General features: G+C 36.3%; 3 protein-coding genes and 1 long non-coding RNA gene across 4 annotated transcripts; 2 read left to right on the plus strand and 2 right to left on the minus strand.

Annotated features, from left to right (window-relative positions):
• The first annotated feature begins 30,297 nt into the window (after window positions 1-30,297).
• Window positions 30,298-33,363, plus strand: LOC145057111 (ACT domain-containing protein ACR8-like). The gene is made up of 7 exons (XM_079004885.1): window positions 30,298-30,616; window positions 31,031-31,076; window positions 31,178-31,292; window positions 31,462-31,529; window positions 31,647-32,210; window positions 32,347-32,451; window positions 32,758-33,363. Exons 1-7 carry the CDS (start codon window positions 30,546-30,548, stop codon window positions 33,109-33,111), a joined length of 1,323 nt encoding a protein of 440 aa, XP_078861011.1. The 5' UTR covers window positions 30,298-30,545; the 3' UTR covers window positions 33,112-33,363.
• A 24,244-nt stretch (window positions 33,364-57,607) lies between these two features.
• LOC145058812 (protein cornichon homolog 4-like) lies at window positions 57,608-58,999 on the minus strand. The gene is made up of 4 exons (XM_079006700.1): window positions 58,597-58,999; window positions 58,142-58,323; window positions 57,933-58,055; window positions 57,608-57,850 (listed from the first exon to the last, which is right to left on the minus strand). Exons 1-4 carry the CDS (start codon window positions 58,666-58,668, stop codon window positions 57,814-57,816), a joined length of 414 nt encoding a protein of 137 aa, XP_078862826.1. The 5' UTR covers window positions 58,669-58,999; the 3' UTR covers window positions 57,608-57,813.
• A 25,313-nt stretch (window positions 59,000-84,312) lies between these two features.
• LOC145056717 (uncharacterized) lies at window positions 84,313-85,441 on the plus strand. Its single transcript, XR_013685888.1, has 4 exons — window positions 84,313-84,461; window positions 84,625-84,696; window positions 84,827-84,917; window positions 85,412-85,441. It is a non-coding gene; the product is annotated as an uncharacterized LOC145056717 (long non-coding RNA).
• Window positions 85,442-99,897: 14,456 nt separating this feature from the next.
• Window positions 99,898-100,672, minus strand: LOC145060275 (uncharacterized). The gene is made up of 2 exons (XM_079007969.1): window positions 100,355-100,672; window positions 99,898-100,284 (listed from the first exon to the last, which is right to left on the minus strand). Exons 1-2 carry the CDS (start codon window positions 100,670-100,672, stop codon window positions 99,898-99,900), a joined length of 705 nt encoding a protein of 234 aa, XP_078864095.1.
• Between the last annotated feature and the right edge of the window lie 43,507 nt (window positions 100,673-144,179).

Below are 144,179 nucleotides of genomic sequence, written 5' to 3' on the forward strand. Positions count from 1 at the left end.
AAAATGTAGAAAAGTAAATAAATCAACTAAATATTACACAACTTAAATTAGTTACAAACTTAAATAAACTTTCAAAGTATGACAAAAGTGTTGGGTTTTGAGCATTCTAACACTCCTAAGGTGTACATGCAACCCTAAATACCTTTGATCTATGTTTTCTCTATTATACATGCAAACTTGAACTTTCTAAGGTATTACCCTAACTAGCATATAAAAGTTAGATACTTGGGTAATAAAACAAGTTATTTGACATACCTTTTCTTGTTGTTGGAAACCTTGGACCTTTAAGAACTTAGTGCCCAAAGTGTTGCATTTCAAATGGAATCACACAACACCACCAACATTTGGAATAACTTGAGAGAAGAACACTTGCTTCACAAATCGGCTAGCCCTCACTTCTTATCACTTAAAAAGGTGCCATTTCATGAGCTATGAGGCTTCTTATATAGTGTGCACATTAAGGTTACATCATGTAACTCATGACTTTCCACATTCCTCATGATCCATGTGTTTTAACCTCCATGGAGTATCCATGGGTCACCACATGGGTTTAGCCCAACATGAAGAACTATGGATCATAAGCCCACTTTATAAGAATGAATGATTTACCAAATCAATCCCCATTATTTAATTAGTCTCTTTTGATCACAAAATTAAATCCAAACTAATTCTTAATCAATACTAATTAAATAATATGATTTCATATTAATATATTAGAACTTATAATATATTAATAAATCATAAATATCCTCTTCTCACAAAAGTCTATCCAAATTGTTCCGATGCCATGCAACCCAAATGGACCACGCTACTCTTGGGTCAAGTACATACCAATAATAGTTATGCGCTTAGACACCTAATCCAACAGTCTCCCACTTGGATAAGTCTAATAACTATTATTGCAAGCATGACTCCAACCCGACTAGCAATCGTAGCTCTTAAAAGCCGTTGTCAAACTCTGACCTAGTCAATGACACGTCCATTAGATAAGGGATCATATATTCCTCCATTCTAGATATCATATGGACTGAGACATGGATTATAATCATTCTCTCTGTCCATCTGTTGTTTCCCGATTTCCGATTTATGACGACCGACTAATTAAACAAATTAAATTAGTCCAAGCCTGATGTCATCACTAAATCATCGAGGGGCCCACATATATCGCTTTTATCCACACGGGGTAAAAGGAGCGGATAAACTTCGACCCAAATTCTCGCTTGTACTTACTCATCAAATTACACACAACGGCATCTTTTATAACATCCAAGTTACTTGTGTGTTTACATATGTCAATGTGCAGCCGACTCGTGACTACAACTCACACGTTTCCATTTGAAGAATATAAGATATTATCATCTCATGATCACTTGTGATAAAATCCATGAAGTGATTCAAATGAGCATGGGTTGAATCCAATACTCGAGTCTTATTCCATGAGCACTCATGAACACTATAGCCACTTTGTCCTGGACAAACTACAGACCCATTCATGACTGTCTTGCCTCAATACCTACTTCCAAAGTATGATCGATTGTGGATGGTTTGAATAACCTAGTTATTCGAGAAGTCAAAACATGGAAAGTGAGAAACAAGAATAATACTAATCCTATATGGCCCCAAATCTTTTCAGCCATATTGATTACTCATCATTCATTGTATAATGTTTCGAATAATCAACTTAATACTTGAATTAAAACAATAGTTATGCCACGCTCCAAGCATGCACACTATGTTTGTCTAGACAATAGTTATGCCATGCACCAAGCATGCACACTATGTTTGTCTATGGTCTTACTTTGTGAAATAGATCAATTGAAAAAACATTTCAATGATACTTATTTCAAAATTCAAATTCCTTATTGCAAGTGTATGAATTCCAAATTCTTGTCACTGCTAGAAAGTGTTAGATTCTAAACTATCATGCATTGATTCTTTTGTAACGTCTAGGTGCCAAAAGTCACAGAGACTTGACCAATGATATTACAAAAAAATTCCTTTGGAGATTGTTACAAGACAATTCCATGGAAATGAAGTCTCAAATTCAAATTACATTCCTTTGAACATCGTTCTTGCATAAGAGTTTCTAACTTTCTCATCTATTCTTCAACTCCTAATATGGAAACATTCCATATTTTCCATACGACAACTCATTATTAATAGACTCTGGTCTATTCATAATAATGTCAATATGGTCCTTCCATTACTATACTTCCAACTGTCCTTAAGCGACCAATCTTTGGCGAACCTTAGATTGTCCTTAACAATTGTTTAACCACTTTAGTCATATCCGGTTCTATTTCTTTTCCCTCTTAATGCCCTAGGCATTTGGAAAAATTTAGAACACAAGAATATTATAGCATATGTAATCGATCCTATACCCGAAGCATATGGGATACGATTCATAATGTCTAACATAAAGACATGATACTTCATCAGTCTTTTGCTATAATATTTTTATTTTCCATGTTCTCATAATTTTGATTATGAAGAGGGATTCCGTAATCATAATCAAATTTTTAGAACACGATTACATTTCCATATATAGAATTTCCTTATGTTGAACCATTCCAACATAACATTCATATATTTTTGACTAAAATTGATTAAAATCTCAATCTAAGCTTTTAGATTTGAAATGAAGTATGAATTCCTCTCCCTTAATTATAGCAAAACAACTTTTCAAACCATGCGACTTTGTGACTTGAAACTTTTGTTTTCTATAATTAACATTGCCAACTTGCAACACTTTCCATAATAATTATGCTCCCACTAGCATAATAATTATTATTTTACTAGCATAACACTTATGCTCCCACTAGCTTTGAGATGTATTCAGAAATCAGCTGGACTTCTAGAAATCAATACTTATTGACTTTCTTACCAAATTTCAGATTTCTGATACGAGATGCTTCGATAAAACTTTATCTAGGCTTCTCAAAATCATACACCTTTCGTTAGATGGCTTACATGTGTGTCTTAACAATTTTAGAACTTACAACAATAAGTCTCAAATGTTTAGACCCTTTGCCATTTCTCACAATTCAAATTATGAAGAGGGATGTCGTAATCATAATTGAATTGGACAATGAAAATATCACAATTGCCATCTTCTTAAAATCTACTTAGTAACAACGTTTCCTCACTATCATTTTCATGAATTGGAGAGAAACCTTATGACACTTAGATTTTATGGTGTATGTTTTCCAATCCATGTTAATTTGTCATAACCATAATCACAAGACAAGGTTAGTGACAAATCCAAACTCATATGGACTGAACTTGTTCAATCTTAATTTCTTGCCACCTGGAAGCACAAGGGCATACCATTGCTTCCAAGTAGTTATGCAACAACTGAGAACTCATAGAACCCACATGCATAGTCAACTTTAACTGGAATGGGCACATAAATAAGAATATGTCAACACGACAGGTTATAAACCTCAAGTCGTGTGCTAGTGATAAACAATAGGTTTTATTCTTGATTAGTTATTGAAGCTTTTACAAGATCTGTAATACCCCCACTGCCCTCTTGACATATAAGATTCTCTTGTCATGAATCATTCCTTGACTAAACAAATATTCAATAGTTGGTGCAGATTCTTATCAAGACAAACACATCACACAATTGGCCTTAGTTAGACTTTGTTTTATCCAAAATCATCACAACTTACCAATTTCAAATGTACAAGAGTAGAAAGCTTTTACTCTGCATTTGATAAGTGTTTTAAACCTTTCTTAAGATTATGTCACTCAAGGTTACAATCTTGGAGTATGACTCTAAGACTTGTTTTGGGAATGAAGTATGACTCATCTTTCTTATTAAACTATTTCAACAATTCACGATCCCTCTTCTTAGCCATACAAATGCACTAAGATGTCTTTAGAGGATCAATTGTGATATGGTTTTCCATAATCATTAAGATGATCATAAAACATGATACTAATGTACTCTCCCATCCTTTCAAATTGGAGAAACTTTTATCCTTCTGCCTAATTTGATTCTTCTTATTCGTCCTGCCATACATTGAAACTTTTCCAATGTTTATAATTATACTTAAACTTGTAAGCATAACCATATTTACTAAACATTAGCAAATCATGACGAATAGTCTTATCGTTCTTTATGGTGGATCTTGACCAACGCACAAGTAGTGTACCCGATCTCCTAGTCCTTCACTTGAATCACATATACATGTTAATAAGGAATTAGTATTAATTTACCAAAGATGAAAATTCTCATTCATCATGCAATACAACTTGCATGATTCCAAGTTTCTGTCCAATTGAAACTTGGGTGATGAGAATTTTTCCTTACTTGGCAAAATTTGACATTACCACAAACGAAAAAAATCAAATTCCTATTGCTAAAATTAGAAACATACAAACACCAATTTTCACAAATGTCATTGCAAGGAGATAAAATAAAACAAAATTTTATTTATTTATAAAATGTGGAAAAAAACTTTTCCTTACAATGCAATTACAAATGAAAACTATGTTATTACATATTTCCTAGTAATCTATCATAACTCCTAAGCAACAGCTCAAAAATCCGATCTTCGAACCATGCGGTAGAAATCCATTTTCGCGATCAAATTCAGCATACTCTTCCTTTAAGCTTCCTTCTCTTTGCATGATCCTACAAAACATCAAAATGCAACTGGGTCACATCATGTATTAAGAATCAGCAATTAGGAACTTAACAGAGTTAGACAGTAGACTTACCTGAAGCAGAGTCAAACTTTTCGATTCTACCTTTTCTCAGATCTTTCAGGTAGTCAGCGCAGCTTCGCAACCAATGCCTCTTTTCTTGGCAATAGAAACATATAGACTCTTTGGGAATAGTACAATCTTAGACTTAGCCATTCTCTTTCCCTTGGAAAGAGAAATCTTTTCTGGACTTCCAATGTTTCCATTGTCAATGTCTATGGAAGTTTGGGGAGTAGATCTTCCCATTAAATTTGCTTTTCCAGTGCGCCACATTATTGTTGATTCAGCAACAACAAGCAAATAGGTAAGATCAATAAGGGTCATGGCGTGGTATGTCACATAGTAGTACTTAATTAACTCACTATATAACTCAAGAAGTAATTGAAGAACCCAGTCAACAGCCAACTTCCATGAGACTTCGACACCCAATACTCTTAGCCTGTCAATATGTGACTTCATCTCCAAGACATGAGTACACACAAGCCTTCCATCTTGATGTTTCATTGCAAGTAGGGCTTGAGTGACCTTGAATTTTTCAAGTCTTTGAACTTGTGGGTTAGGGAGAATTATTGGAGGAGGTGGAGGAAGTGAAGTATGACTCCCATGATCCAACCGCATGACATCATCTTCAAGAGGAAAGCTTGTTCCAAAGGATTTGGGAAGATCACAATTGTCTGAACTAGATATCTACAATGGGAGAAATTAAAGTTAGTTGATTTAGTCCTTAATATAACACCCAAATGAAATATTAAGGCTAGGACCTAACACAATATTTTACAATTTGGAAGAGGGATGTCGTAATCCAAACTGCAAATTATTTGAAGGTAGGTAAATGATGATTTACCAATTTCCATCACAAAAAACGAAAAAGATTTTAGGTTTTAAGTGAATTGAAACTCCTAGATCCTTTGAGATTCATTGAGACTTTCAATGGCATGTTTAAATCTCGATTGTGCCCTTCAAGTTTGTGACTGGGATGCCGAGGATCACAAATAAGGTGTGAATAACCATGCAAATTAGTTTGGTACACCCAATGTTACAACCACCTAATCAATGTGCCGGTTAACCACACACGCTCCATTGATCTATGATTAACATCAAGCTACCCTTTGCCACTCACTGTCAGTCCATATTAGTGTGTCAGTTAACCGCACATGCTTCACTAACGACTTAACAAGGTGCAAAGTGCAATTTCATGGGTTAGCACCATATTCACATTTTTCTAAGTAAATAAGATTTGGGAATTTATAAGTGTTTAGTTACTTGATATTTATCATTATACTTTAATGAAGGGAGAATTAGATGTCCCTATAACATCTTTAAGAACCTGATATGGCCACTATAAGTTTGTAAGTTATGCCATTCGGATTGACCAATGCTCCAACAGTATTCATAGGCCTCATGAATCGCATATGCAGACCGTACCTAGACAAATTTGTGATAGCATTCATTGATAATATATTGATGTACTCACGAAGTGAAGAGGAACATAGGCAACACTTGTGATCAAAACTAGAAGTTCTAAGAAAAGAGAAAGTTTACGCAAAGTTCTCAAAGTTCGAGTTCTGGTTACGGAAGGTAGACTTCCTAGGAACATGTGGTCAACAAAGAAGGAAGCGCTGCAAGGAATGGATAAGAACTTTGATCTCAGCGACGACAGAATACAGTATTTCATGAATCGAATATGGAAGCCAAAGTTCAACAATCTTAGAGATTTGATCATGAGTGTGGCACACAAGAAAAAAAATACTCCATTCACCCTAGGGCGGACAGGATGTACCAGAACCTAAAAAGGGGTATTGGAGGCTAAACATGAAAGAAAAGATTGCCACTTAGGCAGATGAGTGCCTAACATGTGCTAAGCTCAAAGTAGAATACCAGAAGCCCCCTAGGCTGCTACAACAACCAAAAACACTTGAAGGGAAGTGTAAGTGGATTACTACGAACCTCATGACAAAGTTGCCCAAGATTGCGGGTGGACACGATATCATTTGGGTGATCGTAGACAAACTAACCAAACCCGCACACTTCCTACCGATCAAAGCGACATATGAAATGAAAAGGCTGACAATAACGTATCACAAGGAGGTTATGAGACTGCACAATGTGCCACTATCTATTATCTCGGATAAGGGATAGTCGATTCACCTCGCGTTTTTGGCAATCGTTACAGAAGTCTTTGGGAACCCAACTCGACATGAGTACAACTTACCATCCCTAAACAGACGGTCAGAGTGAGCGAAACATTCAAACATTGGAAGATATGCTTCGTGCCTATGTGATGGACTTTGGCAAATCATGCGACACTCACCTACCACTGATTTTGTTCTCTTATAATAGTAACTACCACGCCGGCATCAAAGCCACTCTGTTTCATGCACTATACGGACGTAAGTGCAAATAACCATTATGTTGGGCTAAAGTTGGGGGCTCCCAACTGGCTAAGGGGTCAAACGACCAATAGCACCCTCACCGGCCCTAATACCATACAGGAGATGACATGCAAGATCGTTCAGATCCGTGAGTGACTAAAGGCGTCTCGAAATCAACAAAATAGCTATGCGAATAAATGACACAAACCCTTGGAATTCCAGGTTGGTGATCGTGTGTAGTTGAAGGTCTCATCCTACTTTTGGTGTGTGACAAAAATGAATAACCTATTCTGCAAAAAATAAGATGAACATGCAAATATTTTTTGTTCAAACAACAAATGATTAGTTTAAAAATTATAAACACTACTAATTCCTAGAACAAGAAAACAACAACAACTTGAATTGTGATATAAAATGTGGCAGGAACCTTCCTTACTTCTGTATCCTTCCAAAATTTTCTAGCTATGCTCAAAAGCTTGTCAACATTGATTATCAAGACTTTGGTTTGCACCTAAGATTGGTTAACAAAGTAAAGAAGACGATTGTAGATAACATTGATGTTGCTTTAAAGAAATATGACATATTGATATGTAATAACTTAAAAAAAACTTCTTATTTTATTTCTAACAATTTATAAAGTTGATATTACCTTTGTTTGTTTATTAGTTTTTCTATAGAAATGGAAGAAGCGGCACACAATCAATGAAATAACTATGGATGGTAGGAGTTACTATGTTTTGAGATTTGGTTTTTATTGAAAAAAAATTCACAAATGGCCCTTTAGGTTTATCATTTTTTCCTGGAATGGTCCCTATGAAACTTCCCCCCCCCCCCCCCCCCCCAAGATGGTCCCTTTGGAGCAAACATTGCACACAAATGGTCATTACCGTTGATGTCCGTTAGATGAATCCGTTAAGTTGACAAAAATTTAGATAAGGACTATTTGCACACAAATGGTCTTTAAATTTTTCATAACTTTGTTATTATATATTTTTTTAAAGTTAGGATTTTAGAAATTAGTTTTTACAACACTGTTTTATGTGAAATCTTTTTACAAAATATAATAATTTTTATATGACATGTAATATTTATATAAATAAAAAATTAAAGCTTATAAATTTTAATCATCATACAAATATATTTTATTTAATATATAAATATTTTTTATTGTCTAGACTTTATCTAAAATATTCAAACTACAATACATAATTAAATATTTTCATTTTCTATTTTTCATCTAAAATTTTTTGAAGTATAATGACATCATTTTTTTACTTTTTAATTTTTACATTATGTAATTTAATATTTATCTTCATTTATCTTATACAATTATATTTATTTTTATAAAAAATATGATGTATTATTATAAAAAATACATTATTATAGAAATAATAGTAAGCTTTTTAGGGTGAAGAGTTTTCCTTGGATGTGATGTAGGGTTACCTTCTTAGATTGTGTAATGGGTTGAGCTTTTCCTATAAATACAAAGTGAGTAACTCCCATTTTAGGTAAGAACCCATATGTGCGAGATTTAGTCTAGATGGAGAAATCATTATAAGACCCACTTTGTAATACTTTCTAGTCTAATGAGAGCTTCGATTGTTTTATTTACATTGTGTGTTCTTCCATTATGTTTGATTCACATTAATCATTACATTTCCACATTCGTCATCATAATCGGGCCACTACAATTGGTATCAGAGCGGATGCTTAAATTTTTCTAGAAATTGATCCATGATGACATTTTTGATTGGGTGAATCATTAATCGAATTTCATGTTTTAAGTTTTCTTTCTTTGACAGTGTTTTTGGTTCTAGAAATCGAATTAACTCTTTGATCTTGATTCAAGATAGATTTTCCCTCTCTAGAATTCATGTGATTTTTGCTTTCTCTCTCTAGAATTTCTTTCGAAATCGCTTTCTCTCTCTATAATTTTGATCAATTTTACTTTCATTCTCTATAGATTTCTTTCTAGTTCACTTTCTCTCTCTAGAGATATCCAAGTTCTTGTGATCTTTTTGTTAATTGATCAAATATGTTGTGTTTGGATTATGATTCTTGGATCGTGATGATTGAAGATGTTAAGTACAAAGTCAATGAAGAACAATATTATGGATTATTGTTGAAAGGTGGATTGATTACATGGAACACTTTAATTTCTTTTGGGAACAATAAAGATGATTCTGGAAAATTGATATTTCAACCTCTTTGTAAGATCAAAATGCTGATTGAAATAATGATGAATATGTTAGTTTGGTATGGAAATGAAAAGGAGGGAAGAGAAAAAGACTTGTTTAGAAAGCAATATGTTTCTCTAATTGAAGATCCAAGTGATCCTCATGTTCTTGAATTTTTTGAAGATGTTCTTGAAGAAGTTCATCATGTTCATGATGTTCAAGACAAGGGAATTCAATGCGATTCTCATGAAGTTTTGAAAGTTCATTGTTCAATTGGAGTTCAAACTGATGATTGTTTGTGTTCTTGTGATTCATTCGAAAGAATGGTGCCATATAGAAAGCCTTCAATCCAAGATGTTCAAATGTGTCAAACTCCAAAAGATTTTATTCAAAGATGCAAAGTAGAAGTTCAGAAGAATGATGTTGTTTTTGGATTCAAAAATTCTAGATCCAAAAAGTAGAAAAAGAAGAAGAATAATAAAAAGAAAAGTAAAACCAAGAAAATTGTAACACCCCGAATGTAGAAGGTCAAGAAAGGAAAGGAAAAATCCCAAGTCAAAGAGGTCTACTTATCGAGTTCAAGGAGGAACTCGACGAGTAGGAGAGAGTTCTGTGTCGCAGATTAAGTGGCCGACTCAGTGAGTCGGGGGGACTGACCCGGTGAGTCTGGCCTGGGTTGGGAAACCCTAATTTTGGGACTTGGTGCCCTATTTAAGCATCATATTCTCATTCCCTCAGCCTCATCTTCAGCCTCCAGACCCCAAACCCTCACCCGCGAAACCCTAGTGGACCTTGTGAGTGTTTGAGCCACCTTTGTGTGATTTGTCTACTCTTGAAGAGGAAGAAAGAAAAGATGGAAGTTGGAGGTTCAAGAAGCAGGAAGTAGATCTAAAAGATACACTCCAGTAGCTATATTTCTTGGTAATCAAGTCTTCATCTTGGCTTTTGATTTAATAGATCTCTTTGTTGTCCCTTTTATGAAGATTTTGGTCAACGAATGGGTGCTTGTGGGATTTAGACGTCCCCAATCAAGATCCTTTCAGATTTGAGAGTATTGTGGATAGTTAAGGCATAAAGGTGGAAGCTTTATGCCATTAGAATTCCTCATGCAAAGTTTAAGAGGTTGTTATGGCCTTTTGAGCAAAAAGGGCCATGCATGGATGTAAAGGCAGTAGGTTTGTGTGTTATTCCGACCCTAGAAGGTTAGATCTGGGTCATGGATGCTTTGTGCTCGACTGAAATCGTCTGAATAGATGTGGACATAGAGCGACTCGGCGAGTCACTCATAGGTATCGGCAAGTAAGGACGTTTCCTTGCCCAAAACCCTTCTGCTAGCAGGTATGAGTTTAGTTGGTTGGGGACTCAACCAGTCTGGGTTCATAGTGGACCTAAAGATCATCGTACTCGGCGAGTCCAAAGCAATCTCCCTAATTTATGAAGGTGGAATCGACGAGCTCAAAGGAGAACTCAGCGAGTCAGTTGAAGAAGGGTCCCAAAGTGTTGAAGGCGTACTCAACGAGTTCAAGGAGAACTCGACGAGTAGGATCGAAGTCCAGAAGTAAATTGTGAATTGTGGGACTCGACGAGTTGATGAGTCAAATCGGTGAGTTGAAGTCAACTCGGAGCATTGACTTTGACCAAGCTTGACCTGGTTTGACTTTTGAGGGTATTGTGGTCTAAGTGTTATTTCGGGTATTAATAGGTTGGGGAGCCGAAGGATCAACAGTTTAGGAGTCGCTTGATAGCAGTTAGAAGTGTTCAGCTAGTCTTTAGCAGTGCAAGGTGAGTCTCATCACTGTTTGTATGGGTCCAAGGCACCAATGTCGGCCCATTATGTTTATGTTTATGTATAGTAGGAAGACTCGGGGGTTAGCCCTAGGAACTCATTGTTTAGGTTCTGGGTTTCGACCTGATGTCGGGCGAGGCCCGAGGAAGGTTAGAATGCTAGAGGTCTTTGTGATTCTTGCATGAATATGTATGATAGGTTTAGGACCGAGGGTCCGATGTCGGGGTAAGCCCGTAGTATGTTAGATGATAGTATGTCTTCGGGCCGGGGGTCCGATGTCGGGGCAATCCCGAGGAATATTCTTATTTTGTATGTTAGATTATACATGTTGTCCCTGTGATATTTGTATGTGCCTGGTAGGGAGGTGAGTATGGGCGAGGTCCCGTATCTCATCACTAGCTGAGTATGGATGGGATTCCATATCTCAACATTAGAAGAGTAGGGCGAGTCCCGTGATAGGAAGGGAGTGACTGTGGGAAGGGGCCTGTATCTCACTACTAACAGGAGTATGGACGAGGTTCCACAACTTCAGTAGTAGGACAAGGGCGAGGCCGTAGTTTGGCGAGTCCTTAGATCATGGAGCCGTTAAAGAGTGTCTATTTATTAGTATGTTATTTGATTGTATTCATGTGTGTAGCGAGCGATGCTTGGAGGCAGGGGGCTAAGGGAGGAAGATATGTATACCGAGTGGGGCTCAATGCCAGGCGGGGCCCGATGCCGGGTAAGGTCCGATGCAGCAGGCGGGGGGCCTAGTACGTGGTTATGTGTTCTTGGTTATGTGTGTGGTATGTGGTAGGTTGGGAAACTCACTGAGTTTCGTGCTTACGGTTTTCAGTTTTGGTTTCAGGTACTTCTGGTAGTGGAGGGAAGAGCTCGGGGTGATCGCATGACACACACACCAAAGGAGTTTTAGCATGGGATGTTTACTCTGATAAAACGAACAAGTTCTTTGAAATGATACTCTGTTGTGTTATATAATCCTTTAGTTATGGTTGAAATGACTTAATACTTATGGTTTTATTAATGTTTTAAAAAGAATTTTTTAGTCATGATTTTTGGGATGTTACAAAAATTTAGTAACCCAAGCAAAATTCAGCAAATGATGGTTTGATGTCGAAATCAGTGAAGAAAATTTGGATTCCTAAGCAACAATCATCAAATGTTGTTATGTTATCAAAATTTAAAGCCAAAATGGTTGAAGATTCCCAAATTCAACATGCTGATGAAGTTAGATCTTGGAGAAATGAAAAGACGCTTCATGGGTGGTACAATGTGCAATATGGAAATTTCTTAGTTCCAACCAAAGAACCTAGAAGTTCATAGCATTCTAAAGGATTTGATGTTGGATCTTCCATACTCAATTCATGTATTGCAAATGGAAAAAGAATTTTCAAGGAGGCTTCTCAAATTATCAAAAGGATTCCAAATAGATCGTGTTGATTTCGGTACCTCGTTTATTGAAGAACCGATGATGAAAAATTAACTCAAAATCTCGATCTACTACTATTCATATTCAATTCAAGTTCATTCTTATGGTCTCATTACTATTCATCGTGAGTTGAATAACTGATCCATTCAATTTTCAAGCCCAGTCATCGAATTCTCACTATTTATCTATTCAATAATTTGAGCCCAAAAATTAATTTGAACACTATTCATCTTTTGAGCCCAAATCGAACTCAATTTCATCACCTACTCTTTTCTCTCACATCAGTCACGTAGATCGAGTCCCAGAATTCAAAGTTATATGGAATGGATTCTAATGATTGAGATTGATAGTCGAAAGTCCAATGTATCGTCAAATCATTTATGGTATTTCGATTGAGAAAGCGTGTTTGAAAACGAAAGCGTAAGAATCGAAAGTGGTTCTTGGGATCGAAAGTACTACAATCAGTTCTTTCGACTGGAAATCAAAGAAAAGTCTAGAGTTGAGATACTTGGAGGCGAAAGTAAATAGATTGTATTCGAAAGATTGGTTTCGAATTAAGAGTTGGAGTCTTGATTGTGTAGAGATTGGTAGTTTGATTGTTATGGAATCTTACTGGGAGTCGAAAGTATGTTGAGGTCTCTATTTCTTTCAACTGCGTTTGACTTCGAAATCTTTAGAGTTGAATGTTCAAAGAAGCTTGTTAGTCAAAAGTAACACCACTTGGAGTCGAAAGAGAATGATCACTTGGAATCGAATGTGAATGTTGATTTGAGTTGAGCATTGAAGTTTTAACTGATGCTACTCGTTCTTTCGCGTCCAGAAATGAATTAGGGAAGAACATACCACAATTTTGCATATGCTCCTTATAGATTCAGAAAATTGGCAGAATACACCTAAAAGATGAAATACTTGCAATATGTGGAATGTATTGGAAAAATTACAGATTTGGTCCCTGAAGTTTATGCGAAAATGCACTTTATACCTACTTTCACGTTTAGGGCAAAGTTTCGCATCTGAAATGAATTTGAAGCTGATTTTTCACAATTGGTCCCTGAGTACTTGCGAAAATGGTTGTATGTACCCAATTTCCAACATTCTTGCAACTCACCCAAAAGTCGAAATCTTCACAATATTTGAATATTTTTCTCTCAGATTTTCGTGATTGTTTTTGGTGAAAGATTTTTCATGGTTTATGAACAACGTGTGTTCGTTTTCAGGTCCGGGAAGTCAAAGATTTGGAGACTTCGTCATACTTTTTGGATTTTCTCGGATTGAAGAGTTTCATTTTTGTCACACATCGAGGGGGAGTTTCGTATGGTTTATTCCCCTAGCGTTTCTCATACCCTTTTGGCATTTTATAATCATTTGTTGATTATAAAAAGAGGGAGAAAATTGAAATGATTATTCGGAGCTTTTTGGATATTCTTTTTTAAAGCGAATTTGAAGATCGGTGTTAATTCGAGGAGGAGTTGGTCTTGATTGCTTGGTGCTCATTTGGATATTGAATCCGGGACATCCAATCCTAACTTTGAAGGGGAGAATGTTAGGGTGCAAAGTTTCCCTTGGATGTGATGTAGGCTTACCCTCTTAGATTGTGTAAGGGTTTGAGCTTTTCCTATAAATAGGAAATGAGTAGCTCTCATTTTATGTAAGAACCCATATGTGTGAGATTTAGTCTAGAGAGAGAAATCATTACAAGACCCGATTTGTAATACTTTCTACTCTAATGAGAGCTTAAACCATTTTATTTACATTGTGGGTTCTTCCATTATGTTTGATTCACATTGGTCATTATATTTCCGCATTTGTCATCATAATCGGGTCACTACAATGTTGCTGTTTTATTTTAAAAATATAAGTATGCGATTTTGAGTTAAAGAAAAAAATATGTTTCGATTTTGGTTTTATAATATAAATACAGTAAATTTTATGTTGGTTCGATGTAAACTATTGATATTTAATTTTTAAAAATCATTTAGCTTTATTAAATTTTAAATATATTCCATAATAAAAGACACACACTTTTCAAAGCAAAATTTTAAAAAAAATGTATGTTAGATAATACTTAACTACACTGCTAAACATGATAAGATAGTTAACCATATGAATAATATGACATTAATTTTGTTTAATTCTTTTTATTTAATGGAAAATAAAATTTTAAATGGAATTAAAGGGAATACAAGTCATATTATTCATATGGTTAATTATTTTTGAATGTGTTGCAACATAGTTAAATATTAGCTAACAGAAGTTTTTTTAATTTTGTTTTGAAAAGTTTATTCTTTATTAAGGAATACATTCAAAATTTGATAAAAATAAATAATATTTTAAAATTAACTATCAAAAGTTTATATCAAACCAATATAAAATTTACCGTATACTTATATTATGTAACAAAAACCGAAACATATTTTTATCTTTAACGTAAAATCGCATACTTATATTTTTAAAATAAAATAACAACATGCTGTTATTTCTATTGTAGCGTGTTTTTTTTTTATAATAACATATCATTTTTTTTTTGTAAAAACAAATATATTTGTGCAAGATAAAGCTTAAAATTACAGCATCTAAAAAATAAAAAGTAATAAAATGATGTCTTTATATTCCAAATTTTTTTAGATAAGAAATAGAAAACGAAAATATTTAATTATGTATTGTAGTTTGAATATTTTAGATAAAGTGTAGACAACAAAAAAGATTTATATATTAAATAAAATATATTTGTATGATTATTAAAATTTGTAAGTTTTTATTTTTATTTATATAAATATTACATTTCATGTAAAAATACATATATTTCATAGAAAGATATCATATAAACAATGTTGTAAAAACTAATTTCTAAAATCCTAAATTTAAAATATATAATAATAATAATAATAATAATAATAATAATAATAATAATAATAATAATAATAATAATAAAGTTGTGAAAAAATTAAGAAATACTTTAAAAGAAATTTAAATTTAAAAAAAAAGGTAAAAAATGGGGCTGGAAATATATTAAAAAAAAGTAAGAAACTAACATTGTAATATTTCAAATGATCATTGTGCAAAATTCTACAACTGGTCCTTAAACAAGTTTCATAAAATGGCAGTGATAGTCTTTATCCAAAATTCTTTCAACTTAACGGATCTATCTAAAATCTAACGAACATCTACGGTAAGGACCATTTGTGTGCAAATTTTGCTGCATAGAGAATATCTTAGGAAAAAAAAAGTTTCTTAGTGGCCATTTCACGGAAAACGGTAAAACTAAAGGACCATTTGTAAAATTCTTCTTTTTATTATTTACAAATTATTTTTATTGTTTATGTGTGGTTTTGTTTGACATTATCATTTTGGTTGTACATTTGGCTCTAAAACCGGTAATACGACCAGTTGGTGCGAACCAGTCTTGGTCCCGATTTACCCGAAATTGGTACCGTTTTTTGTATTCTGGTTTGGTCAGTCCTATAAATACGTCTCAAAAAATTGGTTCCTTTTAGTTCGATATAAGTCCAGAAACGAACTCATCCCTATTATATTCATGTAAGAAACCAAAAGGATTGAATCTTGAAAACTATATTATGTTTGAAAACAATAAAACCATCTTAAGTTCGAAAAATATCAAACAACATATATAAACAAAAATAACCCTATTTCGGAAATAATCAAAGTCATACAATAAACAATAAACTTTATTTGGAGATTAAAGTCACTACTCAATAGATCTAAAGGTCTTTCGGCTTTGTGAGTAGGCATGTATGGAATTTTTCAATTTAAAGCTTAAACGACAATACAATATAGATAATGAGAAGTCTTACAAGGTCCACATATGTGCCACGATTGTATCTTGTCATTAGGTTTTAGTATCATTTGTTGAAATATTATGGTGTAGTTTTATAAATCTATATTCCTATAGCAAGTTTTTGATTGAAATCGACCTTATTTGCTAATAGAAACTCTTTTTATTGACCCACGCAAGAAAAAAAATACTTAAGGAAAAAATATTTTCAAATAAGTAAAAAAAAGTATTTTTCCCATAGGTAAAAAAAAAATTATTTTTCCAAAAAAATGATTTTATTAACCCTTACTTAAGAAAAAAAAGTAAAAGAATAAGATAATTCTTTTCTATATTATCCCTTGGGGAAAGAAAATACAGTGTTACTTTTCCAATAATAATAATAATAATAATAATAATAATAATAATAATAATAATAATAATAATATATGTATATTTTAAAAAATAAAATTCTAAAAAAGCCTGACAAATATAATGGTGCAACGTGGCACGACCCCACCCGTCTGATGGAGAAGGTGTAACAACTGTCGGTTTGATTCAAATGGAAGCAAAGGATACACTGGGGTCCAGTCACTCGTCCTAGCTGGCAAACTGACAAGCTTAGGGACTCCACGTATTAAGTTGACTTTATAAATTAAGTTATGTAAAAAGTCATTGCGTAACCACACCATGTGCTCCTTCCCACGCTTTCATCCATGCGAGGGTCCGATTTAAAATAAATACAATGATTCATTTTCGAAGTTATAATATACGAAAATATAATTTTTAATATATATAAAGCTGTTATAGATATAATAAACATTATCTTGGACATATTTATGAGATAACATTTTTTAGGGACATGAGACATCTTCACAATGATCAACATTTTGTTTGCATACATATATAACCATATAACTGGAAACAAGTTATTTATTTATTTAATATGTTAGGGATTCGTATATTATACATGTTAACTGAATTAATTGAGAAAAAATTACGAGATTGTCATGTGTCAACCTAAGAATAAAAAATAAATTTTTGAATCGGATGCTCTAAAAAATCTATTATAAGTGATAAAATTTTATTTTATTTATTAGGTAGTGTATATATATATATATATATATATATATATATATATATATATATATATATATATATATATATATATATATATATATAGGGCTAAGTTATTTTGTTTCTTATATTTATTGTGTGCTAGAATGTACCAATAGGAATTTAGTAAATTAAATAATTAATTAATTAATTAAATATAAATATTAAATGATTTCTATAATTATATTAATATTAAATGATATCCATAATTATAATTCTCTTTGTATGGAAGCTAATTAAATTTGTCATAAATGTCAGCAATAACATTCTTTCAGAATGAATTCGCATCTACTTTTTTATATATGAGTTCGTATTTTGTTTCAGGACTCACTCACTTAAAATACAATAAATTTGCATAGAATATGAAGAACGAGAGTGTATTCTACTAGAATACACTCTCATTCTGCTGGAATACACTCTCATTCTTCTAGATATGAATTCATTCTGAAAAAATATATTATTGTTGACATCAATGACGAATTTAATTAGTTTCCATAAAAATAAGTTATAAGTATAGATAGCATTTAATATACATATAATTAATACTAAATTCCTATTTATGCATTCTAACACACAATAAATGTGAGAAACATTTGAACTTACCTCTCTCTCTCTCTCTCTCTCTATATATATATATATATATATATATATATATATATATATATATATGTGTTACTTTAATATTATATTATATGGTAAATTGATATTAATTTATGGTATATATTAAATTTAAGTTTTTTTTGACCTTATTTAGTAATTTAATCTTTTAAATTACATATAATTCTTCAGTTGTGTTATCTAATAATTTTATATATATATTAAATTTTAGTTTTATTTTTTGAACTTATTTAATAATTTAATCTTTTTAATTACATATAGTTGTTTAGTTGTGTTATATAATAAGTTGCTGCAAAAAAATGTAAATAATATAAATAACTAAAGTATTATTAAACATATACATAAGTTAGAAAAATTAATATATTTTGAGTACTCTTTTAGTGTCAATAAATAACAAAAATACTAAAGTATCATTATTAAATTATAAAATATAAAAATATAATAATACAATACTAAACTATGACGAAAAATAGAAATATAATTTATTTCAAATCAGTTACCATATAACTTATTTCAATTTTTAAATTTTAAATTTAATACATGTCTTGATTTATTTGAATTTTAAAAACTGAATTAATAGAGAAAAAATTATAAGATTGTTCAGTGTCAACCTAAGAATAAAAAATAAAATTTTGAATTGATACTCTTAAAAATAACATGTTGCACAAGTTATTTTTATTTATTAGGTAGTATAGATTTATTTATGTTTTTGGAATTTTAAATCTCAAAGATAGGTGCATGTCAATTATATGATATTCTTATTTATTTGCAAAATTTTAGATATGGTGCCACCAATCACCGACTATATTTTATTTTGGATTCACTTGTATTTTATTTTGGATTCAATGAAGTATTTCATTGACCACGGTCTATTGATTCAGATGAGTCTACGATACTCCAAGTTAGGTTTTTGTTAATTAATAATAAGAAAATGACACAATAATACAACCAACTTTATGTTTTATTCCGGTTTGATCACCAAAGTTGTTGTTGTTGTTGTTGTTGTTATTATTATTGCACAATATGCTACTAAAACTTTTAATTTACTTATTAAATAGTGTCTGACACAATACTTATCGGTTTGTAGGTTACCATACTTAGTTGGCTCTGGTGACATGGAGACAACAATCCATGTCACTGCCACGCAATCCTACGGTTTTAGAAGTTAATAATTAAAAGTATGTCATTCGCCTACCACCATTAGTAAATATGACTATCGTCAACATCCCATCACCCGATGCCACCTCTCTACCGTCACAATCAACAATCACAACTGCTATTACCATCCCATTAGTAGTTACCATTTATCCACCTCGACCAAATCACCATTAGCGGGACCACCATCAACAACCAACGTTGCCACTGTCAACATAATCAGCAACAACTTTCGTTCACCACCACCTTCTTTGCATCTAAGTCAATCACATACACAAGATAATGACTACATGAAAGGTGTACAAAATACATATTCAAATTTGATTTGTTGTGGTGGATATAACTGAGTTGTCGGACATTATTGCTATGTGGGTGAAGGAATGGGTCGATACAAGGCCGATTAGGAAAAAAAATAGAGAATGGTTACATTAATAAGGAATCAAATCTAAACGAGGTTTCAAAGATTCAAAAAAGAATTGATCCCTAACAAGGACTCAACAAGAATCAATGTCTTCTATCTCTCCACATGTAATGTGTATTTTTAATGCACTAGTTTTAAATTTATAATTCCTAACTTATCGTACGTAAACCAATACGCATTACATGTAGTATACATGATCGAGTATAATATAGTTTAAATAATAATGGGGGTCGAACTCTTAGGAAATAGGTATGATTTCAGTTAGATGATAAAACAATTAATTATCCTAAAAACTGAAACATACAAGGGGTTGTTTAACAAGATTAAACTTGATTTGTAACCAAACTAAAACAAACAAATGCAAATAAATATATTCAAACAATCGATTTAAAGTGATTACACTTAGATTTTGAATCCTCATATTTTTCTATGGTTGATTTATTAGAGTGGAATGGATTTAACAAGTTGATTACTAAATATTAAAACGACTAGTTGTCTTGATCTGATGAACTTATACAAATAATTATGAAGCAACTAACAAAATGATCATGTAACTAGCTAACTAAATAATTAATTAAATATTCGAATTATGAATTAATTAATCTGGTGATTTCTTATAAATGATCATAGCAATTAATCTAGCATAACATGGATATCTAATACTTTCTTACATATTTAAGTTAATAATTATATTATCTAACTCTATGATTTGGTTCATAACTACTCTTGACAGTTTATGCTCATAAACTAATTAAGATACAAGTTCATATAGTCAGATTGGTCCTCTAAACTACAATAAACTTGGTTGTAGATAATAAAAATCAAAACTTTATTAAATAAGGTAAATGATCAATCATACATAATAACTAATCAAACTTTACAAATCCATCCGACAAGTGAAACCATAGTATATATGAATCATCTACATCTAAGAAAAAGTAAGAGGGTTTTAGACCATAATCTCTACTGAAAAAAATCATTGGATTATTGCTAAACATGATTTCTAAAACAAATTGAATGATTAAATAACGTTTCCAAGCTCCGATCTTCAAAAAGACACTCCTATCGTGTTCGTTAGCATTCAAATCGACCAAAAAGGGTTTTGGATGACTTTTAACTTCGTATCAAATTTTTCCCTTAACTGCAGACTGAATTAGGGTTGTAAAATCGTATATTTTATCTTCAACGACGTAGCGGTGCGAAACTTTTCATCTCACGTCGCTAAACCTAATCTGCACCCTAATTCGGTCTCAATCTTCTCGACATCGTAATCCACTTTTTGACACGTAGGCAGGACAAGTTTGGCACTTTTCAATAGGGCATGGAACACTTTTGAGGTTTTCTGGCCGGTTTCGTTTTTCAGTCCTTTTCAACTTCAACTTGTCTGTTTTGTACTAAGCCACAAATTTACCTATAATTATTCTATTCAAATCATTTTAAGTGTCTTTTATCTATAAATATAACAAACAGACTCTAAATATTAAGATAATTACCCTAAAATATATGACTAAATATGACAATATCATCAGGAATGAGTTGTTAACCTGGATGTCCGACCTTATATCTGATGTCTTTAATCTCTATGATGGGAAGAGCTTTTTTTGGCCAGTTTAGGCGGCATCAAAGTAGTGGTAGACTTGGATGGTGTGCTTCATTCGAGCAGCTTGGCGGGGAGGAGAAGGAGAAGGAGGAAACGAAATTATGCACATGACAGTGAAATGAAAATTCTTATAGAGTTAGGGCAATTTTTTTTTGAGTTCATCAAAACTTGGAACACACCTTATTTGAGAAATGATTATTATTATTATGGGTCACATTAAACAACATATGTATCGTTGAAAAAAACAAAACATTTATTTAGTTAAGTTACAAATAACCCAAGAAACCGGTTGACCCCTTCACAACTCTTAAAGTGGTGTAATTGACAAAAATATACGAGTTAATTATCTCACAATCACACCAAAATGTCTTCTTCAACTTCATGTTCATCCGATGGATATGTTTAGTTTGTTATTCAAGGTGTGTCAAACGCTACTAAAGCGTTAGAGCACACAATCGAAATGTTTGTTAATCTGGAAGTTGAACGTTCGAGGAGGAAAAAAACTAAAAAATATAAAATGAGACCACAAAGTGGCCCACCAACCTCTCATGCAATATTACTTTGACGAGTATGTGATATTTCAAGGGTACTATTTGTAACGACCGAGTTTCCTGCTAGAAATAGTCATATTTTGTAATCACTTTGGTTAGTTATTGTAATCTTTGTATGAATAATAAGAAATGATAATTCATGTATTTATGTGCTTAAGTGTTTTATATGGTGTTTTGTGTATATAATATAATAAATAAGATTAAAATACGCGTCAAAATAGAATAATAATTAGGACGAATAACCTTAATGAAAGAAGGAGTGGCTACGATAAGGATTCCGAAGATATAATGAACGCTCAGATCCGACTTAGAATGAAGAAGTTGTGCTTCCTCGAAGTTTTGCGACTAAACAGGCTCGACTTTGCGTATCGTAAAAAGTGAGATTTCGATAAAATACTTTTAGCCTCAGTGGTCTACATGAGAGTCGTAGTAGTCGTTAAACTGAGAGCGTGTATATAGAGAACATCCAAATCTAACTTCGTATGAGAAAGTTGCGATTTTTCGAAGTTTCAGCACAGTGATGTTAGCACATAAATCGAATTTTAGATCATTCGATTTTCAGCCAATACAATCTAAAGGAGAACTGAAGATCGCGTTAATATGAGTCCACCGATATAAAGACAGTCGAAAACGGACGCCAGATGAGAAAGTTATGCATTTTATATAGACTTTAATAATTTAAGCATGTGTGAAATAAATAAATTAAAATTAGTCGACGGAGTCTATGGGACATCCCCATTTTTACGGCCAGAAAAGACCGATTTCGTTTATGTTTTTGTAATAAAATCAGAGTATTCTTTCAAAGAAAAGTGTTGCGAAATTTGTTTCCAAAGAAAATGTGATAAAAATTTATCAAAGCATTTCTTAAAGAAATGTATTTTCATTACATTACAAAACTCGGGATGTCATTGTCAATACATATCAAAAGCATAAACAAACATCATAGGACACAAAACAAAATTGGCCTCAAAATAATATAGGCCTTACAACATTACATTTATTTTCTACTGGCCTATGAATCCATAATCTCTCGTCACATCATCCAACTATGTTTTTGCCACTACCTGTAATACAAAAAACTGAGTGGGTCAGGCTGGGTAGCCTGATGAGCATATAGGGTTTTCAACCAACAATAAATAAGTTTATTATTTTCAATCACCATTATAGCCGATTACCCGTTCTCGATATCCTCACCTTACGTCTATCCTAAGGAATTTCATCGGGATGGACACTACTGCTAAGGGGATTCCTCAGTCATAAGTGTCCCTAAGGCAACCATGGGAGGATGGAGTACACCGGTGAACATATCGTTCACAAACACCTACAGGTTGCGAGCCTGCTAGCGTTCCACTGGACTTCCTAGAAAAGTCTGTGGTTGTCATCCATACTCCGCTAGATGATTGGATTAACGTCAACATCGAGGCCTCTCATCATTTTATTTCATCACACACCAACTATTTCATCTAACCATGTTTTACCCAACATATTTGTAGATATAAAAAACATATACAACTCATATATGAAAATGAAGTATATATCTTTCATACAACATAGATCTTAAATATAAATTATTCATATATCAGGTTTAGAGCTGAAAAGTTCATATCTGAAGTGAGAAAGTCTAGATTTGAAGGAAAAAGGGTCAGATCTGGAAGAAAAGTTTAGATCTGAAAGAACAAGTTTAGATTTGAAGGAAAAAGTTCAGATCTGGAAAGAAAGAGGTTCAGATCTTTCATCTAGCATAGATCTCAAGTAAACAGGTAATATATATATATATATATATATATATATATATATATATATATATATATATATATACACACACACACACACATAACACATAATTTATATAAAATACTTCATATCTATGTGTAGGATGAAAGTGACTATACACTTACCTGATAAGGAGGTGATTTGGACAGCGCTTCGCTTCTTAAGATGATCTTCTTTCACTAAACCGGGAGGTTTGCTTGAAAACCGGGCTCTGCGGGGGCAGAGTTTCCAAATCGAAAAACTCTTTTTCTCAGAGCCTTCAGGTACTCTGGGGCTTTCTTCTAGTGCTACGGAGGTTTCCTAGGCTTTGATGGTGTTTTGGAAGGATAGAGAGAGAGAGAAGAGAGAGAAAGAGAGTTGAAAAAAGTGTGAAAAATAGGGCTGCACGTCGCACCCTTATATAGACGCAAGGCCTCGCAGTACGCTGGGCATACCCTCGGTGGTATGCTGCGCGTAAGGGCAGGTGTCATGATTCGGATGGAGCTACATGGCCACTTAGGAACCGCAGAAAAAGTCAAAACGCAGGGCGTTTGCTTCTCGTATGCAGGGCGTACTCCGGAATGCTTGGTGTCCGAGGATACGTTGGGCGTACCCCTCACACCCAGCTCATAATTTTCCATCCCGACTTCAAAAATTCATAACTTTCACATAACAAGCTCCGTTTTTTAACGTTCTTTATATCCACACGTAGGTGAGACTGTACTCTACAACTTTTGTTTAGACACCACCGGCTAATTTTGACTCTATTTTTAAAGTTATATTTTTAAAGGTCGAGACAGGAAAAGTCCGTTAAAATTCATAACTCCTTCGTCCGACGTCCGTTTTCATATGTCTTTTTACCGTTGCACTACTATTAACGATACATTCGATTCTCGTTTAGGTTTCGTCGGCTAGAAATCGTTCGATCTAATATTCGAATTCCGGGATGCATACTGCTAAGCCGAAACTTAGAAAAATCATAACTTCATCATGCGAAGTCATATTTGAGCGTTCTTTTTATGCACGCTCTCGGTTTAACGAACACTACGACTTTCGTTTAGATCGCTAAGGCTAAAAAGTCCTCTATCGTAAATTCACTATTTACGTCACATAGTGTTGTGCCGGTTCTATCGCAAAACTTCGACAAGTCATAACTTCTTCGTTATAACTCGGATTTCAGTGTTCTTTATATCTCCGGAATCCTTGTCACGACCACTAAATCTTTCTTCATCGATACCGGGCTTATCTAACATTTTATTTTTGACCATTATTTTTATTATATATTTACAAACAAGTATATAATCATATAAAAGCACATAATTCACATAATATTCAAGTAATTCATCTTTATTACTTTAAAATAGGTTACAACGGTTGACCTAGACTATTACATCATCGCATCAATGCTTAGCCTCAAACACGGTCGTTACATTCTAAATGAAAGTTTTAGGTTTCATTGATAGCTACGTGTGGATATAAAGAACGTCAAAAACGGAGTTCATATAAAGAAGTTACATAATTTTGAGAATCTGGAAATCGGTACGCACGTGGTGCGCGGTGTGCATAGTGTTTCAGAAGCCAACCACGTAACCTGACCCAGTTTAGGACATGTGTCAGTATCCCCATGGGGCTACATCACTAGGCACACCACGCTTTTCAAAAGTAGTATAAATAGGCCTCATTCTGTATATGCTGCACTTATCTTGCCCCTACAACCTCTCCATCGCTCTCTCTCTCTCTCTCTCTCGAAGTTCTCTCTGCCTTATCCCATTTTCCAATAATTTTTATGTATTCCGACGAAGCCCAGAGATCCCTGGGTGCCCGACTAATAGTATCTATCAAGTAGGATCTCTGCCAGTGTAATTTCTGTACTTTTGTCTAGGAAATCTCTGTAAGTTAAATTACACTCGACCTTATTTTAGTGAAATTTATATTTATAGTCATAATCGTTGTTATGAATCTATAAATAAGATTTATTAGTAATTCCATGGCGTTATACTGATTGATCTACTTACGGGAGAGGTGTCTATAATTGTCACTTTGGCTTGGTTGTTGAATTTCAGAAAGATTATATGCCAAAATGGTCCTGCCTCCCAACTTTCCTGCCTGGCTGATCCTTATTTGAAATAATTCTTAGTATATATTAGGATTATTGAGAAATATACAATTTTAATCACAAGAAATATGAAAATAGGCTAAGAATTAGTACCATTTGAATCTAGGTCTTTCAAAAGGAAAAGAGTTAAGGCTAAGCGGTGACCTAACCTTGAATCACCTACTTGTGTCAGGTGAGTGCAGGTGAGTGCATAGTTACTTTCAAGAGAATAATTTAATAAAAGTTTCAAGAGCATAGTTTAATAAAAGTATTTGTTAAATGCTAATTGTATTAATTATACTTTGTGCTACATGTATAACTATAGTTGTACTACTTATTAGGAATCATATTTGACTTTAGATATAGTTTGGATTAGTTATGGAGTTATAAAAGGCAATTAGTTCTAAATAAGTTGGATATTGGTTAGGTCTCATTCTAGGATAGAATGTGAGATCCAAGCAGAGCGTAATAATCCTCCTCTTATTGGATGACCAAAAATGGTGGGTCTAGATAAGACAACTGGAAAATATGTCTGCGTTATTGACCAGAGTAGATAACAACACTTGAATATTCTAGGCAGTATAGTGAATTACGTTTCTAGTGTTGACTTATAACCAACATATGCAGGTAGAATGGCATACCATATCTATCAATTACTTTGAACATTGGTTGCCTTTATACAACTTACACTGGCTAATGACTCCCCTAGTTGTGTAGTCAAGCAATTGCTCAAACAATTCATTAGGTTGGGTGATTCCTCCAGATAATTGTTGCCTTAGGATTTGTGAGAATCGATTAGGCAGGGTAGGTAGTCTTATATCAGATTATACCTACATTTTTTGTTTGCAGGAATGTTATTATGTATTATCATTAATATATTATGGGCTTGAAAACCCTATGCATCTCACCAGGTTTTCCTAAACCCGACCCACTCATTTTTATGCATCACGGGTAGAGGAACCAAGGCCACTGTTGTGACATCCCCAAAATCACGACTAGAAAAGACCGGTTTCATTTATGCTTTTAAAATAATTTCAGAGTAAATCCATTGATTTAAAAGAGTTGCGGAATTTGTCCCCAAAACATTACATGATAAAATAAGATTTATCAAAGCATTTATTAAAGAAATGTATTTTCATTATATATCAAAACTCGGGAAGTCATGTTCCGATATAGACACAAAAGCATAAACAATAAAACATAGACCTTACACAGTTATATACAACTACTGGTCTATAAACAAAAACATCTTCACAAGTTCTCCAACTTATGCTCTCACGCGCACTACCTGTAATACAAAGAAACTGAGTGGTTCAGGCTTGGGAGTCTGGTGAGCATATAAGGTTTTCAACCCACAATCAATAATTATATTTAATTTCACCAACCAACAATAACCCAATTACCCATTCCCGTTATCCTGACTTTACGTCCCTATGACAAAAACTATTACAAGGGACCTACTCTAGGATTTTCATCGGGACGGACACTACTGCAGAGGGGTTTCCTCAACAATGAATGTCCTAAGGCAAACATGAGGGGGATAGAATACAACGAATGAACACCCAAGTTCACCAACACCTACAGGTTATAAGCCTGCCAACATTCCACAAAACTGTCGAGAAAAGTCTGTGGTCGTCATCCATATTCTGCTGAATGACTAGATCACAATCACATCGAGGCTTCTCATCATTTTATATCATCACACAACAACTGTCCACCCATGTTCTATCCAACATATTAGTAGATAAAAATATATACATTTATATACAGCTTAAAACCTGTACAAATCATTCATTCAATAATTATTTCAAATAAGCAAATAATATACAAACACATAACACATAATTTGTAGAGAATACTTCGTATCTATGTGTTAGAAGAAAAGGAATATACACTCACTTGATAAGACGATGATCGGACAGCACTACGGCTCTAAGAGTAGTATTCTTCGGTGAAACCGGGATGCTTATTTGAAAACCGGGCTTCTCGCGGACAGAGTTTCGGCTCGGGAACTCTGTTTCTCGGGATCTTCGGGGCTTCGGGACTTGCTTTGAGTCTCGGGATGATACCGGAGCTTTGGGGGTATAATTTTCACGTAAATCGATGTAATACGGGGGAGAGAGAAGAGATTTGGTAACCACAAATGGTTGGCTTTGTGATCTATTTATAGTGTTGAAGTCTGCCGCGAATGCATGGCGTTCCCCGAACGCTGGGTGTTCCCTTCGAACACAGTGCATAGGAGCGGGGTTCCGTCCCTATCCCTTATCCGTTGAGTCAGCATCGACGTGGCCACTCCGGAGCCAAGTATTTAACACGAGCGTTCCCTCTTCGTTATGTGTGCCTCGAACTTCAGAAATTCATAACTTTCGCATACGATCTCCGTTTTCGACGTTCTTTATATCCACACGTAGGTGAGATTATGTTCTACAACTCTCGTTTAGACTCCGTCGGCTAATTTTGACTTTTATTTTTATTATATTATTTTTAGTAGGTCGGGACAGGAAAACTCCGTTAGAAAATCATAACTTCTTCATCTGATGTTTATTTTCATCTGTCTTTCTACCGTTGCACTAATACCGACGAGATCTTCGATTCTCATTTAGATTGTTTCAGCCAAATATCACTCGATCTCAATTTCGAGATTTGGGCTGTATACCGCTAAGTCGAAACTTAGAAAAATCATAACTTCCTCATACGAAATCAGATTTAGACGTTCTTTTTATGGACACTCTCGGTTTAACGTATTCTACAACTTCCGTTTAGATCACTAAGGATAAATGTCGCTCTATCGTAAATTCACTATTTACGTCACACAGTGTCGTACCGGTTCTGTCGCGAAACTTCAACAGGTCATAACTTGTTCGTTATAATTCGGATTTCGGCATTCTTTATATATCCGGAACCTTTTTCATGACCACTACAACTTCCTTCATAGATATTGGGCTTATCTAATATTTTATTATTACGCTTATTTTTATTCTTAATTCATTTAAAGCACACAATTAAGCAATAAACACATAATACTTAAATAATACATTCTTATCATTTCAAAATGAGTTACAAAGGTTAACCTAGACTATTACATCAATATTAATGCTTAGCCTAGAAACACGGGCGTTACAACTGTAGCTTAGTTAGGATGCTCAGTTGAATGAATAGATGTGCCTGTAATAAGTAGTTTCAGGACCTTTTATATTTACGCTGTAATTGTTTGCTTGTATATGAATGATGACATCCTCAAAGTTTTAATAAAATGAAATAACTTTTGTTATCTAAAAAATGTTTTATTTAACTGGGAATTTTCGCATCTCAATTTATTAAAAGCATAAAGAAAATGTTTTATTTTGTTCTGAAAAATAGGGGATGTCACACTATTTCTATCATCGATTCCAAATGCACAAACCTTTGTTTATGCGATTGTCCAAGACGTGACAAGAGTGTGTTCATTTTTTTGAACAACAACCAGATTCTAGAGGTACCCTTTTACTCCTTTATAAAAATATATAGCCTCACGTTTTATGTTAGATTATGCCACCCCATCTGACGGATTGGATGAGAATCTCATGATGTCATTGCGTGTAGTGCGAGAAAGTCTTCATCAATTTTGCATAAATGTCATTGGGTTGTACTGTCCATGATATTTATGTAAACCAACTTAAAATCATATCTATCGATTGTGCACTCATAATGCAAATGTACATGGATTTCGTGACTTATTAGGAAGCTTGGATTGCCTCCACTAAGAATGGGGAAATTGTCCTAATGCACACCACATCAATACTCGAAAGGGAATTACTACTACCCACCGATCATAATTGAAGCGGTGACCTCACATGATTTATGGATATGACATTCCTTTTTTGGTGTGCTTGCTAAATGACATCAATGTTCTTAACATGTCACTAATATTTAATGAGATATATAACATAACTACATCGGATTCTACATTCGAGTTGCGCTTAACATTATAAATATATGAGTATTATCTCGTGGATGATATATATGAGCAGTTTGTGTTTGTTAAAGCATTGTCATGTCCAAATGAAAATGGAATGATGAAATATAAGAGAACCCAAGAAAGTGCGAGGAAGGATGTGGAACAAACTTTTAGAGCCCTTAAAACGGTACACCCAACTCTGTTTTATATGGAGGACAAACTTGCGGAGTTCATGTACACGTGTATCATATTACACAATGTGATTCTAGGAGATGAAAGACATATGATGCGTGTATGACGAAAGCGGAATCGTGTCAGAGACGCAACCACTAGAGATTCTCGCGAATATACATGGAAAGAAGAGCGGGGAACATAATGCTGAAATCCATCATGATTTTCGTCGCGACTTGACATATCATATTTGGAAGGTTAACCATATTAGTCTTAAGTGAAACTCAGATTTGGAAGACCAATTTTGGACAAAGACCTCCTCTAAATTATTAGTTAATAATTTATTATGCTTTTTAAGCTTTTAATTTTATCACTAAGCTTTTAGTTTATGTTATGTATTTCTTATTTCAGTTGATATAAATTTTAGTGTTTTTTTTTTTTTAATCTAAATTTGTTAAAAAATTGTATGACAAACCATACCTATCCTCCATTGACAAGAAATAAAATAACAGTAGCAAAAAATGAGTCATTTTCCACACCGGTTCGGCTTAATGTTTTTTTTTTTCTTTTTTTGTAATATTTTCCACGTACTTCATTTTTTCCACAAATAAATATAGTGGTAGGCGGCAATATACCGAAAAGCGTGCTTCAGTGCTTTTGTATTTTTAGAGAAAGAGAGAGAGATACAGAAAGAGAACTCCATCTTTCATGGCGATATAGTCTGTTTAGTGAAGAAATCCTTCTATTTTGGGCCATATTTGATCGTTGAAATCGTCTATACTACTAAAAATAGTTCAAATCAGGAGTTGTTATAAGAACTTCCTCTGTTTTTTTTTTGTATATAGAAGACGACGAAGAAGAAAAAAAGCATAAGAAAGAGAAAATGATGCAGATGGATCGGAGACAGTGTTTAGATGAGTATGAAAAGCTTCTCGTTCGAATGAACACTCCAAGGTTAGTTTCTGTTTCTGGTTTATTTAGGGTTTTGGACGTAACTTCAACGGCGATCACAAGTTTTTTTTTTTACCTGTATGTTGATCATCGCAGTAGTTTTTAATTTTGATTGAATTAAGTGTTTCTAATCACCAATAAGGTTTAAGTTCTGTAGTTCTTGATTTTCATTTCATTTCGTAATCACTTGCAATTCTCTGCTCTGATTGATTAGAAAAGTTGTTACTAATTTGAGATGGAATAATTTGGAATTTCTCAACTTTTTTTTGACTAATTTCTTCGCTAAATTAGGTCTAATCTTCCTTCCAGAATCCAATTTTGACTTGTCTACGACTTCTTTTTCCTGTTTTTCTGCCTAATTTCCGATTCCTGTCGAAAGTATGACTTTTTGCTTACTTCTCTTTCCCTCAATCGCAGGGTATTAACCGACAATGCTAGCTGTCTAAACGCAACTCGCGTCATGGTAATCTTCATCATAAATTGACTAACTCATTCCCCCATTAAAACATGTTTTCAATTCCAAATTTAAACTGAAATCATTCCAAAAACATCTCCAAATTTCAGATCGATAGTGCAAGGAAAGATGAAATCTTGCTTGAAGCAGTTCAAGTTCTCACAGATCTTAACCTTTCTATTAAAAAAGGTTACGTTTCTTCAGATGGAAGGTGGAACATGGATGGTGAGTTAACTAACTTAACTTTAACTTTCTTCTTCTTCATAGATTCCTTCCTTTTTGCTTAAAGTTTTACAAACTCCACCTTTTGATTAACCCCTTAATAATTATGTCTACAAATCAACGATTGTTTAACTTTTCACTGATTCAAGATCTTGAATCTTACTTTCTGTAGTCTTCCATGTGACTGATTTGGATGGAAACAAATTAACAGACGACAACATCATCAATTGCATCGAACAGGTAAAGTTAATTACTTTACTCTTAAAACTTAACTATATTTATAGCTTAAACAACTTAAGTAAAAGGGCATTTTTGACTTTTTAACTTTTTAACTTTTTGTCATGTAACATGTTACAGTCTCTTGAAACGATTCACAACACAAGATCAAAACCCATTGATGGAATGACTGTACTAGAGTTAACAGGAACAGACAGAGTTGGTCTTCTATCAGAAGTTTTTGCAGTTTTATCCGATCTTAAATGTGATGTGGTGGAATCAAAAGTGTGGACCCACAATGGAAGAATCGCATCTCTTATTTATCTAAAAGACACTGATTCAGGGTACCAAATTGAGGATTCAGACAAAATAGACACAATTAAGGGTCGATTAAGGAACGTTCTTAAAGGTGATAATGATATTAGAAGTGCGAAAACTTCGGTTTCAATGGCGATTACACACACGGAGAGAAGACTTCATCAAATGATGTTTGCAGATCGTGATTACGCGAGAAAATCGGATTTGAAAATGGAGAATTCGCCTTTGGTTTCGGTTCAAAGTTGTTTGGATAAAGGTTATTCGGTTTTGAATATTCAATCAAAAGATCGACCGAAGCTTTTGTTTGATGTTGTTTGCACTTTGACGGATATGAAATATGTTGTGTTTCATGCCACCATCAACACTACTGAAAAAGGAGCTCATTTGGTACTTTATTTATACTTTTTTTATCTGGTTCTGGATAAAGTGTTGTCTGGATAAATGATTTTTGAAAAAGTTAAAAAAAAAAAAAAAATCCGATTCGATATTTCTTTTGTTTAAAATTGCTCAAATTGTATTTTAGGAGTTTTTCATAAAACACATGGATGGAACCCCAATTAGTTCGGAAGCCGAAAAGGAACGCGTAATTTTATGCTTGTCAGCCGCCATCGAAAGAAGAGCGTCTGAGGTACCATTGCATAGGATTGGACTGTATTGGACAAACTTTCTATTATTATTTTCAATGAAAAGATAATAAGGACATTCACGTCTTTTCACAAATAAGGACACACCTCCTACTTTTTTGGGTAGGATAGACATCTTTTGTCCTATCAACCACCTTTTTGGGTAGGACAGAATGCTACAACTTTTGTCCCATCAGCATAAATCTCAAATCTCAGTCTTAGTCTTAGTCCACTTGATGTCAAATACAGTATAAGATTAACACTGTTATGTTTTGTTTGTTTCGGATTGAAACTGACGTATGATATTTCAGGGTGTAAGGCTTGAGCTACGAAAGGCAGATAAACCGGGATTATTAGCGGAAGTAATGCGAATATTTAGAGAAAACGCGTTAAATGTAATTCGAGCGGAAATATCAACGACAATGGGAACTGCTTTAAACATGTTTTACGTAACAGACGCAATCGGGAACCGAGTCGACTCAGAAGTAATCGACTCGGTTCGACAACGGATTGGGATGGTTAATTTAAGAGTAAAAGAACCATCCCATCAAAAAATAGAAATTCAAGAACAAAATACTAGTCTCGGTGGGGCAGTTTTGGTGTCTCTTGGGAGTTTATTAAGAAGGAATCTTTATAATTTCGGGTTGATTAAATCATATTCTTGAAATTTTTGAAAGAGTGTGGTTTGTTTGTTTTGATTATTATCTGTACATAGAAAGGTGTTAAAGTGTGTTGTAGTTAGCATATGAAATGGGCTGTTGGTCTATATGACATGTAAATAGGATGATGTATTGATTTCCATATAGGTAGCTTAGTTTTTAAATAGATGGATTGCGAGGGTGTTGTAACTTGTAAGGATAGGTGTTTGTTATGAAAATTTAAGTATGATAATATTGTCTTTGGATTATACTTACTTAGAGGTGTAGTGAATTGATATTTTTATAAAGTTTGTGTAAAAAACTAGATTATCTAATATTTTTTATAAATTGAGCAAACTGCAAGACGATAAGTTTGCATAAAATTTTGATTTCGACATTATGTTTTTCTTCCTAATCAAGTCACTAAATTTATAATTTTGTTACAAATTTAATTTATCGAATATTTCATGTTTCATTTTGCTCATTAGACAAAAAAATGATATGACTTACATATATGATTCTAGTTGACAAACATTTATATTAAATTGAAGCCTTATATAGATTTGTACTTATTATTATTATTATTATTATTACTATTATTATTATTATTATTTTCTTCTCTCAAAGCATCACGATTTTGTATAAGGGCTTTCCAAGGCCATTCAAGTGGTTGTGTAAGCAATGCCATAAAAGTTTCCTTAAGAAGAAGTTATCGTGGACAATATTCCTTATCTTGCTTATACTATTTTGGGATGAACCATTTGAGCGACCTCTGGAAGGTATTTCACAAAATCAATGATACTTTGAGGGAAAAAAGAAAAAGAAAAGTAAGAGAAAATGAGTACAAATCTACATAAGAATCCAATTTAACCATCATGTTTGCCAATTATAATCATGTGGAAGCCATATTAGTTTTTTGCATAGTTAGCAAGTAAGAAAATGACACCGAAAACAAACCAATCAATTGATTAAATTTGCAAAACGAAATTATAAACTTATTCACTTAATTGAAAAAAAATACAATATCAAAAACAAATATTTATATGATTTTAACGTCTTTTAAACAAATTTTCCTTTTTAACGCTCTTTGTTATGCTATTAATACTAGATTATGACCCGCGTTAAACGTGAGAGAACGTATAAAAAATACATATAAAGTCATAAAAAACAACACAATAATTAAAAAAAAAGAAGATAAAATAACAAAAACAAACTTCGCGTTATTGATTATATTGAAAAGTTGAAAAAATAAAATGAAATGTCTCGATAACTGATATAGTTGAATGACCTCTTTATAGACAACATTTTTTTGAAGATATAGCAATGTGGTTCTGCGGTGAACATCACACCAATTAGTGTGCGGCGGTGCACTTTTTATCCCCACATAAGAAATCCTTGCCGCATGTTTTCTTCTTTTTTCTTCTTTTTAAAATTCTCATAATTCTTTATTAAATCGTATATATTTTACTCAAGGTTAATTTTCTAAATATAAAATAAAATATTATATTTTATTTACCTATATTTAAATATTAAAAAATAAAGAGAACCAAAAGTATGGTGAAGTAATTGATCACATACACCAGTCTTAAAAGAATCAATTTCGCATCACAAAGAAATTACAAAATCAAGTGTTTCGTTGAGAGGGATAAAAATGATAGATACCTTACAAATACAAATACAAAGAACAATGAACAATATGCCATTCAATGTATTTTAAGATAACTAATTTTCTGATTTTGATTATTAAAAATAAGATAACACATCCAAACACGTTCATAATATGATAATTTTATAGAGCAATCATATTTGTTAAGTATTTTTAAGTTTATAAAATTTGATTCAAATATCAACAAATACGAAGATAAGAACCGACTGAAAGTTAAGATTGCAATTAAGACAAAAATATTTCATTACTTTAACGGTTTCGTATTAGTTTCAATAACTTTAAAATTAAAAATTGGCTACTTTAAGCCCATATCCTTAGAAAACCCAATAAGTTGACATAAACATAAAAATTAGCTACTTTAAAGCCATAACATTAAAAAACAAAATATACTAAACCAACAAGCTGACATATAATCCAATATGTGAATTTGTAGTTTACTCTAACTAACCTGTATAAATTATCAAGCAGAAAAGTTAAATAACTAAATAAAATAAAAATCTAGTTTATATTTTATTGTAATTTTGAATGTGTTTTGTTTTTGGTTGGTTTGATAGTGGTGGTAGTGAGGTAGAAGAGTCCATCACTACCTCCATCGATCGACTTTCCTTGTAATTTATTAATTTAGGTTTGTTGTTTTCGGTTTTGGTTCTTAGCCCTTCCAATTATTGCACTAGTTATATAAATTATGCTTTTACAAGCATTTTTTTTGAAATGATTTAACTACACAAAATAACATTTTATTTTATATCTGATCTAATCCAATGTGAAAACGGACTTTTAGAAAGAAAGAAAAAAAAACAAGCATTAATCGGTAGCAATAAGTAATAAATTGATAAGTTGGTTTTTACTATTTGACAAATTTTCTTTATATATATATATATATATATATATATATATATATATATATATATATATATATATATATATATATATATATATATATAATATAATAACCTAAAATGCATACTATTAATATTTAAAAAAAAATAAAGGTTAAAGAGTAATTTAATTTTCACAATTAATAAAGACTTTCTAATAAGTTAGAACAAAACAAATCATCAAAAAAAATCTTATTAACAAAATCATACCAGTTGAAAATGTGTCATTTTTTTAAAAATCGTTGATTCAAATCTCGTGGTGGACAAATATGTGGATTTACAAGTAGGATTAGTAGGTATGTATGTTGTTTTTAAAAAAACAATTTTATAAAAAAAATGCTTATAAATGGTACCTTACTACCTTACCGGAATAATTTTAACAATTCAAACACTTAAAATTGACTGTTACTCGTTTCAATTTGGAATAAACAAATAAGCATTTTAAATAAACAATTCAAAATATGATGTTAACCATTTTTTTCATGAACACTAACAAGAAAACTGATTTAGGAAACCGATTTTGGGTAAAAAAGAGCACAAATAGGATGCTCGCTTTTAGATGAATCTGATTTGAAGAAAAAATTGGTTTTCTTTATTTGGTTCAGATTGAATCGACCAATTTAGATATAACCACATTTCTTTTTAGCGAAAACTGGAAAATTAAAAAAAACTGAATTTTGTTTCCTGACGGGTTCAGCCTTTATGACAAAAAAAATCTGTTTAAATCCAATCAATTTTTGGGGGAAATTCAATTCGAACAATAACCCTAAAATTTGGTATTTTTTTGGGTAAATAGCACAAAAGTCACTAAATTCATATCAAAACTCTAATTTGTCACTGTGTTATTTTTTATCTTAAATTTGACACTGTGTTTATTTAATTTATTATAATTCTGATCATTTGACCGGTTCACCCAGTTACTTGCTGATATGATATGATAACGTGTTAGTTTTGATGACGTGGCATGCTGATATGACATATTGACGTGTCAAATTTGTTATTTATTTCACAAAAGATACTAAGTTTTCATTTTTTTTCAATTTTGACATTAAGTTTATTTTTTTCTTCAATTTTGACACTTTATTTTTTTGTTCTGAATCGAACATTATTTTTTCTAATTTTGTTCAATATTGACAATCCGTATAAATGTTTTTTTTATTACATTTTAAACCATATAAATATTTTTTTTCATTTAAAAGCCATTTTTTATATAAATACAATGTTTTTTTACATTAAAAGCATATGTTATGTATAAATATGTTTAGTTATATCATGAGAACCAAAGTAACCATAAACTTCAAATAAGAATAACACAATTTTATCAATTATCGCTTATGAAATATTATTTGTTTTGTTTTTCTTGTAGATTATACATATATTTTTATTTACGATTAAATACTTATATTAGATATATATTGATGTCGTATCTAACGTTCGCTTGAAGCATTGAAGAAAAAGTGGAAAATATCGAACAAAATACAAAAATTTAATGTGAATACCAAAATAGATGTAACAATGGCCATATTTATCCTTCATAAATATTTTTTAAAAATTAAGTTGAAAAATATGATTTACTGAGTCACACCATGAGATTCAAGATGTTCCTAATAGTATTATGAATATTATATTAGATGTAAAAATTTCACAAGTGTGAACCTGATCTCTGAGCCTTGATTGACTACACGCCTCCAAACCTCCACACTCATTTAAAACTTGTGTATTTAATATAAAATACAGTTTTTATATAATCAATACATATTTATACATACATTATGGTTTGAATGTAAAAAAAACTTGTATTTATATAAAAATATGATTTTTAAATGAAAAAAATATATTTATACTGTTTAAAATATATTAAACAAATATTTATAAGGTTCAAATAGAAAATAATTGTGACATCCCCAAAATCTCGGCCAGAAAAGACCGGTTTTCATTTATGCTTTTAAAATAATTTCAGAGTATATCCTTTTGATTTGAAAGAGTTTCGGAATTTGTTCCCAAAAACAAAGTATGATAAAATAATATTTACCAAAGCATTTCATAAAAGAAATGTATTTTCATTATATAATCAAAACTCGGGATGTCATGTTCCGATACAGACCATAAAGCATAAACGATAACATTACAAGTCATTCACCAAATATATACATATACGGACTTGTAAACAAAACAACTTGATGGTTCATCCATCTTATGCCCTTGTGCCACTTCCTGTAATACAAATAAAACTGAGTGGGTCAGGCTTGGGAGCCTGGTGAGCATATAGGGTTTTCAACCCACAATAAATAATTATATTTAATTTCCACCAACCAACAATAACCCAATTACCCATTCCCGTTATTCTCACTTTACGTCCCTAAGACAACTAACATAAGGGACCTAGTCTAAGAATATTTCATCGGGGCAACAACACATGCTTCGGGGGTTTCTCAGCAATATAAGTCAAATAAGGCAACCATGAGGGGGATGGAATACAGCGAATGAACACCCAAGTTCATTAACACATACAAGTTATGAGCCTGCTAGCGTTCCACTGGACTGTCTAGAAAAGTTCGTGGTCGTCATCTAAATTCCGCTAGATGACCGGATCAAAACAACATCGAGGCCTCTCATCTATTTATTATACACCAACTATCTACCCATGTTCTACCCAACATATTAGTAGATAAAATATACATTTTTATACATAGTTTTAAAACCTGTATAGCATGCTCAATCAATATATTTTCCACATAACAGATGAGACACACACACATAAAACGTATTTCATAGAGAAATAATCAGATCTATAAGATAGAAGAAAGTGAATATACATTCACACACATAACAACAAAATATACACATAACACGTATTTTGTATAAAATACTTCATAATTATGCGTTAGAAGAAAGTAACTACACACTCACTTGATCAGAAGATGATCGGACAACACTACGGCTTGTAGAAGTAGTATCTCTCCGCAGATCTGAAAGATTTTCACAAAAATCGAACTTCTCGCGGGCAGAGCTTCGGCTCGGGAATCACGCTCTTCGGGATTCTCGGGGCTTCGGATCTTGCTTCGGGACTCGGGAATGATACCGGGGCTTCGGGGTACTTCTAGCACGCAAATCGAGGTAAAACGGGAGAGAGAAGAGAGAAAATAGCAACCCTAAACGGCCGGCCCTTCAAATCTATTTATAGGGCAAATTTGGCCCTTGCCACGTCGTGGCAACCTTTTTCCACGCCGTGGGCTTGGTCGTCACTGCATGCGTCATCCCAAGTTGCATCTGGGGGCCTTCCGGAGGTGACAGGAGATTTGCCACGTTGTGGCACTTCTTGCCACGTCGTGGTCTCTGACAGTTTTGGGGTTTCGCGCCCCGAACTTCAGAAATTCATAACTTTCGCATACGAACTCCGTTTTCGACGTTCTTTATATCGCCGCGAATGTGAGATTATGCTCTACAACTCTCGTATAGACTCCATTGGCTAATTTTGACTTTATTTTTAATATATTATAAGTATATTACTTATATATTATCTTTAGTAGGCCGGGACAGGAAAACTCCGTTCGAAATTCATAACTCCTTCATCTGAACTCCGTTTCCGTCAGTCTTTCCGTCGTTGCACTACTATCGATGAGATCTTCAATTCTCATTTAGATCACTAAGGATAGATATCTATCTACCTTAAATTCACTATTTACGTCGCGCTGGGTCGCGCTGGGTCGTGCCGGTTCTGTCGCGAAACTTCGACAGGTCATAACTTCTTCGTTACAACTCGGATTTTGGCGTTTTTTATATGCACGGAAACCTCGTTTCAACTACTACAACATTATCCATAGATATCGGCTTTATCTAACATTTCATTTTGACGCTTATTTTTATTCTTAATTAAATTAAGACACACAATTAAGCACATAACACATAATACTCAAATAATACACTTCTATTATTTCAAAACGGGTTACAAAGGTTAACCTAGACTATTATACCAACATTAATGATAAGCCCAGAAACACAGACGTTACAATAATCAACATTGAACAAAACTGGAAAAAATGATTTTTGATTTGGAACAAAAAAATAGACTATCAAAATTGAAACAAAAAATTAAACTTAATGTCAAAATCGAAAAAAATGAAAACTTACTGTCTTTTGTGAACAAAAAAAATTCAATTTTGACACATCAGCATGTCATGTCAGCATGCCACATCATCAAAACTAACACGTCATCATGCCACGCCAGCAAGTGGTGGGAATTGTAACAAATTGAAAAACACGGTATCAAATTTGAGACAAAAAAATAACAGTGTCAAATTAGAATTTTGGTGTAAACTTAGTGTATTTTGTACTATTTATCTTTTTTTTTTCCTTCTAGAATCGGTAGAAAAGATATTTCCATTAATGATTTTGATTCACCGAATTAGAAAATATTTTTGATTTTTATACCAATCATTAAAATTCTTTTTCTTCAACTAAGATAAAAATTAAAAAATCAAATCATTATGTTTTTAAACATAAATAAAATATCACTTCTAAAACATGAATCAGCGCTAGGGATGAAAGTGGGTCCAAACCCGGACCGGATGGACCCGGACCCGGAAAACCCGGAACCGGTTAACGGGATTTTATAGAACCGTAAACCGGACCGGTATATAGGAACCGGTTCCGGTTCGGTTCCGGGTATGGTTCCGGGTAAAGTGGGTCTAGAACCGGAAAACCCGGAAACATCAAAGTGGGTAGGTTGGAACCGGATAAAGTGGGTTTAGACCCGGAAAACCCAAAAAAACCGGAATTTTTTGGTAATTACTTACTACTTAGTGGGTTGAACTTTGAAAAATTTCATATTGATATCCCGACTTTGGGGGGCTGTAACTTATTGAATACGAAACCACAATTAACAAAATTAGAGTCTAAAATCATGTACAAACTCTAAAATACACTCTGGAAAAACCTGCATGTCAATCCGAATTTAAACGAATGAGATATACTTGTGTTAATATTTTCACATAATATAAAGTACAAAAACAAATAGCTGAAAAGTTGAAAATTTTCAGTTTTGATATCCCGACTTCGGAGGACTGTAAATCATTGAATGTTAAACCAAAAATGACAAAATTATAGTCTAAACTCATGTACAAACTGTAAAATAGAAGTTGGAAAAAACCACATGTCAATCCGACTTCAAACGAATTAGATATGCATGTTTTAAAACTTTCACCGAATACAAAAAAACTAAAAAACTAAAAACTTTCAGCTTTGGTATCTCAACTTTTGAGGACTGTAAGTCAATGAATATAAAACTAAAAATGACAAATTTATAGTCTAGAATCATGTACAAACTCTAAACTACATGTTGGAAAAAACCGTATGTCAATTGGAGTTGAAACAAATAAGATATGCATCTTGTAAACGTTTCACAAAAAGTGGTTCCGGCCCTAAAAGTGGTTCCGGTTCCAAAAACCGGTTCCGGATTTTAGACCCGGTTTACCCGGACCCAATGGACCCAAACCCGGATTACCCGGAACCCGGATAAAGCCAATTTTTAAACCCGGAACCGGACCCGGTTCTATATATTCCGGTTCTAACGGGTCCGGGTCCAGTTCGGTTCCGGTTCCGGTTCTAAATCTCATCCCTAATCAACGCCCATGTGAATTGTGAAATATATACGTTTGGACGTCATTTGAGCCCACGTTTTTAAGATGGAGTCGTGGAGCATATTGAAGCCTAACAATGCTATTTTAGCTTCAAAAGTTGCCTAATTTTTGCTTTTGGGCTTTAGGGTCTTTAAAATTTGAATCCATATCGAGTTTTGAACAGTCCAAAAGTGAATACTGGAGTATTATATTATCAACAATAATTAAAGGTAAATATTGACGTAAATTAAATATCCAATTATCCAAACATAATATAATGGTGTTTGCCAAGACTTTAGTCTCTTTCGATAAAAAAAACATAGTATAGATGTCTACCAACTAACGAACATTATCTTGTATAAATAAGAGATGAATTGAGAAGTAACAATCAAAAATTTGAAATAAACTATTCCATCAATCAAGATTAAATACATTAGTAATTTTCAAGTTTATAAAGGTATTAATGTAAAAATCCCTAGAAAAAAATGTAGAAACTAGTCGTTATCATTTTGAAATTTCAGACAATTTTAACTTTTCAAAAACAACCCATTTTCATAATGTTATTACAAAAATGTTTTCAATACAATTATTATCAGAGTCTTTCCAGAACCACATCATAAAACATAATCACGATGAGCGGTACGATCATGCCTTTTCCTTGCCCAAAAGCTTAGTGAGATACCCCCAAAATAGCAACCATATATATCATACACGCATAACATGCCATATCATATCAGAACATAGAACAACCATGCACTTCGGGTCTACTGTGTGACTGGTCCGCCGCACCGACCTTTAGTCCACCTGGTCCACCCTCCGAGTCTACCCATATACATCGAGTCTACAGTGTGATTGGTCCGCCCGCACCGGCCCTTCAATCCACCTAGTCCACTCTCTGAGTCTACAGTATGACTGGTCCACCCGCACTGGGCCTTCAGTCGGCTTGGTCCACTCACCGAGCCTCGGCACGTCTGGTCCGCCCTCTTGGGGCCTACAGCCTATCCGGACCGCTCGCTGGGCCTTCGGGACATCCGGTCCGCCCTGGGTATGTTAGCCTACAGCACAAAGCAGGACCCGCCTCAACCCCACCCCAGTCCAACAACCATGTGCACATAAACATTCAATCATATAACAATTCACATTCAATCAAGCCGATCTAGCAGATCACATAACATAACATCCTCGTAACCAGGATACCGACCTTAACTAGGTCTCTAACATAATACCATCCTAACTACCAGGATGCAAACATAGCAAAGCAATAACATAAAAATGATACCCGGATCTCAATCCGATAAAAGGGCCGGCCTTGGTGCCTTAGACCCTGTTGATATAGTGAGGATAACTCACCTCGCAACTGCCGAAACTCTGAACTGAAGAAGCAGATTCCCGAATCACCGCCTCACCGAAAATCCCGAACTATCCGAAGCAGCAAAACAATCATTAGACCAAGCATAATATCCTTCCAAGGGTAAATTGACCAATTTACCCTTAACTCAATTCGGCCCATGACTAAGGCCCACAATCAAATTATGAAAGGCCCAACACTAGATAAGCTCTCAAGCCCACTAATGGCCTAAAGACCAAAAGTCTGAAGCAAAGCCCAATATTGGCCCAATTTACTAAATTGGGCCCACCTCACCAAATGGGCCTAGATCCATGGTCCATAATAATTAGTGAGTCCACAATACTCCATCCATAATGACCAGTCACGGCCCAAAATCCAATAGCCCAATAACAACCCAATCTCCTAAGGCCCAAAATGAAAACTCCACAGAGGGAGTACGCTGGGCGTACCCTCCTTGGTACGATGGGCGTACAACGCTGATCGCGAAATGGAAACGGGACACAGACCCACTACGCTAGGCGTACTCTCAGTTACGCCGGGCGTAACTCCTCTGAACTACAACTCCTCATAAGATCTTAATGGCTTTAGCTCTTAAGTCCAAACTTCAGATCCATAGACCAAATATGCCTAGGATTCATAAAGTCTCAAACTTTATTACTTGGGACGTCCATAAAGCTCTTAATCCATTAAGACCTATCTATAACCATGAGAGACAACCAAAGCCCTTGGGACCTCATTTTTCTTACTCAAGACCTCTCTTAAGGTCTAAAAGGACAGCTAATCTCAACCAACTCAAAGCATGCATCAAGATGAGGTTTTTGGGACAAGAATGACATCAAAACTTCACAACACATAGATCTACACAATATGATTGCCAAGCTAGAGACCTTTTACCTCAAAAGAGCCTAAGAATATGATGTCTTTCCAGATCTACAAGCTCCAGCCACTCAACTCCTTCTTTGACAACTTCCTCTTTCTTCTTCTAGCCTCTCTTTTGCCAAAACAAGCTTTCCAAGGCCAAACACACCCAACAATGGAGGTGGGACGGCTATCTAGGGTTTCTGAGGTTAAGAGAGTGCTTATGGAGGCTAGGGTAAGAACCATTATGTTCCTTATATAGTGGCTGACCCTAAATTTAGGGTTTCTGGATGATAGACGTACGCTGGGCGTATGCCGAGGAGCCTCCGCGTTCCTTTCCTCCACTACGTTGGGCGTACGTCCAGCTTACACTGGGCGTACCCAGCCAAACACAAGCGCGCATGCAAGGACCATTGCTGCCCACATCGTTGATTTACAACCTCTCCTCCATCATAAGTCGTTCTTGCCAAACTCTAAATCCACATCAAGGACCGAAATCCCCTTACTCTTGCTCTTGGGAACCGAAAATTAGATATCTCAAGAACGGGGCGTTACAATTCTCCCCCACTTAAATTAGGCTTCGTCCTCGAAGCCTGAGGCAACTCAACTCCAGAGCTACTCCCAATGCACCACCTGGCATTAACCAGACCAGGTTCCTCAAGACACAACCACCGAAACCCAAAACCCAACTTTCCCTTTCTTGCGGTGTTCTGACCACCGCTTCAAACCGGCCACCGGCCTCATCCTCTGATAACCACACTTATCAACTGAATACCACTCCATGATACATCACTCGCTCCCAAACACAACAATCTCTCAACTCATATGAGCTAGAAAAATCTATGAACCACCGGAATTCCCGGTCTGAGCCCAACTTATCCACTTCATGCTGACAGGATGACACATCCTTCAGCCTCAGAGCAACTCCCATGAGTTCTCCACCGCAATCTCATACCCATGCCGGACTGGCTCTAGCATCTTTGGGTTGGGAAAACCCGATACACTGACGACACCTCCAAACATCCCCCATGATGAATTTCCACCACATAAATCAAAATCAGACTAGAAATCCAAGATTTCATCCCTACATTCCTTCCGAGCCTCAGCAAACATCCATCCCGGATGTGATTCCATACCACAGCCGCCGACACACTGCTCATCAACCATGATTGGAACACCCTGATCATAACTCTGCACTACTGCTTTCACTTCTGTGAACTTACACTCCCTCTCGGAGCTACATTCCTTTCCTTTCCCTTACCAAGGAAATCCACTTGGCTGCCTTGACACTACCACAAGTGCAACGGTGCTCACTCAATACTACACCATTCTCTTATAGCATAACCGCTATCCTATGCACCACACATGCTCTGGATCCGCCCGCAAGGACTCTCAAGTCCATGCTCTACCTTCCACCCACCATGATCAATACCCGGGGCCAGACCTTCTAACGCTAATACATCGCGACATACTCAATCCATTTCCTCATACCGATCTAACGACACATGCAGAGTCTTCAGCACGACTGGACCGCCTTACCAGGCCTTCAGCCAATCTGGACCACTCTCAGAACCTTCAGCAGATCTGGACCGCCCTCCAGCGTCTTCAGCCTGGCTGGACCGTTCTCCGAGCCTTCGGCATGACTGGTACGCCTACCGGCCTTCAGTCTATCCGGACCGCTCAACTAGCATTCATCATTCCGAGTTATCCCTCCGGGGAACTCTCCCATGCATACTGTTCTAGCCCTTTAGGGGTTCCGAACTCTATCTCCATCCTACATACTTAATCCCGGCCCGATCCTAGGCCTTCCACAATCAATCACCCTAGGTCTGTATCCCGACCCGCACGCCTGCCACTTACTCATACCAGCCTACGCTATTGGCTGACAGAAACACTGCTGAATCCCAAGCAGCTAAACAACCTCTCGTGCTCATCGATCTTCCGAAGAATTCTCCAATTCTCCCCCACTTAGAGCACTGACTATCAACCACCGGTCGTCATCACCGATCTCCCTCAACAACCCTACACAACACAAGCACTTACACGCGAACTGATTCCCACTAGAACGAGCAACCTTCACAAAATCACATATCAACACTGATCATCCCGGGCTCGAAAGAAACTCGATCTTCAGCTAACCACTCCTCAGACTGCAGATGCTACCCGACATTCAGACCAAACGCCATATTTCCACTAATAACCCTCATGAATGATAACCAACGAAATTCCCAACACTAAACCCATAACCATACCATAACCCTCAAAGAACAACGAATACAATACTGAAAACCACACAACGAGACTAGCAGATAAACAATACTCCATAATAATCACAAGATAACAAGATATCAAGAAAGAAACATACCCACAGCTGCATCCGACACTGCCCTGACCTCCTCTGCTGTAAGCTGAAAAGCATGACCCTAAGCCCTTGGGGGCTCCGCTCCACCCTGACCTCCACCCGTGATCCTCAATGTGGCCGGTGCTGGAGCCTGCACCGGACCTGCAGCAAGCTGTGGATAGTTGACCCTCAAGTGTCCAACCTGATGACAATGATAACAAATCCTCAAATCCCGAACAGGGGCTGTCTGCCGACAATCCCTCGCATAGTGCCCCTCTTTTTCGCACTTACGACATGCACCGCCGGACCTACAAACTCCGGTGTGACCCTTCCCACACTTTCCACAAGTGTGGATGCTCTGATCTCCCACTCTAGAATCAACGGTCTTGGACTGTTTCGGCGCCGGCTGCGACTGCACCGGAGCCTGCCTCATCTCTCGCAACTGCAACTCAATCTCCAACTCACGCCGCCTGGCGGCCTCCTGCAACTCCAACAAGGTCTCGCATCTCTGCTTAGACACAAAGTGCCTGATATCCCTCTTGAGCATACTCAGATATCGGGACATCTGAGCCTGCTCCGAAGCGAACTCAGGGCAAAACATCGCCCTCTCATTGAACATCTTGGTGATCTCCGTCACCGACTCCGAATCCTGCTTCAGTTCCAGGAACTCCTGAGCTAATCTCTCCCTATCAACCCGTGGAACATAACGAGTGCTGAACATCTCCCGGAACTGATCCCATGAAACTGCAGCTCTCTGCGCATCCAAATATGACCCCGTGGTCAATCTCCACCAATCCTTCGCCCCGAGCCTCAACAGGTTCAGAGCACACCTCACCCTCTGATCAGCAGGGCACGAACACGTGAAGAAACACCCCTCCACGTCCAACAACCATCTCATAGCAACAATCGGGTCCTGAACTCTATCAAAGGTAGGAGGCTTCGTATTATCAAAGTCCCGATACTGAAAACCTCGACCGAATCCTCCCCCTGCCGCTGCTACAGCCGTTGTAGCCGCCGCAGCAGCCATCTCTGTGAGGGCCGCATAGCGCTCATCAAAATACTCAATCATAGCGGTCTTGATCGACCCGAATAGTTCCGGCAACTCGGCCCGGAACAACGCAGCAACCTCAGTGTGCAGGATCTCACGGATCCTAGCGTCTAACTCGCCTGTGCTCATCTGACCAATAACCTCGGGCGGTACTGACCCGCCCTGAGCTCCCTCTCCTGCACCTGATCCCGAACCAGATCCGCTCCCAGCATGCCTCGTAACCACCATACTCGAAAAACACCACAAGATCTCAGATACTTCCCACAAACCCGGGAACCAATTCCCAACTCAACCCTAGAGGTCATGGTTTCCCTGATACGCGTATGGGTCCTGTGCTTTCAGTAGTACGGGCCCATACTACCTTCCACACCTACCCATATTTGTATTAAGTACTACCACAACATCCTAGTGAAAAAACATACATAACAAGCGCTCAACCCTCACTCCTAGAGGAACACCGGAAATCTCCCACAGCGGAACCCTAGGCTAGCAGGCATCATAAATCAGACAACATTATCATGAAATCGTGAAGATCTCTAGCCTAGTATTAGCATGCTGTTCTATCAAAGCTCAAAAACAAATATCATGTATGGTATTTTGGGGTTATTTACTGGCTCCGGCTGATCGTACCTCCGCGTCCTCCTTTTACTCATTTTGAAAACCATTTTAAATTCTCTTTTAAAAAAACTCTCCCTGATTTGAGACTGGATTCACACGAATGTTCCTCCAATTCACTCAAACCAAGGCTTTGATACCAACTTGTAAAGACCATAAAATTTCAACCAATTTTAACTTTTCAAAAACAACCCATTTTCATAATGTTATTACAAAAAGGTTTTCAATACAATTATTATCAGTCTTCCCAGAACCATATCATAAAACATAATCATGAGGAGCGGTACGATCATGCCTTTGCCTTGCCACGGTCTCCTGAAGAACCTGAAAAACATTAAACCACAACTGTAAGCCCGAAAGCTTAGTGAGATACCCCCAAAATACCAACCATATATATCATACACGCATAACATGCCATATCATATCAGAACACAGAACAACCATGCACTTCGGGTCTACTGTGTGATTGGTCCGCCGCGCCGGCCTTCAGTCCACCTGGTCCACCCTCCGAGTCTAGCCATATACATTGAGTCTATAGTGTGATTGGTCCGCCCGCACCGGGCCTTCAATCCACCTGGTCCACTCTCTGAGTCTACAGTATGATTGGTCCGCCCGCACTGGGCCTTCAGTGGGCCTGGTCCACTCACCGAGCCTCGACACGTCTGGTCTGCTCTCTTGGGGCCTACAACCTATCCGGACCGCTCGCTGGGCCTTCGGGACAACCGGTCTTCCCTGGGTATGTTAGCCTACAGCACAAAGCAGGACCCGCCTCAACCCCACCCCAGTCCAACAACCATGTGCACATAAACATTCAATCATATAACAATTTACATTCAATCAAGCCGATCTAGCAGATCACATAACATAACATCCTCCTAACCAGGATACCGACCTTAACCAGGTCTCTAACATAATACCATCCTAACTACCAGGATGCAAACATAGCAAAACAATAACATAACAACGATACCCAGATCTCAATCCGATAAAAGGGCTGGCCTTGGTGCCTTCGACCCTGTTGATATAGTGAGGATAACTCACATCGCAACTGCCGAAACTCTGAACTGAAGAAGCAGATTCCCGAATCACCGCCTCACCGAAAATCCCGAACTATCCGAAGCAGCAAAACAATCATTAGACCAAGCATAATATCCTTGCAAGGGTAAATTGACCAATTTACCCTTAACTCAATTCGGCCCATGACTAAGGCACACAATCAAATTATGAAAGGACCAACACTAGATAAGCTCTCAAGCCCACTAATGGCCCAAAGACCAAAAGTCTGAAGCAAAGCCCAATATTGGCCCAATTTACTAAATTGGGCCCACCTCACCAAATGGGCCTAGATCCATGGTCCATAATAATTAGTGAGTCCACAATACTCCATCCATAATGTCCAGTCACGGCCCAAAATCCAATAGCCCAATAACAGCCCAATCTCCTAAGGCCCAAAATGAAAACTCCACAGAGGGAGTACGCTGGGCGTACCCTCCTTGGTACGATGGGCGTACAACGTTGATCGCGAAATGGAAACGGGACACAGACCCACTACACTGGGCGTACTCTCAGTTACGCCGGGCGTAACTCCTCTGAACTACAACTCCTCATAAGATCTTAATGGCTTTAGCTCTTAAGTTCAAACTTCAGATCCATAGACCAAATATGCCTAGGATTCATAAAGTCTCAAACTTTATTACTTGGGATGTCCATAAAGCTCTTAATCCATTAAGACCTATCTATAACCATGAGAGACAACCAAAGCCCTTGGGACCTCATTTTTCTTACTCAAGACCTCTCTTAAGGTCTAAAAGGACAGCTAATCTCAACCAACTCGAAGCATGCATCAAGATGAGGTTTTTGGGACAAGAATGATATCAAAACTTCACAACACATAGATCTACACAATATGATTGCCAAGCTAGAGACTTTTTACCTCAAAAGAGCCTCAGAATATGATGTCTTTCCAGATCTACAAGCTCCAGCCACTCAAATCCTTCTTTGACAACTTCCTCTTTCTTCTTCTAGCCTCTCTTTTGCCAAAACAAGCTTTCCAAGGCCAAACACACCCAACAATGGAGGTGGGACGGCTATCTAGAGTTTCTGAGGTTAAGAGAGTGCTTATGGAGGCTAGGGTAAGAACCATTATGTTCCTTATATAGTGGCTGACCCTAAATTTAGGGTTTCTGGATGATAGACGTACGCTGGGCGTACGCCGAGGGGCCTCCGCGTTCCTTTCCTCCACTACGCTGGGCGTACGTCCAGCTTACGCTGGGCGTACCCAGCCAAACACAAGCGTGCATGCAAGGACCATTGCTTCCCACATCGTTGATTTACAACCTCTCCTCCATCATAAGCCGTTCTTGCCAAACTCTAAATCCATATCAAGGACCGAAACACCCTTACTCTTGCTCTCGGGAACCCAAAATTAGATATCTCAAGAACGGGGCGTTACATGGTGTATAAGAACTTAAACCTTTAAAAGTCGTGGCCATTTAATCAACCCTACTAAATCTAAAGGAAAACTAATATAATAAAAGATAAAAGAAGAACATGTCACAACTCAATCAAGTTTTTCACAAAATCATTGAATATAGTTTTTCAATTGAAAGACAAAATGCTTGAGTTATATTCGTTAAAAAATATTGGTTTTTTATTTTGGGTAAACAACACAAAAAACACTCAGTTTACACAAAAATTCTAATTTGACACTGTGTGTGTGTTTTTTTTTGTATCAAATTTGACATTGTGTTTTCTAATTTGTTACAATTCTGACTACTTACCGGTCAACCAGGTTACATGCTGATCTGGCATGATGACGTGTCAAAATTGATTTTTTTTCCCACAAAAAACACTAAGTTTTCATTTTTTTTATTTTGACACCAAGTTTAATTTTTTTTCTTTCAATTTTGACACAATGTTTTTTTTTGTTCCAAATCGAACATCATTTTTTCCAATTTTGTTTAATGTTGACAATTTTCAATTAAAACTATAGTTTTGTATAAATATAAGGGTTTTTTTTAAAACATTTAAACCTCAGAATATGATGTCTTTCCAGATCTACAAGCTCCAGCCACTCAAATCCTTCTTTGACAACTTCCTCTTTCTTCTTCTAGCCTCTCTTTTGCCAAAACAAGCTTTCCAAGGCCAAACACACCCAACAATGGAGGTGGGACGGCTATCTAGAGTTTCTGAGGTTAAGAGAGTGCTTATGGAGGCTAGGGTAAGAACCATTATGTTCCTTATATAGTGGCTGACCCTAAATTTAGGGTTTCTGGATGATAGACGTACGCTGGGCGTACGCCGAGGGGCCTCCGCGTTCCTTTCCTCCACTACGCTGGGCGTACGTCCAGCTTACGCTGGGCGTACCCAGCCAAACACAAGCGTGCATGCAAGGACCATTGCTTCCCACATCGTTGATTTACAACCTCTCCTCCATCATAAGCCGTTCTTGCCAAACTCTAAATCCATATCAAGGACCGAAACACCCTTACTCTTGCTCTCGGGAACCCAAAATTAGATATCTCAAGAACGGGGCGTTACATGGTGTATAAGAACTTAAACCTTTAAAAGTCGTGGCCATTTAATCAACCCTACTAAATCTAAAGGAAAACTAATATAATAAAAGATAAAAGAAGAACATGTCACAACTCAATCAAGTTTTTCACAAAATCATTGAATATAGTTTTTCAATTGAAAGACAAAATGCTTGAGTTATATTCGTTAAAAAATATTGGTTTTTTATTTTGGGTAAACAACACAAAAAACACTCAGTTTACACAAAAATTCTAATTTGACACTGTGTGTGTGTTTTTTTTTGTATCAAATTTGACATTGTGTTTTCTAATTTGTTACAATTCTGACTACTTACCGGTCAACCAGGTTACATGCTGATCTGGCATGATGACGTGTCAAAATTGATTTTTTTTCCCACAAAAAACACTAAGTTTTCATTTTTTTTATTTTGACACCAAGTTTAATTTTTTTTCTTTCAATTTTGACACAATGTTTTTTTTTGTTCCAAATCGAACATCATTTTTTCCAATTTTGTTTAATGTTGACAATTTTCAATTAAAACTATAGTTTTGTATAAATATAAGGGTTTTTTTTAAAACATTTAAACCTCAGAATATAATGTCTTTCCAGATCTACAAGCTCCAGCCACTCAAATCCTTCTTTGACAACTTCCTCTTTCTTCTTCTAGCCTCTCTTTTGCCAAAACAAGCTTTCCAAGGCCAAACACACCCAACAATGGAGGTGGGATGGCTATCTAGAGTTTCTGAGGTTAAGAGAGTGCTTATGGAGGCTAGGGTAAGAACCATTATGTTCCTTATATAGTGGCTGACCCTAAATTTAGGGTTTCTGGATGATAGACGTACGCTGGGCGTACGCCGAGGGGCCTCCGCGTTCCTTTCCTCCACTACGCTGGGCGTACGTCCAGCTTACGCTGGGCGTACCCAGCCAAACACAAGCGTGCATGCAAGGACCATTGCTTCCCACATCGTTGATTTACAACCTCTCCTCCATCATAAGCCGTTCTTGCCAAACTCTAAATCCATATCAAGGACCGAAACACCCTTACTCTTGCTCTCGGGAACCCAAAATTAGATATCTCAAGAACGGGGCGTTACATGGTGTATAAGAACTTAAACCTTTAAAAGTCGTGGCCATTTAATCAACCCTACTAAATCTAAAGGAAAACTAATATAATAAAAGATAAAAGAAGAACATGTCACAACTCAATCAAGTTTTTCACAAAATCATTGAATATAGTTTTTCAATTGAAAGACAAAATGCTTGAGTTATATTCGTTAAAAAATATTGGTTTTTTATTTTGGGTAAACAACACAAAAAACACTCAGTTTACACAAAAATTCTAATTTGACACTGTGTGTGTGTTTTTTTTTGTATCAAATTTGACATTGTGTTTTCTAATTTGTTACAATTCTGACTACTTACCGGTCAACCATGTTACATGCTGATCTGGCATGATGACGTGTCAGTTATGATGACGTGTCAAAATTGATTTTTTTTCCCATAAAAAACACTAAGTTTTCATTTTTTTTTATTTTGACACCAAGTTTAATTTTTTTTCTTTCAATTTTGACACAATGTTTTTTTTTGTTCCAAATCGAACATCATTTTTTCCAATTTTGTTTAATGTTGACAATTTTCAATTAAAACTATAGTTTTGTATAAATATAAGGGTTTTTTTTAAAACATTTAAACCTCAGAATATAATGTCTTTCCAGATCTACAAGCTCCAGCCACTCAAATCCTTCTTTGACAACTTCCTCTTTCTTCTTCTAGCCTCTCTTTTGCCAAAACAAGCTTTCCAAGGCCAAACACACCCAACAATGGAGGTGGGATGGCTATCTAGAGTTTCTGAGGTTAAGAGAGTGCTTATGGAGGCTAGGGTAAGAACCATTATGTTCCTTATATAGTGGCTGACCCTAAATTTAGGGTTTCTGGATGATAGACGTACGCTGGGCGTACGCCGAGGGGCCTCCGCGTTCCTTTCCTCCACTACGCTGGGCGTACGTCCAGCTTACGCTGGGCGTACCCAGCCAAACACAAGCGTGCATGCAAGGACCATTGCTTCCCACATCGTTGATTTACAACCTCTCCTCCATCATAAGCCGTTCTTGCCAAACTCTAAATCCATATCAAGGACCGAAACACCCTTACTCTTGCTCTCGGGAACCCAAAATTAGATATCTCAAGAACGGGGCGTTACATGGTGTATAAGAACTTAAACCTTTAAAAGTCGTGGCCATTTAATCAACCCTACTAAATCTAAAGGAAAACTAATATAATAAAAGATAAAAGAAGAACATGTCACAACTCAATCAAGTTTTTCACAAAATCATTGAATATAGTTTTTCAATTGAAAGACAAAATGCTTGAGTTATATTCGTTAAAAAATATTGGTTTTTTATTTTGGGTAAACAACACAAAAAACACTCAGTTTACACAAAAATTCTAATTTGACACTGTGTGTGTGTTTTTTTTTGTATCAAATTTGACATTGTGTTTTCTAATTTGTTACAATTCTGACTACTTACCGGTCAACCATGTTACATGCTGATCTGGCATGATGACGTGTCAGTTATGATGACGTGTCAAAATTGATTTTTTTTCCCATAAAAAACACTAAGTTTTCATTTTTTTTTATTTTGACACCAAGTTTAATTTTTTTTCTTTCAATTTTGACACAATGTTTTTTTTTGTTCCAAATCGAACATCATTTTTTCCAATTTTGTTTAATGTTGACAATTTTCAATTAAAACTATAGTTTTGTATAAATATAAGGGTTTTTTTTAAAACATTTAAACCTCAGAATATAATGTCTTTCCAGATCTACAAGCTCCAGCCACTCAAATCCTTCTTTGACAACTTCCTCTTTCTTCTTCTAGCCTCTCTTTTGCCAAAACAAGCTTTCCAAGGCCAAACACACCCAACAATGGAGGTGGGATGGCTATCTAGAGTTTCTGAGGTTAAGAGAGTGCTTATGGAGGCTAGGGTAAGAACCATTATGTTCCTTATATAGTGGCTGACCCTAAATTTAGGGTTTCTGGATGATAGACGTACGCTGGGCGTACGCCGAGGGGCCTCCGCGTTCCTTTCCTCCACTACGCTGGGCGTACGTCCAGCTTACGCTGGGCGTACCCAGCCAAACACAAGCGTGCATGCAAGGACCATTGCTTCCCACATCGTTGATTTACAACCTCTCCTCCATCATAAGCCGTTCTTGCCAAACTCTAAATCCATATCAAGGACCGAAACACCCTTACTCTTGCTCTCGGGAACCCAAAATTAGGTATCTCAAGAACGGGGCGTTACATGGTGTATAAGAACTTAAACCTTTAAAAGTCGTGGCCATTTAATCAACCCTACTAAATCTAAAGGAAAACTAATATAATAAAAGATAAAAGAAGAACATGTCACAACTCAATCAAGTTTTTCACAAAATCATTGAATATAGTTTTTCAATTGAAAGACAAAATGCTTGAGTTATATTCGTTAAAAAATATTGGTTTTTTATTTTGGGTAAACAACACAAAAAACACTCAGTTTACACAAAAATTCTAATTTGACACTGTGTGTGTGTTTTTTTTTGTATCAAATTTGACATTGTGTTTTCTAATTTGTTACAATTCTGACTACTTACCGGTCAACCATGTTACATGCTGATCTGGCATGATGACGTGTCAAAAATTGATTTTTTTCCCACAAAAAACACTAAGTTTTCATTTTTTTTATTTTGACACCAAGTTTAATTTTTTTTCTTTCAATTTTGACACAATGTTTTTTTTTGTTCCAAATCGAACATCATTTTTTCCAATTTTGTTTAATGTTGACAATTTTCAATTAAAACTATAGTTTTGTATAAATATAAGGGTTTTTTTTTTTAAAACATTTAAACCATCATTTTTTTTGAACATTTTTTCCAATTTTGTTTAATGTTGACAATTATCAGAACTGACACGTCATCATGTAACCTGGTTGACCGGTCAAGTGGTCAGAATTGTAACAAATTAGAAAACACAGTGTTAAATTTGAGACAAAAAAACACAGTGTCAAATTAGAATTTTGGTGTAAACTGAGTATCTTTTGTGTTGTTTACCCTTTTAATTTCTCTATAAACTTCAATAATTATTTGCAATAAAAATATTTATAATTGATCTTTTTCATTCCATAATTGAACTTAATTCAATGGTATTCTATTAAAACAAAACTAAGAGAAAATGAAATTGGATTTGTTTTATTTAAAACTACGTTGTTTAAAAGGTTTTATACCTATGCTTATATACATAACAGTCATGTATTCACTTTTTCCCATAAACACACATGAACACAAATTCAAAAATTTAGTGACTAATTTTAATACAAAAAAATTTAAGTTACCTTAAATAAAAAAAAGGAAGTTTAGTTGCCCTCGACATCCAAAAAAAATTATAACAACTTGTTGTTTACGGTCATAATGACCATTTTGACAAAAATGAACAAGTTCAATGATATTTTAAAATTTAAAACAAGTTAGGTGGCAAAAAAACACAAATAGTAGTGGATCTAAAGGGTTTTAAGAAGGCTGGTGCAACCGCTTAAATTTCAAGAAATAGTGTAATATTTTTTTTTTGGAAATTTTATAGTGTAGTGTAAATTTTCGGATCCTACCACTCTTTATTTATAATAATGATACTTTTGTATTAAGTTATGATTTATGAACATATAATATAAAAACTTACACCTTCAGCTTATAAATGCATTTTTTTTTCTCGAATGACAAATGCAATTCTTAAGATAAAATTCATACATCTTTTGATGCACTTGATTTTGTAAAAAATGTAATCGCTTTCAGTTTAAGTTTCCACAAAGTTCTTGAAATTATTTTAAAGTTCATTGTCAACAAAGAAAGGGCGGCTATCACACTATGCACTCACGAAGGTATATCGTATATGCTCGGAAGTTAGAAATCGGAATCTCTACAAGTACAAGATGACTTTTAATTGTTTTATCATGGATATTTTTTTGTTTACTCGTTGTTATATTATTATAATACTTTTATATTAATTCTTGGTTTGACTTGATTTTGTTAATTAGTTATAATTTTTCGTAATTTTTTTGATCTTTGTAACCTTGTTTGTTTTTTTTATAAATATTGAAGTGAATTATTTTTAAATTTTAATAGTAAAATAAATGATGCATTTTGTTTTTAACTTTGATAATTTTTTAAATCGAAGTATTCAGTTTGTTTATAATTTGTAGTTTAAATACCAAGTTCTAATATAGTTCTATAAATATCTAGTTTTTATGAGAATTTTTAATAATTCATATAAATGATGCCATTTTGCTATTTTTTTTTTAATTTAAGTGTTTTGCTTGTTATTGATTAAATTTCAAACATTTAAATACTTTGTTTTTAATATTTAATAATTTATGGTTAAATAAAGATGTTTATTAAAGCAACTTTGACAAGTCTTTATAACATAGGCTTTGTTAATGAACGTTGGGCCATGCTCATGATATAATATAAGACATATAAAGACAAACAAAACATCCAATGAAGTCATTAAAATAATATTCATGAAATTTCTTGCTATTTACATAAATATTAGTTAATTAAGAATAATGTTCCAGAATCACAAGTAAAATCAATTTCCATGAAAAGTACCATATCACCTTGTGGACAAAGCTACCCAAGCACCTTATATATACACACACCATTAATCAATCCTTAATCATGTCAACTTAACCAAGAGGAATGAAGAATACATGGGCGTATACACTTCCATTACTTATTTTATGTTTGATTACTTGTCTTTCTTTTCTCGTGATTTTTGGTCTTGTTGGAAGCCGTTTTCTGATTTTCTTTACTTTCAATACTGCTTTAAGCGTTGTTATTAGTAGAAGCTCAAAATCTTGTGGAGACGATATATTATTAAGATTAGTGATAAACTCATTTGCATACGAGGACAAGGAAGCAGAAATAGAAGTTGGTAGTAGTTGTGACAGTGTTGATGATCATGATGATATCAACACTGCACCCAATGAAATCGATGATTGTGAATGCGATAGTGAACCCGAACTAGTTCAAAAACATGTAAACGACGATGAAGAATTTTTAGATGAAGAAGTTGATGATGATCTTGGAGTTGATGATGATCTTGAAAAAAGAAGTCAAGAATTTATCGAAAAAGGAAGACAAAGATGGAGGGAAGAAATGGAAAGGGACCATATGAATAGATTTAGATGACACTTTTGTTGTCTATTTATGTATATATTTTTTTATATTTGAATTTGACATGTAAAAAAGTAATCTCCTAGTTTTTTTGTGAGATTAAATGTTGAATTTGTTATATAAGTTTTGCCATATAATAATATAACAACCCCTTAGTCTTTTTGCTTGGGATTTTTACTTCATTGCTTTGCATGTTGTCAAACTAACCAATCTATTTAGGTCTAGAAGACTAAAAAGATTGGATATCCGTAACAATTCATTTCAATATGTGAACCTTTTTGGATCTAATCATATGACATTTTAGTATTATTATCCCAAATTGTATATATTCACTATGTTTATTGCTTTTAAATCCACTTCAACTAGTATTTTACTATTGTCAAGGCAAATAAAAAGAAACTCTTTTTGCACCTTTTGAAAAAAGAAATCTATATAAATATTAACTCATAGAAGCATAACTCGCCAACTTAACCAAAAACAAATTACATGATAACTCATAAAAACCACAACTCACCAAAAAATAAAACAAACCAAAATATAATTTTACACGTAAAGAACTCTTATCGAATTCCATGCAACACAAAATGGAGTCTTCAAGCTTTGATTCATTCTTTCCACTTACACATTGTCATCTTCTAATGCATTATATATCATCCTACAATCAACATTGAAAAAATTAGTAAAACACGTTTTTCGAGTAATTAAAAAAGATCCCACATGTATTATGTTATACTTACCAAAATAAAGTTATAAATAGTAGAAAAACAAGATGACCAAGTTTAAAAAGTCGTTGCTTTTTTTCCCCATTAAGTTGGTTAAAAATCTCTGTGACATCAACCAGATGTTGTCTTCGAGCATACCTGCATACGTATAATCTTTCTTTAACAACAAAATAAAAGAATCCTGTGAAGCTTTTTCATGGTGATAAAGGAAGATCTAGACTTACAATCTTATATTGTAGTAGAGATATGGAACAGCAAGAATGAACATCATCCAATGCCCAGTTACAAGATACAGTAAGCATAAAACGCCTTGTGTGATGAATTCTGGGATGATCACATTGTTTATCCGAGATGCAGAATCATAAGGATTAATGTAATCAAACTCTAAATCTGCAAAACATATAAGCTGCAATTTGAAAGATAGTAATCAATCAGAGTTTTTCATGAAGGTTTCTGAGAATCGATTTCAGCAATAGAACTTCATATGAACCCTAATTTCACACTTGGGATATGATTATTGGTAGAATCGAATGATAGGAAGTATAATTCATTACAATAAAACCACCAATCGAGATGTTATAACTTATAAGTTCATTATAAATCGAATATGGAAGATCCAGATGTATGAAAGGAATATCGCAGAATTAACAAATATTCGAGCTAGGGTTTTGAGAATAACCTGATAAACAACAATAACGAGGATACCTATGAGGATGAAGAAGAACAGTAGCCATGCAAGCGTATCCCACATCTCAATCCTCTATTTTGTTTTCCTCTCGCTCTATATGTAAACGATTGATTGTGACTGGCTTATTAGGTAGTGAAAGGACAGAGATGAGTGAAACAGGGAGCAATGGCCGCAGAATTTGCGATGAATACACGAAAATCCGATTGCCGGGAAGCCAGAACGAAGAGGAAACAATCGCCGGATGATTGAATTGTTTCGGAAAAGTTGTGTTCTCCGGCCGGCGATGTTTTTCCGGTAGATACGCGAGGATTGTGAAGATCAAATAAGAAAGATGGAAGAGATGGAGCCGAGTGATCAAGGATTGATTTTTAGTATTGTCGAAGGTAGCGAATCCATGAAGGGAAGAAATAATTTTTGTTTTTGTGGGGTGGTTTTGGTTTATTTTAGTAAGTATAGGGGATTTTGTGGAGTAGCTGGATAAAGTTTGGAAGTATAAATGTATAATACTACGATATTGACCACATTGACCATAGAAAATGTTTCACTAAAATAACTATATATATAGTAGAAGATTATATCTTGGGTTAGGTTGAGCAAACATACTTATGATACCAAACCGAATCTGTATATAGAACATTATATTTTGGTATGGTATTCTGTTTTTATTTTTGTGTAATTTTGGTTTTTGTATTTTCGGTTTACTTTCTGTATTTTTGTTACTTCTAGGTTCAAACTAAGCTTACTTTTCTGAACCAAACATTAACCGTCCTTATATTTCGATTGGGCATTTAGTTGTTACTTTTGTTATTTCGGTTTTGAGTACTTTCGATTCAGTTCTGATCTGGTGTATGTGTGTATAGACATATACTACCCGCAGAGCTTGGATACGGTTTCCCGATTGGAGATCCATGGATCACAAACGGTATTTGCCCATGACATTTCGCCTTTGAAAAGTGTTATTGCTTCTCAATGGCCGGGAAAAATAGACAGCTGAAAATGGAAGAATGCATGTTATGGAGCCTAAAGCATTCAGGTACTTGAATTCACCTCTTATCTTGGTTACGCTTCATTTAATGAGATCTAACAAAATAACCATGATGTCCACCAAACAATACCTATGAAGGTACGACAAAGGGTCCCATAGTTCCCATTTTTTGTTTTCGTCGCCGCCATCTACCATCTCTTTCAGCACAAAAAAGAACGAAGACCATCATTTTCGTTTGCGCATGTAAATCATTTGTTGATAAATCGTGAGAAACGACCCACGATCATCATTCTCATTGTTGTCATCGTTACCATGGAATATGACATTTTAACTATACATTCATAAATCAAATTGTAATACCCTAAAATTTAAGACCAAAAATTACATTTTAAGAATAATAAAACCATCATCCAAAACGTGTTCATAAAACCATAAAAGAAAATCAGATTATGCCAATAATCATCCAAGTACATCAAATCAACAAATTACGGAACAACGTGGTGTGTGCGATGCGATCATTCTAAGATAGTCTTGGAACAAGTACATCAAGTCACATAGAACCGGTTAGCATCCCTTGTGGCGGTTCTGAAAGGTCCACACACATCGGTGTGTATGAGATCCAACAAACCTTCACCCCTTTCACAAGTACCAGAGAAGGGTGACTTGATCATCTTTCCAAGTAAACAAGATTCGCAAGTGTCATCCGACCTTAAGTCGAATGACTCCAAAACTCCAGCCTTTTGGAGTTGGCTTATGCCCTTCTTGCTGATATGTACAAGACAACAATGCCAGAAGCATGCCTTATCCAAATCATTGGAAGAATCAATGTGCAACACATTATTTCCTACGTTGTCTACAACCATCACAGTTTCATATACACCATTACAAGGAAATGCTTTAATATAAAAAACACCATTATAAAAAATATTAATAGCACCGATTTCATTATCAAATGAAAAACTAAAACCTTGTTTGTACAAACCATGAAGGGAAATAATATTTCTTGCAATTTCAAACAAGTAGCAACAATTATTCAAATCTAATTCTAACCCACTACTAAGCAATAAAGAATAAACTCCAATCTTGGTGACAGGTGAAACCTTCCTATTCTCAAGTTCATCTTCCCGTGCTCCACATCCTTACTTCTTCTTAGTCCCTGCAAATCAGAACAAATGTGAAATCCACAACCTGTATCAAGGACCCAAGAACAAGAATGTGATGAGTTATTAGATAGAATAGTATAAATACCTGCATGGGTGACCTTAACCTTCCCATCTTTGACATCCTGCAAGTATTTGGGGCAGCTTCGCTTCTAATGCCCTTTCTCATGACAATAGAAACACTCTGCTTTCTTAGGAATGGTAGAGGGAGCAGCAAAACCAGCCTTGGTCACACTTGAAGATGATCCATCAAGAGACTTTCCCTTGTGGCTCTTAGAGGGAGCCTTCCTCTTCTTCCCTTTCCCATGTCCAATTGCCAAGACAGAGGCAGTAGCTGTCGGAGTAGAAACAGATTTACCTTTGAGACTACTTTCAACAGTCCTCAAAAGGCCTTGAAGCTTGCTAAGTGTGACATCCTCCTTGTTTATATGATATGTCATACATAACTGGTCATAACATAGAGGTAAGGAGTGTAGAATATCGATGGCCAACTCCTCATTGAAGTTCACATTCAACTTCAGTAAGCGGTCCATAAACCTTTGCATTTTATGCAAGTGGGCCGTGATGGGTTCACCATCCTTCATCTTTCTTGTTATCTTGGAGGCGATGATTTCATACCTCTCTTGACGAGCACTCTGATGGTATCTTTCCATCAGGTCTTGGTGCATCTCAAAAGGGAAGAAGTCATCATAGGAATTTTGGAGTTCAGCTGTCATGGTGGCCAACATGATACAAGACACCTTGGTGGCATCCTTCTCATGAGTCCTAAACATAGTCCGAATTAGTTAATTATTAATTAGAATTAATATGGAATTAATCCATAATTAATTAAAATTAATTAAAGGTGTAAGGGATAAATTGTAATTGTTCAATAGTTGAACAAAAGAGACAATTCTAGAATAGTTCATGACATGGACGGTTTTGGAGCCTTTCTAAAGGTTTCTAGAAGGTTCTTGGTAGCAAATATGGAAAGGATTTGAATAGGGATTAAATCTATTATTTAATCATTCAAATCTTGATTTTCCTCTAAGTTACATAGACTATAAATACGACCCTTGGGGTACTTAATTTCGTGGCTCTCTCATACTTGAAAAGGGAGAACGAAATTATCGTCCTCTTTCTCCTCTTTCCTCTCAATCCTAGGGTTTCTTGCGTTTTGGGTGTGAACCATTAGAGGCTCGTGTACTATTGGAGCTAGTTTTCCAATTAGATAACAAAGGTTTTGATTAGCTTGATTGGAGTCAACAAAAGGTATGTATCTATAACCATGAATTTTGATTCATAAGGTTTTTAGTTTGTGTTTTCATAAGTATGTTGTTATTAGATGTGCAAAGGCATGGATCCTATTTAGGTTACATGTACCCTTAAATGTTAAGTGAAATTCTATAAATACATTCTTATTGTAACCTAGAATTCTCATCAGTGGTATTAGAGCCATGATTTTCACATTAATGGTGCATAATAGGTGAAAGCGAAACAAACAAAAATCGACAAAACTGTCTGTCACGTCGTGACTAGTCTTCTGTCATGACGTGAAGACAATCTGGATTGTGATATCCAGATTTTCTTGACTTATCTCAAATGATAGGATAATTACTTGTTAATCTATGTTATTTTAAATGTATAAAATCTAAATATATCAACTAGATAATTAAGAATCCTAATTTGAATATAAGAGGAAGATAAATAAGATAATTTCCAATTATAAGATAATATAATTATCCTAATAAGGTTTAAGAAAATTAATTAAAGGTATAATTAATATATAATTCTTAAATCATATGTTCAAATATTAATTATTAATTATTAATTGAATTAATGTGATTTAAACATTGTAATTTAAAAAATTTTAACATACACCCTATACATATGTATAAATGTCTATGACTATATGGATCATTAGAAATTCAGTCAAATCTCTAGTACACCTCATTCACAAAGCCATAATATAAGAGAGGTATAAGGAAACAACCTATAAAATGACCGTTGAATGAGTTTCCTTTGCACCCTCCACTTCTTTGTGTGGTAGTGGGTCGTTAGCCGAACGAGTTTGATAGGACATAATCACATTAAAAGTATCATGTATGAAGTACTGGAACATTCATAAAATCCCACTTTAGTTACTTTACGAAAATGTGAAATTGTATGCTAATCCATGAAAACACACATTATTTCTTCATGAGTCGTTAGTGGAGCATATGTGGATAACCGACACACAAATTCAAGACTACAAAGTTGAAATGATGGCATATTCTTGAAATTTATGATTATTGAGAGAGTGTATGTGGTTAACCAGCATGTTAATGTGGGATCTTAAATGACCTCGAGGGTTTCACATGAGTTTGCATGGTTATTAACACCTTATTTGTGATCCTCGACATCCCAGTCACAAATTGAAGAGCATAGTAAAATATTAACACACCATTTCTTGTACAATGATCTCAAAGAGCTAGGAGTTTCATTTTGATTGAAATTGGTAAAATGCTTTACCTACGTAAAATAGTTTTCTAATATGACTACAACATCCCTCTTCATATTGCGAATCATATTTATGGATCCTAGCCTTAATTTAATGTTGGGTTAATAATTAAGGATTAAATAAACTTCATTAAACTTTATCCTTTAGGTTAGATGAAATCCTCTCCCACCTCCTCACTCACTTTCTAATTCTGACTTCTCTTTGTTCTCTGTTAGGAATTGCTCATGTACTATGGGAGATTCCTCTATTTTGATATTGGGAAAGATTTTCATAGTGAGCATATCTCTTAAATACATAATGCATCAAATTTAGATAAGTTATTCCGGAAAATTTTAGATTTGTCAAATAAGGTCTCTTGCATCATTATGTTTATGTCCTCGATGTTTGTAACGACCCAATTTTCAAAAGAAAATTTTCATTTCTAAATAATCAAAACATTTCCAAATAACTACAAAATCACAAGAACAATTGTTTTCAAATTCATAGTATCAACATTTTTATTTCAAATATCAAAGTGTCCCATAAAACGCCTGAGAGAGTGAATGTTGCTGATGGGTTTGAGTATACTATAACATCCTACGGTGCACATACAACCCTAATTACCTTGGATCTATGTTTTCACTAATTATACATGCAAATGGATTCCAAGGCATTAAACCAATAACTAGCATGCAATTTGACATAAACAATACAAGATACTAGTTAGAGTAACATACCTTTTATGTGGCTTGAAGTCTTGATGTATTTGGTGTTTCTAGAAAGACTTTGGCCTTTAAGAACTTAGTGCCCTAATTGTTGCACCTCAAATGGAATCACAACTCACCTAGGACGAAGGTGACTCTTGAGAGAGAATTCCATGCACCAAAACACCTCCATATTTCTTTAAGAATAGAAGCACTTACAAGCAACGATTTTGAGCAATGGAGTATGTATTTATATGTGTGGATTCCAAGGGACATGGGTATAACCCAAATCCATACCTATGGGTTTTATGATCCATGGTTCATGTGGCCCAACTCTTTATGTATCCATACATAAACTTGGTCCAACATGGATCATAAGCCTAACACATATAAATATAACTAATTACCATATTTAGTCCCCATAGATTTAATTAGTCTCTTTTGATCATTAAATTAATTCCAAATTAATTCTTGATCAATACTAATTAAAACATATGATTTCATATTAATATAATATAACTTATAATATATTAACCGATCATATGTAACCTTCTCTCAAAAGTCCATCCTAACAAATTGTCCTGGTGTTATGCAACCCAAATGGACCATGCTACTCTCGGGTCAAGTACATACCAATAATAGTTATGGTCTTAGACATATAATCCAACAATCTCCCACTTAGATAATTCTAAAACTATTATTGCTTATGACTCCAAGATCCCAACTAGCAATCGTAGCTCTTAAAAGCCGCTGTCGAACTCTGACCTAGTCAATGACGTGTCCATTAGATAAAGGATCATATATTCCTCCATTGTAGATATCATATGGACTGAGGCATGGATTATAATCATTCTCTATGTTCATTTGTTGTTTCCCGATTTCTGATTTATGACGACAGACTAATTGAGCAAATCAAATCAGTCCAGGCCCGGCCGAGCACTTACGTTTGTCATCACTAGATCATCGAGGGGCCCGCAGATATTGCTTTTATCCCTCCAAGGGTAAAAGGAAAGGATAAACTTGGACTCATATGCTTTCTCTATATACTTATCAAATCACACACAAAAATGCATTTTATAACACCAAGTTACTAGTGTGTTTTCACATAATCAATGTGTAACCGACTTGTAGACTGCAACTCGTACCTCTTGGTTTGAAGAATATAAGATATTATTGTCTCATGATCACTCGTGATAAAATCCACGAAGTGTGTCAAATGAGCGTGAGTTTAATCCAATACTCGAATCTCATTCCAGGAGCACTCATGAACACTACATCTATGTCTAGGCCACCTAGACAAACTACAGACCCATTCATGATAGTCTTGATTCATACCTAGTTCCAACGTATGATTGACTGTGGAGAGTTTGAATAAGCTAGTTATTCGGGAAGTCAAAAAATACAAAGTGAAACACATAATCGAATCCAATTTGTTCTCAGAACTTATGAATATAAATAAAACACCTTTTATTTATCACCATATTGATTACACATTATTCATTGTATAATGTTTTGAATTATCAACGTAATACTTGAATTAAAACAATAGACATGCCATGCTCCAAGCATGCACACTATGTTTGTCCAAACAATAGTTACGCCATACTCCAAGTATGCACACTATGTTTGTCTATGATCCTTACTTTGTGAAATAGACCAATTGAACATGATTCCAATGATGCTCATTTCACAATCCCAATCCTTATCGTAAATGTAAGAATTCCAAAATCCTACCATTTACCGAAATCTGTTAGATTCTAAACTTATATGCATTGATCCTCTTGTAATGACTATGCACAAAGACTTGGCAATAAACATTACAAAGTATTCCAATGGAGAACAATTCCATGGAAACGGAGTTTCAAATTCAAAGTACATTCCTTTGAACATCCTTCTTACATTAAGTTTTCTAATCTTACATAGATTTAATGAATAACTTCCACCTACGAAACATTTCCATATTCCCATTATGACTATCACTTCTGAATAAGAGTTTCCTCTTTTCAGACTATGTCAATATGGTCCTCTCAAAATTAACACTATACTTCCAATTGTCCATGAGCAACCAATCTTTGGTAAACCTCAGATTTCCCTCGACAATTGCTTAATCATTTTAGTCATATCCAATTCTAGACTTCCTCTTAATGCCCTAAGCATTTGGAAAATTTAGAAAGGATAAGTATTATAGCACATGCAATCGATCCTATTTCCGAAGCATATGGGACACGATTCATGACGTATCACATAAAGACATGATCCTAGACCAGTCTTTTGCTACAATATTTTTTTACTTTGCCATGTTTTCATAATTCGACTATGAAGAGGGATGTCATAATCATAATCGAATTTTGAGAACGCAATATATATATGCTTGACTAAAGATGATTAAAATCTCAATCTAAGCTTTTAGAACTGAAATGAAGTATAATTTCCTCTCCCTTAATTATAGTAAAACAACTTTTTCCCATTGAAACTTTTGTTTTCTATAATTAACATTGCTAACTTGCAACACTTATCAGAATACTCATGCTCCCACTACCATAATAATTACTAGCATAACACTTATGCTCCTAATAGCTTTGACATGTATCCAGAAATCAACTGGACTTCTAGAAATCAATACTTTATTGACTTTCTTAAAAAAGTTCATATTTCTGATTCGAGATGCTTTGATAAAACTTTCTCAAAATCACACACCTTTCCTTATACATCTCACATGTGTGTCTAAACAATTTTAGAACTATGAAAAGGGATGTCGTAATCATAGTCTCAATTGTTTAGACCTTTGCCATTTCTTATAAATCCATGTTAGTGTGCCGGTTAACCACACACGCTCCACTAACGACTTTGAGAATGCAAATATCATAATTTCTATTACTTAAAATCTACTCAGTGAAAGCATTTCCTCACCATAATTTTCATGAATCGGAGAGAAAAACTTCTGACACTTAGATTTTATGGTGTATGTGTTCCTATCCATGTGAATTTGTCAAAACCATAATCACAAGACAAGGTTAGTGACAAATCCAAACTCATATGGACTAAACTTGTGCAATCTTAACTTCTTGCCACCTGGCAGCACAAGGGTCTGCCATTTCTTCCAAGTAGTTATGCAAACTTGTAGACCTCAGATGCATAGTCAAGTTTAACTGGAATGGGCACATAAGTAGGAATATGTGAAAACGATAGGTTACAAACCTCAAGTCGTGCGCTAGTGATAAAACTACATGTTTTATTCTTGTTTAGTTCTTGAAAATCTTTCAGGATCTTTTAGACTCCCACTGTCCTCTGGACATATAAGACTCTTTTGCCAAGAACCATTCCTTGACAAACAAATATTCAAGAGATAGTGCGGATTCTTATCAAGACAAACACTTCACACAATTGGCCTTAGTTGGTCTTTGTTTTATCCAAAATATCACAACTTACCAATTTCAAATGTACAAGAGTAGAAATCATTTTACTCTTACATTTGACAAGTGTTATAAACCTTCTTTAAGATGTGTCACTCAAGTTACAATCTTGGAGTATGACTCTAAGAATTGTTTTGGAACGAAGTATGATTCATCTTCTTGATTTAACCATTTCAACAATTCATGATTCCTCTTCTTAGCCATAGGAATGCACTAAGATGTCCTTAGAGGACCAATTGTGATATGGTTTCATAACCACTAAGATAATCATAAAACACGATACTAAAGTACTCTCCCATCTTTTCAAATTGGAGAAACTTTTATCTTTCTGCCTAATCGATTCTTCTCATTCGTCCTGCCATACATTAAGACTTTTCCAATGTTTTAGAATTACACTTAAACTTGTAAGTGTAACCATATTTACTAAAATTTAGTAAATAATGACGAATAGCCTTATCGTTCTTTGTGGCGGACCTGATCAGCGCACAACCAAGTGTACGCGATCTCCTAGTCCTTCACTTGACTCACATATACATGTGAACAGGGAATTAGTCTTAATTTCCTAAAGATGAAAACTCTCATTCATCATACAATACCGGTTACATGATTCCAAGTTTCTATCAAACTGAAACTTGGGTGATGAGAATCTTTCCTTATTTGGTAGTAAATCATGACACTACCACAAACAAAAGAACCAAATCCATTTTCTAATATTTCTATCAATGAAATCATATAAACAACAATTTTCACAAATTCCATTGTAAGGATACTTAAAATAAATAAAAACAAAAATTTCCTTTTATTTTAAAATTGTTGAAAAACTTATCCTTATAATGCAAATATATATGAAAATTATGTTATTATGCATTCCTTAAGCTATCTATCATTACTCTTAAGCAACAACTCGAAATTCTGATCACTGAACCATGCGATCGAAATCCATCTTCGCGATCGGAATCATCATAGCTTCCTCTCCTTTTCGATTCTACAAAACATCAAAATGCGACCTAGTCACATCATGTAATAAGAATCTCCGAAGAGGAACTTAATAGAGTTAGATAGTGGACTTTACCCAAAGTAGAGTCAAACCTTTTTAACTTTACCATCCTAATGATCTTTCAGGTAAATAGAACAGCTTCGCAACCAATCCCCTTCCTGTGGCAATAGAAACATATGGACTCTTTGGGATTGGTACACGGGACTATCTAAGACTTAGCCTTTCTCTTTACCATTTGGTCAACCGACTTGACTATTGTCGATCCCTTTCCATTGGGAAGAGAAAGCTTTTCTGGATTTCCAATGTCACCATTGTCAATTTTCATGAAAGTTTGGTAATTCGATCTTCCAATCAAATTGGGAAGAGAAAGCTTTTCTGGATTTCCAATGTCACCATTCTCAATTTTCATGAAAGTTTGGTAATTCGATTTTCCAATCAAATTTGCTTTACCAGTGCTTCAAATCATTGCTGATTCAGTAGCAACAAGCAAATATGTAAGATCATTAAGGGTCATGTCATATTCTGTTACATAGTAGTCCTTAAAGAACACACTATGTGACTTAGGAAATGATTGAAGAACCCAGTCAACATCCAACTTCCTTGAGACTCTGACACCCAACTCTCCTAGCCTGTCAATATGTGACTTCATCTCCAAGATGTGAGTGCACATAGACTTGCCAATAGGGCTTGAGCGACCTTGAATTATTCAAGTCTTTAAACTTGTGGGATAGGGAGAATTATTGGAGCGGGTGGAGGAAGTGAAGTATGATTTCAATGATCCAACCACGGGACATCATCTTCATTAGGAAGCTTGTTTCCAGAGATTTGGGAAGATCATAGTTGTCTGAACCAGACATCTGCAATTGGAGAAATTCAAGTTAGTTGATTTAAGTCCTTAATATAACACCCAATATGAAATATTAAGGCTAGGACCCAACACAATTTTTATAACTTGGAAGAGGGATGTCGTAATCCAAGCTATAAAATATTTGAAGTTAGGTGAATGACGATTCACCAATTTCCACCATGAAAACGAAATGTATTATTAGGTTTTAATTGGTTTTGAAACTCCTAGATTCTTTTGAGATCCATTGAACTTTTTAATGGCATGTTTCAATCTTGATTGTGCCCTTCAAGTTTTGTGACTGGGATGAAGAGGATCACAAAACAAGGTGTGAATAACTAGGCAAATATACTTGGTACTCTTAATTTTTATCACCTAATCGATGTGCCGGTTAATCACACGCGCTTTACCGATCTATGATAAACCTTAAGCCACCCTTTGCCAACTTTGTTAAATCCAAGTTAGTGTGCCGGTAAACCACAAGCGCTCCACTAATGACTTAAGCAAGGTGCAAAGTGTAATTTCATGGGTTAGCACCAAATTCACATTTTCCTAAGTAACTAAGATTGGGAATTTATAAGTGTTTAGTTACTTTGTATTTATCATTATACTTTTAATGAACGGAGAATTAATGTATTGTCAAACTCGTTCGGCTAACGACCCTCCACCAGTCAAGGAAGTGGTGGGTGAGAGTAGACACCCATTAAACTACCATTTTATAGGCAGTAACGTTATACCCTCCTTATAGACCGATTTCGTGAATGAGGCCTACTAACGGTAAGAATGACTTTGTTCTTATACATATATATATATATATATATATATATATATATATAACTATTAACTATTAATATTATAATAGTATAAGGGTTGAATTTTAACTTTTAAAATTCTAAGGGTTTAACTTGGAATTAAAGTATTCATAGGGGGAACTTTAAAAATTCCAAAACTTGAGGGCAAGTTTTGAACAATTAAAAAAACTTTTCAATTCCATAACTTATGAGTTTAAAGTAGTTTTAAATGGAAAAACTCTTCAAGTTCCATAACTTGAGGACAAGTTATGGAAGACTTTGAAGCATTTAAAAAATGAGACTCTTCATTTTCATAACTTATGGAAATCTTATGAGTTTCAAAAATCATAAATGAGATTTTTCATATAACTTGAGGACAAGTTACAAAAACACATTTTATGAATAACATTTAGATCAATTTGGATTGAAAACAAATTATCACATAATTTTTCTATAAATCTAAACTAACTCATAAGAACAAGATAATTCAAATCAAACAATTTTTCATGTAATTAGCCTAAGCATTAAACTAATACAAAACATGAATCTATTGACAATTATCTTTTGAATTGGATTAGAATGATCATTACCACATCAAAACAGGTTTATAGGTTCAAAAACAGCTTAGGGTAATAATGATTCTAGTCCAATTCCAGCCTTAAAACTCGAAAATCTGCAAACTGGAAGAAAAACTCGTCGAGTTCATTACAAGAGCTCGTCGAGTTCATGCCTTAACACATGAAATCGTCGAGTTTATAGCCAGAGTGCGTCGAGTTTTCAGTCTGGGCAGATTCTCAGCTTCGAAAAATAAGTTGCATCAAGTATAATTGAAAACAAGCCTTGGCTCTGATACCACTGATGGGTTTTAGTATACTACTACATCCTATGGTGCACATACAACCCTAAATACCTTGGATCCATGTTTTCACTAATTATACATGCAAATGGATTCCAAGGCATTAAACCAATAACTAGCATGAAATTTGACATAAACAATACAAGATACTAGTTAGAGTAACAAACCTTTTATGTGGCTTGAAGTCTTGATGTATTTGGTGTTGCTAGAAAGACTTTGGCCTTGAAGAACTTAGTGCCCCAAGTATTGCACCTCAAACGGAATCACAACTCACCTAGGACAAAGGTGACTCTTGAGAGAGAATTCCATGCACCAAAACACCTCCACATTTCTCTAAGAAAAGAAGCACTTAAAAGCAACGATTTTGGTCAACGGAGTATGTATTTATATGTGTGGATTCCAAGGGTCATGGGTATAACCTCAATCCATACCCATGGGTTTTATGATCCATGGTTCATGTGGCCCAACTCTTTATGTATCCATACATAAACTTGGTCCAACATGGATCATAAGCCCAACACATATAATTATAACTAATTACCATAATTAGTCCCTATAGATTTAATTAGTCTCTTTTGATCACTAAATTAATTCCAAATTAATTCTTGATCAATACTAATTAAAACATATGATTTCATATTAATATAGTATAACTTATAATATATTAACAAACCATATATAACCTTCTCTCAAGAGTCCATCCTAACAAATTGTCCTGGTGTTATGCAACCCAAGTGGACCATGCTACTCTCGGGTTGAATACATACCAATAATAGTTATGGGCTATAAAAACTACATAAAACATATAAGCCATGCATACTATATATAAGTCTGCCATGGAAACCCTCCAAGGTCTTACACCTAGTGCAACTGGAACCCCCGCGTAGTCTTATCTACTTGCCATGGGAACCCCCACATGGTCTTCTTGCCATGGGAACCCCCACATGATCTTTACTACCAAGAAATATCATACAAGCTAAACTTGAAAATATACTAGAATGACATGGAAACCCTCCAAGGTCTTACACTAATGCCATGGGAAACCCCACATGGTCTCAATCTACTACCACGGGAACCCCTCAGGGTCTTCCATGTAAGAGTTATACTAACGTAATGCATAATCAATCAATAATCCACATAATATAAAATGAGCCGGCCTTGGTGCCTTAGACGACCCAATTTTCAAAAGAAAATTTTCATTTTTAAATAATTAAAACATTTCCGAATAACTACAAAATCACAAGAACAATTGTATTCAAATTCATAATATCAACATTTTTATTTCAAATATCAGAGTGTCCCATAAAACGCCTAAGAGAGTGCATGTCGCGCCATCAAGCCTTGCCCTTTTCCTTAGACTCAGAAGTACTTGAAATAATCAACAAATTGTAAGCTAATGCTTAGTGAGTCCCCCAGAGCATACCCCACACAATCCACATAATCACATAATCCATATTAGCTATAAAAGCTACATAAAACATATAACCCATGCATACTACATATAAGGATGCCATGGAAACCCTCCAAGGTCTTACACCTAGTGCCACTGGAACCCCCACGTGGTCTTAGCTACCTGCCATGGGAACCCCCACATGGTCTTCCTACCATGGGAACCCCTACATGGTCTTTACTGCTAAGAAATATCATACAAGCTGAACATGAAAATATACTAAAATGCCATGGAAATCCTCCAAGTTCTTACACTAATGCCATGGGAACCCCACATGGTCTCAATCTACTACCACGGGAACCCCCCAGGGTCTACCATGCATGAGTCATACTAACATAATGCATAATCAATCAACTATCCACATAACATAAAATGGGTCGGCCTTGGTGCCTTAGACCCATTGGTATGGTGAGAAGACTCACCTCTCAAGAATGATGAACTACTAAGATCAGAAAAGTCCCAATGCGCAACTCCAACTCAACTGCTTATAATCAACATGTGATTAACTTGTCAAATCCTGGAATACCATAAATTCCCTCACAGTTAACTTTGTCAACTTTGGTCAAAGTCAAGGTCAACAACCATGTTGACCCAACTCATCGAGTTCCTTCAAGGTCCATAAAACTAATATCCTAAGTCAACTCGTCGAGTTACCCGAGTAACTCGTCGAGTTATTCAGTGTCCAAGGGCCGAAAACCCTAAGCCGACATCTCTAGTCTGAAACCCTAATCAGCTCACCGAGATCACTCAAGATCCCGAAAATGGGCAAAACTTGCCCGAATCATCGAGTTGGCTAAGCAACTCGTCGAGTCCCTTCAGTCCTTTTCACGTTCAGTCCTTTTCATGTTCAGTCCTTTCCAGTGGAACTTAAGACTCCAAACTGCATATCCAATCCCCTAAGGTGTAGTTTCCACGTAAAGTTGCCAACTTTACATGCATGCAAGGCCTGAAGAGGCTAAAACATTCAAAAATAAGGTTTATACAAAGTTTAGGGCATGGAGAAAGGCTAAGGCTAGATAAAGTGAGCAACTTTATGTCCATAGAGGTCTAGACAAGTCTAGATATAAAACCCTATCCTCATAACAAGATCCGATCCAAAACTGACACCATTATGCACCAAAAGTCACCATTTACTTCCATAAAATGATATCTAAGCAACTAAAGGTCAAGATAGCGACTTTATACCTCAAGATGGTTGCCAATACAAAGTAGATGTCAGCTATACTGCTTATCTCTTTACTCCTTCTTCTTCAAGCTTCAAAATCCTTCACAACCACACCAAAATCACTCTCAAAATCTCTCTCTCTCACACTCAAGAAGGTATAAGACTCGAACTAGGGTTTCTCTGGGCTGTAAGAACGATGAAAGAGGCTATAAATGAGCCATAAGTTCTTTAAATAGGTTACAAATCCCTGAAAATTAGGGTTTCTCTTTTCAATGTCTACTCGTTGAGTTGGGCTTTCCAACTCGTCGAGTAGATCCTAAGTCCTGCGTCTAAAAATGATTTCTACTCGACGATTCTGAGCTCCCCAATCCGTCGAGTTCAACTATAAAACCCTAAATTACTTAGAAAATAAAATGATACCTGGAACAGGCGTTACAAATTTCCCCCACTTGAACTAGACTTTGTCCTCGAAGTCTGCTGACGCAAATAAGTCTGGGTAGTGATCTCGCATCTCCTCTTCCGTCTCCTACGTCCATTCAGAGCCTCTTCGGTGCTACCATTGCACCTTCACTAACTTCACCTCCTTGTTCTGAAGAACCTTAGTTATCCCATCCAGAATCGCAACGGGCCTCTCAATGTAGTTCAGACTCTCATCCACCTGAATATCGTCCAGAGAAACCATCACGGTCTCTTCTGTGACACACTTCCGAAGCCGAGACACGTGGAAGGTGTTGTGTATCTAGCTAAGCTCGTCCGACAGCTCCAAACGGTAAGCTACGTTGCCTACCCAGGCCGAAATCATAAACGGGCCAATATATAGGGGCCCTAACTTGCCCCTCTTCTGGAACCGAATAACACCCTTCCAGGGTGATACCTTTAGCAAGACGAAGTCCCCCACATGGAACTCGAGATCCGATCGGCGTCGGTCACCATAGCTTTTCTGACAGCTTTGTGTAACTCGCAGCCTGTCACGCACCTGCTGAATCAACTTGGTAGTCTTGAGCACCACTTCGGTGCTCCCCATGACTCGGTTCCCTACCTCACCCCAACAAATAGAGGTCCTACACCTCCGTCCATACAATATATCGAACGGTGGTCGGTCGATACTAGCATGATAACTATTGTTATATAAAAACTCTGATAGTGGGAGATATGTATGCCAAGTCCCTCCAAAATCCAACATGCATCCCCGAAGCATATCCTCAGGTGTTTGGATTGTCCTCTCACTCTAGCCATCTGTCTGGGGGTGGTACGCCGTGCTGAAATGTAACTGAGTACCCAGTTCCTCTTGGAACTTCTTCTGGAATCTAGATGTAAATAGAACATCTCTGTCAGAGACTACTGACATTGGCACCCCGTGTCTAGCCACCACCTCTCGCACATAAATATCCACCAATTTCTCAGCGGAGATGCTCTCGTAGATCGGAATAAAGTGGGCACTCTTCGTCAACATGTCCACAATCACCCATACGACATCCACACCCCTCGTTGTCCTTCGTAACTTCGTGATGAAGTCCATGGTGATCTCTTCCGACTTCCACTTAGGAACGGGTAACGGTTGAACCTTGCCATACGGGCGCTGATGTTTGGCCTTAACCTTCCTGCAGGTCAAGCACCACTCCACGAACCAAGCGATCTCCCGCTTCATGCAGGGCCACCAATATCTCAGTCTCATATCTCTATACATTTTTGTAGCTCCCGGATGTATAGAGAACTTGGACTTGTGTGCCTCCTCCAATATCTTTTGTCTTGCTCCCCTGGTGACCGGTACCTACACCCGGCCACACTGTGTCAAAATCCCTCAACCATCCCGTTATAAAAAAGGGAAACTATCCCCGGATCTGCTCTATCTTCTAGTTCTCTTTCTTCAAACCCTCCACTTGAGCCTTCTTGATCATATCAAGTAGTGGATAGATCACCATCGTCCTTAGACAAACGTTCCCGATCGGAGAACCTGCCGTCTTGCGGCTCAAAGCGTCGGCCACCATGTTGGCCTTCCCTGGATGGTATAAGATCTCGCAGTCACAATCTTTCATCAAATCCAACCACATCCTCTGTCACATGTTGAGGTTCTACTGATCCATCAAATGCTTTAAACTCTAATGATCAGTATAAATAGTGCACCACACTCCATACAAGTAGTGTCTCCAAATCTTGAGGGAAAACACCACTGCCCCCAATTCTAGGTCGTGAGTGGGGTAATTCGCCTCATGAGGATTCAACTGCCTCGAGGCGTAAGCAATCACATGGACCCTCTGCATCAGTACCGCCCCTAACCATGAGATCGATGCATCACAATACACTACCAAATCATCCAGCCCCTCTGGTAGCACTAGAATCGGGGCCTCACATAACCTCTGCCTCAAGGTCTCGAAAGCCATCTGCTGATCAGGGCCCCACCGGAAGGTCACATTCTTCTTGGTCAAACGGGTCAATAGCACAATGATCTTGGAGAAATCCTGGATGAATCTCCGATAGTAGCCCGCTAAACCCAAGAAGCTATGGATCTCAAACGCGTTCTTCGGTACTTCCCACCGCATCACTTCCTCAACCTTGGCTGGATCCACCGAAATTCCCTCCTGGTTGATGATATGCCCCAAAAATTGCACCTCTCTCAACCAGAAATCACACTTTGAGAACTTGGCATAAAGCCTTTCTTCTCTCAATGTCTCCAATACCTCTCTTAGATGTTGCTCGTGTTGCTCCTTGGTCTTAGAATGGACCAAAATATCATCAATAAAAACGATCACTGACCGATCCAACATCGGTCTACACATCCTGTTCATGAGATCCATGAACGCTGCTGGAGCATTGGTGAACCCAAATGGAATCACCACAAACTCATAGTGCCCTTACTGAGTCTTGAAAGCTGTCTTCGGTATATCCTCATCCCGAATCCTCATCTGATGGTACCCCGACCGAAGATCAATCTTGGAAAACCAAGATGCACCCTGTAGTTGATTGAATAAATCATCGATTCTTGGTAGTGGATAATAGTTTTTCACCGTTAGCTTGTTCAGCTCTTGATAATCAATACACATCTTGTGTGTCTTATCCTTCTTTTTCACAAATAGGATCGGTGCTCCCTACGGGGAACTGCCCAGACGGATAAACCCTTGGTCTAGCAGCTCCTAAAGCTGCATAGATAGCTCCTGCATCTCGAGCGGAGCTAGCCAGTACAGTGCCTTGGCTATCGGAGTGGCACCCGACACCGAATCAATGTGAAACTCCACCTGCGTCTCCGAAGGTATCCCAAGTAACTTCTTAGGAAAGACATCCCAGAACTCATGTACAACCGGTACACTGCCCACGTCCCTCGGTGTCTCAATCCTCATATCTGAGATATATGCCAAAAATCCTGAACAACCCTATTGAAGAAGTCTCCTAGCCCTCGCAACTGAATAGAGGTTTGGCCCCTACGAGGCCCTCTCTCCATGAATAACCAGTTCTCCCCCACTTGGGGTTCGAAGCCTCACCAACTGGCGCGCGTAATCGATCATATCCCCATTGTCCCCCAACCAATCCATCCCTACTATCACCTTTAGCCCTCGCAATGGTATCGGGACTAGATCAACATGAACCTCTCCCCAAGCACATCTAGGACACAGTCCCGATACACCCTTGCAACACTTACAGTGTGGTCGTCCGTAATCTCAACCTAAAGTGGGGAACCTAAAGTCCCCGGCGCATCCCGAAACTTCTTGCTAAGCGCAAGAGATACGAACGATTGGGTAGCACCTGAATCGAATAGAACGTGAGCCGACATACCATTGACCAAAAAGGTCCCTATACATAAGCACAATATACACATAAGCAATGCAAACAAAATATAGAGTAGGAAATATAAAACACATACCAGCCACGACGTCTGGTGCTACCCGAGCCTCCTCGGTAGTCAACTAAAATGTGCGGCTCTTCACCGCTGGAGTATCCGCCTTAGAAGGGCGACCATCTGTGATCCTCATGGTGGGGGGCACTTTCATTGCCATTGCTCCTCCCCCTCCCTGCAACCTCAGACACTCGGCCTTTTATGGCCAGTCTTGTTGCAGTGGAAACAAATCAAGCCCTTCTTGGGGCAATCCCTACTCATGTGACCTGGCTGACAACATGTATAATATACCAGGCCCATCCCCCAACAAAATCCACCATGATATCTCCCACACTTGGCACACCGGCCACGACCCTGCTGACCCCTACTGGATGAATCCAAGGTCTTAGGCTTTTTAGCCTGAACTACTATTGTCTGTGCCAGCTCGGGTTTCCGCTTTGTGTGGAACTCCAACTCCATATCCCGCTCACGGGCCTTCTCCACCATCTCATTCAGGGTTTTGCACCATGTTAAGCTCACAAACTCACGAATATCATCCCTCAGCTTGGAATGATATCTCTGTTCATGGTGCACACACAACCCTAATGCTTTAGATCTAAGTTTTCTCAAGTTATACATGCAATAAAATTATCCAAAGCATGAAACCTATAACTAGCATACAACTTTGATATATGAAACATAAAAACTAGTTAGATGAATACCTCTTTGTTGTAGCTTGTAGTTGTTGGCCTTTCAAGAGCTTAGTACCTCAAGTGTGATACCTCTAATGTGTCACAAACATGAAAATCTAATGGAGGATAATGATAGTGAGGTTAAGAGGCATCCAAAAACGGCTAGGGTTCTTCTTGGAACTCTTAGGGGCTTTTTTGGTGAAGCTAGGGGTTACATTTATAGTGTGGAATTCCTAGGGTTTCACTTGTAAACCCTAATTCACTTCATTGGACCTTTAATCCAATAATCCATATGATAAGTCCTTTGTACTAACTCTTCATGGACTCCCACATAAAATTATTCCATCCTAATCAACATGGATCATTAGCCCAAACTATGTGTGTTATTGATTTACTTAATCAGTCCCCGTTAATTTAATCAGTCTCTTTTGATCACTAAATTAATTCCAAATTAATTCCTGATCAATACCAATTAAATAATATGATTTCTCAATTAATATATTATTCTTATAATATATTAATAAATCACAAATAACCTCTTTCTCAAATATCTATCCTATCAAATTGCTCTAGTGAAGGCAACCCAAAAGGACCATGCTATTATCGGGTCAAGTACATACAATTATACTTATGGGCTTAGATACATAATCCAACAACCTTGTCCTCATCTGCAACATACTACGGGATCAATAGGGCTTGTTCTTGAAACTTGGCAGTGATCTCCGTCATAGTCTCGGTGGTCTGATGAAGCTCCTGAAACTCCATCACCAACCCCTGCACCTCAATAGAAGGTGCAAAATCCAGATCAAAGTGTCTGAAAAAACTTTGCCCTTGTCATCTCAGCCGCACCGACTATTCCCACGTGGCTAGTCACCTCTTCCCACCAGTCTCGGGCTCGATCCCTCAGCATACAAGAAGCAAATCCTAAATTTTCCGCATCCGGCCAAGAACTCGTGTGTTGGGCGTTCTCTATGTCCTCCACTCAGCGTCGGCTAACTATGGGGTCCCTGACCCCAATGAACTGCGGCGCCCCGTACACCTTGAACTCCCAAAACGAGGGAGTTCGGGCCCCGACATAGCCCGCAACAATCTCGGCTCTGAATGCCCTCAGTCTTTCCTCCATAATCTCCATCATCCCTTCCTTGACCGTCCCAAAAATCATTGCGGTATCGTCAAAGATGCCCCTTGAAACCTCGGCTACAATGAGCTTGCGCAACCTCTCATCAATAGGCTCGATATCATCGCCTGACCCAGATCTGGATCCTGATCCCCCTGATCCAAATCGTGTCACCACCATGCTGAACTGCAATGTCATAAATCATAATGATCAAGATGTCCACAAAAAAAGGATCCTCCCGCACCGGTTCTCCTTAGAGCTTCCAGATATAACATCAGCTCGGGTACAAGTGCTGTGCTTTCAGTAGTACGGGCCTAATACTACCTTCCACACCTACTTGTACCTTCCCTAGGGATATACCTGATAACTCTAATTCGTTCCAGAACAAAACATATTCCACATGCTACAACATGACTCAAATCCAGGTTATTCTAAGATTTGCTCTACTCACATCAAACCAGAAATCAGACCAATCATAACAGGTTGCCTTTATGCATGAAAATTATACACAGAAAAGGATCAAATAGACTTTTGAATAATAGATTCTACCCTAGGACCACAACCATACGAGTGTTGGGTTTTGAGCAATCTAACACTCCTAAGTGTACATGCAACCCTAAATACCTTGGATCTATGTTTTCTCTATTATACATGCAAATATCAACTTTCCAAGGTATTGTTCTATTCTAGCATACAAAACTTTGAATAACACGAGGTAGAATAACATACCTTTTGTTGGTGCTTGTCTTCATGAAGCTTGAGTGCCTAGTGCCCCAAGTGTGACACCTCAAATGGTTCACACAACACCATAAGCACTTGGAATAACTTAGAGAGAAATTAGAACACTTCAAGAATCGGCTTTCCCTCTATGCATATCTAGTGGCCGATTTCTCACATCAATAAGATGCTTATATAGTTGTTACAATTAGGGTAAACCCTAATTGTCATGGCTTTCCATTTCCTTGGATCCATGGGTTCAAATACACCATGGAGCATCCAATGGGTTTGAGCCCAACTTGATAATCCATGGAGCATTAGCCCACTATATAAGTATGGATGATTTACACAATCAACCCATATATTTAATTAGTCTTCTTTTGATCACTTAATTAATTCTAGATTAATTCTTGATAAATACTAATTAAATAATCTCTATTAATATATTAGAACTTATAATATATTAATAAACCTTAAGTGTTATTTCTCTCATTTTAGTCTATCCAAGTGCATGATGCCATGCAACCCAAATGGACCATGCCGGGTCGGGTCAAGTCTTACCAATTATAGTTATGGACTTAGACATTAATCCAATAGTCTCCCACTTGGATAAGTCTAAAACTATTATTGCAAGTATGACTTCATAACCCGACTAGCAATCGTAGCTCTCAAAAGCTTCCGTCGAACTCTGACCTTGTAGATGAACTCTGACCTTTGTCAATGACTTGTCCATTAGATAAGTGATCATATATTCCTCCATTCTAGATATCATATGGACTGAGACATGGATTATAATCATTCTCTCTGTCCATTAGTTGTTTCCCGATTTCTGATTTATGACGACTGACTAATTGAACAAATCAAATCAGTCCAGGCCCGACCGAGCACTTACTTTTGTCATCACTAAATCATCGAGGGGCCCACAGATATCGCTTTTATCCCGAAAGTAAAAGGAATGGATAAACTTCGACTCATATGCTTGTACTAACTATTTGTTGAATCATACACAAAGGCACATCTTATAACATCGAGTTACCAATGCGTTTACATGCAATCAATGTATAACCAACTCATAGTCAACAACTCATATCTCTAGGTTTGAAGAATATAAGATATTATCGTCTCATGATTCACTCGTGATAAAATCCATGAAGTGAATCCAAATGAGCATGGGTTGAATCCAATACTCAGCCCTTATGAGTACTCATGAATGTTGTAGCAACTATTGCATTGTCTAAAGCACTTTAGACAAATCATACAAGCCAAATTCATGATAGTCTTGATTCATATCTACTTCCAACATATGACCGACTGTGGATGGTTTCACTACAAGAAAAAAGGCCTTTTACGACGCGCAAAATACGACGCTCATTGATCTATGTTACGCAAAGGAGAGTGACATTAGAAAAATGTCATCTCTTCAAAAAATTTTAGGATAGAAGACATGCATTATTGCGCGCCCTTAAATTAGTGTCTAAAAAAAACACGGAGGGCACCTATAATAAAATGTGCGTCGTCTAAGGATGTCGCTTTATATTTTTTAATGGAACGCGCGTTCCATCCTTTAATAGTGGGGGAAAGGGGGAAATGAAATTCTGAAAAAATTAAAAACACCGCCAAGCTCTCCTCTACCTTCTTTCAATCGTTCTTCTCTCTCTCTCTCTCTCAATCAAATACCAAAAATCGACTATTGTTGGAACTAGGGTTCCGGTTCTTAGTGAAATCGAAGGTTTTTTGGTCACCAGGCCATGAAATTGATCAAAGGTTTTTTGGCCTAGAACCACCAGGCCACCCTTTTCCTCAATCCATGTCCCTCCTTTCTGTCTATCTCTAACAGACCACTGCAACATCACATTCACTTCCCAAAAGATTGTGTGGATTCTGATATGCGATTTTTAGTTGTGAGGTTCCTGAAATCATATTTTTGACCTCAATCGATATTTTCATATTTTTGAAATTCTTAAAATCCTCTTCGATTAAACGAATCCCTAAAACCCCGCCTCATACCCACCTCCAACCCACACCGAATCTTTAGGCATCGCATGCCGACGATGTACATGCCTGTCGACGGGAGCAAAAACCTAATTTCAAGTCAATGGCCTGTGTGTATATTCTGGTACAGAACTCGGAGGAGGAGGTACGAGTGGATTTGGAACAACTTCTTAGAGAAGGCAACTGATATCCTTGACATCTTAAGGCCGAACAAGTGCCTCTCGATCTCATTTCACCATTTATAGTTCCATTACAGAGTTTATAACTATGAACATGTTCTGAACAACAAGCGCCTCTCGTCATGCTTTTTCAATTACAGATTCTGATTTTAGGTCATCTCCTCTCTTCGCCTCTTCTTTGTTTCTTTTCTATTCTACTTCTACATATATACTTCTTGTACAGAGGATTAACATTATTCCATTCTTAAATATTTATAAAATCGGTATTATTTGAAGTTCAGTGTTTATAGTTTAGTTAGATGCGAAAATCTGGTGCTCAATCTTTAGTCTATGTATTTGTAAAGGGGATTTTTCTGATTTGGGAACCAAAACATACGAGACTGATGAATGGTTCAAACCTAAGCATCATTGATGAAAATTTTCTTTATATGACACTTCTATTTTATTTCTTTTGCCAAATTGGCGATCTTGATATTGATCTTCCAATCTAAGGGGAGAATTTGAATAGAGATCTATAATTAGGGCTTAGAATTGAGAAATGTTTAATTGCCTCGGTATGAAATTTCATAGATTAGAAGTTTTGTTTCGTATATAATTGTGTAGCAACATATGAATTCTTAGAAATTGGGGAAGAACAGCGTCCTGATTATAAATGCATTTTTCAAAATTTTGAATTGGGGAAAATTTTGATGATTACGTTTACACTCTTCTCTCAACCATATCCTTGAGCAGATTTGGAACATTCAATTTCTTCATAACACTAAACCTATTCTTCTATCAAACTTAATGATTATATGAATTGTTCAATTTGTTTTCACATCCACTGATCCAAATCTTCTTCAAATTCAACAGATCATGCCTGGGCAGAAGATTGAAACAGGTCATACATACATAATCCATGATGTTTGTATGGATTACTATGGAAAACGAGTAATATCCACCTCCTCTGATGCCACAATCAAGATAATCAGTGTCACCACCACCATCAGCACCGCCACCTCACACCCCCTTACCACATTGACATGTCACAATGGTCCAGTCTGGCAGGTTGCATGGGCCTACCCTAAATTCGGGTCCCTTCTTGCATCACATTCTGATGGGATTCTTCTGCAGCACATTCTGCTGGGGGATTCTACAACCAAAGTACCTTCTTTTCTCAACTATATAAATTATTTTATAGGTTTGTCTAATTTAGTTTTTTTTTTTAATGTTTGATCAGATTATGAATTGAGAGGTTACAAAATTAGTGTGGGAATGGCTGAGAAATCTGCTCCAAGGGCTCCTCCTGCTCATTAGCACAAGTCAAAATTTGATATCACTGGGTCAATTTTGTATGTTATTTCCTAGTCTATACCTGATAGAAAAATTCCATATAAAATATTAAATTTCTTAAAAAAGAAGTAAGTAGCATTTGAAAATTCCATATAAAATATTAAATTTCTTAAAAACTAAGTTAAGTTAGCATACCAAAAACAATCTATAAATTGCAGGAAGTATACACAGTTAGTGTGAATAATATGTTATTTTTGCTACTTTAGTAAGTGATACTATATTTGTATTTTTTATTACTTTAGGGGATTGAGAAATTTGAGACAGATCTTAAGACCATGCACCCTAGTTTGACTGAATGTCGTGTTTTGAAGTCAAAATTGGAGCTTTCTGTGATCTAATATGCCATTGGTATAAGTTCTGAAGCTCACACTAAGGTATATATCATTATCATTCCACTATGTAATGACTAAACTGAAATTAGCTCATTACTAAATAATCTTCAATTTCTCAGTGCATATTATAACATTATAAGTTGCTTGTATATGGTGATTTCAACTTTTGGTGATATTAAGTAACTACTTTTGGAGTAGGTAATGAGGAAAACGAAACCAGAAATGAAGAGTATCAGATGGAAAAGCATATTTCTTCACCACACCAAAACTCTTTTGGTTTATCATCCAGAAGAACTTCATAATTTTTCAACCCAACACCAAAAGTCGTTTTTTTTGTTTTTTTTTGTTTTTTTTGTTTTTTTTGTTTTTTTTTTTTTTTTTTGTTTTTTTTTATCGTTGCTGTCCATTTCATATGTGCTAATGCTCCAAAAGTCTTGTGCCAGATTGGGTTTATTTTTATTTATGGTTTTATCTTTTTTCAGATTTCCATGTGGCTGTTTTTTTTATCATGGAATAGAGATATAAGTTTACCCTTCCACTTTGCCATTTGCCATTGGTGTGGAAAATCATCATCATCATAGACGTGGTGTAAGGAAATCGGCTTCTAGGTAGGGTAGTAGTAGTAGTAATGACAACAATTTACTATATTGCCCTGATGCTATTGACTTAGAAGACAAAGATTTTGAACATTTTCAAATGCATTGGAGAAGAGGCTAACCAGTTGTGGTTAAAAATGTCCTAAAAAAGACATGTGGACTTAGCTGGGAACCAATGGTGATGATGCGAGCTTTTAGGAATGCTAAAAAAAGGTTAAATGAGGAAAATCAATGTGTCAAAGCTATCGACTGTTTGGACTGGAATGAGGTAAGTTTTATATCCCTATCTTTTAAGTTTTAACAATTCATTTTTTTATTTATTTGCATAAAAAACTTGTGTTTTTTTAAATCTTCTATTTATTTTCATAAATATAAACCTCTAGACTTTATGCATCATCACGACTCAGTTTCTTTTCATCTATTATTTGTAGGGAAATGTTTTGGAACATATACTAATGTTAGGTGTTGAAAGTCAATGGGCACCTGTTGTCGTACATTGTGCGGTGAGATAATTTATTCCATGTGCTTTTGATTCATACGTTTTATACTTAAGAAAAAAATAATAAAAAGAAATGAAAGTAGGTTTCTATTTGAGATACATACATAGGTGATCTGATTTTTGGACACCAAAAGAATCTTGAATGCATAGGTGATCTAAAAGCTCCACAACAGACAAGAGATGGACAAGTTTCTAACCTTCGTGCATAACTTGGGGTGATAAATGGTAGGTTTTTATTAAAAATTTTAACTTTTTTAGATTTTTTTTAATGTTGTCTATTTTCTCTCCTATTATGTTTGTCTGAATTAGAACTTAAAAGAAGAGATCTCAGAGGCCATTGATCAGCTAAGGGAAGTTGAATATGAAGTCATTATCACATGTTGTAAAAAATTCGTTTATTTTATTCTTCACCCTTCTACAAGCCTTTTTAACATGTTGCAGGAACCTAAACCTAAGAAACAGTCCGCTCCTACAGCTAAAATTAGATCGAATAAAAAAACTATTAGTAAACTTGTAAGTAGTTCAGATGAATCTGAATTTGAATCTGAATCATCGGATGATAGTGATTCATCAGATGAAGAAGTGAGTCAGAGTGTAAATCTCTTGGCACTTGGATACAGTTTGTCTAATTTCACATTAATTTTGTCACTTTTTAGCAGCATTCTCTACATGATACATGTTGTTCTCCACTTTTCTAAGTATTATTCTATGTAATTTAGGAGGCGCCAAAAAAGCCAGCTGCTGTTGCCAAGAATGGTGCTGCTGCAGCCACCAAGAAATCCAAGTGAAGTGATGCGTCTGATTTAGAAGACAGTTCAGATGAAGTAAGAGAGCTTTTTGGTTTTGTGTACAATTTTTACCAAGTGAAGTGATGAGTCTGTCATAGTTACTTTAAATAAGGTAGTGTGTTTGGTATGCAGTAATCAAAGAGGGAATGGAATCAAGCATTACAGTGTAATCTGATTCCTGCAATTGTTGCTGCAATTGATGCTGATTTCTTATTGTAAGTGTTGTTGCACTCTTCTGCTGATTTCTAAAAGATACCAAAGGGTACAAATGTTTTTTTTCATGAATAAGAGCTATTTCTGTTCTTCTTCTTCTTCTAGTTGTTGCACTCCTCCATTCTTCATTATGGGTATGCAGCAGCTCCAAATGACAGGGTATAATTAATTTTACTTATTTTATTATATAGAAGTTTATTTAGTGAATTCTTTTGGTTTATCGTCTAGAAGAACTTCATACTTTTTCAACCCAACACCAAAACTCGTTTTTTTTTTTTTTTTTTTTTTTTTTTTTTTTTTTTTTTTTTATCATTGTTGTCCATTTCATATGTGCTACTGCTCCAAAAGTCTTGTGCCTGATTGGGTTTATTTTTATTTATGGTTTTATCTTTTTTCAGATTTTCATGTGGCTATTTTTTTTATCATGGAATAGAGATATAAGTTTACCCTTCCACTTTGCCATTTGCTATTGGTGTGGAAAAGGCTGTTTTTCTAGTAGTGAATTATGCAGGTTTTGAAGTTTTTGATGGAAAAGAACAGTGTTAATGCTCTTCATAGAAAAGTATGTTGGTATTTTAGGAAATTTGGCTAATAATTTAGTTAATTATATAAAAAATGTTGAAATCTTACATTTGTCTACTATTGGAATGATTATTTGTAGTATTACATTTGTCTACTATTCGAATGATTATTTGTATAACATTAACTTTTGTGCAATGCATTGTATTATTTGTATATGGTATTTTATTTTCCATTATGTGACATAAAATGCAAATTTAATATGAAAATAAGTAAATCCATAAATAATTTTTTTTTTAAATTTAAAATTACGATACGCAAAAATGTGTGTCATCTTCATTTATGACATGGCCTTTCTTGACAGGGGCTTTCTTGATACGCATTGCGTGTCATTAACACGCGCGTCGTAAGGTTACGACACGCGAATGCGTGTTGTCTTCCTTTATGACAGGGCCTTCCTTGATACGCATTGCGTGTCGTAACCGCGCGTCGTAAATGCGTGTCGTAAATGCGCGTCGTCTATCTTTATGACATGGCCTTCCTTGACACGCATTTGCGCGTCGTCTGAGCCATTTACGACGCGCAATGAGCGTCGTAAAAGGCCTTTTTTCTTGTAGTGTTTGAATAACTTAGTCATTCAGGAGAATGACCTAGTTATTCTAGAAGTCAAAACATGCAAAGTGAAACACAAAATAATACTAGTCCTATATGGCCTCAACACTTTGATCGTAAATAAAACACCTTTTATCTAAGCACCATATTGATCACTCATTATTCATGTTTCGATTAATCAACTTAATACTTGAATTGAAACAGTAGTGATGCCATGCTCCAAGCATGCATACTATGTTTCTCTAAACAATAGCTATGCCATACTCCAAGTATGCACACTATGTTTACAAGTGGTCATCTCTTTGTGAAATGTATATCAATTGAACATGACTTCAATGATTCTCATTTCACAATCCCAATCCTTATTGTAAATGTAAGAATACCAAGTTCTTGTCATTTACCATAATCTATGCAATGATCCTCTTCTAATGATATTCACACAAGTCACAAAGACTTGGCAATAAACATTACAAAGTATTCCAATGGAAAGCAATTCCATGGAGATGAAGTCTCAAATTCAAAGTACATTCCTTTGAACATCCTTCTTTGCATTAAGTTCTTTAATCTTACACTGATTCAAAGAATAACTTCCACCTATGGAAACAATTCCATGTTCCCATCTTGACCATCACTTTTGAACAAGAGTTTCCTCTTTCCAAAATATGTCAATATGATCCTTACTCTATACTTCCAATTGTCCATGAGTAACCAAACTTTGGAAAACCCCAAATTGTTCTCGACAATTGCTTAATCATCTTAGTCATATCCAGTTCTAATCCCTTTTCCCTTCTTAACGCCCTAAGCATTAGGAAAATTTAGAATGGATGAATATTATAACACATGCAATCGATCCTATATCCGAAGCATATGGGATACGATTCATGCTATAAAATTTTTATTTGTCATGTTCTCATAATTCGAACTATGAAGAGGGATGCTGTAATCATAATCAAATTTTGAGAAAGCAAAATATATAGAAATTCCTTATGTTGAACCATTCCAACATAACATTCATATATATTCTTGACTAAAGTTGATTAAAATCTCAATCTAAGTTTGTAGAATTGAAATGAAGTATAAATTTCTCTCCCTTAATTATAGTAAAACAACTTTTTCAAAGCGAGTTGAAACTTTTGTTTTCTATGATTAACATTGCTAACTTGCAACATAATCATCATGCTCCCACTAGCATAATGATTATTATCTAACTAGCATAACACTTTATGCTCCCACTAGCTTTGACATGTACCTAGAAATCAGTCAGATTTCTGATACTAGATTGCCTTGATAAGACTTTATCAAATCATACACCTGGAGTCTAAACCTTTCCTTAGATAGCTCACATGTGAGTCTAAACCTTTGCCATTCTCATTAGTTAGTGTGCCGGTTAACCACACACGCTCCACTAACGACATGAGAATGCAAACTTCACACTTGCTATCCACTTAAATCTACTTAGTGAAAGAGTTTCCTCACTATCATTTTCATGAATCAGAGAGAAACCTTATGACACTTAGATTTTGATGGTGTATGTGTTCTTATCCATGTGAATTTGACATAACCATAATCACACCGCAAGGTTAATGACAAATCCAGATTCATATGGATTGAACTTGTGCAGTCTTAATTTTGTTGCCACCTGGTAGCACAAGGGCCTGCCATTGCTTCCAAGTTGTTATGCAACCAGTTGAGAACTCTTAGAACTCCAATGCAAAACCAACTTTAACTGGAATGGGCACAGAATATGTCAACACGATAGGTTACAAAGCGCAAGTCGTGGTCTAGTGATTAACAAAACTCTTGATTAGTTCTTGAATCTATCTTAAGATCCTTTTAAGACTCCCACTGACTTCTTGACATATAAGATTCTCTTTGTCAAGAACCATTCCTTGACAAAAACGAATATTCAAGAGTTAGTGCAAATTCTTATCAAGTTAAACTCTTCTCACAATTGGTCGTAGTTGGTCTTTGTTTTATCCAAAACATCACAACTTACCAATTTCAAATGTACAAGAGTAAGAACACATTTTACTCTACATTTAACAAGTGTTTTAAACCTTTCTTAAGATTATGTCACTCAAGGCTTAATCTTGGAGTATAACTCTAAGATTTAATTTTGGAACGAAGTATAATTTATCTTTCGATCTAACCATTTCAACAATTCACGATTCCTCTCCTTAGCCAAACAAAAATGAACTAAGGTGTCCTTAGAGGATCAATTGTGACATGGTTCCATAATCACTAAGATAATCATAAAACAAGATACTCAAGTTCTCTCCCATCTCTTCAGATTAGAGCAACTTTTATCTTTCTGCCTTATTTGATTCTTCTTACTCATTATGTCTATCATTGAAACTTTTCCAATGATCCAGAACTATACTTAAACTTGTAAGTATAACCATATTTACTAAACTTTATTAAATCATAATGAATAATCTTATCAACTTTGTGGTGGACCTGATCAGCGCACACCCAAGTGTATCTGATCCCTTTTTCCTTCACTTGATTCACATATACATGTGAACAAGGAATTAGACTTAATTTCCCAAATATATAAAAATTCTCATGATCATACAATACAAGTTGCATGATTCCAAGTTTCTATCCAACTGAAACTTGGGTGATGAGAATCTTTCCTTATTAGGTAAATTATGACACTTCCACTAATGAAAGAATCAAATCCATTTACCCATATTGCTTATCAATGGAAACATATAATCAACAATTTTTTACAAATGTCATTGTAAGGATACTTAAAATAAATAAAATCAAAACCATTTTTCTTTTTATTTTAAAACTTTGCGGAAAAATTTATCCTTACAATCCATATGGAAAACTTGTTGTTATCTATTCCTAAGCAATATATCATAACTCTTAAGTAACAACTCAAAATTCTGATCACCGAACCATGCGATCGAAATCCATCTTCGCGATCAGAATCAGCCTATACTTCCTTTAAGTTTCTTCACCTTTTCTTTGATTCTTAAAACATCAACATGTGACCTCGTCACATTATGCAATAAGAATCTTAGAATAGAAACTTAATAGAGTTAGACAATGGACTTTACCTGAAGTAGAGTCAAACCTATTGACTTTACCATCCTTAAGATGTTTTTCAGGTAAATTTGGCAGCTTCGCAACCAATGTCTTTCCTTTGGCAAGAGAATCATATGGACTTTTTGGAAACGATATATGGGACTATCACAGACTTAACCTTTCTCTTTACCATTTGGTCAACCGAGTTGACTATGGCCGATCCCTTTCCATTGGGAAGAGAAAGTTTTTCCTGGACTTCCAATGTCACCATATTCAATGTCCAAAAAGGTTTGGAAAGTAGATCTTCCAATCCAATTTGCTTTACTAATGCTCCAAATCATTGCTGATTTAGCATCATCAAGCAAATAGGTAAGATCATTAAGGGTCTTGTCGCAACCTGTCATCAGGGAGTGACTGAAGAACCAAGTCAGCAGCCAACTACCTTGAGACTTCGACACCCAACTCTCCCGACTTGTCAATATGTGGCTTAATCCCCAAGATCTAAGCACATATAGACTTTGCTTGCCAATAGGGATTGAGTGACTTAGAACTTATCAAGTCTTAAAATTTGTGGGATAGGGAGATTTATTGGAGGAGGTGGATGAAGTGAAGTATGATTTCTAGTCCCATAAATGCCCAACAAAGGGATTGATCTTTCACCTTGATTGCCATTTGGGATATCATCTTCATTAGGAAGCTTGTTCCTAAATATTTGGGAAGACCATAGCTGTCTAAACTAGACATCTATAATGGGAGAAATTCAAGTTAGTTGATTTAAAGTCCTTAATATAACACCCAATATGAAATATTAAGGCTAGGACCCAACAACCTATTTATAACTGGAAGAGGGATGCCGTAATCCAAATTATAAAATAGTTGAAGGTAGGTAAATGACGATTTACCAATTTTCACCTTGAAAAACGAAATATAATTAAGTTTTAATTGGATTTGAAACTCCTAGATCTTTTGAGATACATTGAACTTTCAATGGCATGTTTGAATCTCGATTGTGCCCTCTCAAGTTTGTGACTGGGATGCCAAGGATCACAAAAAAGATGTGAATAACCATACAAATTGACTTGGTACCCTTAAAAATATTACCTAATCGATGTGCCGGTTAACCACACACGCTCCACCGATCTATAATAAAGTCAAGTCACCCTTTGCCACTCTTACTAGTCCATGTTAGTGTGCCGGTTAACCACACACGCTCCACTAACGACTTGGTAAGGTACAAAGTGTAATTTTATGGGCTAGCACCTTTTCACATTTTCCTAAGTAACTAAGATTGGGAATTTATAAGTGTTTAGTTACTTAGTATTTTTTTTCATTATACTTTTAATGAAGGGAGAATTATAGTCCATTCCTACCCGTTCGGCTAACGACCCTCCACCAGTCAAGGAAGCGGTGGGTGAGAGTAGACACCTATTAAACTGTCATTTTATAGGCAGTAACCTTATACCCCCTTATAGACCGGCTTCGTGAATGAGGCCTACTAACGGTAAGATTGACTTCCTCTTATACATATCTATATAATTAAAATTATAATAATAGTATAAGGGTTGAATTTTAAACTTTTTAAAATTTCAATGTTCAATTTGGAATTAAAGTATACATAAGGAGTAACTTTTCAAATTCCAAAACTTGAGGGCAAGTTTTGAAACTATTTCAAGACTCTTTAAATCATAACTTATGAGTTTAATGGTTCATTAAAATGAAGACTCTTCATTTTAATGTAACCCCTTATTCTTTAAAAACACTTTAAAGAAGTGTCTCTTCAACATCCATAACTTGAGGACAAGTTATGGAGTCATTAAACTATTTAATGGAAAAACTCTTATATTTTATGTAACCTACAAAACTTTTATGAGTTTTTAAGATTCATAAATATGACTTTTCACATAACTTGAAGACAAGTTACAAAAACATATTTTATGAACTTCTTTTAGACTAATATGGATTGAAAACAACTAAAACATAATTTTTTCATTATTAATCTAAACTAACTCATAAATCAAGGAAACATAAAATTCTTGAAAATTCATAACTTGAGGAAAAGTTATGAACTCCATACAATTTTCAACAAGATCATAAATTATATCAACAAACAATTTGCACACAATTCCTATGATCTAGCAAAACTCATAAGCATGATCATTCATAATCAACAATTTTCAAGAATAACATGAACACATATAAACTTGAAACTTTTATTATAGCATTGAAATTGGTTTAACATAATCATTACCACATTCAAAACAAGTTTTATAAGCCCAAAATTGTCAAAGGTAATGATTTTAGACCAATTCCAGCACCAAAACTCGAAAATATGTTGTCTGGGGGTCCAACTCGTCGAGTGCATGAACAAACTCGGCGAGTTGGATGCATTTTTCCTTAGACTCGTCGAGTCCCTTCATGGACTCGGCGAGTCTGCTGGGCAGACTGCACCAAAAGTCGATTTTTAAGTAGTTTAAGCAAGTACAACAAGAAAACAAGCTTAGGCTCTGATACCACTGTTGGGTTTTGAGCAATCTAACACTCCTAAGTGTACATGCAACCCTAAATACCTTGGATCTATGTTTTCTCTATTATACATGCAAATATCAACTTTCCAAGGTATTGTTCTATTCTAGCATACAAAACTTTGAATAACACGAGTTAGAATAACATACCTTTTGTTGGTGCTTGTCTTCATGAAGCTTGAGTGCCTAGTGCCCCAAGTGTGACACCTCAAATGGTTCACACAACACCATAAGCACTTGGAATAAATTAGAGAGAAATTAGAACACTTCAAGAATCGGCTTTCCCTCTATGCATATCTAGTGGCCGATTTCTCACATCAATAAGATGCTTATATAGTTGTTACAATTAGGGTAAACCCTAATTGTCATGGCTTTCCATTTCCTTGGATCCATGGTTTCAAATACACCATGGAGCATCCAATGGGTTTGAGCCCAACTTGATAATCCATGGAGCATTAGCCCACTATATAAGTATGGATGATTTACACAATCAACCCATATATTTAATTAGTCTTCTTTTGATCACTTAATTAATTCTAGATTAATTCTTGATCAATACTAATTAAATAATCTCTATTAATATATTAGAACTTATAATATATTAATAAACCTTAAGTGTTATTTCTCTCATTTTAGTCTATCCAAGTGCATGATGCCATGCAACCCAAATGGACCATGCCGGGTCGGGTCAAGTCTTACCAATTATAGTTATGGACTTAGACATTAATCCAACAACGAGGAACAAAAAATAAGGCCAAATCAATCATTCAAAAGCTATAAGCTCTTAACCATATACAATTTTAGAAGCATACACATAGCAAAATCCATCCAACTATCGTAACTCAAATATCGGTATAACATGGATAACATATTGGCGAACTACTTACTTAGCTCAGTCGATCACGCGCATTGCACTATCCTCTTTACCAGTTTAAGAAGTTTTTAACTTTTATTTTTGAAAACAATTTTACCATTTCCTTAGTTTGAGTCCTGGCACACCTGAGAGTGTGCCTGAATCCCTCAAACCAAGGCTTTGATACCAACTTGTAACGACCCAATTTTCAAAAAAAAAATTCATTTATAAATAATTAAAACATTTCCGAATAACTACAAAATCACAAGAACAATTGTATTCAAATTCAAAATATCAACATTTTTATTTCAAATATCAGAGTGTCCCATAAAACGCCTAAGAGAGTGCATGTCGCGCCATCAAGCCTTGCCCTTTTCCTTAGACTCAGAAGTACCTGAAATAATCAACAAATTGTAAGCTAATGCTTAGTGAGTCCCCCAGAGCATACCCCACACAATCCACATAATCACATAATCCATATTAGCTATAAAAGCTACATAAAACATATAACCCATGCATACTACATATAAGGATGCCATGGAAACCCTCCAAGGTCTTACACCTAGTGCCACTGGAACCCCCACGTGGTCTTAGCTACCTGCCATGGGAACCCCCACATGGTCTTCCTGCCATGGGAACCCCCATATGGTCTTTACTGCTAAGAAATATCATACAAGCTAAACATGCAAATATACTAAAATGCCATCGAAATCCTCCAAGTTCTTACACTAATGCCATGGGAACCCCACATGGTCTCAATCTACTGCCACGGGAACCCCCCAGGGTCTGCCATGCAATAGTCATACTAACATAATGCATAATCAATCAACAATCCACATAACGTAAAATGGGTCGGCCTTGGTGTCTTAGACCCATTGGTATGGTGGGAAGACTCACCTCTCAAGAATGTTGAAATGCTAAGATCAGATAAGTCACAACGCGCCACTCCAACTCAACTGCCTATAATCAACATGTGATTAACTTGTTAAATCCCGGAATACCATAAATTCCCTCACATTCAAACTTGGTCAACCCTGGTCAAAGTTAAGGTCAACAATCCATGTTGACCCAACTCGTCGAGTGCATCTAGCAACTCGTCGAGTTTCTTCAAGGTCCATAAATATGAAATCTCAAGTCAACTCGCCGAGTTACCCGAGTAACTCGTTGAGTTCTTTAGTGTCCAAGGGCCGAAAACCCTAAGCCGACATCTCTAGTCTGAAACCCCTAATCATCTCAGCGAGATCACTCAGGATCCCAAAAATGGGTGAAACTTGCCCGACTCGTCGAGTTGGCTAAGCAACTCGTCGAGTCCTTTCAGTCCTTTTCATGTTCAACCCTTTCCAGTGGAATTCAAGACTCCAAACTACAAATCCAATCCCCTAGGGTGTATTTTCCACGTAAAGTTGCCAACTTTACATGCATGGAAGGCCTTAAGAGGCTAAAACACTTAAAGTAAGGTTTATACAAAGTTTAGGGCATGGAGAAAGGCTAAGGCTAGATAAAGTGAGCAACTTTATGTCCATAGAGGTCTAGGGATGTCCAGATCTTAAACACTATCCTCATAACAAGATCCAATCCAAAAATGACATCATTATGCACCAAAAGTGACCATTTACTTCCATAAAATGAGATCTAAGCAACTAAGGTCAAGATAGCGACTTTATACCTTAAGACGATTGCCAATATAAAGTAGATGTCATATCTACTTCTTCTCTCTTTACTCCTTCTTCTTCAAGCTTCAAAATCTTTCACAACCACACATAAATCACTCTCAAAAGCTCTCTCTCACACTCAAGAAGGTATAAGACTCGAACTAGTGTTTCTCTGGGCTGTAAGAACGATGAAAGAGGCTATAAATGAGCCATAAGTTCTTTAAATAGGGTACAAATCCCTGAAAATTAGGGTTTCTCTTTACAGTTTCTACTCGTCACGTTGGGACTTCCAACTCGTTGAGTAGATCCTAAGTCCCGCGTGCAAAAACGATTTCTACTCGATGAGTCGGAGCTCCCCAATTTGTCGAGTTCCAGTCTAAAACCCTAAATTACGTAGAAAATCAAATGATACATGGACAAGAAACCAATCATATGTCTCAATGATTGAGGATTTCGAGCTTGTTCTTGGTAATAGAGTTAGGATAAATCTAGTTACTTGCTATTACTCTTTGGAGATGGCTAGAAACCAAATTTCATTGTATGCGTTGTACAAACATGAATTTCAACTTTCATTTCATAATGGAAAGGTGAAAATTCTAGTTTATAAGGATGATAGTTTTATGTCTAAAACATCTTTTTGCAATTGGCATTCATGAAATTGTAATTTGTGTGTCTAATAATAGCAATGATGATTTGAAAATTAATTCTTCTAGTAGTTTAGATATGATTGTGCTTGTGACATGATCGCCTTGGCCACAAAAGTGAGAATCGCATCACCAAGCTCTAATTGGACCGGACATGGAATCATTTGACCTTGAGTTAGATGATGTATGCAAATCTTGTATGATGGCAAGACAACTTGGTTACCATTCACATGGACATGTGATGGGGATAAAGGATTGTTGGATCTTGTACACACTAATGTGTGTGGACCCATCAGATCCGCCACAAGGGACGACATATACTACTATGTCATATTTATTAAAAGGTTCAGTAGATGTGGTTATGTTTATATGATTAAGCATAAATCTGACACTTTGAAACGTTTCAAAAGGTATCAGAACCAAGTAGGGAATCAATTGGGCATGAAGATAAAGGATCTCCAAGGAAAGGAGAATGCCTTAGTATTGGGTTCTACGATCATCTTAAAGATTATGGAATTGTTTACATAATTGGCTTTTTCATGGATATCATAATGTAATGATGTTACTAAAAGGAGAATCGAATGCTATATGGCTCGATATATGATGACTCGTGCTTCGCTACTATTCACAAATTTTGGGAATATACACTTGAAATAGTAGATCATATTTTGAACCTTGTATCGAACTAAGTAGGTTTGATGACACCCCATGAAATGTGGATGTAACGACCCAAAAATCAAGGGTAAAAATTTCATTTTTAATATAGCTAAAACATTGATACCATTTATTTCAAGCATTTCAAATCATCATTAAGTAAAACATTTATCAGAGTTTATCACAAAATCATTCATTGCAGAAATCATAGGTGTGTGCACTACGATCAATCCGAGTTCTTCTTTTCCAAATCGATGATACATGAAACCAAAACTATAGACCGTAAGCACAAAGTTTAGTGAGTCCCCCAGAGCGTACCCCACACACAATCCACATAACACATATCATTTTAGCTATACAAGCTAGCTCTACCACATATCACATAGCATCTTAGCTATACAAGCTATCTCTATCACATGACACATATCATATAAGATACAAAAGCTATCTCTACCACATAACATTAGCTATAAAAGCTATCTCTACCGCATATCATTAGCTATAAAGCTATCTCTACCACATAACATGAGCTATAAAAGCTATCTCTACCGTATATCATTAGCTATAAAGCTATATCTACCACATATCCCTGCGTAAGGATGCCATGGGCTCCCCCACATGGTCTTACACCCAAGTGCCATGGGCTCCCCCCATGGTCTTTCCCAGCCGGACAGTCATGGGCTCCCCCACATGGTCTTACATCCAAGTGCCACGGGCTCCCCTCATGGTCTTTCATGCAAACATAACATAATCACTAGCATACAACCTAGCATAAAGCTAACTATCATACCACATATCTCTACTACAGCTGAAGTCCCGCGAATAAAACTCTAGCTGCTGGATGACAGATTCCCAAGCCGTCAACACCAAACAATACCCAATTAATAATTGTGTTCCAAGCCCTCGGTCCAACTCACACTCCAAAGGCCCAATAGACAAGTAATGGGCCAAAGCCCAACATATGGCCTAATTTTACAAATTGGGCCAAAACCTCTACATGAACTTCCTTTAAGGCCCAACCAATTATTCTAGTCCAAACAATTGGCATTATGATGACCCAATAGCTAATAATCCTCAAGGCCTAATTATGGCCCAATTTTCCAAATTAGGCCCAAGACTCTCTAATGGGTATTATCTTGAAGCCCAATAATTTCCCTTAGTCCATAAATATGTTCCCAATTGGCCCACCAAGGCCCACAACAGCTTAGTCCAATAAATAGCCCAACAAGCATCCAAGCCCAATTAGGGTTTTCACATAAAATGACAATTAGGGTCAAGTGTTTCTTACTTAACTCATTAAGGAATTAATCCATTAAGTCCAATATTTCCTTAGGTTAACTGCAGATGATTATTAATTAATATTTACGGTTATTAAATAATTCCCGTACGTGTCCCGATCAACCCCAACATTAGGGTTTCATGACATTAGGGTTTCCAACCCAATACTAGACCATCAGGCCCAAAACTAAGTCATTAGATCAATTAGGGCTTCAGTAGGCCCACTAGGGTCTCATAAGGACCACTAGGGTTTCATAAGGCGGGCACCACCCACTACCACCTCGGGTAGTGGTGGTCAACGGCGGCGGCCACCAGCTCACGGTGGTGATTACGAGTCTCTTTTTATTATTTTCACATCAGATACAATATTACAAAGTAAAACCCGAATAACACACATGCTAATATAAACACACACACAACCACCCTAGTGGTGGCCGACGGTGGCACATGGTGGCAGAACCTGAAATAGAGGTGTTAACCACCATGGTTGGCACCCATGGTAGTCTTCTCGGGGTTTTCTGGCCAACCGAAAACACACACACGCACCCCAACTAGCAACGACAACAACACACACCAAAATAGCCTCCTCGGGGTGGCAAATGATAACTGGAGCAGTAAGCGGAGAACTAAACGACGGCGGCAGCGGCAGTTTACGACAGACATGACCAAAACGAAGATAAAGGAGTGTTTACGGCCGGGAAACGGTGGTAATCCATAACCGGGACAACGACCACAACAACACAATAACCTCCGGCAGCAACAACGACGCTCACGACGTCCAACACCGAGAGGAACGACAGGGAAGAAAGAAAGAGAGAGAGAGAGAGAGGTGGCGGTACACAACCATGACGACTGTCTTCGATGTTCTCGACTTCATCAACAATCGGACGACGACAGGGTGACGACAATGAACGTGGGTTGAGGCAGCAACCCACACGCGAACAACAGCAGCACCCACTAACAAGTTTTCCGATCTCTTCGTGCCTCTTCGTCTTCGCCGACGACGGAATAAGGTGGCTGTTCGGGTGGTCCTTCGGTGCTGGTGATGAGATGACGGCTGGGAGAGAGCGGAGCCATAAGGTTTGCGGCTGGAGGATGAAGAAAGAGTGGGGTGACGGCCGACATCACCTTTAGGGTTAGGGTTTGGTAACCTTTAAATAGTCGGCTCCATCAAGCTTTTTGCCATAATGTCATCTTTGGTCCCTCCCTTCCCTCTTTATTTCAAACTCAATCCATAATTTATCCTTTTAATCCTGCCTTCTGAAATCTCTTTCAAATCCAGTCCAAAATGTTACCAAACAGCCCCTGCCTACTAAAATCCTAACATAATACGTCCCAATAATACCAAACACACCCTAAATACTAAAATCCTTTGCGAAACAAGTCCCAAAATTACACTTTAATCCCCGAATAATTCAATTTATATCATTCGGCTCCCCAAAACCAACAATCCACTAAATAATATAGATTTAGGGCGACTATTGGTTCATCAATCTTTATCTTTTTAATTATTAAATAAACAGAATGTTACAACTCTCCCTTACTTAAATTAGATTCCATCCTCGAAATCATTCCTTATCATCCCTTACACACCCGACAACTTGGGCGACATGGTCCTAATCGTGCCTTCCCGGGGTAACCGTGACCAACCTTTGCAAAGTCCTAGAACCCAAAGATGAACGAATTTCCTGCAACAAGATCGTATTCACTCCGTCCGACTTCCTAAGTCTCGAGAGGGTCTAACTCCCCTGACAGACCGCCCACACTGAATCATTGTCGAATTGATTACACTTATCTCCCAACTGACTACACAACTACTGATAATCTGAGGTTCTCACTAGAAAATAGGGTCACAGACCAATTCTTGTGTATGTTGATGCCCGCTCATTTCCGAATCATTATCAATTGCCCTTCCAATTCTATTGGATGCTAGATTCAACCAATAGCAACATAGTAAAATGAAAAATGCGATTTCTTCATCCGAATCCATAAGCAATCTGTTATTTTGAAAATACATAACAATTATATTAACAACATATAACTTAAAAATTCTGAACAAAACATCACCTCATTCATGTCATATAAAAATCTAGTAATCCAAAGATCAAGTAAACCAAAAAACCATCTAGTTCAAACCAAACATCAAGTAATCCAAAAAACCATCTAGTTCAAACCAAACATCAAGTAATCCAAAAAAACCCAAGTAATCCAAACCAAACATCTAGTTATCCAAAAAAAACATCAAAACATTCAAAACATCTACTTAGCGAAACATTCCATAATGTGCTCCAACAGTCTTGACCCAATTCTCACAAATAGCTGGATCAATGGTTAACCACACATACCTCTTATCCGCACCTTCACCAAAAAGAGCAACAACAATAGTGTATCTTGGATCAAATATTCCCCATCCTAACTTCTCCAACTTTTCCATTCACGCATCCAAATTTGAAGAAGTATGTTTTTCCACAAATATTTTAGCAACTGTGGCAATATCTTCCCCGATTTCAAGCAATCTCAAATTCGATGCATCTTTACCCTTATCTTTACTTTTATTTTGACTCTTTGTCGTATCCGTAGTCTTTTGTTTTTTTGATTGAGCGGATGACTCGTCACCGAGACCTACAGTTTCTTGTTGAGTGCAATCGATGTCATCAAAGTAATGCAAACTATAGTAGCTTGACTCTTGAGTCGGACGGGGAAGGGTAGAAGTTGGTCCCCAACTATGAATGTCTGTCGCAGTCGCGCCTTCAAACAATTGTGTACAAAGGTCGGGGAAGGGTATTGGCACTCTTCTCAAACTTTCAACATGTTTGTTCGACTGCTTGAAAATTATTATATTAGATTATTAAAGCCTAATAATAATTTTTTATTATAAAAATGCAAAATACCTTCATTTCTAGTTGCCATTCTTCTTCTGAAAGATTAAAGGTGTTGGTTACGGGATTATAAACATTCCCGGTTTTGTTTTTTAACTTCAACCAAGATGAAAACTTTGACTTTAAGTAATCGTAGCAATTCTTCATTTGCTTTTGGTCCACAAAGAAATTATGTTCTTTTGCTAATTTTTCTGCTATAATCATCCAAGAGAGTGCATTCAAACTACCCCCTTCCCTCCCATTAACTGTAATTTCTTCCAAACATGCTTCCAAAAAAGCTTTTTCAATAGCTTCTACCTTCCAACTAATCCTAGGCTTCTTTTGTGACATGTCTAGTATCATTTCAATAACAAATCAACATATAACAATACAAATCAGCACATAATTGTACAAATCAGCATATAACAATATAATTCAGCACTTAACAACAACTATTAATGCATAATCAACAAAAATCAGCACATAATTAGCATCTAACAGCAAAAATCTACCCATAAACAGCCAAAATCAGCACAAATGAGCACATAACAGCACAAACCAATCACGAATCAGCAACATATTTCAAGTTTTCAACAAATGAACAACGTATCTCAGCATTACAAATTTCACATAACAGCACAAATCAATCACAATTCAGCAACTAGAAATCAAGTCTCATATTTCAACAATCAACATAATTTTAGAATTCAATGAAGGTATTTCCAACTATAAATTTCACATACAAAATACAATAGCAGATTTTGAAGAACAATAGGGGAAAAAATGAGAAAAAAACATCAGAAAAAAAACATCAGAAAAAAACGATGGCGATAGGGAGGAAGAGAAGAGTATCAAGAAGAAAACCAGAAAAGGAGAAGAAAATACACCTGATTTTAAGCAACATCAGAAAAAAAAAGGAGGAGAAAAGAGAAGAAAACGAACCTGATGATGTTGCTGCTGCTGGAGTCGTTAATGGCGAGGCTGAGAGGGTTGCGGCGGGGCGGTAGGGTGGGCTGAGACGGCGGCAGGAGGTGGCGATAGGGAGGAAGATCTTTCGGTGGCTGGAGATGTCGATGGAAGCCACGCGATTGAAGGATCCGAACACAAAAGGATTAGGGCGTCTTTTTTAATTTCAGATGGGATTGCAAATCTGAATCGGTAAGTGGTAAAATTCAAATTAAGAGCCCAAAATAAGATGTAAGCAAACGGTCTAAATCTTACCGATTCAGACATACCCCTTATTAAGTGATATTAAGACCCAAACAAACGGACCCGTAGTCATATTTATCACTTTTTCTCACTTTCAAGAACTAGAACATCAAAATCCTCTCAAGTATCATCCGATTTTCCTTCTTGATCTTCAAATTTGTAAGTGTTTCTTGCCCTAACTAGTTGATATCTTACATGATCTAGTGATCTTACATGATTTCATCTGTGAAATCATTCCATTTGTGTAGATCTTCAAGTGTTCTTAGTTTCACCAAGAACACCAAGAACACACACTAGTGTTCTTGGACCTTAAACACCCAATCAAGCTTCTAGATTGTAAGTACACTTATCCTAGCTTGTTATACTCTTGAGTTGGACTTGTTTACACTTAGAAATCACAAAGAAACACAAGATCAAAGGTGTTTACGGCCAATACATGTTCTTGGGCCGTAAACCCTTATAAGTGGGGCAAAATGCACGCTAGTCCCTTCTTTGGCCTTGGACACTTAGCCTAGATCACATCCTTGAAGTGTTAAGGACCTTAAACATCAAAGAAAACGTGTCCACATAGAGTTTGCGGCCGTAAAATCATAACGAAATGGTCCTTAGGCCGTAAACTCTATAAAGGGGTGATATTGTGCCCCTAATGCTTCCTAAGGCTTGGACTTGATCATTAAATGCTTACTCATGACTTTTAAGACTTTAAATCACCCAATGGCACTTAGTACCATGAGTTTACGGCCGTAAACTCATGGGGGAATGGACCTTAGGCTGTAAACTCCATAAGGAGTGGTCCTTGGGCCATAAACTCCAATGCCATGCCATACAACCTTTAAATGCAACCCATCGGTACCTATAGCACTTGAATCAAAGTGTTTCTATGTCCTAGGGTGTCTTAACTTGGTTAATTAGTTGTTAAATGACTAATTGGATACATAGGTGTTTCATTATATGTTAACTAGGACCATTATGTGTGTTCAAGTCTCCACTTGACACCTAGCACCTTGTCCAACACTTCCGTACAATCCACTCACAACAGGTGAGTTCATACCCCTTAATTAACCTTTTAAATGTTTTTAAATGCTTTTATGGGGAAATACAAGTTGAATCATGATAGTTATTATATCAATCACATGTGATTAATAACTTTCAAACTATAGATTTCTTATACTTTAAACTGTTCTTATCAAACAAACTACTTTTAAATCGTTTTATAAACTGACATCAAGTCATCAATTCTTATTTACTAAACTTTTCGAAGGTTTTACCAAAACTTCTTTTATACTTTTTGATGGGATTAAAACAACTATTAATCTATGAAGATCGATTAGATCTTGAACAAGTATATAATTATGAAACAGTAAAAATGCAATTACAAGAACAAAACAGCTTGAATCAAACGAGTCGAATGATTAAATAAAATCCTTAGAAGAGCTCGATTAAGAACATCAACTGTAAAGGATTAGAAGATTACAAGAACGATTACAGAAAACTATTGTACTCTTGATTAATCGCTATATCGATAATCTCTGCAATCTTAACCTAATATGCATGCAAGCATTAACTTAAATACTATACATAAAAGGCTCACGGTTGGACAGGCCCAAACCGGAGAATACAAGGCTAATACCAACGAGCCCAAAAGACGCAACATTAAATAAAACTTTAGCCCTACAATCTCCCCCTTTGCGTCAATTTGGAGCGAGACCTTCACTTCTTACTTGGGCCGGCAGCTGAAGCTGGTACCTTCTTCTTCATGGTGCTAAACAGACACTTGGTTATGGAGAGGATGGTCTGTCTAAACCGGATGTACCAATTGATCATATCATTGAAGTACTTGATGTCATCAGCCGAATTGTCCTTACACCGCTTGATGATTGACAAGACGTGTTCCAAGCAAGCTGTGGTGTAAAGATGCTTGTCAGCTAAAGCGAAGAGACACTTCTGTCCTTCGGCTCTGGTGAACATTACTGAGTTTCGCCTTGGATCTATCTTACCCATTTGCATTGTGTTTAGATCACTGGCCGATCCCACTGGTGCTACTTTCGGTTTCTTTTTGAAAACAGTGGCGACCTCCTGATCCATTTGGGCAACCTCCATGATGTAGCAGGCCAACATCCTTTTGACATGGTCTATAATGGGACCATATTCAGATTCATTTGTCGGCAGGATATTGTACAAGACTATCCAGTCATGAGGATTCAGATTCGGTAGATCCGCCAGGGTGATGATGTGAGCAGTTCTTGCAGATCCACGAATAAGCTTGAACTTTACATTCGTGAATCTCCCCACGACAAAAGGCTTCAGCACCCGAACATTAACAATCTTCTGGGCGCTCCATGTAAGGTATTGAGGGCGAGCGGCCTCCAGGTAGAAGTCAATGAGCTCCCTGTCAAGCTCATCGTTCGGATGCGAGACTTCAAAAATGTTAGAGAAGGCGTGGAAGATGAACGCCTTTCGAGTCAGCGGCATATCAAACTGCGAATCGACAGAGTTGTTACAGTCGAATGATATCACCGACTCGAGCCATAGTATGCTTGGAGTCTCTATGGCCTCTTTTATCAAACGATCCCTGGTCCAGGCAGGGAAGAGCAACTTTCGGCTCTCAAGGAGATCGTGGGCTTCTTTTTGCTTACGTTCGGCTTCTTCAGCCTCACGCGCCACACGACTGGCATCGTCTTCAGCATTGCGACTGTTCTTTCTTTTTAACATGTCCGCAATGGTCTCCCTGTCTTCATCTTCATCTTCATCTCCTCCCTCAGCTATATTTTTGCCCTTGTTCTTCACACCCGAACTCGAGGCATGACCAGTTGGGGGTGGTTCGGTTGTGTGAGTAGCTTTGGAGGAAGGAGGTGGTTTCGATCCTTTCTTCTCATCTCCCCCTTGTTTCGGAATGGACACGAAACTCGGTAGGCCTTCAATTTTGCTTAAAAGGTCCATGGCCGGGGAGAGCTTTTCAGCGAGGGTACGCCTCACTGAGTGGTTAAGGATGGGGTCGTGTGCTTCCAGGATGTTTGAGAGAGCGGCGTGGACATCCGAAACACACGTCTTTATGACCTCCCTCTCGGATCGAAGAGCTTCCAATTGTTGCTGGGAGTTGGAAAGCTGCGTGCTCTTGACCTTAAGGGCGGTAGTCTTACTCGCCAAGACGTCCATCAGTGAATTTTCTGCCGCAAGATCCTCTTGTAGCTTTGCCAAGCGGGCATCGATGGAGGCACGAAGTGCCGAGTTGTCGTCGCTAAGATGTTGTCTGAGAGTAGCGAACGAAGACAGCTCCGTCTTTACAAACTGGGCCAATTGATGAACAACTGGTTCCAGAGTTGTTTTAGTGGCTTCGGCGCTTTCCTGCAAAGACTGCAGCAGGACAGAAGCGTCATTGAATAGTTTATCGACTTTTTCGGTCGCAGCCTCACAGGCTCGGGTGGAGGCGTCGATAGCAGCTGTTGCTGAGGCCATGGAATCATGTTGAGCCCTGGAGAAGGCGTCAACGATCTTCTGAAGGGCAGCTTTAGACAAAGATGACTGCTGGTTGGAAGAGGAGGCGAGAAGTTGATCAACCTTCTCGTTAAGCTCGCGAAGATGCTTCTTTGTCACTGGAGCATCATCCTCCTCATCACTCTGAACTTGAAATGGACTATAGTATACCGAGTCGAAGTTCATGTGATCACCACCAAGGTATTGATCACCGCCATCGGAGGCGTCTTCTGGAGATTGAGGTGGTGGAGAAGCTGGGGGTGTTATGGGTTTGGTTGGTTCTGGTTGAGTGGGTGGGGGGTTAGTTTCGGGTGGTGGTTGTGTTTCGGTTTGAGGAGGTTCGGTTACTGTAGGGGTTTCGGTAACAGGTGGTGTTTCGGTTGATGTGGTGAATATGGGTGGAGGTATAGGGATAGAGGTTGGGGGAATAGTGGGGTTTATGGTGGGAATGGAAATAGGTATTGTGGGTGGAGGTGAAGGAACTGGGGATTGATGAAGTTCCATCTCTGGGGTTGGGGACCGAGGTGGTGTGTTGCCTCGTTGAGGAGATACGTCTCCTTGTGATCCTTCAGAGTCCGAACTCCCACCTTCGGATTCGCTTGAAGAGGAGGAAATAACTAGCTTTCGCTTTGGTTGGGTCTTCCTCCTTTTTGGCTGTGGGGATGAAGCAGCCTTCGGTTGTTTTCGATTTTTGGGAGAAGGTCCCTTTGGTGCTTTGGACACTTGCTTCCCCTTCTCTGCCTTTTTGCCCCTGGCCACCGGTTTATCGGCGTCATGAATCGATCGCAGCATGTCCGGTGTCAGATCCCTTGGACCAGTTGGCCTAAACTCCTTGATCGTCCTGATCAGTCTGCTATCGGCTGGCACATCGGCATACATCGACTCCGGGATGGAGCCAATGAATGAGAATTTTGATGCATCAGAGACGATGATCTTCTTGGTATGGGACGTACCAATAGAAGACATCGATGCACCATCAGCAGTTGGGACATCAAACTTGTCCATGGCCCATCTTGTGATCAAGATCCAGAACCGGGCCAGTGACACCTCAGAGTGTCGGGAAGAAGAAGATAGGCTCTGAATCAGCTGTTGCCATAGGACAAACCCATAGTCCAGGTTTATCCCGTTGTACACCCCATACATTATTGAAAGGAAAAGACGACTTGCACCGTCAGATCCTGAGCTCCTCTCTGACAGACCCTTAAAAAGGATTGTAAATAAGCCATTCCACATTGGCGGTAAGCAAGACTTTTTGAACTTGGGGACGGAGGAGAGAACTTCTGTATATCCCATGTTGTAGAACATACTAAACAGCATCCCAACCGGAATCGTCTCCGGGTGAACTCGCGATGGGTCAGCAGCAAACCCTAACATAGTGCAGAAACGGGGGCGAGAAATTGAGGTCTTGTGTTCACCCACTTCAAAGAATACCCGGTCGACGGTCTTGTCGTAGTAAGCCGTCGCATAGACCTGAGATAAGGCCACCATTGGCACCGTTTCAATCCGTGACAGTGCAGGAGCGAGCTGGGAGTACTTGAGGCATTCTATGACCGGCGACATGTAGGGATCATACGCCAGTGGGTAGGCATTGTTGAGGTCGGATGGGAAGAATCTGAGAAGTTGCATGAACAGATGAAGATTCAGCCATTGTTGCAGGTGTGGAGAAGAAGAAGAACGGGAGAGTGTTTGGAAGTATTTTTGCTTTGGGAATTATGGGGGCAGTAAAGAGGTAAAAGGTGGTGTTGATGGCTTTTTATAGTTGGTGAGGAGAGAGAAAAATCGTTTCAAATCTCTTATGGAAATACGAAACGGGTTTTTGAGTGACTGATTGGTGACAGTTGGGGCGTGCGATGATCACGTAGGAGAGAGAGTGTCAGATTCCTAGGATTACGCCGCCCAATAAGCGCCGGTTCAGAGAAAGGAACCGTTTCCATTTCCACACGCGCCTGTAACTCCAGAGGTATGACGGTTCGATATTGCACACGCGTCCTCAAGTGTCAGAAAAAGCGCGGCCGTTTCAAATTCACGCGCCCTCCTTTTTTACCGTCGTTTGAATTTCTATCCATTTAACTCCCGCCGAGTCAGCAACATTTTGTCTTTTCCCTTTTTAATCAGCTGTTTTCAATTAATGACCCATGTGACTAATTTTTGGCCACAACTTCATTAGTAACCCTTCAGTAATAATCCAGCCTGTAAAATAATTAGTAACGGAATTTTTGAAAATCTAGGATTTTCGTTCAAAGAGTGTAAAAGAAAAAGAAATAAAGCAACTCTTTTTAGGATAATCTGTGATGTCCATAAAGACACGAAACTGATGATCCCGGGCACGAATCTCTTCCTTCAAGGTCAAGAAGGACCTCAAAGTGTTTGTGTGGAATCCCGTTGAATGACGATCAAACATTTATTAAGAAATATTGAAAGGCTTCTTTTAATTAGGCTAATTAAGGGTGGTTTCGCTTTGATTCAACAATTCAATTCTTGATATAAGAACGAATGTGAACAAAGTACTTGTGAGACCGGTGTAGTCTGTTGAACAAGTAGGTTGGAGTTGATTTTGTAGTGGCTTCGATTAATATGAAATCTCAGATAAAAAATAATAAAAGTGGATCCCTTGGGAAGAAATGTTATGGTGTGTAACAATTTCATTGGAATCACGCAAAGAGAAAAATTGAGATTCCATGAAGGTACATTCGTCAATTCATTGGTGAAAACTTGATCAAGTTAATTGGTCACCGTCAATTCGTTGGTGTTGAATTTTGGGTTTCACTCAGCTCGTAGTGGCACGAAACTAAGATCATAAACACAGATGTTGTGTAACCATAAACCTCAGTGGTAGTTTCTGAGAGTCTCAAGGGTTACAGGGATGAAACGAATGTAATGGAGAAGTGTAGTGGGGATGGTGAAAGAAAACATAGTACCTCTGCTGCGAAAGAAAGGACCAAGCAGGTAACTCTGAACTCATGTGAGAAGAGAGTGAGGTAGCTCACGATTAGAATAAATGAAATAGCCTTATTGGGAAGACAAGGTTTGTGTTTACCAGGTCATGAAGGCTATTATTCAAAATCTTATGAGGCTTGGGACACATACAGCAGCATGCTTCTAGGGACACTTAAGCAAGCCATCAAATATATCCCCATAAACGAACGATCATACAAAGAAAAATAAATTAAATATTTTTGTAGTTTTTGAAATTTATCATAAAAATAAAAAAATAATAAAAACGTTAGAAGAAAAAAATAAGACTTTAAAAAAAACTTTGAAGAAAAAAAAAATGAAAAACCGAACCCGAACGTTCGGTTGGTGTTGGTTGGGAAAAAGTTGAAAAACCGAACCCGAGCGTTCGGTTGGTTTCGGTTCTAGAAAATTTTGAAAAACCGAACCCGAACCTTCGTTTGGTTTCGGTTTAGGAAAATTTTGAAAAACCGAACCCAAACCTTCGGTTGGTTTCGGTTCCACAAAATTTTGAAAAACCGAACCCGAACCTTCGGTTGGTTTCGGTTCCACAAAATTTTGGAAAACCGAACCCGAACCTTCGGTAGGTTTCGGTTTTGGAAAATTTTGAGAAACTAAGAAATCTAGATATACAAGAGATAAATACTTTTAACACAAAGAAAAACAAAATTGTACAAGAAATATACAACATAGAAAAACTACCTTCGAAGTAATGAGCGAGTCAGATGGTTGAACCGAACCCGAACGTTCGGTTGGTTTCGCTTCTTACGTTTGAGGTTGAGAGGTAGTGTGAGGTACTGACTCTGATTCCATCATACCTAGCCCTTGCAATATTTTATTGAATGATGCTTCTGGAAGAGCTTTGGTAAAGACGTCAGCCAGTTGATCAGTGGTTCTTACGAAGTGAACTTCGACATTTCCATCTTCCACATGATCTTTGATGAAGTGATACCTCAGTGCTATGTGTTTGGTTTTAGAGTGTTGCACTGGGTTATGACAGATCCTAATTGCACTTTCAGAGTCACAATATAGTGGGATCTTCTTCATATTGAGTCCATAGTCTCGAAGTTGACTCTGGATCCAAATCACTTGTGATGTGCAGGAGGCAGCGGCAATGTATTCCGCTTCGGCAGTGGACAGCGACACACATGTTTGTTTCTTGGATTGCCAGCTGACCAAATTCCCATCAAGAAATTGACAGCCACCAGTTGTGCTTTTACAGTCGAGTCCACATCCTCCAAGGTCAGCATCAGAATAGGCTTGAACGAAGAAGCCTGAATTGGATGGATACCATAGACCTAAGGAGGCGGTTCGCTTGAGATAGCGTAGGATGTTCTTTACTGCCAGCATGTGTGGTTCGCGTGGGTTAGCCTGAAATCGAGCACAATAGCATACAGAAAACATGATATCAGGCCTGCTAGCAGTTAGATACATCAATGAGCCTATCATTTGACGATAGAGCGTGATATCGACAGCCGGTTTGTCTAGAGAAGGGGTAAGTTTGGTGCCGAATGCCATTGGGACTTTGACTTTTGAGTCTCCCATCATGCCAAACTTCGCTAAGAGAGTCTTTGTGTAAGCTTCCTGATTAATAAAGATGCCTTCGGGTCCCTGTCTTATGTTTAAACCAAGGAAAAAGTTAATAGGACCCATTGAGCTCATTTCAAACTTAGTCTCCATCAACTTTCTGAATTCAGCTGTTAAGCTGGGATTCGTGGAGCCAAAGATAATGTCATCGACATAAATTTGAACTATCATAAGGTGGTTACCTTCCTTTTTGCGAAAGAAGGTTGGGTCAACCGAACCTTGTTTGAATTTGGACATCTTTAAAAATTTTGTAAGCGTTTCATACCAGGCTCTTGGAGCTTGTTTGAGACCGTACACAGCTTTATCCAGAATGTAGCAATGATTTGGATACTTTTCGTTCACGAACTCAGGGGGTTGCTCCACATACACAATTTCTTCAAGTTCTCCATTGAGAAATGCACACTTGACGTCCATTTGGAAAACCTCAAAGTTTTTGTGAGCAGCATAGGCCAGAAATATTCTAACTGATTCTAGCCTAGCTACTGGAGCGAACGTCTCTTCGTAATCGATTCCTTCCTCCTGACAGTATCCCTTGACCACCAGACGAGCCTTGTTCCTTATGACATTACCTTCCTTGTCCATTTTATTTCTGAAAACCCATTTAAGACCAACAACCGAAGCATCTGGAGGAGTTGGAATGAGGCGCCAGACTTTGTTCCTTTCAAACTCGTTCAGTTCGTCTTGCATTGCTTGAACCCAATCAGAGTGATCGAGGGCAGTGTTCACCGTCTTCGGTTCAACTTTTGATACGAATGAGTTAAACATACAAAACTCAACCTTTGAAAATAAGGATGTCTGTTTTGCCTTCAGTTGAGATCGGGTCAGAACCTTTTCAGATACATCACCAACTACTTGAGAGATGGGATGATCTCTGGTCCATTTGGTAAGAGGAGGGTAATTCGGATCGAAGGTTGGATCTAGTTCAGCGTTGATCATCTCTTCTGGCTCAGATTGGCTATCGTAATCAAGTGTCATATCATCATGCTCCCCCTCAATTGATGAGTCTTGAGAAACATGAGGTTCAGGGGTTTCTTGTGGTGCTGGATTTTCAGGCGTTGAAGCATCTTCGTTTGGAGGGGCATCTTCGGTTGGAGAGGCACCTTCGGTTGGTGAGGGACCTTCGGTTGAAGTAGTAGATCTTGGCTCCCCCTGGACTTGTGAGCTTGGCTCCCCCTCGACATGAGAACTTGGCTCCCCCTCGATTGAAGCATTGTTGGTTGGAGATCCATCAGTGGGCGATTCTCCTTCATGCATTCTTTTTGCAGCATCTTCGACAATCTGCTTCATATGATCTATTTTGTTGTCAGCTGCACCTGCTTCTGAGAGAGAAGCTTTTTCCGGTTCGTCAAAGAGTTCCAGAAAATTCTCGTACAAATTGGCGATAGAGACTGTGACTTGGCCAGTTTGAGGAAAGATTTCCCTGGCAGTGTCATCTATGGCCTGTAGTTTCTTGACATAGCTATCGTCGAAGGTCACATAGTACGTCTCTTCAATCCTTCTTGAACATTTGTTTAGGACCCTGTACGCCTTGGATGTGAGTGAGTAACCCAGAAAGATTCCTTCGTCGGCTTTGACATCAAACTTGTTGCGGTGTTCTTTAGAGTTAAAGATGAAACACCTTGAGCCAAACACATGGAAAAATTTCACATTGGGTTTTCTGTTATTTATCATCTCATATGGTGTGAGCGTGAATCGCTTATTGAGATAGGACCTGTTCTGTGTATAACAAGCAGCAGAAATAGCGTCAGCCCAAAAATAAAAAGGTAAGGAAGCGAAACTTAGCATAGTTCGGGCAGCTTCACACAAGGATCGGTTTCGTCTTTCGACTATTCCGTTCTGTTGTGGTGTGTAGGGAGCTGAGAAATTATGACTAATTCCCTTTTCTGCAAGAAACTCTTCAAACTCCCTGTTCTTGAATTCGAGACCATTGTCGCTCCTGATGTTTCGAACAACCTTCTTGAGCTGGACTTCAATTTGCTTGATAAACACTTTCAGCTTTTGAGTCGCTTCAGATTTGAGCTTTAGAAAGAGCACCCATGTAAATCGTGAGAAGTCATCAACGATAACAAGAATGTACTTGCTACCACCGACGCTTTCGATAGATGAAGGACCACACAAATCGATATGAAGCAATTCGAGTGGTTCAACAACTTTTGTGTTAATTACGGATGGGTGACTTTGACGACTCTGCTTTCCCATTTCGCATGCAGCACATAAATGCTCTCTGTCAAACTTGAGCAATGGAAGACGCCTAACATGACCTCCAGTGACAAGTCGGTTGATATCTTTGAAATTGAGATGAGAGAGTCTTCTGTGCCACAACCAGCTTTCGTCGGATTGAGCTTTTGATAATAGACATATGGCTGGGTTTCCTTTGATGGGTTTCATGTTCAGAGGAAACATTTCACCCTTTCGCTCTGACTTCAGAATCACTTTCTTTGTCTTTTTCTCTATGATTTCAGAACCTTCATCATCGAAAGAAACTTTGAGACCTGTACCTCCAACAAGCTGAGATACACTGATGAGGTTGTGTTGAAGTCCTTCCACATAGGCCACCTTCCTTATGGTAAAATCACCATTCGTTATCATCCCATATCCCTTTATGGTGCCGAAAGAGTTATTTCCAAACTTAACGTTGCCACCATTTGTAAGAGATCTGTATTCCCTGAGTTCTGTTTTCCTCCCTGTCATGTGACGCGAGCAACCACTGTCGATGTACCATTCTTCGTCAAACTGCTCGTCACTTATAACCTGCAAAAATTAAGCAGATTTAGGAACCCAAAGTTTCTTGGGTCCATGTGAGCTTTTCATGGAAACGGGAATAGTAAGAGAGATGTCAACTAGATATGTTCTTTTAATTAGAGTTGTTTCATCTTTCTTTTTAATGGTGAAGACTTTTATTTTGTTAGGATTGGGTTTGTTTGCTTTGGACTCAGGTTTGGATTCATCAACCTTCTACTTTCCCTTCTGTTCAGCTGAAGAATGAGGTTTTTGAGAGCATGCGAGTTTAGCTTTAGAGCAAGATGGAGATGAATAAGTGGAAGTAGAAGAACGAGAAGAATTAGAACGAGAGAATTTGGATGGGGAGGACTTCCTGGCTGATGACTCTAGGTTACCCTTTTGCTGTTGATCATTAGAGGGGATGACCTTCGAGTCTTGTTCTCTTTTGACTTCAGAGCCGAACCTCTGAGTTCGGTTGGAGTTGTTCTTGGAACCGAACCTTTGGTTTCGGTTGAAATCCTTTTCAGAACCGAACCTTTGCTTTCGGTTGGTATTTTCATGCGAACCGAACCTTGGCTTTCGGTTGGTATTTTCTTGTGAACCGAACCTTTGCTTTCGGTTGTTGGAACTTTCAGGCTTTCTTACAGGATTGTTTTCACATTTCAGATTTTTGTCTTTGTGTGAATAGTATGCATTCTGGGAGTGCCAGAATTGTTTTCTTTCTGAAAGGTTTTTCCTGTATCTTTGGTTCCTCTCTATCTTCTTATCCCTCATCTGCTTAGGTTGATGATGAACGTTCGCTTTCGTTTTTGTTGTCATATTGGCTGGTTCCTTTTGAACTTCAGGAGTTTTTCTTTGAGCCGAGGGAGCAGAGGGAATATCTAAAGAAGATTCAGTTTGCCCTGAGGAAGTGGAAGGAGTATCTGAAGAAGTTTCACTTCGAGCTGTTGGTGTTGAAGGAATGTCTTCTTTTGCTGAACGATCATCCTCTTGAGGAATATCTTTCGTACCACTGGTGCTTGGTTCACTGAAATTATCAGGCTTGTTCAAGGGTTCAGGTATGTATCTCCCTTTTCTCATCCAGGAGGTTCTTTCAGATAGGCCAACGGTTTCGTTTCCATTATCAATAGGAGCTTCCCATAAGTACTCATCACAACCATCAACATTATCTTCGTTAACAATAGCTGTGAGTTCAGCTGTTTGATGTTCGGTTACTCCAGTCACCTTGTATACCTGATTCAGAGTGGTCCTGACCTTTTGATACACAACAGTTTTTTCTACTAATTTCGGGGACTTTTGTTGGGACAATCTAGCGAATTCCACCGAATTTTCAGAGATAAGATTTTTGTGGTTTTCAGATTCGGTTTTAACAAATTCTGAGCAGTCAACCGTATCCTCTACAGAAATTTCACTCATGTTTTCGTCCTCGTTAAGCTCAGATGCATTTTCAACATCGATTTTATTTTCTGAGCTTACGTTGGCGTTTAGAGAGTCAAACTTTTGCATGGTTTCAGTTCTCAGTTTAAGTCTGTCATTTTCGTCCAAAAGATTTTTGAGCATGTCCTTGTGGTCTTTGGATTTAATGAAGGACTCAATTTTGTCCAGTCCATACATGTAGGTCGGATTGACATCATCAGATGATATCACACTCTCACAATTGTAGGCTTCGGCATCGATTTCATCCTCCTTAAATTCTAGGAAGGGCAAAATCATGCGATGGATCTTTTGGCCAATCTCACAATCCAAGTGAAGTTGAGTAATATTGGAATATAAACGTTTAGCTATTAAACAAAAAACATTTCGTTGTCTTAACAATTTCAAATTGTCTCTCTGTAAATAAATGTTTTCGTCTTTAACTTTAACTAATTCCGACTCTTTTAACTCAATCCACATTCGCCGCTCCTCACTCTTCGATGCCACCCTGCTTAATTGATCAGTCAGGTTAGAATTGGTGACTCGAGTTTGAGTTAAGCTACTATCTAAATGAGAAATTCTTGTATTAACATTTTTTAGTTCTTTCTCATATGAGGATGATGGTACTTTAGATGAAATAAAAACATATTGTACCTTCTTTATCAGTTCATCGAGCTCGTTGAACTGCTGGCTGAGTGGTTTGGCCGTAAAGCACATATCCTCCTGCACCTTCGGTCCATTGCTTCCTCCATCGGTATTGTATCCCCTCATTTGAGATACGTCAGTCACCATGAAGCATTTTCCACCACTGCTTTCCTCCTTAGCCATATAAGCCTTTCCATGAGTAGGCTTCCTCACTTCTTCGTCTTCTGAGTCAGTAGACCAAACTTCTGTGCTACCGAACTCATCGTCATTAACTGAACCCTGCACAATAAGAGCATTAATAGAAGGGTTAGCGGTAGACTTCTTCTTTCTCAACTCATCCAATCTCTTCTGCAGCACGGCTTCCTCATCCTTTTCATCGTCCTTTTCAGCCATCTTCTTAAGAACACAGTCCTTAGCATAGTGGTTCTTGCCACCACAATAGAAACAGCTTACTCCGGAATCGCCATCTGCTTTCGGTTCCTTCTTGGGCTCCTCAGCCTTCGGTTCATTGTTCGCTTTTTCAGAACTGTAACTCCCCTGCCAGTTTCGGTTTTTGTTGTTGGGGAATCTCTTCTTTATGAACCTCTTAGGATTGGATACCATCATGGCATAATCCTCAGTTGTGAGGTCATATTCTTCCAAGTTGAGCTTTTCATCCTCCATCACAGCTTTACTTTTAGATAGGAGGGCCAATGAACCAAGACTAGAAACAACATTCTTCTCTTGAACCACAATCTTCTCTTGCGACTTTAGAATACCCACCAGTTTCGCCAAAGAGTAAGATTTAAACTGTTCATAGGCTTTGACTGTGGAAACAACTGCTCTCCATTCAGATCTCAGTCCGTTCAAGAAAGTAACCTTTTGTTCGATGAGCTTCCTTTCAATGTCGTGTTTGATCATCTTGCTGAGAAGATGATTGAAGCGATCAAACGTCTGGGTCACTGATTCTTCTGCCCCTTGCCTGAATTCACCAAACTCAGATAGAAGCAAGGTTTGGATGGAATGTTCAAGATCTTCGTCTGTGGAATACAGTTCGCGAAGTCTATCCCATACTTCCTTCGCCGTAGTGCATGAGCTGACCAGTCTGAAAGTGTCTGACTGAAGGGCGAATCTGATCAACCTTAGCGCCTTAATATTGCACTGGAATTTGTCTTTTTCATCTTGCGCAATATTCGTCACGTCCTTAAGCAGATCATTGTACTCTTTTTGCGTCTTAATGATTCTGGATGTCGCAGAATGAGAAAACGGTCCATTGATGATGGCTTCCCATATGAGATAACCATTTTCCTCCGATCCAATCACGTAATCTTCAAAATGATGCGCCCATACTTCATAGTCATGGGTGTATAAGATTGGAATCTTTGTCGTCGAACCGATGCTGTTGGAAATATTAATAGGGTTTGATTGCGTCGCGTCCATTATGATCGTAAAAACCTGTTCAAAGATCAGACTTGTAATAAAGCAGATTAGGGCAAAACAATAAATATTAAGATACGTCAATTAAGATGACGGCTCAATAAATATCAATGATTGCGGAAAACCCTAATGGAAATCTTTTTCACAGAAAAGATGTGTATCGATTACACAGCCTCCTGCTCTGATACCAATTGATGGGATTAAAACAACTATTAATCTATGAAGATCGATTAGATCTTGAACAAGTATATAATTATGAAACAGTAAAAATGCAATTACAAGAACAAAATAGCTTGAATCAAACGAGTCGAATGATTAAATAAAATCCTTAGAAGAGCTCGATTAAGAACATCAACTGTAAAGGATTAGAAGATTACAAGAACGATTACAGAAAACTATTGTACTCTTGATTAATCGCTATATCGATAATCTCTGCAATCTTAACCTAATATGCATGCAAGCATTAACTTAAATACTATACATAAAAGGCTCACGGTTGGACAGGCCCAAACCGGAGAATACAAGGCTAATACCAACGAGCCCAAAAGACGCAACATTAAATAAAACTTCAGCCCTACACTTTTATATTATCAATTTCAAGCCTATATATGTATAAGTAATGTTTAAAGGATTTAGGACTGCTAGCTCGCTTTAATTCCTTTTCCTTGTTTGGATGTGGCCTTAGGGTATCGGTTATTTGTCCGAATGTCGTCTAAATATTAGTTATATATTATGTATACATATATAAACATAAAAGTTCTATCAGTCAATTCAGTACCTTTGGGTAGCAAAGGCATACTTTCGATTATTCACATACATTACTAGTAACTATAATAGGTATAGTTAGGAGATACTATTTACTATTCCTAGTACAATTATTAAAAGCATGTCTAGATATGTATAGTTATATAAATAAGGTTTAAAGGACTTAGAACTGCTAACTCGCTTTATTTCCTTTTCCTTGTTTGGATGTGTACTTAAGGTATCGGTTAGTTGTCCGAAGGTCGTCTAAATCTTACTTATGTAGATATAATGGTTCTAATCAGTCAGTTCAGTACCTTGGGTAGCAAAGGTATACGTTCATATATTCATATATATATATATATATATATATATATATATATATATATATATATATATATATATATACATATATCAATTCCTAGTAAGCTATTATAGGTATAGTTTTGGGTATATATATGATTTCGTAACATTAATGTGGATTTCGAGAATCTCTTCTATGGAGAACTTTTACTATGGAGAACTTTTACTATGGGGCCTATCAATCACATTACTTACTTACTTACAGCGGGTCTCGTGAGAAGACTACTTACTTACTTACAGCGAGTCTCGTGAAAAGACTACTTACTTACTTTCATTCGGGTCTTGGTAGAAGACTACTTTTTATACTGGTAGGAAATATGGGGTTTTCTAGGGTTTTCATACTTATACAAACTTTTTCTCAAAACAATTACAAGTCTTTTCATTACAATTTTTTACAAATCAATGACACTAAAATATTTATGAATTCACCAGCTTTATGCTGATCTACGCTTTCAAAATAACTTGTATTCTCAGGTCACCAATAGACAGGTACGATGACCAGGCTTTGTGAAGACGGAGCAGTCAAGACTCATCTTTTATTTAGAATATTCATTATATTGTTTTATTCTATGAAAGAACACACCTGTATTTCAAATTATACTATTAATGAAATGGATGATGTTGTTGCTAGTTTACTACTTTGCATTGTTGTGATACTTTACATGACGTCCTCCGCCCCATAACGTTTCCGCCGTTCTTGGTTTTGGGGTGTGACAGAATTCGTTAATGCCACAGCAACCCTGCAGCCTGTCTATATCTCCCACACTATCTGGCCGTTGTGAATGCTACGGCTCCCCCATAGTCTCACAACACTTTCCACACTATCCGATTACTAGTGAATGCTACGGCTCCCCCGTAGTCTTACAGCACTTTCACCCTACTGACCATGAGTGAATGCTACGGCTCCCCCATAGTCTTACAACACTTTTATACCAACTGACTATTAGTGAATGATACGGTTCCCTAGTAGTCTTACAACACTTCCATACCAACACAACCGTAGCCTAATACCTTACCCCTAATCTATTGGTTTGAAACGCATACAGATTCCAGCACACACTCCACCGAGCACCCGAATTGAACTCCATTCATGACTGGAGTCCGAACTTGTCTCCCCAAAATTTGTTATCAAGCCCCCAAGAAGACGCGATTCAATTGACGGGGAGTCTTACCAAACTCCAAACTCACACAACCCTCAAACCAAATAGCCACTTGGGCTGCCATTCTCCCTGACGGGGATGCGAAACTCATCCCAATTTCAAAACTGATCCTATCCTGAATAGTCGCACGATTCTCCCCCAGTTAGATTCATCTAAGTCTTCGCAATACATGAGATTTGAAGGATTACAGATCCTTCTTGCTTTTAAATAACCAAACCGCTGACAACTTGTTTCTTGTCCGTGCTAGTGTTCTATTACGGGCCCAAGTCCCCAAGGACCATGCAACTCCTAAAGATCAGACCAATACTTCCTGAATCCCAGCGAGACTAATAATCTCAGATGCCTTGAAATGATGCCCCACCTATATCTCTGAAGTCCAAATAGCCGGTGTCCATACCAAAGCCTCCGTGGTAGACCACTTCCCTTGGCACTTCCAAAGGTCGACTCAAGCACAATGGCTGAGTCACCAATCTTGACCGTAGGTCTTCCGCACCTTGTTCCTAAATCGATTTCAACCATAGACCCGGATAACATTGAACGCTCCAAACCATCAAGGAGGGAAACGACTTTTCACTTACCACCCCGTCACTCACGATATGCAAACGACATATGACAATGTTTGAAGGCATAATCTGAACACAAGCAGGGCAACCAACCTAGATATACACTTATGAAACCCTCAATACGAAAATCCCCCCGTGCAGTTTCCAGCAAGTACTGCACTGAATCCGGGCCTTCTGGCCTCTCAAAAGCTGACTCGAAACCTTGGGTCCCTTTCCGGGACCCTCCAATGTATGTACCTGATTTGATCCCCTCTTCCCAATGTGCTCCAAATCAATCCCTGCTCTCGATGTCTAGAAATCATATCATTCAGGGTCTCGCACCCTGGCACACTCACCAACTCAATTGTCGACGGCTGAACTCCAATAGTTGGAGCAACCTCTGCTCTATACCGGACTACTAACCATCCCCAAGACATAGTCTCCAATCTCGAAAGTGCAATGAAACACACAATCAATCCGTGCCGTCCGAAACGAGAGATTCACGACGATCTCAAATCCTGACAGTCCTTCCGCTAACTGGCTCACCACCGAAGCCGGGACCAACCCTGGTCCTTCCCCTTGCGTACTCATCCACATTCTACTTAGAAACTATCCCCACTATCAGAGCATAACCAAGAATTCCCCTTCCCATCAGCTTCTTAGATTCTCTAAGAATCTCACTGATTCGAGTATGGATCTTGTGATTTCCGTAGTATAGGCCAAAACTACCGTCCACACCTATCCATACTTTCCTCAACAATCCTCTCGAATCCTCTAAGTCGCCTACCCGACTGATGCACCAAATATCCTCTAAACAACAACACAATATCCACCGTAGCACCTCCTAGGGTCCCAACCTCACCAAACCGCCCCACTAACTCACTGGAGCATATCCTAGGCTTTCCTAGGTTCCCAACCTCACCCTGACATCAGCTGCTGAGGAACTCCCCATGATGCCATCCATCCACCTCTTGGATATCGTCATATCCACTTAGTAGCCGGCTCCCATCACTAAAGAGTTCCACAAAGCACAAAGAAAGCAACATTTGTTTAGTAGCACTCCGATCCAAAGAACTGCCATAGAACATTCCACCCCCATATCACAACTCGCGCTATCCATATCCATCCATCCTAACTGTCGGCTGCCTCATGCATGCAAATTATACACAGAACATGATCTAATAGACTGTCAAATAATCGACTCTACCCTAGGACCACAACCAGACAAGGAATAGGAAATAAGGCCAAATCAATTATTCTAAGGCTATAAGATCGTAACCGTATACAATTTTAAAAGCATACGCATAGCAGTTACTAATACCAATAATCATTCTCATTCTAGCATGGCATCAAATATTCCCAAGGCTACAAGCACCACATATCAGGCCAACCCGTTGTTGACTACTCAACACTAGCATGTAAGTCTACCAGCTCATACAACATACACATGCATCTCCCCTAGCCCTAACTAGCATGTGATTCATAGATTCATAAACCAAGTCATAACAAACAACATATGTGGGTATTCTGGGGAAACTTACTTGAGCTCGGTCGATTCCATACACCACACCCTTTCTTTCTTATAAAACCTTTTCCTTGAAAGCATTTTCTTTTGAAAATTTTAGAAAACTTTACAAATCCTCAGTTTAAGTTCTGACACACCCGAAGGTATACCCGAATCCCTCAAACCAAGGCTCTGATACCAACTTGTAACGACCCAAAAATAAAGGGTAAAATTTTCATTTTTAATATAGCTAAAACATTGATACCATTTATTTCAAACATTTCAAATCATCATTAAGTAAAACATTTATCAGAGTTTATCCCAAAATCATTCATTGCAGAAATCATAGGTGTGTGCACTACGATCAGTCCGAGCTCTTATTTTCCAAATTGATGACACCTGAAACCAAAACTGTAAACCGTAAGCACAAAGCTTAGTGAGTCCCCCAGAGCATACCCCACACACAATCCACATAACACATATCATATTAGCTATACAAGCTAGCTCTATCACATATCACATACCATCTTAGCTATACAAGCTATCTCTATCACATGCCATATATCATATAAGCTACAAAAGCTATCTCTACCACATAACATTAGCTATAAAAGCTATCTCTACCGTATATCATTAGCTATAAAGCTATCTCTACCACATAACATTAGCTATAAAAGCTATCTCTATCATATATCATTAGCTATCTATCTCTACCACATAACCCTGCATAAGGATGCCATGGGCTCCCCCACATAGTCTTACACCTAAGTGCCATGGGCTCCCCCATGGTCTTTCCCAGCCGGATAACCATGGGCTCCCCCACATGGTTTTACATCCAAGTGTCATGGGCTCCCCCTATGGTCTTTCATGCAAACATAACATAATCACCAACATACAACCTAGCATAAAGCTAACTATCATACCATATATCTCTACTACAACTAGTGTACCACATATCATAAAATGGGTCGGCCTTGGTGCCTTAGACCCATTGGTATGGTGAGAAGACTCACCTGGCACTGCTGAAGTCCCGCGAATAAAACTCTAGCTGTTGGATGACAGATTCCCAAATTGTCAACACCAAACAATACCTAATTAATAATTGGGTTCCAAGCCCAAGGTCCAACTCACACTCCAAAGGCCCAATAGACAAGTAATGGGCCAAAGCCCAACATATGGCCCAATTTTCCAAATTGGGCCCAAACCTCTACATGAACTTCCTTTAAGGCCCAACCAATTATTCTAGTCCAAACAATTGGCATTCTGATGGCCCAATAGCTAATAATCCTCAAGTCCTAATTATGGCCCAATTTTCCAAATTGGGCCCATGCCTCTCTAATGGGTATTATCTTGAAGCCCAATAAATTCCCTTACTCCATAAATATGTTCCCAATTGGCCCACCAAGGCCCAAAACAGCTTAGTCTAATAAATAGCCCAACAAGCATCCAAACCCAATTATGGTTTTCACATAAAATGACGGTTAGGGTCAAGTGTTTGTTACTTAGCTCATTAAGGACTTAATCTGTTAAGTCCAATATTGCTGTAGGTTAATTTCAGATGATTATTAATTAATATTTTAGGTTTATTAAATAATTCCCGTACGTTTCCCGATCAACCCCAAAATTAGGGTTTCATAACATTAGGGTTTTCCAAACCCTAATTAGTGTTTCCAACCCAATACTAGCCCATCAGGCCCAAAACTAACTCCTTAGATCAATTAGGGCTTCTATTAGACCCACTAGGGTCTCATAAGATCCATTAGGGTTTCATAAGGCGGGCACCACCCACTACCACCTTGGGTAGTGGTGGTCAACGGCGGCTCACGACGGCGGCCACCACCACACGGTGGTGGTTACGAGTCTCTTTTTATTATTTTCGTATCGGTTACAATATTACAAAGCAAAACCCAAATAACACACACGCTAATACAAACACACACACATGGCCACCCTAGTGGTGGCCGACGGTGGCACATGGTGGCAAAACCTGAAATATAGGCGGTAACCACCATGGTTGGCAGCCATGGTGGTCTTCTCGGGGTTTTCTGGTCAACCGAAAACACACACACGTACCCCAACTAGCAACGGAAAAACACACACCAAAACAGCCTCCTCGGGGTGGCGGATGATGACTGGAGTAGTGAGCGGAGAACAAAAAGATGGTGGCAGTGGCAGTTTGCAATAGGCATGACCGAAATGGAGATAAAGGAGTGTTTACAGCCAGGAAACGGTGGTAATCCATCACCGGGACAACGACCACAACAACGCAATAACCTCCGGCAGCAGCAACGATGTTCACGACGTCCAACATCGAGAGGAACGACAGGGAAGAGAGAGAGAGAGAGGTGGTGGTACACAGCCATGACAACTATCTTCGATGTTCTCAGCTTCATCAACAATCGGATGGCGGCAGGGTGACGGCGGTGAACGTGGGTTGAGGCAGCAACCCACACGCCAACAACAACAGCACGCACGAATGAGTTTTTCGATCTCTTCGTGCCTCTTCTTCTTCGCCGGCGACCGAATAAGGTGGTTTTTCAGGTGGTCCTTCGGTGGTGGCGATGAGATGACGGCTGAGAGAGAGCGGAGCATGAGATGACGGCTGAGAGAGAGTGGAGCCATAAGGTTTGCGGCTGGAGTATGAAGAGAGAGTGGGGTGACAGTCGACATCACCTTTAGGGTTAGGGTTTGGTAACCTTTAAATACCCGGCTCCATCAAGCTTTTTGCCATAATGTCATCTTTGGTCCTTCCCTTCCCTCTTTATTTCAAACTCAATCCATAATTTATCCTGTTAATACTGCCTTCTGAAATCTCTTTCAAATTCAGTCCAAAATGTTACCATTCAGCCCCTGCCTACTAAAATCCTAACATAATACGTCCCAATAATAGCAAACACCCCCTAAATACTAAAATCCTTTTCGAAACAAGTCCTGAAATTACACTTTAACCCCCGAATAATTCAATTTATATCATTCAGCTCCCAAAAACCAATAATCCACTAAATAATATAGATTTAGGGCGACTATTCGTTCATCAGTCTTTAACTTTTTAATTATTAAATAAGCAGAATGTTGCAGTGGAGTTGGAAATTTCCCATACATTCAGATTTGGTGTTGTGAATGTTGAGTAGAGATTTATGAAGTGTTATATTGTTGGGTATTCACTAAAGAGTTTTGATATTTGTGCTTATAGCTTAAAAGGAATGTTCCTCGGAAAAAGAACATATACGTATCAAAGAAGTCAGTGGGAGTCATATTGGTTGAATAAATTTGAGATATGACCGATAATGAACCTATAGTTGGAACTAGCTCTCAACCTAAGGTTAGAAAATCAGTTGAGTCAAATGACATTCCCTTATTTCTTTGCAAATCTAGCAGAGTTAGTGTACCTTCAAGTTTTATGATTTTCATCTAATTGTGGAAGGAGATACGTTGATTAGTGATAAAACATTGATCAATTTGGATAAGCCTAATGGCTAATAGTATGCAATGGTGAGCCCTATGGATATCAATAGAAGAGTCCAAGGATAGCAAATTTCTATCCATGGGGGATAACTATTTTTGAAATTGGTTAATCCAAAACCTAGTTTTATGATAGTGGGTTGCGATAAGATATTTAATGTGAAGACTAACATGGATAAGAATGTACACACATTCAAAACTAGTATGGTAGAAATGGTTTTCGCTCAGACTCAAGAAATTGATTATAAGGAAACATTCTCGCCAGTAGCTGAGAAAGTTATGTTTGGTTACTTGTTACCACTGTTTCCTTCTTAGATTAAAGATATGGTAAAGTGGATGTTTAAACAAATTTACTCCATTGGAGACCTTCGAATGATATATGACATATTTTGAAAGGATTTAAACATACAAAGTATCCAAATAAGGTGTGTAGGCTTGAGAAATATATTCATAGATTTAGACAGGAATTGCTTAGCAAGAATCTGTTCTTTCATGAGAAAGTCAAAGAGTGTTGTCTTTCTAGAAGTTCAAAATAGTCTTGAGTACATGCCAAAGTTAGTGGGAGTGCCGTTATCTTCCTAGTATTGCATGTTGATGACAATACCACTCATAGGAAACATTGTTCTAAGTTGCAAGGTGAAAAAGCTCGAGAATTGTTTTGCTATGATGAACAGGGGGAAGTGACATTGATAATTGGTTTTTGGATCTTAAAGTATATATCAGAATGTTTAATAGGGTTCAGTCAAAGCATAATGTGTTGAAAGTTTTCGACAATGAAAATCACAAAGGGGTTATTCATATGCTTCATAGCAAGGATTTGAGCGAATCTCAAATGTTCTTTATACTAATCATGAAAATGACAGGATGAGTCTAGTCCTATATGCTCCAAATATAAGATTGATCATGAATGTTATGACTTGTGCTTATTTTGATGTCTCAGATGTTTTGAGCATTATGAGATTGGATTAGAAATTGGCATGACTGAATTGCTAGTTAACTGTCAAGAACATTCTGAGGTATTGAAAGATACCAATGAATAGTTGTTTGTAGACAATAGGGAACATGATATAGAAGAGTTATAGTGACATGAATTTTAGATATGACTTTGAGTCATGGTCTAAATGGATATTCATTTTGAGTTTTAGTATGAAAGGTTTCATGTTGGAGATGGTGGTAGATTTGATAATGTGGGTAAGACCACATTAGTGCAAGTGAAGTATCCAAGGATCATACATAGACTAGAAGACTTCATAGTTAACCTTGGATTTATTTTGAGTAACAAATTACCATTAGAAACATTATGTGAAAGTGCAGTTATATTGACTAAGGATTCTTGAGATCATAGAAGGTCAATGTATAGAAGGAGGAAATTCCATTGCATCCAAGAAAATGTAAAGGATAAAGATCTATTTGTGAAGTGGATATCCTTTTTCAATGATTCATTCACAATAGTAATGACCAGAGGAAAACATGATATGCATGCTAAGACCATTGGCATGAGAAATGTTGATAAGTTTAGTTGTTAAGTCGATTACCCTGAAGCATTTATACGATAGATAAATCTATAATTGTTATGGTGATTAAATAATAGAGTGTTATTTATATTCAAAGTGTATGATGCTATAGAAAAATTGGTTTATTATTTGGTTTCATTTTTTGTGTTACTTCCAGAATATTAATTTATTTGAAATGCCACAACCAATCATATTTTTGGGAGTAAGTATTGATTTAAGATTGTCATAAATTGATTGTAGATTACCCATATGGATTAGACATTGCATAGGGATTGCTGCAATATTCATGACTACTTAGAAAATATAGATTTTGAGTATAAGTTAAAACCACGCTTAGAGATTACTTTATGGATTCAATCGTGAGTAATTCTAAGATGATAATATCTTATGTTCTTCAAACAACGATATATAAGTCATATTTTGCAAATCAGTTGTGCATTAGTTTACTCCAACACATCTCGTAAAATGTATGATCATATATTCAAAGTTTATTCGTTCCTTTTTCCTTAATAGGAAAAGAGATATCTTTGGGCCCCTCAATGATTTGTTGCTAGCATCTAAAGTGTTTGGCCGAGCCCGGACTAAATTGATGTTTTCGATTAGTAGTTTGAATTCAATCATCATAATTCGGGAAATCAAGAAACAAAATCTTGGACTATGAGATTAATTCTAACCCATGTCTCGTGTCCATACGATATCTTGTAGAATGAAGAGATAACTAATCACTTATCTTATGACCAATGTCTAATCAGGTTTTGGCAATGTCTTTGGAAAACAGTCTTTACTGGTTATTCGAAGTTGTACTTGCAATTGTAGTTAGCGACTTATCTAAATGGGAGACTGTTGGATTAAGTGTCTAAGGTCCGAACTAAAATGGTATGACGTTGATGAATAAATGTCAAGTTTTTTTTTGGGTTTCCCTCATAACCAGGAAATGGTTTGGATTAATCAAACGAGAGATATAAATGATTTGTTAATTTATTATGTGATTAATAAATTAATTAAAAATAGTTAATAATTAATATGAATTAAATAAAGATATTTAGAATTGATTAAATATTAATTAGAATTAATCTAGAATTACTAGAGGTTAATTGGAATTAATTCAAGGTGCAAGGGGTGAATTGTAATTGTTCAATAGTTGAACAAAAGAGACATTTTTAGAATAATTCATGGCATGGACGGTTTTGGAGCATTTCTAAAGGTTTCTGGAAGGCTCCTGGTAGCAAATAAGAAAAAGGATTTGAATATGGATTAAATCTATTATTTAATCATTCACATTTTGCTTTGTCCCTAAGTTACCTAGACTATAAATAGGACCTTTGGGGTATCTAATTTCGTGGCTCTCTCATACCTAAAAGGGGAGAATGAAATTCTTCTCCTCTCTCCCCTCTCTCCTCTCAATCCTAGGGTTTCTTGAGTTTTAGGTGTGAACCATTAGAGGCTCACACACTATTGGAGTTAGTTTTCCAAGGAGACAACAAATATTCTGATTAGCTTGATTGAGTCAACAAAAGGTATGTATCCCTAACCATGAATTTTGATTTATAAGTTTTTTTTGTTTGTGTTTTCATAAGTATGTTGCTATTAGATGTGAAAAGACATAGATCCAATTTAGGTTGCGTGTACCCTTAAGTGATAAGTGAAATTCTGCAAGTATATTGTTATCGTAACCGAGAAATCCCATCATAACCGTCCAATCCACATTATGTCCATTATGTGGAATTGATATTAAATATGAATATCACGTCCTTATCAGATGCAAGGTAACACAAGAAGCATGAAAGTGGATCTCAAAGTGGTGTGGTAGTTCTACGAGTCATTTCTCATTCGTGTTAGAAATCATTGAATTTGTGGCTAAATGGGGTAATTTCCCAATTTGATGGCAAGAAACAATAAGGTGTTCAAAAAAAAAATAGCACCACTCCAACGACTACTACAGACAGTGTCATTACACAATCGTATGTTTGGTTTAAACACATAAGTTCACTTGGTTGTGGTAATTGGTCAGAGCAGGTCTCTCCTTTTATTCATCTTAATTTGTAATATGTATTTTTATAACTTTTCCCTGCCTCGTGCTTTTTAGCTATTTGCTAAGCGTGGGCATTATCAATATATTTGTTGTTTAAAAAAAAAACTACTTATTAAAAAAAGTTGTGGTTTCTTTCCTTGGTTTTTATAATATTACTATCGCGAGATTTTATATCCTAAGAAATATATTTATATATATTCTACGTATGGTAAAGTTCATCGAGTCAAAAACATTTTTAGGCCGTAGGTGTTTTAAGTCATATTTTAAATACTTAAATTAAACATATATCTTAAGCTATGATTTGTTCCATATATCTACAATTAAATCAATAAGTTTTAACATGAATGGTGTTTCAAATAATTGTTTTGACTTTTAAATTTTAACCTTTAACTCTGACCCTAAAACAGATTGAATGAGTAGGTGACAGAAATGACTTCACCAATGCATAGAATAACAATGTACTTTGGAATCGATACCCTCGATAGCATTGAACTTTTGAGTTTTGAATTTTTAGCTTTTAAACTTTGATTATGACCCCAAAACAGATCGTCTTTGAAAATTTAATGAACTTTAGACTTTGAAACTTTAATCTTTGAAATTTATTTCCACTCTAAATTAAGTCGGTGACGTCTTTACATATCAAATGACAAAAAAATAATACATACAATAAGATACTTAGAAATTAAAATTATATATTGGATTGAAAGTAGTGGTTACCAAAAAAAAATCATGTGTAAGACTATTTTTTCTAGCTATTCATTAGAAATCAAAATCTTTAACCAAAATCAATTTAAGAAAAACTTACGAGACCTCTAAGGCTCATAGACCAGACTGCTTTATGAATAAAAAACAGCCCAAAATGACACACTACCCATAACATTGCCCATGGTTGCAACCCAACTTGCCCTAGTCTTGGGCCGACCCTGTTTCCCATATCGGTGGTCTTGATGAAAATACCTTGATCATAAGGATTGGAAATAAATCCCAATAAGAGAATAATAATAGTGAATTTTTTAAACTACGCCTTGTATGCTTGTTTGAAACGATAAAGAGCCTTATATAGTCTACAAACATGATGTGAATGATGTGGTACCCCTTGAGAAGTCTTCATATAGACTTCTTTAAATAAGTTTCAGATTAGAAAAAAATATTTTTGACATTTATTTGGAAGATTTTCTTAGCGAAATTCAACAATAGCGAGAATGATACAAACGGAGGTAACTCACGGAACATGTGCAAAAATCTTTAAGTAATCAATGTTATATTCTTTATTAAAGCCTTTTACAACAAGTCTAGCTTTGTATATATATGCGTAAATCCGTACAATTTATCATGTACCTTAAATATTGTAACACACGCATTTGAATCCTAAAATTAATTTCCATTTTAGTAGAATTAAATGTTTCAATGAAATCTAGGTGTGTCACTTTATTCATGGCCGAATCACAATGTCCCTATTATGCATATACTTTAGCAATATCATATGGAACTTTGAAAACTAGTATTTTTTTTGAAAAGATATATTTCTTCATACTCTTCTAGTAATGTTGTAAGGGAGATCATAACGTTAATAGCCACATCATTTATATAAACATATTGACATCCCCTCACCCTTTTTGTTCCATTCGTCCGTTTCGTGATCGCTTGTCTTTAGTGGTTCATTTGTGTTGGAGCTCAACATCATTTGTATTGTAGTCTTATATTGTCTCTCACCCTTGATATCACGTGGATCCTAGGAATTAGCCGCATCATCTTCGTGTATGACGTCTTGATGGTTTGAACCTCCACAAGGTGTTCCACGTGTTCCCATTACAACTAGGTTATGTTACCACTTGATGGGAGAAGGATATAGTATGGACTCAAATAGGATGATGATAAACCTACTATTTATAATAAACCTACATTTTCATCTCTAAAAGATTTTGTTTTCAAATTCTTTATAAATTTTGAATAATCTCAAAACATATATAGCTATTCTAACGAGAAACCTACTATTATAATAAAACTATGACTAATCTCAACGAAAATAAAGACATGTATTTACATTTTTCCCAAATTCGATCTTTTTACGATTCGGATCGTTTTTTCATACCTAGGATCGTAGGATCGTACGATCATACGATTAGGATCGCGATTTTGACAACCATGATCTATTTACATTCCCAAATAGATAAAGATTCCTAAAACAATGCTCTACTCAATGTTCGGATCCATGGTGTTCCCCCCTTCCTCAAACATCGGGTTCAGGTTCAATTTTAATTCAGATGACACATACTTTGTTAGCATTCAAAACTAAATCAGGTTGTGGGACAAAAAAATTTGTTGGTGATACCCAGCAAAAGTTGCGGATTCTATAATCCAACAAACTTTCGACTGGATAAAGAACAGGAGGAATTGGAGGGGTAGACGGGTGGAATGGAGTTGTGATCCATTTATGGCTTAAAGAACAACTTTTTTGCTCCTGGTTTTATAATGCAATGTTATTGTCTATTATTTGTAATTGTTTCAATGTTTTTTGTTAGCTGTGGCCTTGGGCATTTTAATATAATCATATTTGCAGTTTCAAAAAAAAAAAAAAAAAAGTTCGGCCGAATTTTGTAGTATCGTTGGGTTCTTTGTATCATGGATTAGAGATAATTGATGTATAGTTTCACTTTTAAGCAATTTACATTAAGAATTAGATAATAGGCCCTCTTATTTAAGAAGATTCCCGGATGTATAAGGCCAGCATAGGCTGAGTCTAATTCACCATCTCGGGAAAACAACCAAATTATCTTTAAAAGTTGAATAGATTTGAACTGAAAACCATAAATGATGAATTTTAAGACCGATTGATGCCTTTTTTCCTTGGGTTGGTCGAAGAGATCTTAAGTGGTTTAAAGTTTGTTGTATCTCATTGTTCTATTTATATATTGATCAACTGCTCGTCTGCTCAACATAATAATAATAATAATAATAATAATAATAATAATAATAATAATAATAATAATAATAATAACAAAAATATGTTGTTTCAAATAAATAAAAATTAAAGCATAGTATATTTATGTGTAAGAAGATATATTATTAAATGTAATGATTACCCCAGAATACATTCTTATTATTGTATGCATTGTACATAAGTAAAAAGACAGTAAATAAATGGTGCAAGTGCTAATTAATTAGTAATAAAAGTATGTATTAAATTTCCATCGTACCCTCGTCAATCGTCATGTCCGTATTATTGTATTTACAAGACCATATTTAATATTAAAGGGCGCCAATGAAATTGTATTAAATTAAAAAAACTTTGTCTTTATGAGAGATTAATTCTAATATTTTAAACATTAGAATAATTATATAATAATTCTTAAAGAAATATTATTATGTCGCTAAAACTAAAAAAAGGATCAAATTTATAGAAGATTGAGAATCTCCTCTTCGAAAATAGTGGATAGCATCATCACAATGACTTTCAATTGGGTTAAATATAAAGGTCATTTTGGTGGTTGTAATCAATGTTTTAAAAACCGGTTTTTTAGTTGAACCGGTATGGTGACCGGTTCACGGTTTAACCGGTTCGACCGCCGGGTGAACCGGTTTCAATAGTTTTCATGTTTTTTTCTAATTTCCTACACATACATACATATATAAATTATGAATTTGATACTTACAAGTTCCAACATTAAAAATACACATAAAAATACGTTGTAGATGAATTCAAATACATTAAAATAACACATAACCATAAGTTTTAGTGTTTATATGAATCCATATACGTCAAAAAGAAAATAAAGTATAATACCGAAACAAAATATAGTTTTAGATGAATACAAACACATCAAAAAAACTTTATAACATTTACCATATATTTTATTTAGAGAAAACTAAATAAAGTTGAAAAAATCTCCAAAGTTTATTATGTAAATTATTCTTTTTCATGTGTTTTTATTCGGTTTAAACGGTTCAACCGATTTTTCTAAAAACCGGCCGGTTCAATCCGGTTCAGAAATTAATGTAAAACCGATAATAGTTGAACCGCTCCTTCTGCCGGTTCCCGATCCAACCGGTTCGACCGGCCGGTTCAAACCGGTTTTTAAAACATTGGTTGTAATTGGGCAAATTGGATTTGCTTCCCATTTTATATCTTGTAATTGTTTTTTTTTTTATGGTTTTAATAATAATAAAATTCTGCCATTTCAAAAAAAAAAAAAGATTGGATTGGTAAATAAAAATTTACTGAAACATATGAAAAATGGATAAATTTTATTACGGGTCAAAGATTCAAAGAAGGTTGCGTTGGTTTTAACAGATAATATATTAACACATATTTTAGATCTTATAAATGATTAATATGTAAAATATGATTATAAGATACATATCATTAAAGGGAAAAAAAGTTTACATGGGCTTTGACACGTATGAAACTGAAATAAAAGTCATATTTTGAAGTGTAAAAAACATAATTATAAATGTCTTACTAAAATACTTTGTTTTGAATTAGTTTTCTTTATATATATATATATATATATATATATATATATATATATATATATATATATATATATATATATATATATATATATATATATATATATATATTGTTTCTTATTAGGTTTTATTTAAATAACATGTTTTATTAAACTACATTTGTTTTTGTAAATATTAGAAAAAAAATTGAAAGAATTAAAAAAGAAATAAATCGAAAAAGATAAGAAAAATAATGACATTAAAATTAATAAGTCTTTGCATCTTTTTGATATGATAAGATGATTTAAAATGTTTGGTTGATGCCCCTCCACACCACTCTTATTTAATTTACAAAATTTACAAGATCATATTTAATATTAAAGGGCTCCAATTAAATTATATTAAATTAAGCAAACTTTATGTCTTTATGAGAGAAATCAATTCTAATATTTTAAACCTTAAAATTATTACATAATAATTCTTAAAGGAATATTATTATGTCTTTAAAACTTAAAAGATGATCTAATTTATAGAAGATTGGATCCGTAAATAAAAATTTAATGAAACATATGAAAATGGATAAATTTTATTACGGATCGAAGATTCAAAATGGGTTGCGTTGGCTTTAACAGATAATATATTAATATATTTTTTTTAGATCTTATAAATAATTAAAATGTAAAATTTTGACACGTATGAAAATGAAATAAAATTCATTTGGAAGTATAAAAAAGATAATTATAGATGTGTTACTCGATTACTTGTTTTGAATTAGTTTTCTTTATATCTATATATATGTTTCTTATTAGGATAGAGTTAATTTCTTTATTTTATAATTGTTTGTTGGCCGAAATGTTCTTATAAATACTTTCATTAGTTCATCAATAAAACATAACTCAAGAAAGCAATTCTTCTTGTAAAACCTAATTATGTTATTTATGGTATCAGAACAGGTCTCTTGATCCATTTAAAAACACAAGAACAATAGGACCAACTGAGGCTGGTTCATACACCAACCCATCAAACCCAACTCTCCGTTCTATATCCACCTAAATGACTACCCTCACAATAACATGTCAACGAAACCCTAAACGATGGCAACTATGCAAATTGGTCTCGATAAATAAAGATTTTTTGTTTGCAAAGAATAGATTCGACTTCATTGATGGCACCTTGGAACACCTAAAGGAAATGGCGTGGCAACGCAGCGATGGAATAATCAAAGGTTGGTTGACTACTACTATGGAAAAAGAAATCAGAGACAACATAAAATATGCACACACATCAAGAGAAATCAGAGAAATCTGGAAAGATCTTGAGGAACATTTTGGAAAAGAAAGTGTGTCGAGGGGATACGAACTAAAACAGAAATTAGTTTCAACAAGACAAGAAAACATGTCCATCGCATCGTACTTCACAAAGATAAGAGGAATCTGGGATGAGATAATCTAGGTGTACATGTGGCAAATGCTCATGCAGCCTTGGTAGGAGACTCGTCGAAGACAAAGAGAGAGAACACATTTATGAGTTTTTAATGGGTCTCCATGAAGAATATGGATCGGTTAGAACCCAAATCCTTAGCATCAAACTCATGCCAACTTTAGAGGTTGTATACCATCTTGTTATTGAATATGAACAAACAAAGAAGCATTATCACATCCCGTAAAAACGTTGCCAAGGCAATAGCCTACGAGATCTAAAGTCAGGCAGTCGTAGATAAAAATCTTGTCCACAAGAACTTGAAGTGTAAGCACTATGGAAAAAATGTTGGATTAGGTGTCTAAGCCCATAACTATAATTGGTATGTACTTGAATTGATAGCAGCACAGTCCTTTTGGGTTGCCCTCAAACCTAGCAACCGGACAAGAAAATTATGAAAGGAGACATATTAATTTAGTATAAGATTAATAAATTAATATAAATGAATTTATTAATATGTTAAAAGATTAATATATTAATAAGAAATCATTATGTTTAATTAATTGTTAGCCTGAAATTAATTAGAATTAATTTTGGGGTTAAAAGAATTAGTTACAAAGTGCAGGGACTAGTTTGCAATTAAATGATAGTTGAATGGAAGGTTCCAGAACCCCCTTGGAAGGAGGTTGACGAAAACCCTAGGGGAAACCCTAGAGAATTCGTCCAAGGGGTCCAAGATAAGGCCCTTGGGTATTGCTTAGGCCCTAAGCAAAGGATAACTAGGGTTTCCCCTAAACCCTAGATCCTTCAACTATTTAAGGAGCCTCCTGGTTCACATTTATACACACTGATTTCTTTGGAAGAAACCCTGGCCGAATTACATACTCCCTCCCCTCTCTCCTCTACTTTCCTTCTTGCTAGTTTGGGTGTGATTCCATTAGAGGCATTACACTTGTGGTGCTAAGCTTCCAAGAAGATCAAGGGAATTGTCAATTGTTTACTATAACAATTGAAAGGTATGTAACTCCTAACCCTAGTTTATGAATTTCGAAAATAGACACCTCCTCTAGGGTTCTTGTTTTGCAATTCAAAGTTGTATGTTCAATAGTTAAAACATAGATCCAAAGTAGGTTGCATGTGAACTTAGGAATTATTTTCTAGTTTATTTGTTTTACCTAAAACCCATCAAAAAATTGGTCACAACATTGATGGCTGTTTTGAGAAACAGGATTCCCAGACTGGAGGGAAACCCGTCAACGCACACCTACAAATGACCAAAGAAGAAACCCTAAAGTGTAACCAAAGGTTAGCACGGTTGAGTTTGAGAACATTCCCATACCCTGGTCTTAACATCGAACAATACAAAAAACTTCTGATACGGTTGAATGATCCACCAAAACTAGAAATATACATGGCAGTTAAAATAGATTTTGTTTCTCCATGGGTAACTGACTCATGAGCTAAAGAACACGCTCATCGCAACAAATCCATGATAACACCCATAAATGAATCTAATGATAGGATACCCGTTAGCATTCCAAATGGTGATAATATTGTAGTAAAGGGTGTTGAAAGTGCACAATTTCCAAACGATTTGGATATCAATAATATCCTATAAATCCCTGATTTTAAATGCAATCTTTTATCGGTTAGCATAATTACTCGAAATCTTAACTGTTTTGTTACCTTCTTTCCCGATTTTTGATATTTACGGGACTTACACTCAAGGAATCTGATTGGCATGGGGAGATGTAGGAATGGTCTTTATCACATGGAAAATATGGACAAAGGTTCAATTGTCATGGTTGTCACTATAAATTGTCAAATCTGGCATAAAAGACTAGAGAAACTTCAAACTCTATGCTTCAACAAATCAATTATATAGGTAACATATGTAGTATTGATCATTGTGATTCCTATATATGAGCTAAGCAAACTCGATTACCTTTTTCTGATAGTAATATTAAGATGACTTGTTGTTTTGATTTAATTCATTGCGATATATTGGGTGGGTATCGAGTGCCTTCAATATCAGGAGCAGGTTATTTCCTCACAATTGTTGATGATTATTTCATAACCACGTACCTTTACTTGATGAAAATAAATCTGACAGAAGTTAGTATTATTCAATTTTTACATGGTCTTAACACAGTTTAATAACAAGATCAAAAGTATACGAAGTGACGATGGGGGAGAATTTATCTCAAATATTATGACAAAATTCTATGAAGAGCATGGAATCTCTTTAGAGACATCATGTGTGCACATCACACATCAAAACACGGTCGTAGAAAGACTGCAAGAGCACTGCGTTTTCAAGCTACTTTACCAACACTACTAAAAAACAATCTTTAATGACACGCATTGTGTGTCATAAAAGCCACAGATGACACGCAAGTGCATGTCAATGAAGGCCCTGTCATAAAGGAAAATAACATGCATTTACGTGTCGTAACCATACGATGCACATTTACGACATGCGCTTATGACACACAATGTGTGTCAATGAAGGCCCTCATAAAGAAGACGACACGGATTTGCGTGTCGTAACCTTACAGCGCGCGTTTACGACTCGCATTGCGTATCATTAAAGCCCTTGTCATAAAGAAAGATGACACACTGTTTTGCGTGTCATAATTTTAAATGTTATATATATATATATATATATATATATATATATATATATATATATATATATATGATAGATTTACCAATTTTCAAATTAAATAACACATTTGAAGTCTCATAATGCAAAATAAAATACTTATATAACAAAACAATCCATTTCATAAAATAAATGTACTAATATAAAAATAAATCACATTTAATTGTTATTTTATTAACATCAGTCAAACTAGAAACAAAATCTTCCTAATCCAAATAACAACAAACATATAGAACACAAACTATTTCGGAATCGACAGAAATGTTTAGGATTTGCGGGAGCGTTGATCGTCTCCTCTGTTGCAGGGCGTGTTGTGTATGCTTCTTTCAGGGCTAATAAATCCTGACAAATGAAATGGATTATTTAAGAATTTAAAACTGATGAAATGACTGAATACATATATACCTATAGTGGGAAAATTGCCCACATAAACAAAAACCAACTTCAACTTCAATGTACACGCTTCTGGTCTATAAATTTCAGCAACTCCGCTCGTTTTGAAGAGTTTCAAATAATTTACGCACAATACAACACCATCAATAAAAAGATATATTGAAATATAACCAAACAAAATAAAATCAACAAATGGCATTGGTATCAATAACAAACAAGCAACAAAAAATGTAATAATAAAGTTGGTAAGAGAGAGAAAATAATAAAAGAACTTAGAATTAAGATTGGTGTTCTAATTAGGAAACCTTTCAAACACAAAATGGAAAAAGATCCCAAAAAACTGTAGTAGAAGAGAGTAATATTGATGAACTTTATTATAAACTAAAAAGAAAAAAAAAAATAAAAACTACCTGAACACCTTGCTTGGCTTTAGCCTCCAACAAAGCATCAAGGCGAGAGGAGGCATGGGCTTAAAAAGGACGCTACAAATACAGTTCCGGACACAGGCACCAACCACACATAAATATTTGCATTATTAAACTCATAACAATTTTACCATTCTTTCAAATTAAAAAATAACAAAAATCCAATGTTAAAATAAAGTCATGTAAATAAATAAAAAAACCTCCGATTTTGCACCATCGATTGCTAAAGAAATTGCTTTAAAAGTTGCACGAGTATTTTCTTTCGTCATCCTTGTTTTAGATTTTTGGTAAATGCTTCACTAATACATATTCTTCTTTTAGCTTGGAGCCATACTCTAGACAAAAGGATAACTTTGAAGCCCCCATAAACTTACATACCTGTTTTCAACAAAATTTATGTAAGAAAGAAGAATATGATTCAAGTTTCCAATATAAAGTATAAGTTACCTCTCTGGAATTGACAATCTCTAAGTTTCCAAGAAAACGATTCAAGTATTCCCTATGTAATATCCTGTTCTGGATAGTTTTATGATTTAAGGCCCATGAGCCTTAATCCCAGTATGAGAAGGTTTTGAGGCTTTGAAAAAGAAAGGTTTAGGCCCTTTTGGGATGTGGGTAAGGTAGGTTGTGTGATAAAAGAATTTGGTTTGTGCTTTAGAGCCCAAATATATTGTTAAAAGCCCTGGTTCAGAATTTTCAAGAATTTTGGATCTGAGTTCGAGTGGGCTTCAGGAGGAATAAAGTTGATAGAAGTGTAGGGCTTCTCGTTACCTTTTCGTGGATATAAGGATCACCGGAAATGGATTTATAATGAAGAAGTTATGGCCTTCATAAGCTTTGAGGTTTCAGGCTTAGCTGAGTACGTTGGGCGTACTTTGGAGTACGTTGGGTATACTTTCGAGTACGCTAGGCGTACTGACCATGGGTGGTCGCGAATGTTCTTTAGAGTATGTTAGGCGTACCATATGTACGTTGGGCGTACGCTAATCAGACATGAACCCTATTTTAAGGTCTTGGACCCTATTTAAGCTCCTTATCTCATAACCTAACCCTAATATCTTCAGCCTCCATCCCTCTAAACCCTAGAAATCGACCCCAAGCCTCCATTTGAATGATTCTTGAGCATTTTGGTGATTTAGTGGGTTTTTGGTGCATATTGTGGAAGAAGGGGTTCCTTGAGGAAGCATTGCTTGGCTTGGAGCTTGTGGATCCAAGCCCCAATCAGGTTGATCTAGTTCTAGAAAGCATAAAGTTTGAATCTTGGTGGCTTTCTCATGTGGATCTAGTGGGCTGATGACTTGTTATGTTTGGCTTTTGAAGAAGAAGGAGCTTTGAAAGAGAATATCTTGAGCATCTAGCTTTTGGATCTATGTTCTTCTCTTGTTGGTGCATCTTCCATAGGTATCAAGTTTGAAACTTGCTTATTGTTGTGCTAGTTTTTGTTTTGGGTCCATTTTAGGGTTTTTGGTCCCAAAGTTGAAGCTTTATGAGTTGTTGAACTCCAGAGCCTAATATATGTCCCTTTAAGTGTTCTAGTGGAAAGGATTCATAAAAATGAGGCCTTGGATGTTGGAACCACCTCATGCATAAGATATGAGGATTTTTCGGAGTATAGAGTAAGAGTTTTTGTGTTTGTGACTTGATCTTGTTGGATTAGTGTCTAAGTCCATAACTATTTTGGTATGTACTTGACCCGATGGTGCATGTTCCTTTTGGGTTGCCTTCACCAAAGCAACTTGATAGGCTGAATTATGGAGAGAAAGGATTAATTATGATTTATTAATATATTATGAGAATAATATATTAAAGGAGAAATCATATTGTTTAATTAATATTAGTCAAGAATTAATAAGAATTAAGTTTGTGGCTAAAAGACATTAATTAAACTTAAGGGACTAGAACTGTCAATTGTGTGACACTTGAATATTGAGCTAATGGACTCCATATTAAAGGGGTGGACGAATTCTATGGGGAAACCCATTAGAAATCGTCCAAAGGCCTTTAAGAAAGGAGTTCATGTGTTGCTTAGGGCCTAAGCATCCAAATTAGGGTTTCCTTGTTAGATAACACTAATAGCCTCACTATTTAAGGAACCCTTAAGCCCCAAAAACATGGTGAACTTGTTCTCTAGGGTTTCTACACATTTTGGGCAGCCTCCTTCTCTTCTCCTCTTCATCCTTTTGCTCTTGGTGTTTGTGAACCATTAGAGGAGTGACATTTGTGACTCTAAGCTTTCTAAAGTCAATACAAGAAGGATTTGAGATTGTTATTGCTACATAACAATCAAGGTATGATCTAAACCCTAATTCATATGTTATATTGATTATCATATATTAGATCTAGGGTTTGAAGTCTTGGATGAATTGCATGTACAATAGAGAAACCTAGATCCAAGCATTAGGGTTTGTATGAGCACATAGGATGTTCTTATGGCCAAAACTCATCAGTGGTATCAGAGCCTTGATTGGTTTCTATTGTATTGATGCCTTGTTAACTTTTTCATGCTTGAAAAATTCGATTTTGGTGAGTCTGCCTGATGAACTTGGCGAGTCCCATTGTGGACTCGGCAAGTAGGCCCCTACTCGGCAAGTCCATAGGGGTACTCGGCGAGTTCGAGTGTCAGAAAGAGGGGATTTTGGGATTTCTTGCTGTGTTTCTCATGGATACTTGCCTTATCTATTTTAGGTCATTAAAATCCGATTTTATACATATTTATGAGTATATCCTTGATTAAACAAAAGATAATTACCAATTGATTAGATAATAACTTCCTTATATGATTATAGTTGATTATTTGTATTAATTGGGTAACTTATTTTGCAAGAAATTGAAATTAGGTCAAATATAGATAATAATAAATTTAATTGTTTGATTTATATTATTTGTTATTTGATCCTTGTGTTATGAAAAGTTTCAATTTTCCCCTTTAGGTTTTATAGTTTAAATTTTAACTCAAAAGTTTTTTCTTGAAATTTAAATAGTTGAAACTCTAATGTTTTGAAAAGGTTTCAAAACTTGCCCTCAAGTTTTGGAATTTAAACGTTGATTAAAAGTTTAATTTAGGAATGTTAAATTCTAAAACCCTTGTGATGTTTTGAAAAGTTCAAATCACACCCTTATGTTTTATTAATTAATTAAGATGTATAATTAAAAGAGGTTTAATAAATCCATAAAAGTTTTGGTTTACAAATTAATTGAATTAAAAGTATAATTGTTAAATTTGACCACCTAGTATTTTAAAAGTGTAAAATACACCTTATACTATAAATAACATTAAAAGTCTAACATTATATATATATGTATGAGTAAAAGTCAGTCTTACCGTTAGTAGGCCTCATTCACGAAGCTGGTCTATAAGGGGTGTTTAAGGAAATTGCCTATAAAATGGCGATTGAATGGGTATTCACTCTTACCCACCGCACTCTTGACTAGTGGAGGGTCGTTAGCCGAACGGGTAGGATAAGACAGAAACCTTCCATTATAAGTATAATGAAGTATAAAAGTAACTAAATGTTTTCATAAAATTCCCAATCTTAGTTACTTTAGGTAAAAGTGAATTGATGCAATTCCATGAAATTACACTTTGTGCCCTTGCAAAGACGTTAGTGGAGCGTGTGTGGTTAACCGGCACACTAAATGGTTCTAAGAAAAGGTAGCAAAGGGTGACTCAGTGTTTGTCATAGTTCGGTGGAGCGTGTGTGGTTTACCAGAACATCGAATAGGTGACCGTAACATTTGAGGGCACCATGTAGATTTGCATGGTTATTCACACCCGCTTTGTGATCCTCGACATCCCAGTCACAAACTAGAGAGGCAAATCGAGATTTAAACATGCCATTGAAAAGGTTCTATGAATCTCAAAAATCTAGGAGTTTTCATAGATTTAACACTTAAATTTCTTTTTCGTTTTTCATGGTGGAAGATTAGTGAATCGTGATTCACTTACCTTCAAATATTCTGCAATTTGGGTTACGACATCCCTCTCCTGAGTTGTGGAATATGGTGTTGGGTCCTAGCCTTAGTATCTCATTTGCGTGATTTATTAAGGACTCAATCTATCAACTAACTTGAATTTATTTTTCTCCCGTTTTATAGATGTCAAAATACGACAACTATAGTCTTCCCAAATCCCGTGGAACAAGCATTCCACATAAAGATGATATTACACGATTCGATCGAGGAACAAGATATCATGCTTCACTTCCTCTACCTCCTCCAATCATTCTCCCTAACCCACAAGATCGAAGAATTGAAAGGTTCAATGTCACTAAAGCCCTATTGGGAATGAAACATGAAGATGGTAAACCCGTGTGTGCCCACGTTCAAGGAATCAAATCACACATCGATAGGTTGATAATGTTGGGTGTGTCATTCCCTGATAAGTTGGCTGTGAACTGGGTTTTACAGTCACTCGCTGAATCATATAATGAGTTCAAAAGAAAGTATTATATGATAGATCATGATGAAAACCTCATTGACCTAACTTACATGCTCATTGCTACTGAATCAAAAATGATTTGGCAAAGCAATGGAGCATATTTGTTGGGAAAGTCAGCCAACCATGCTTCCGAGGACGTTCTAGGAGAACCGACCTGTGTTTGTTGCCAAGAGAAAGGGCGTTGGATACAAGTCTACCCTAAGAGCCTGAAGAGTCCAGAAGATGGGAGAGTCAAAGAGTATGGTTGTGCTTCCGGTAAAATCCACTATCTAACTCCATTAAGTTCCTATTCGTTGATTCTTAATACATGATGTGATAAGATTGCATTTGAATGTTTTGCAGGATCAGTGAAAAGAGAGGAAGCTTAATGGAAAAGCAAGATAAATCTAATCACGAAGAAATGGATCCCGATCGCATGGATTTGAAGATTAGATTTTAAGCTTAGACAGTTATGATAGAGTTGTTAGGAATTTTTGTACATAGTTTTCAGTTGATTTTGCATTGTAAGGACATGTTTTCCGCTGCTTTTATGAATAAAATAAATTTTTGATTTGACTTATTTATTTATTTATTTATTTCCTTGCAATTAAATCGTTATGAAAAATTGATGTTTGCATATTTCTACAACGAATGGATAAGATTCTTAATTATGTTAATAGTGGAAATGTCAAGAATTTACCAAATAGGGAGAGTTTCTCATCGCCCAAGTTTCAATTGGACAGAAACTTGGAATCATGCAACTTGGTTTCACGATGAATGAGAAATTTCATATTTGGAAATTAGACTAATTCGTTGACAAAGTGTCAAGTGAAGGACTAGGAGATCGAGTACACAAAGTTGTGTGTTGATCAAGTCCACCACAATGGTAACAAAGATATTCGTCATGATTTACTAAAGGATTAGTAAATATGATTATACTGATAAGATTAAGTGTAATTCTGAATTGATTGAAAAAGGTTTAAATCAATAGCAGAACAAATAAAAGAATCAACTAGGCACAAAAATAAAAGTTTCTCTATTCTAAGAAGAAGGGAGAGTACCTTTTATACTTTATGATATGTCTTAATGATTAAGAACCATATTTCAATTGATCCTCTAAATAAGTCTTAGTACAAGTGTATGTATAAGAATAGGAATCAAGAATTGAAGAAATGGTTAAATCAAGAAGTCAGTCATATTTCATTCCAAAACAAGTCTTAGAGTTAAGATTGTAATATTGAGTGACAAGTCTTAAGAAGGTTTATAACATTCATCAAATGTAGAATTTGGAAAAAGGCTTTCCTATTCTCGCACATTTGAAATTGGAAAGTTGTGATGTCTTGGATAAGACAAAGACCAACTAGGACCAATTTTATGAAATGTTTGTCTTGATAAAAGCTACACTAACTCTTGAATATTTGTTTGTCAAGAAATGTTTATTGACAAGAGAATCTTATATGTCAAGGAGTCAGTGGGAGTCTTAATAGTCTTGAAAGGTTTCAAGAACAAATCAAGAATAAACCTTATCGATCATCACTAGCACACGACTTGAGGTTTACAACCTATCGTGTTGACATTATCTTGTTTCTGTTTCGTTCCAATCGAGTTAATTATGCATGTGAACCTTTTGAGTTCTCATTTGAATGCATAAAAGGCAAGGACCTTGATCAATGAAAAGTACATTTATAGGAAAAGGTGAGTTGCTTAACTACTTGGAAGACAAGGTGGGTAGCCGTGTTACCATAAGGCAAGAAATCAAGTTCGGTCCATATGAGTTTGAATTTGTCGTAAACTTTGTTTTTGACAAATTCACATGGATAGGAACACATACACTATTAAAATCTAAGTGTCATAAGATTTCCTCCTTCATGAAGATGGATGTGAGATAATGCTTTCACTGAGAGAGACTTTAAGAAGATAGTAATTGTGAAAATTGCATTCTTAAATTCGATTATGGTTACGGTATCCCTTTCCATAATTCGAATTGTGAGATTTGGCAATTAGTCTGAATTGTTTAAGACACGCATATGAGCTATCTTGGATAAAGGTGTATGAGATTAAGAAGCTTTGATAAAATATTATCAAAGCATTAGGTATTAGAAACATGAACTTAAGAAATTCAATAGGTATTCTTTTTCTAAAAGTTAAGTTGTTTCTGAATACATGTCAAAGCTAGTGGGAGAATAAGTGTTATGTTTATAATAATCATCGTGATAGTGGGAGCATAAATGTTATGCTTATTAAGGCAAGTATTGCAAGTTAGCAATATTAATTATAGAAAACAAGAGTCATACTTTGCAAAGTTGTAAGAGTTGTAAAGTTGTTTTTCTATAATTAAGGGAGAGAATATTATGCTTCATTTCAAATCTAAAGGCTTAGGTTGTGGAATGTTAGTATTTTTTGTCAAAGATACATAGTGTGTTCTTAAATTTTGATTATGATTACGGCATTCCTCTTCATAGTTCGAAATGTGAGAATGTAGCACTTAAAATATTATGGCAGAAGATTAATAAAGTATTAAATCTTCATGTAAGACATTATGCATTGTGTCCCATACGCTTCGAGTATATGAATGATTGCAAATGCTATAATATTTGACCATTATAAAATTTTCCAAATGTCTAGCGCACTTATAGGGAAAAAGGACTAGAATCGGTTTTGACTAAGATAATTAAACAACTATCAAATGATGATCCAAAGCTTGCTAAGGATTGGTCGCTTGTGAGTAGTTGGAAGTATGATATTGGATGGAGCATATCGACATAATTATGAATAGATAAGATTCTATTAAGAATGAGTTGTCATATGGTAAGTATGGAAAGGTTTCCATATTGGGAGTTGGATATTGAGAATCTATGTCAAGATTAGAAACTTTTATGCAAAAGGATGTTCAAAGGAATGTACTTTGATTGAGAGACATCACATCTATGGAATTGTCATGTAACAATTTCCGATAGAGAGCTTTGTAATTCATTGGCAATAGTAATTGTGACTTTTGTACTATGACATTACGAAAGGATCACTGCATAAAATGTTAGAATCTAACATATTCTATAAGTGGAAAGAATTTGATATTCTTTCACTTGTAGATAGGATTGGGAGTTGTGAAATAAGTATGATTGGTAATGTGTTCATTTGATCTATTTCACAAAGTAAGAACCATAGGTAAACATTGTGTGCATGCTAAGAGCATGGGACAAGTGTGGTAATAATTCAAGTAAGAAGTTGATTACCCGAAACGACAAATAATTAGTAATCAATATGGAGATAAATAAAAGGTGTTTTATTTATACTCAAAGGTTTGAGGCCATATGGGATTAGTATTATCCTTGTGTTTCACTTTGCATGTTTTGAC

Source organism: Lactuca serriola, chromosome 6, assembly GCF_051521515.1.
Source record: "Lactuca serriola cultivar US96UC23 chromosome 6, Lser_US96UC23_V15, whole genome shotgun sequence".
NCBI classification, from domain to species: domain Eukaryota; kingdom Viridiplantae; phylum Streptophyta; class Magnoliopsida; order Asterales; family Asteraceae; genus Lactuca; species Lactuca serriola.

Coding starts and splice junctions, on each gene's coding strand:
- LOC145057111 (XM_079004885.1), top strand. CDS start 30,546: ATGATGCAGATGGATCGGAGACAGTGTTTAGATGAGTATGAAAAGCTT. Junction 30,617..31,030: donor GTTCGAATGAACACTCCAAG/GTTAGTTTCTGT, acceptor CCTCAATCGCAG/GGTATTAACCGACAATGCTA. Junction 32,211..32,346: donor CTGAAAAAGGAGCTCATTTG/GTACTTTATTTA, acceptor ATTGTATTTTAG/GAGTTTTTCATAAAACACAT.
- LOC145058812 (XM_079006700.1), bottom strand. CDS start 58,668: ATGTGGGATACGCTTGCATGGCTACTGTTCTTCTTCATCCTCATAGGT. Junction 58,324..58,596: donor TCGTTATTGTTGTTTATCAG/GTTATTCTCAAA, acceptor TTCAAATTGCAG/CTTATATGTTTTGCAGATTT. Junction 58,056..58,141: donor CTCTACTACAATATAAGATT/GTAAGTCTAGAT, acceptor ATACGTATGCAG/GTATGCTCGAAGACAACATC.
- LOC145060275 (XM_079007969.1), bottom strand. CDS start 100,672: ATGTCACAAAAGAAGCCTAGGATTAGTTGGAAGGTAGAAGCTATTGAA. Junction 100,285..100,354: donor AATGGCAACTAGAAATGAAG/GTATTTTGCATT, acceptor ATTTTCAAGCAG/TCGAACAAACATGTTGAAAG.